Genomic DNA, 144,179 nt, shown 5'->3' with positions numbered 1-144,179 from the left:
TTATCAGAAGCAAAACGACCGTATTTTGCCACACTACTACCTTCCTTTCTGTAAAATGATGGAACTTAATTGGCTGAGAAAGAAAGGACAGGTAAGACGACTGATGTCCCCCAATCTGGCCCTTTCTACGGGAACTATACGTCAGTGGTTTTTGTTGTTTTAGGGCTCTAACAACCCCACCTCCATCGCTCAGATCGCCCCGCCCATTGCCCAAAAGTAGAACGTCTAAACACTCCCGTTCCTCCAGAATAGTCCCAGTTCTGTACTAGCCGTCCCTGGATATTTTAAGAAATAACTGATGACCTTGTTTTTGAAGATGCATCGCTTAAAACTGATAAAGGTTAACCATTGTCTCCAGCAAGAAAAATGTTTAGCTTGTGTTCCTCCCCGAACAGATACTTGTGAGCCCATGACAATAGCACCTCACACTTTTTCATAAACTTAGCCGTCCCTGGAGAAAAATATGAATCCACAAGGCTTGTGTTAGAAAGACGAGTCTCTACCGAAGAAGCCGGTTCGAATTTTGATAGACTAGGTAGTTGATAGATGTCAGACTTCCTGCCACGTTTGTAAAATACAGGAATAAACACCTAGCCGACCTGATGATGGAAATTTGCAGAAGCACTCGCAAACCTGCGTCACAGCAAAGATTTATGAGTTAGTAGCATACACCGTTGTAAGAGTTAATAGACATCCACCATAGAGTGACCGATAAACGTTTGCCCAACTACTTGGGGTTGGGAGAGAGAACTATATTATCTCCAATGTGTATTTAACATCTCTTTATCATCTCCTGCCTCCATATTGTTTCTGCTTTCCTGACACACTATGGTATGAATTCCATATTCCACAATAACTTCTGAAACAATCACCAAATGGGGTCGCACACTGCTAATACACCAGCGGGATCGCCCCTAAGGACCATGGTAATTGTAGTACCGTTCTCTGTGATGCATCTTCTTTCGAATTCTCGCGTATCTTCAAATCTTCGCCATCCCTGTACACGTGTTTCGGGGTATTTGCCCCTCATCAGCAGGGATTAGGCTATCTTCTTATCTTCTGGGGTTGCTGCGTGCTGCCAAATATTACCAGGTATAGTACCACACAAAGGCGCGCAGGTGCGGGGTCCCGAGCTCGTCAGCTCAAAGCTCGAGGGAGCATAAACATTCACCAAATGGGGTCGCACACTGCTAATACACCAGCGGGATCGCCCCTAAGGACCATGGTAATTGTAGTACCGTTCTCTGTGATGCATCTTCTTTCGAATTCTCGCGTATCTTCAAATCTTCGCCATCCCTGTACACGTGTTTCGGGGTATTTACCCCTCATCAGCAGGGATTAGGCTATCTTCTTATCTTCTGGGGTTGCTGCGTGCTGCCAAATATTACCAGGTATAGTACCACACAAAGGCGCGCAGGTGCGGGGTCTCGAGCTCGTCAGCTCAAAGCTCTAGGGAGCATAAACATTCACCAAATGGGGTCGCACACTGCTAATACACCAGCGGGATCGCCCCTAAGGACCATGGTAATTGTAGTACCGTTCTCTGTGATGCATCTTCTTTCGAATTCTCGCGTATCTTCAAATCTTCGCCATCCCTGTACACGTGTTTCGGGGTATTTACCCCTCATCAGCAGGGATTAGGCTATCTTCTTATCTTCTGGGGTTGCTGCGTGCTGCCAAATATTACCAGGTATAGTACCACACAAAGGCGCGCAGGTGCGGGGTCCCGAGCTCGTCAGCTCAAAGCTCGAGGGAGCATAAACATTCACCAAATGGGGTCGTACACTGCTAATACACCAGCGGGATCGCCCCTAAGGACCATGGTAATTGTAGTACCGTTCTCTGTGATGCATCTTCTTTCGAATTCTCGCGTATCTTCAAATCTTCGCCATCCCTGTACACGTGTTTCGGGGTATTTACCCCTCATCAGCAGGGATTAGGCTATCTTCTTATCTTCTGGGGTTGCTGCGTGCTGCCAAATATTACCAGGTATAGTACCACACAAAGGCGCGCAGGTGCGGGGTCCCGAGCTCGTCAGCTCAAAACTCGAGGGAGCATAAACATTCACCAAATGGGGTCGCACACTGCTAATACACCAGCGGGATCGCCCCTAAGGACCATGGTAATTGTAGTACCGTTCTCTGTGATGCATCTTCTTTCGAATTCTCGCGTATCTTCAAATCTTCGCCATCCCTGTACACGTGTTTCGGGGTATTTACCCCTCATCAGCAGGGATTAGGCTATCTTCTTATCTTCTGGGGTTGCTGCGTGCTGCCAAATATTACCAGGTATAGTACCACACAAAGGCGCGCAGGTGCGGGGTCCCGAGCTCGTCAGCTCAAAGCTCGAGGGAGCATAAACATTCACCAAATGGGGTCGCACACTGCTAATACTCCAGCGGGATCGCCCCTAAGGACCATGGTAACACTTTACTACATTGACCAGAGTCCTATGGGGCGACACCGCCGGTGTGTGAGTAGTGTGCGACCCCACCCCCATTTGTAACTTCTGAAACAACATGCAAGATATCTACAAAGGAGACGGTGTATATTAATTTTTTGACTCTGCATTGATACCTACATATTGCTACTTGAATAAAAAAAAAAAAAAAATAAAAAAAAAACGAACAATCAATAAACATACAATATTTAAAAAGTCTATCATTCTTTTTTCCTCATAATACGCTCCCCGGACCGCTTTCCGGTGCGCGAACCGGGCGCACCCCACGCAAAAAAAAGACCTAGCAAAGGCACATCGGGCTAACAGTCCCTACAATTTTGCCAAGTTTCATGCAAATCCATTCAGCCGTTCGGGCTAAAAGTGAGGCCAACCGCCCTATGGAAATTAACATGGGAAAAACGCGTTTTGGGACCCCCTTTTTTCTCGGCCCCCCCTTGACGAACCCCCCCCAAATTTTCAGGGGCTGCTCAGAAACAAAATGTTCCATTTTCCTGAAAATTTCAGCCAATTCCGTCCACAAACGCCAAAGTTATTAGACATAGAATTTTCAAAAATCCCATAGAGAAAAAATCCTAACTATATATACCTACTGGCGACCGCCAGTAGGTAATATATATATATATATATATATATATATATATATTTATATATTTATATTTAACCGAAAGCCTCTTGTCCTCTTTCTAGTCCCAGCAGCCCCTGGGACAGACCCTCTTCCAATCCCTGACAGCATGGGGATTGGCCTGGCCAGGCTGAAATTATGCTCTGCTCAGACCAGGGAGTCTGTGGGCTTTGCCCAGACCCTGCTGTTCAATGCAGTTGGGCAGGAGAAACATAAGTGCACAAATGTGTTTGGCAGGCCTGAGGCGGTTGATCAAACACATATGTGCACTTAGGGAGTGCACATAGCACTCCTCTTCCCCCTCCCATGCCCTACCTCACCTGGACAAACCCATCGTGGTAGTACCTTGCTAGCTTAAAGGGGTTTAAAAGAAAAGGTGTTAAAGGGGAGGTACCTGGATCAGAACTATGTGTCAACTGTGAAGGACAAAGAGAAAAAGTACACAGTGAGGCATCATAGCCCAAAAGGTGCCACTCAAGAGAATACGGCCTGGTTCTACTGTGTGAACATTTAATAAGGTACACAGTTCATAGTGCGGCATATTAGTTTCTGAAGCAACTCAAGATAATATTACCTTTGTGCACAATGTAGCAATTCAAGAGAATATTGCCTTTGTCCACTGTGTGAATAAATAATAGGGTACACCTTTAAACTATGTCTAACAAGGGGAATATTTACAAGGGTTTATCGCCACAGGAACGTCACTTTTCATGACGTTCCCAGGGCAATAATCCCTTCACTCTATTTACAAGGCTTAACACTGCCTTGTAAATAAGGCCCCCTTTCACGCTACACTCAGCATGAAAGGGGTGGCCAATGGGTGTTGCAGTGGGTGTTCAGCTGCAACACCCATTGATTTTGAATCTGCGCCTTATTTACAAGCGTGGTGTAAATATGGGGCAGCGCCAAAATTAAGACCAAAAAACCTAGTCTTAACATGGCGAAACAAGGAGAAATTATTAATTTCTACTTGTTTTTGCTGTTTCTATGAGTGCTGCATTGAACAGCACACATAGAAACAGCAAATTGCCATGAATGATTGTTTATATGCAGGAAGGTGTCCCTTCCTGCACATAAACAATCATTAAAAAAATGACAATTTGAAACTTTAATGTGTGTTGCACAATGCAGCACACATAGGATCTACAAGTCACCATTATTGATTGTTTATGTGCAGGAAGGGACACCTTCCTGCACATAAACAATCATTCCCTCAATGCAGGCACCCTTGCACTATGGTGCAAGGGTGCCTGCAGTGGCTCTAGGCAGCTGAATTTAGCGCCAGCGCTAGGGAAAAAGCAGGGTGTGCCATATCATTGTAAATATGGTGCAGACCTGCGTTTTCAGAATGGCGGAGCGTGGCGTTATTGTATTGTAAATATGTCTGATTGTGCAAAATTGATGAAAAAGGAATAGGGGGAAATAAAGGAAAACATGAATGCCACTTCAATTTCTCCCCACCACATTTCTGAGCAGAACCAAGTACTCCATCCATTGAATGGGATGAATGGGGGGATGTCTTTGTCAATTACTTGGAGGCACTGGATGCACACGAATTTAGCTCAAGCAGGAAAAGAGAAAATGTACTTACCAACTTGGGAAAAGAGGTTCAACATGCATTTAACTACCTCTTGGGGCAATGGGTAAGCAGGGTAAACCTATAGAGAATGTATTTGTGGAAGCCCGTAAGAAGATTTGCAATACAGACCAATTTGGTCATGAGATAATTTAAGTTTTACACTCAACCGAAGAGAGTTGTGGAATTCATTGACGAGTTCATCACTAGTTTATGAGAACTCTCACTTAAGTAGAGGGTTGGGGCACTGGCTTAAGAGATGATACATGATCAGTTAATAGTCCAATGAAGAAGCAAGAAAATGCAAAAACAATTTTGGACTGCCAAGGATCTGATTCTGCCGCACGCTATCAAAACTCAAAAAGTTGTGGAAGAATCAGAGTATTACATGAAGGAGATGGATCGCAACAACTGTAAGATGAATACCAAGAGTGAAGGAGAAACATCTGTGGTGGACAGAGTGGAAGAAGAAGTAGCAGTGATAAACAAATGGAACCCCAAGGGGCATATTCCCAAGGATTTATCGTCGAGTTATCAGCACTTTATTGCAGCCAAAGTGGCGATAAATTGATCGCCCCATTCACAAGCTGGTGCTAACAACCCATATCACCAGTTTCCCTGCGATAGCAGCCGCAAAACACATTGCCACAGATGACCCCGGCAACTATCGCTAATGAGATGCAGAGTAGGCATTCCCGTGCAAAAAGCTGCGACAACACATTTCGCAACATTCACAGCGACCAGCCAGATCGGCGATAAGAACCCAAAACAATAATAAAAAGTGATAAGGCCCATTAGCAGCAGGAAATTAACACCTGCTCTGACCTGGTGTAAAGTCGGACGACAGCTTGCACCATAAAAGGGAGCCCAGCCCAGAGCCACACCTGAAGGGCAACATATGCCATGCAGCCACTGATCATGCAGCTGGGAGCCCCAACGGGGCCACAACACCCACCGCCACCACCCCCGGGGAATCCCCCCCCCCCCCGGGCACAGACATGTCACATCAACTTCACGAAATCATGAACAAAACAATTCGCCTGATGTCGCCCAATCACAACAAGTAACATGCATGTGTCATCACAAAAAGGAGCATCACACATTCACCTTTGAATTACCAAATGGAACATTTTATTCAAAAAAACTGTAAACGACAATTTTTAAGACTCATGGCGGGTCTCCTCGGGACAATCTGTAGGTCACAGACTGCAAAACAAAAATCCAAATAAGAAGGTGTCATGCGCTCATCAAAGGACAGAGAGAGAGAAAGAGAGGGAGAGAAAAAGACAGAATGAGAGGGAGAGAGAGAAAAAGACGGAAATAGAGGGAGAGAGAGAGAAAGACAGAAAGAGGGGGAGAGAGAGACACAGTGAAAAGAAGAGAGGGATAGGGAGAGAGAGTGCTGACACTGCACACCCAGGCCTCACTGCTCACCTGCTGGCACCGGTGTGTCTCCAACCACGTGCCGGTATACACTGCAGTTCAGCAGGTCCGTCTTCTGAAACAGAGTCCAGATACATGAATGGCAGAGAACATACTATTGCACACACCAACATCGCTTGTCTGCCCCTGTGCACCCAGGCAGCTGGACCCCTGCCCCTCCCACTGCCCAGCGGTGCATGCCCGCCCCTGCGCACCCAGGCAGCTGCACCCCAGCCCCTCCCGCTGCCCAGCAGTGCATGCCCGCCTCTACGCACCAAGGCCTCACTGCATACCTTCCGCCACCGGCGTGTCTCCAAGAGGGTCCACCACATGCCGGTGCAAGCCCAGGGCCCACGGACATGGCAACCTCCACATCATGCAGCCCCGCTCTGCAGGCCACGAGGTCTTACACTTGATTCTGGGTCTTGATTTGGCTATGGCAGAGGACATATCAGTGCACACGGCATCATCGCAGGCTGCACACCCGCTCAGCCCTTTAGGTAACACTAACTCTGTGACCCTCGAGGCAATGCGGTCTACACTGCGGTCCAGCAGGGCTCACAATGATCCTCACCAGTCCGGACCACCAGGACGGGGCATCATCACAGGCTGCACACCCTATCAGCACATAAGGTGCCCCTACCTCAGTGCACCGAAAGTCATCGTACTGTGGCGGTGTGCCTGTGCCAGCCACAGTGTATCCGATGCCACCAAGTCTGTGCCCCACAAGTCATGGAGCACCTATGATTGAATATTGTAGTGCGGACACCATCATATCACCTCCGGTCCTGGGGAATGTGATGTTGCAGTGCCCTAGGCCCTCATGCATAAATAATAACCACACGGATACAACCAGAGAGATAGTGGAAAAGGCATCGAGCACATGCGCCCGGCCCTTTTTATTGGATGGGTCACATGTCCTGTGACGCGTGTGCTGGATGGGTGTAAATCAGTTGCGAGGGAGTGGCTGTGGCATGCTGACAACTAGACCTGTGATCAGCAGATCACTACAGGGAAGACCTGGGACATGTAGCGTTGTCGTCCCCCCCGTGAGCGTAAGTGGGCTGGGCTGGCCTGGTGTATGCCAGTCCAGTGTAAGGGTGTGAACAATGTCCACGGGGCTCTGGGCGTGGTTCCATACTGGGCTGGACACGGAAGTAACTAATGCGTGTGTCCCTGTTGTTGTGTCGGCGCCACCAGGACCACATTCGGCAATGTGTCACCCTGTGACCCAAGTCCAATGACATGAGCAACATGGACGTAAGGGGGAATCATTTACCCTACATTCATCCATACTGCCACAATTGAAAGATCATAGATATGACACATCTGTGTGATTATGAATGTTTAATGCACATTCAGTGGAGTGTTGCCGCTGGAGCAGTAAAGGGCCATGCAAACCCCACATTACAATGTTGGCCCGTGGAGGGCCAGCCAGAGTCCTTCAGGGAATGACAAGTCCAGAGGAAGAGGAAGACTTCAGTCCGCAGTCTGAATGCTGTGCCATTGGCGATCAAACAGAATATGGCAGTCCATTTCGAGGTCCAAGGTGAGTGTCGCAGAGTGTATCGGGGGACAGTGGAAGGTGATGATGCAAAGGGCAGAACCAAGCAGAAACCGGCCATATGGCGTAGATGAATGCTACTGCGTCCTTCGTACCACAAAGGCATGTTCATCCGCATCTTTGTCCACTGCTGTTTCATGTGCCTCACATGTGGGTGGTGGTGTTCTGTCTCCAGCACTATGTGGCAGTGACACCTCAGGGGCCAGAGGTGGAATGTCTGCCGCATTGTGTGGCACTGACACTTCAGGGACGGAGATGTGGATGTAGTGGTAGCAGCAGCATGTATCAGCACCAGGCCTTGTGGCAGCAATGGACTCAGCAATATAATGTTTGTATTAAACCTAACAAATATTATATTGCTGAGTCCAGAATATGCATCAAAAGGCAGGTATGACATACTGAATAGGGGTAACATCTTAAGGCTGCAATCCCACATTCCCTCTCCAAAAGATATGACAACAGCAGACCTGGTCTCTATTGAATTTATAGCCGAGGATGGGTCAAGCAGAGAAAAAACAAAAGCAACATGGTTGACATCGTCAATTGCACACAAAATATTTGCAGAGGCTCAAACATTCACAAACTGGGGGATAACTATAACTCCCTATACAAAACCGAACTATCCAGAAATACTAATTCCTGGTGTTGTAGAGGGGGCACAAAATCCTGTAATTAGACAAGGAACATCGGTACTTAGGGGTGCAGTGGGTGCAAATGGTGCAAGGAACATGCAACATGGCAGCATCTTAAATGAGGGGACATCACTTCCAACAAGTCTATGCGATCTAAGATGGATTGCCAGAACAATAAACATCCATACAACTTGACAAAAGACAAAATTAAGATCAACAGAGGAAAGCTACCTAAGAATATGTTCGTGGAATGTTAACGGTCTGGCCTAAAAAATGATGGACCCGGATTTTATCAGCTAAATAAGGTCATTTGACAATTTGGCACTGCAAGAAACATGGCAAGCAGATGCGCCGTACTTACAGGGTTACTTGCGTTTCTTTATAGATGCCACAAAGAGGGCGAAATATGGTCATCTTCAAGGTGGTTTAGTAACCTACGTCTCAGCCACTAGTGCCTATGTGGTTAAAGAAGTTGGCCCATCTTCCCTCAGCTCAATAGCAGTAAACCTTATCTTCTCGCGACAAAAAACAGGTACGGAGGGAACAAACTTCACTTTGATTAACACCTATATTCACCCAAAAAGGAAACTAAAGGCAGCGAAAGAACGATGTAAATTTATGGAGGAGTGTATATGGGAAACAGCATGAACAGATGTGATTATCACTGGGGACTTCAATCTCAACCTTATGGGAAACTCAACAGAGAATGAGTTCCTAATTCAAAACTCAGCCTGGGACATTCCATTTCAAGGGATGCCGCAAACATCAAAACTGACCAAATCAGACAAGCAGATATTATATGACCTCGAACTTTTTAATATTAGAGCACTAAACGGCAGATTCAAGGGAGACAATCCACTGGTCTACACTTTTACTCATCGAGATCTAACTCAACATTGGATTATACCTTCATTTCATTATCCTTGTTTCAAAGAACGAGCACATTTCATATCATATATATCATTGTCCCCAAGAAATTGCTCTCAACATCAGGAAACCTAACTACGAATTGTCCACGGTGCCTAAAGAGTCAGTCCACACAATTAATTATAAAAGGATTAAATATTCGGTAGCAACGGATCGAAGCACATTAGAAAAGGCCCGACAGCTCTTCCTCACTAGAGTAGGTTCAAATGAAATTGAGAAATGTGAATACTTTACAGCGAGTATGGCAAACTACTCTACAAGATGCAAGCAAAACGGCCAATTGAGCAGCAGTAGCATGAAAAACTTCACACAGGAATACAAAGAGAAGATTAAGGGGATAAAAAGATCAATCTATCAAACGATGAGACAACTACGGCATAGTCCTATGGATATTGTAAAACATACCTTGCTAAAGGAATCTAAAGTATTGTTGAAAAAAAACAAAATGGGAAGCCACTAGACTTGTTGAGGAAAATATGTGGGCTAAACTACATGCAGATTGCAAAGGAAGTGATGGCGCAAGATTTTGGAAATCTATGAACCTTTTCTTAAGACCTACGCGTGAAGGAATCTCTTCTAACATCACAGAAGAAATCTGGAAAAGCTACCTCAGAAACCACTTTAATCAAGAAAGATATTCTTACTCAAAGACAGAAACTGTTAATGTGGAAAAAATTCTGTCGAAAATAAGCAACAGTCACTGCGAATGAACACAGGTAATCAAGAAAACTATGTACTATCGGCAAACGAAGGAGTGTCAATTCTACAAAAAAAAATCAGCCGCCAAATCAAAAAGGGAAGAAAAGAGGGGGCACCAGGCCCGAACGGAATACCGCCCATCGTCTACAAACAGGAGGAAAAAGAATGGGCTTCTGCGCTTGAGCCATTATTTCTGGATATAAGGCACTTTAATATATTACCTAGTTTTTGGAAGGGCTCAATTATTTCACCAATATTCAAATCTGGGGACAAGTCTCTCCCCCAAAATTACCGATGAATTGCCCTTATGGATAATGAGGCCAAATATTTCGCTGGAACACTCTTGGAAGATCTGCAGGATTGGGCCACGGAGAAATCACTAATTCCGGTTAACCAGACCGGTTTTGCTAAATCGGTGGGAACAACTTCCAATATCCTAGCAATGGGTATACTAATAGACAAGACTAAAACATCCAAAATGCCGATTCATTTTTGTTTTATTGACTACAAGGCCACCTTTGACCATATAAACCGGAATATGTTATGGGTCAAACTAAAAAGATGGGGGATACCAGGACCACTGTTAGACCTGTTGATCAACCTACATACGGAAACATGGATTCAGATAAAGTTGGGAGATGGCTCACTCCTGTCAAGACGCATAGAAACCAACAAGGGTCTCAAACAGGGTTGTGTTCTGGCTCCCACTCTTTTTAACTTGTTCTTATGGGATTTAATCCCTATTTTAAATAGCTGTAATTCCCATGCACCTAAATTAGGAAGGCTCCTATTACCGTGTCTCCTCTACGCGGACGATATAGTCTTAATTACCCACACAAAAGTTGGGCTTCAACAACTCGTAGATGCAACACAGGGATATTCGGATTTAAATGATCTGACAATAAATCTAGAAAAAACAAAGACGATGACAATTAGCAATAAACGTATCGAGTCACACAGCTGGTTCTGGAAAAAAACTCGCATCGAGAATATGTCAGTATATAAGTATCTAGGTGTCAAAATTGACAACAGAGGCCTGTTTACTGCACAGAAAGCTAGTATCAGGGGCAAGGGCGTCGCCTCAGCAATCGCTCTGAAAGCACTAAATAGCAAACTTACGGGCCCATCTCTTCTTCCTCTGACCCAAGTAACAAAAGCTAAACTGTTGCCGGCAATAACATATGGGAGTGAAGTATTGAGAGGCAGAGATGCTAAGACTCTGGACAAAACTGTAATAGCTGCATATAGGATAATATTTAGCCTGCCCAAACAAACGTCACCGGCCCAAATCAGGCTTGAATTTGGCATCCAGAAACACACCCTGGTGAGACAGGGCACGTATATAGTAGCGTGGGACAAAACGCAAAAAAGCAAACAAGGAACCTTGAACAACCATCTATGGGAAGAGCTAGAACTACACCCAGCCTCACCAGCCGCTAAGTACCTCAAAAGGAGCCTGTTGAATCTTGGTTTACAACAGCTTTGGGATACCCAGACAAGCCATATAATGCTGAAAAAATTGGTCAAGAAAACAATAAAGTACCTCTCATGGATTGAAGACAAGGCCTCATTTACAAAGAGGTCACATTGCTGGATGATCCAGAACTCATATACCACCCAGGCACCGCAGAACTATCTTGAACTAGGTTATTCAAATACAACAAAAATGAAGTTCTTAAAGTTAAGGCTGGGTTTGTTACCTTGCATCTGCCACTTCCCACACTGGTTAAAAGAACAGGCGGGCTTCCTCTGTCGGTTATGCGGCTCGGTGCCTGAGGACATGCCGCACTTGTTGTGCTCTTGTGACAAATTGCTGGAAGAACGTAAGCACCTGCTAAAATTCTTTTTTAACGCACAAGGAATCCGCTCATGGAGATAGGCAGTTCTTGCCTGCCTTGCACCCCAGGATCCACAGTTGAACTGTAGATTTGTGAGGTTTATGATGGCAGCGGAAAAGAAAATTATAAAAGTTGACTCTTAATTGCCTTAAGACATTTTTGCACTTGTGAAGCTCAGTAAGGCACTAGAAAAGAAAAACATTATGATATGCTATTAACTGTCTTTTAAATAATTTTGGTGCTCCCTGACTTACAGCAGAACAGTAGTCTTGTTAAACCTTTGAAGGTTGAGGGAAAGAATTTGACCAAAACCTGTTTTTTAGTTCGTTTTTTTTAATGGATACATATTATTTATTGCTAACTAAATCATGAGATTTCATGACTTTTCTTAGGAAGGTAAATTTGTGAGTTGATATACTGTTTCCTTCTTTGTATAGAGAGGCCATTTAATTTATTTCTATCTTCTATTTGTCATACTGTTTATTTTAAAAGCTTTGCATTGCAATGGTTTTAAGTAACTATGCAAAAATAATAAAATTACTTACTAAAAAATGAGGATGGTCTTGAGGTCATTGAGGAACCCAGCTACCTCTCGCTGGTGTGCAGCCGTGGAAGCCGCTCTTTCCGCCTGCGTCCACACCAGGGTCTCCATTAACCTCCGCATGTGTCCCAACTCCCGTGTGACATCACTAGAGCCACTCTGACTGGACAGTTGTTCTTGTCTCTGAGTCAGGACCCCAGAGATGTTGCCCATGGTCCGTTGGAGAGCATGGAGCAGACTGTGGCTGTCTGTTAGGGACTGTGAGTGGTCCCTGATGGGACTTAGACATCCAGGTATAGCATCTAGTTTGGCTACCATGCGGTCGAACCCCATCCACACCTGTTCAGCCAGATTCTCCTGGCACCCCAACACATGGCGTTGGAAGGCCATGTGTTGTTTGTGGGGGTCCTGGGAGGCAGCCGTGGTGGTGGGTGCTGCCTGCTGTGTGTTCTATGCAGGGGGTGGGGTCTCCTCGTAGTAGCTGGGCTGCCCTGCTCCTGGATGTGGGCTGTGGAGGCTCTCTACGAGCTGTTGGAGGGCGTCGGAGTCGAAGGTGTGGTGGTCCTCTTCGTCATCAGAGAAGAGAGGTTCAGGCTGCTCTGCAGGAGGTGTTGGATTTCCCTCTGCAATGTGAAGGGGAGATGCAGTTTAACATTGTGTTCACATGTATGTTGTGGCATTGTACATGTTTATATACGGACTGTATGACAGTGTACATTGTAGCTGTTTGGGAGGAGCTGCCTATTTGATGTAGGACAGTGGACATTTCGACGACTCACATTCCCCTGCAATACTAAATGTGATTGGCCAGTTTCTACACACATGCGGCACCAGTTGTGTCCTGTGTTCTGTTGTGGACGTGTTGCAGTTTGTACCACATTGTTGTCAATGTTGATGTGCTCTGCATGTTGTGTGCGCGTGCTGCATTTTGGCGGAGTCGCCCCTGCAGCTCTGATTTTGCTGCCCCTTCTACCTTTCATGTGGTTTGCCTTTGACCTCTGTGCTTATACAGTGCTGGAATGTTGCATACATGGGAACATTGGTCTCTTGGTGGGAGTTGGGGGTCTGGGGCATGGTTTGTCCGCAGATGTGGTATACCTAATTGTGCATGTGTGCCATTGTGCCCATTTACCCCCGTCTCCCCAGTCCCTGGTCGTTACTCACCCTGGTGCTGTTGTGTCCGGTCATTTTGAGCAGTGTCCGGTCCCCCAACTCCTGCCACCGTCTCCCCACTGATGACTGTGGACACCAGTTCCTCGATCTCTTCCTGGACCTCCAGTGGCGCAGGACTCCCACCTCCAGTCTGCATTGCTGTCTTCCGGTTGTTAGTGAGTTTCTGCTTGGTTTTGTGTTTCACATCATTCCAGCGCCTCTTGACCTTTTCCATTGTCCTACTCAGCACTCCGACTGCATTCACCTTGTCCACGATGGACTGCCATATTCCATTTTTTGTTGCCAATGAAACAGTGGAGGTGACAAACAGTAGTTAATGGTGTTCTACCACCTCCATTATCAGGATCCAGTTTTCCTGATGACTGAACCGCATCTTCCGTCTTCTTCTTGTCCTTGCCCTTCCCTGACCCTGAGGTCCCAGGCTGGTCATCCTGGGGGCTTGTGGAGTTCTGGTTGTCCTCTGGACTTGCTCCGGCAACATCCATTGTGCTTCGCTGTTGTTTGGCTTTAGTTTATATGTTTTTTTTCAACTTTTATTGTGATTTTTCCGGCCTGACGTGTGTGAATTGCAGGCCTGTCACTGGTTTTCGTCGATTTTTTTATCGCGATTGGCCTCATCGCAGCTTTTTTTGTGTTTGTGCTTTGCATTTTTGCGGCGTCGCTCTGACTTTATCGCGGACATTTGGCGCGTTATCGTGGGCCTATTGCATGGTACCGCTGTGTAGTGAATACAACGTTAACACGGCGTTATTTTCTCGCAATAGACTGCGAAGTGAAGACTTGCGTTAAGCTAATTTTGCGTTAAATATCACACATTCTTGAGAATATTCCCCTACGAGTGCTAAGCATTTTCCTGGGAATAAGAGTGTTGCCAACAAAATTGGGAACAGAATGTGTTCTAAGTGTGGGTGTAACTATCTCTCTTCAGACTCAAAAAATTGTTGGGCTGTTGGGAAGGAGTGTAGAAGGTGTGGCCGCAAAGTGCATTTTGCCAGGATGTGTAGGGAGGCCAATAAAGGCAAAGTAGCCGTGTTGTCAGAGGACACATCTATCAGGGACAGCAGCTTGAGGCCAGATAGAGTGCTATGGGTTGCTTCATCACATGAGGGTGGCTGATGTGGAGAAGGAGTCTTGCATGTGGATGAGTCAGATGGGGGTGGACAGGAGAAGAAATAGGCCCAAGGCAGAATTTGTAATCTGGGACAGGAAAGTTGAGTTAATGGTAGACTCGGGGTCATTATATAATATTTAACCTAAAAGTTTGTTCAAGAACGAGTGGCCTAATGTAAGATTGTTGCCAAGAGCATAAATCCTGGAGGACATCAAGGGGAACAGTTAGATATTTTAGGGAACACGCATCTGAACATTCGCTTCAAAAACAGGAATGTAAAAGGCACGGTCTATGTAGCTGAGACAGGGTCACCCATATTGGATTGGTACCAACAATATGACCTCCACATTAGGATTGATCCCTGTGCTGTAGTACAGGTAATAAAAGTAGATGAGCTGACAGTGGAAGATATTTTGGAGGTTGCAGAGGAAGTGTTCAGGGAGGAGTTAGGGCACTTAAAGGCGTATCTACATAAAATATAAGTCAAACAGGGAGCACTACCTGTTCAGCATAAGGTTCGGAGGGTGCCAAAAGTGGTGGGAGATAAAGTGAAGAAAATGTTGGACGAAATGTTGGGCAATGGAATAATAAAACCTGTTTATACATTAGCTTGGAACTCTCCAGTGGTTATCACTGAGAAGGCTGATGGCAAGTTGCTTTGTTATGTAGATTTAAGGAGCCTTAACCAGAACATCTTATTAGATATGTTTCCATTACCAAATATCAATGAACTGGTCTTATTGTTGAAGGGGGAAAGTACTTTTCCAAATTGGTCCTACAGCATGCCTCTTCTAAACCCTTGATAAATTTCATTACTATGGAGGGCACTTTTCAGTTCACAAGGATGCCGTTTGGGCTGGAAGCCACAGCAAGTGTCTTCCAAAGAATGGTGATGGAAGTCTTCAAGGGTTTGGAGAAAGTCATCTATTTCCAAGATCATACTTTGGTGTTTGGAGATAGTATAAGCAGTCACAACTATGCCTGGGTGGAGTTCACGGAGTTGCACTATACTGAACTCCACGGAGTGGCTAAAAAACTACGCCGCGCTACCCAGAGTTCCGCGGGCGGGTGGAGTTTGCCAGCGCATGTGTTGTATTTTCATATTAAACGCAACACGGAGTACATCCTCGTATCCCAAATCGCATGCGAACGGCATCAAGCGGTTCGCATGTGCACTGTCATCTTGTTTTCCACTCTGTTTATGGTGCTCCAGCTGATTTTTGTATCCCTCTTTAATCATTGTAATCCTCCGCCGTCCTAATTAATCTACCCTTCATTGTTTACTGTATTAGTAAGTTTTTTGGGTCTGTGTATTTTTTTTAAATGATTATTTGTGTGTTTTTCATGGCTTTAAGTTTTTTTCTTTATTTTTCCCTTTGCTTCCTTATTTCTTTTTTCCTTCCTTCCTTTTCCTGTTTCTATCTTCTTTGCCCCACTCAGTGTCTTGGCAGAGCAGGGCAACCAGGGGAGTGGCGGTGCCAGGACTCCTCGTACAGCCAGCAGCCGCCGCCTACTTTGTGGGCAGCCCCAGCTATCTTCAGTGAGGAGGAGGTGGCAGCACTAGTTTTATTTGTCCACTGCCATCTCTCATCCATGCTGGCAGCAGGCGGTAAGCCTGACAATAGATACCCCCTGCATGAACGTTGGCTGTGCTGGGGGAGGGAGCGCCAATGTATAAGACACACCAGCCAGGTACAACACACCCTCCAGTACCTGACGCACCACTGGGTGGATATTCTTGACCAGGAACCGGACCTGCTTGAACTGCTTGGCGTTGAGATCCCAGGGCTGCGCTGGGGGAGGGAGTGCCAGTGTGTGCAGCATACCAGCTAGGTACAGCACACTCTCTAGCAGCTGACGCACCAGTGGGGGATATTCTTGACCAGGATCAGGACCTGCTGACCTGTTTGGTGTCGAGTTCCCAGGGCTCAGTGTGTATTATTTGTTGTGTTGTTTATGTTCAGCAATGCTAAAAAAAAAGGTTTACGTTAAGAATATTATTATTACGTGATCCAATTTCATCTAGGCTGATGCTCAGCGCTACCTAATTGTACTCCTTATCGGTGCTCGCTTTGGAAGATGAATTAAGAAGCCATTGCAGACTCTTCTGTCATCCTGTCACCATAGTCAATCAGTGATTTCAGTGAGAGAGCGTTCTCTGTGACTTTCATTATGTAGCTCGTATAGTTCCAAGCTATTTCACTGTGTTGTGTGGCATGCATCTATCCATTGCAAAAAAGTGAGACTGAGTTGGTCCATCAAGGGGGTTGAGAAATGGGAATAAAATCAAAGATCATGTAATGCATTAGTTCCAAATGTAGTTTTTGTTATGGAAATTTGGAATAGGGATTTTAGGATTAAAATGACCAACTCAACTATAGACGATAGCCTCCAAACTAGTACTAGTATTATTAGTTATCGGCTTTAGATAAGTACAATGTGTCTGCATTTGTCTGTCATAATTTTGTGGAGATTACCTGAATCACTCAAGAGCAAGAAGAGGGATGTTGTGGACGCAGCTGCGGGAGTAGTTAGTCAGGAGGCACTGACCACGAGCGCTGCTGCTGAGGGCTCTGCTAACCCCAGAAAGTCCTATATATTATAATTTCCCTAATGTTGTTTTTTTCATTCTTCTGGGTTTCGGGTAGAATTTTGGGGTAATGGAATGTTGGTGCTGGCTTCCAGGACAGGAGTTGCTGCCTGGAGCCTCATGTTGCTGGCAAAAAATAAAGTTGCTCTGACACCCTTACCTCCTGTCTTCCTTTCATGTGGGGACGAGGATGGGATACAAAACCACACGTGCAAAGCACAGTGGATTCGCTCTTTTTCCTCTGCCCACTATGCTACTATTTAATTTTGCCTTGTTTATTTTTTTCCAACTTCCCTATCCAACTTATAGTTCCATTCCTATTATCCCTGAATTTTGTATTTTCTTATTTCATGTTTTTTTATTTTGGTAGCTGACTTTTTCCGGTCTCTAGTTCACTTATCTTCTGCTTTGTTGGTAATCTATTCCTCTCTCCTCTATATTTTGTGGTACAGTAGGACTAAGAACATATGTTTGGTACTCTACTGTCTACTGTGAAGAGTGGAGGCCCAAGTAAGTTAGTATTATACATAATATTCACTGTTTATGTTTTTTTAGAAGGCTTTGTTTTTCTTGCTCATGCTCTAACAGTTAACAAGAGAGTGGCCATGGTCATGGACCACCCTCCCCCAATGTTGGGCTGTGTAATTCATTTATACAGTATACCAGCAGTTTTTATGACAATGCAGTATGGCTAGAAAGTATGAGGTAAAACAAACTCAAGGAGATGATTAACGGAGTGCTGACATTTTTCAGACACTTACCCCCTATCACAAATCTGGATTGAATCCATCATCGTTCTTTAGCTCACTTCGCCTCCCCAGTTCATACCCAGCCATATGCAAATCAGCCTTGTCCTGGTTTCTCATGGCAACACCCAGCATAAACTGCCACAAGACTTGGCTTGTAAAAACCTATGTATACAATCAATAAAGTATGAGCAAGCTATCATATTAAAACAATTTAAAACATATAAAAGGAAGAAAACCTTCTGCACAGCTTCAGCAGTTTCTTCCTGATTGTCAACATGTGTTCCAGGATTTTTTTTATTTTTTTTTAGAGTTTTATATAGCGCAAACTTGACCCAAAGATATAGGGTATCAGAGCACTTTACATAGCACCAGTTTTGTTACATGAGGACACATTCATTTTTTGTTAGGCATGGGGAGATTAAGTGATTTGCCCAGAATCACAGGATGTTGAGCGTCGTTGCCAAGACTCAAACCTGGTTTCCCACTTCAACGTCGACCGCTCTAGCCGTAAGGCTACATCCTTTGCTACTGAACAAGAGACCACTGGTCTTGGGTCTGATCTAAGAATACAGAGAGATTTGTAATGGATACATATAACCAACCTTTTTATATATTGATTTAAGATATTTGTTTCCAGAGAGTGAGTACTCTGGGCAAGCAAAAAATGCATGGGCATATGTCTCTATCATTGAGGTGCAGCTGGAACAGAACTGGGAAGTGGTAGAAGAGTGGTGCCAGGTGCCTATGATGGGAGTTCAAGGGGAGAGAGACAAACGTTAACTGCATATGAAATGTCCTGTATAAGAGTGACAGGATAATATCTAAATAGCATTCTAGAGAGCTAGTTGGTTTAAAATCCATGAACTCCACTGTTAAACGTCCCCATGACTAAATGATAAGTGAAGCCTGTGCTACCCAGTCCAAGTCATGCATTTTAACATAATCTTTAATAGGGAGCAGTGCCTGGTCCCTGACTTCCCAGTGGCCCTCTAGTCCAATTGCATACACGTTCCGTATCCAGCCTATCTTATTAAATGTATCTACTGCACTAACTTCCATAAGGGCATTGCCATATGGGAGCAGCTTAAGAGTGGACCAAATGCGCAGCCAAAACAAGAACGGGCGTAGCTTAGCCTTATCTACAATAGGAACCCTTCCCAAATCCAGCCATAATGGGTGGAGTGGTGTACTCTGGGGTAGTAAGAACAAACCCTCCTGAGACTTGTTCTCAGACTTAGAGATGTTATCCATCCTTTCGAAGCCCCACAATTCGGCTCCATAAAGGGCTGAGCTTACAGCTTTCGACTCATAGATCTGAAGAGTGGCTGCCATTGTTTCACTAAATAAGGTGCTAGGTTCGTTACTCGGGCCCCCTGCTATTTGCCTGTGCTTCAGGACTGACTTGGTGACGTGGGGCTTACGAGTCATGTCCTGGTAGTCGAAAGTGCTAACACATTCCAATTGGACACCTCCCTGGGATAATGATTCTCCATAGGATATGTGGGGGTTAATCATTAGGAACTTTGTCTTTGATGTATTAACCTCTTATCCATACAGGTTAAAGAAGTCCTTGAAGAAGTTTAGGAGCAACTGGAGCCCTCAAGGTGTTTTGGATACTAACAGTGTTTCGTAGGCAAACAAAAGCATCACAACCCCACCCCCAAGCATAGGAGCATCTGTTGGGGTCTGTGACAGATACTGGACTACACCATTCATAAAAAGGGGAAAAAGTGTGCGTGCCAGTATGCAACCATGACATAGACCCCTATTAATGTCAATTAGGTCGGTGAGCTGACCTTTGCCACCCCAGCGCACCCTGGCAAAGTTTGCCTCATGGAGCCGAATAACAAGGGATAACATCTCAGAGGTGAGCCCCATACCTTTTAAGACTTGCCATAGCTTATTCCTTGGGATGAGGTCAAAGCCAGCCTTTAAATTGATGAATGCTACATAGAGGCTCAAAGGGGGTGGAGCACGCCGCGGACATGCACAACGGAATTACCTTTTGCATCATGGTAAATGTAGTTTTCAAAGTTGCTGATATATCAAATTTCATGGCCAGTGCCCGTATCCCTATACACGTGTTTCGAAATTCCTTTCTCTTCAGTAGGGAAAAAGTTCATAGGTTCTTGTGCATGCTGCCGTCATCTTTTCAGGAATATTACCACTCTCAGCATGCGTCGCGCGCCCCTGAGCTCGTCAGCTCGCGGCTCGTGGGAACCTTTTCAAAAGTCAAAGGGGGTGGGGCACGCCGCGGACATGCACAACGGAATTACCTTTTGCATCATGGTAAATGTAGTTTTCAAAGTTGCTGATTTATCAAATTTCATGGCCAGTGCCCATATCCCTATACACATGTTTAGAAATTCCTTTCTCTTCAGTAGGGAAAAAGTTCATAGGTTCTTGTGCATGCTGCCGTCATCTTATCAGGAATATTACCACTCTCAGCATGCGTCACGCACCCCTGAGCTCGTCAGCTCGCGGCTCGTGGGAGCCTTTTCAACAGTCAAAGGGGGTGGGGCACGCCGTGGACATGCACAACGGAATTACCTTTTGCATCATGGTAAATGTAGTTTTCAAAGTTGCTGATTTATCAAATTTCATGGCCAGTGCCCGTATCCCTATACACGTGTTTCGAAATTCCTTTCTCTTCAGTAGGGAAAAAGTTCATAGGTTCTTGTGCATGCTGCCGTCATCTTATCAGGAATATTACCACTCTCAGCATGCGTCGCGCGCCCCTGAGCTCGTCAGCTCGCGGCTCGTAGGAGCCTTTTCAACAGTCAAAGGGGGTGGGGCACGCCGCGGACATGCACAACGGAATTACCTTTTGCATCATGGTAAATGTAGTTTTCAAAGTTGCTGATTTATCAAAATTTCATGGCAAGTGCCCGTATCCCTATACACGTGTTTCGAAATTCCTTTCTCTTCAGTAGGGAAAAAGTTCATAGGTTCTTGTGCATGCTGCCGTCCTCTTATCAGGAATATTACCACTCTCAGCATGCGTCGCGCGCCCCTGAGCTTGTCAGCTCGCGGCTCGTGGGAGCCTTTTCAACAGTCAAAGGGGGTGGGGCACGCCGCTGACATGCACAACGGAATTACCTTTTGCATCATGGTAAATGTAGTTTTCAAAGTTGCTGATTTATCAAATTTCATGGCCAGTGCCCGTATCCCTATACACGTGTTTCGAAATTCCTTTCTCTTCAGTAGGGAAAAAGTTCATAGGTTCTTGTGCATGCTGCCGTCATCTTATCAGGAATATTACCACTCTCAGCATGCGTCGCGCGCCCCTGATCTCGTCAGCTCGCGGCTCGTGGGAGCCTTTTCAACAGTCAAAGGGGGTGGGGCACGCCGCGGACATGCACAACGGAATTACCTTTTGCATCATGGTAAATGTAGTTTTCAAAGTTGCTGATTTATCAAAATTTCATGGCCAGTGCCCGTATCCCTATACACGTGTTTCGAAATTCCTTTCTCTTCAGTAGGGAAAAAGTTCATAGGTTCTTGTGCATGCTGCCGTCATCTTATCAGGAATATTACCATTCTCAGTTTGCGTCGCGCTCCCCTGAGCTCGTCAGCTCGCGGCTCGTGGGAGCCTTTTCAACAGTCAAATGGGGTGGGGCACGCCGCGGACATGCACAACGGAATTACCTTTTGCATCATGGTAAATGAAGTTTTCAAAGTTGCTGATTTATCAAATTTCATGGCCAGTGCCCGTATCCCTATACACGTGTTTCAAAATTCGTTTCTCTTCAGTAGAGAAAAAGTTCATAGGTTCTTGAGCATGCTGCCGTCATCTTATCAGGAATATTACCACTCTCAGCATGTGTCGCGCGCCCCTGAGCTCGTCAGCTCACGGCTCGTGGGAGCTTTTCAACAGTCAAAGGGGGTGGGGCACACCGCGGACATGCACAACGGAATTACCTTTTGCATCATGGTAAATGTAGTTTTCAAAGTTGCTGATTTATCAAATTTCATGGCCAGTGCCCGTATCCCTATACACGTGTTTCGAAATTCCTTTCTCTTCAGTAGTGAAAAAGTTCATAGGTTCTTGTGCATGCTGCCGTCATCTTATCGGGAATATTACCACTCTCAGCATGCGTCGCGCGCCCCTGAGCTCGTCAGATCGCGGCTCGTGGGAGCCTTTTCAACAGTCAAAGGGGGTGGGGCATGCCACGGACATGCACAACGGAATTACCTTTTGCATCATGGTAAATGTAGTTTTCAAAGTTGCTGATTTATCAAATTTCATGGCCAGTGCCCGTATCCCTATACACGTGTTTCGAAATTCCTTTCTCTTCAGTAGGGAAAAAGTTCACAGGTTCTTGTGCATGCTGCCGTCATCTTATCAGGAATATTACCACTCTCAGCATGCGTCGCGCGCCCCTGAGCTCGTCAGCTCGCGGCTCGTGGGAGCCTTTTCAACAGTCAAAGGGGGTGGGGCACGCCGCGGACATGCACAACGGAATTACCTTTTGCATCATGGTAAATGTAGTTTTCAAAGTTGCTGATTTATCAAATTTCATGGCCAGTGCCCGTATCCCTATACACGTGTTTCAAAATTCCTTTCTCTTCATTAGGGAAAAAGTTCATAGGTTCTTGTGCATGCTGCCGTCATCTTATTAGGAATATTATCACTCTCAGCATGCGTCGCGCGCCCCTGAGCTCGTCAGCTCGCGGCTCGTGGGAGCCTTTTCAACAGTCAAAGGGGGTGGGGCACGCCACGGACATGCACAACGGAATTACCTTTTGCATCATGGTAAATGTAGTTTTCAAAGTTGCTGATTTATCAAATTTCTTGGCCGGTGCCCGTATCCCTATACACGTGTTTCGAAATTCCTTTCTCTTCAGTAGGGAAAAAGTTCATAGGTTCTTGTGCATGCTGCCGTCATCTTATCAGGAATATTACCACTCTCAGCATGCGTCGCGCGCCCCTGAGCTCGTCAGCTCGCGGCTCGTGGGAGCCTTTTCAACAGTCAAAGGGGGTGGGGCACGCCGCGGACATGCACAACGGAATTACCTTTTGCATCATGGTAAATGTAGTTTTCAAAGTTGCTGATTTATCAAATTTCATGGCCAGTGCCCATATCCCTATACACGTGTTTCGAAATTCCTTTCTCTTCAGTAGGGAAAAAGTTCATAGGTTCTTGTGCATGCTGCCGTCATCTTATCAGGAATATTACCACTCTCAGAATGCGTCGCGCGCCCCTGAGCTCGTCAGCTCGCGGCTCGTGGGAGCCTTTTCAACAGTCAAAGGGGGTGGGGCGCGCCGCGGACATGCACAACGGAATTACCTTTTGCATCATGGTAAATGTAGTTTTCAAAGTTGCTGATTTATCAAATTTCATGGCCAGTGCCCGTATCCCTATACACGTGTTTCGAAATTCCTTTCTCTTCAGTAGGGAAAAAGTTCATAGGTTCTTGTGCATGCTGCCGTCATCTTATCAGGAATATTACCACTCTCAGCATGCGTCGCGCGCCCCTGAGCTCATCAGCTCGCGGCTCGTGGGAGCCTTTTCAACAGTCAAAGGGGGTGGGGCACGCCGCGGACATGCACAACGGAATTACCTTTTGCATCATGGTAAAGGTAGTTTTCAAAGTTGCTTATTTATCAAATTTCATGGCCAGTGCCCGTATCCCTATACACGTGTTTCGAAAATCCTTTCTCTTCAGTAGGGAAAAAGTTCATAGGTTCTTGTGCATGCTGCCGTCATCTTAACAGGAATATTACCACTCTCAGCATGCGTCGCACACCCCTGAGCTCGTCAGCTCGCGGCTCGTGGGAGCCTTTTCAACAGTCAAAGGGGATGGGGCACGCCGCGGACATGCACAACGGAATTACCTTCTGCATCATGGTAAATGTAGTTTTCAAAGTTACTGATTTATCAAATTTCATGGCCAGTGCCCGTATCCCTATACACGTGTTTCGAAATTCCTTTCTCTTCAGTAGGGAAAAAGTTCATAGGTTCTTGTGCATGCTGCCGTCATCTTATCAGGAATATTACCACTCTCAGCATGCGTCGCGCGCCCCTGAGCTCGTCAGCTCGCGGCTCGTGGGAGCCTTTTCAACAGTCAAAGGGGGTGGGGCACGCCGCGGACATGCACAACGGAATTACCTTTTGCATCATGGTAAATGTAGTTTTCAAAGTTGCTGATTTATCAAATTTCATGGCCAGTGCCCGTATCCCTATACACGTGTTTCGAAATTCCTTTCTCTTCAGTAGGGAAAAAGTTCATAGGTTCTTGTGCATGCTGCCGTCATCTTATCAGGAATATTACCACTCTCAGCATGCGTCGCGCGCCCCTGAGCTCGTCAGCTCGCGGCTCATGGCAGCCTTTTCAACAGTCAAAGGGGGTGGGGCACGCCGCGGACATGCACAACGGAATTACCTTTTGCATCATGGTAAATGTACTTTTCAAAGTTACTGATTTATCAAATTTCATGGCCAGTGCCCGTATCCCTATACACGTGTTTCGAAATTCCTTTCTCTTCAGTAGGGAAAAAGGCAAACGCTGACAAGCACTGGGAGATGCCAGCACACCGGGAGCGGTAATTGTCCTGAGAAGATGACGGTGGCATGTCGATCAACCTTGAAAAAAAAATTTCCCTACTGATGAAGGTATTAAACCAGAAACACGTGTCTAGGGATATGATGTAAGAAGAAATGGGCACTGGCCTTGAAATTTTTGAACTTTTCATGCTTTGAACTAAACGAAGAATAATGAACCACAATGACCATGAGGCAATGGGGTAATCCGGCAGTGACATGTTCGCGGCTCTCCCTCCCCCCTTTTGAACTGTTTAAAATGGCTCCCGTGAGCCAAACGCTGACGAGCACTGGGAGATGCCTGCACACCGGGAGCGGTAATTGTCCTGAGAAAATGACGGTGGCATGTCGAGCAACCTCGAAAAATAATTTTCCCTACTGATGAAGGTATTAAACCAGAAACACGTGTGTAGGGATATGATGTAAGAAGAAATGGGCACTGGCCTTGAAATTTTTGAACTTTTGATGCTTTGAACTAAACGAAGAATAATGAACCACAATGACCATGAGGCAATGGGGTAATCCGGCAGTGACATGTTCGCGGCTCTCCCTCCCCCCTTTTGAACTGTTTAAAATGGCTCCCGTGAGCCAAACGCTGACGAGCACTGGGAGATGCCTGCACACCGGGAGCGGTAATTGTCCTGAGAATATGACGGTGGCATGTCGAGCAACCTCGAAAAATAATTTTCCCTACTGATGAAGGTATTAAACCAGAAACACGTGTCTAGGGATATGATGTAAGAAGAAATGGGCATTGGCCTTGAAATTTTTGTACTTTTGATGCTTTGAACTAAACGAAGAATAATGAACCACAATGACCATGAGGCAATGGGGTAATCCGGCAGTGATATGTTCGCGGCTCTCCCTCCCCCTTTTGAACTGTTTAAAATGGCTCCCGTGAGCCAAACGCTGATGAGCACTGGGAGATGCCTGCACACCGGGAGCGGTAATTGTCCTGAGAAGATGACGGTGGCATGTCGAGCAACCTCGAAAAATAATTTCCCCTACTGATGAAGGTATTAAACCAGAAACACGTGTCTTGGGATATGATGTAAGAAGAAATGGGCACTGGCCTTGACATTTTTGAACTTTTGATGCTTTGAACTAAACGAGAATAATGAACCACAATGACCATGAGGCAATGGGGTAATCTGGCAGTGACATGTTCGCGGCTCTCCCTCCCCCCTTTTGAACTGTTTAAAATGGCTCCCGTGAGCCAAACGCTGACGAGCACTGGGAGATGCCTGCACACCGGGAGCGGTAATTGTCCTGAGAAGATGACGGTGGCATGTCGAGCAACCTCGAAAAATAATTTTCCCTACTGATGAAGGTATTAAACCAGAAACACGTGTCTAGGGATATGATGTAAGAAGAAATGGGCACTGGCCTTGACATTTTTTAACTTTTGATGCTTTGAACTAAACGAAGAATAATGAACCACAATGACCATGAGGCAATGGGGTAATCCGGCAGTGACATGTTCGCGGCTCTCTCTCCCCCCTTTTAAACTATTTAAAATGGCTCCCATGAGCCAAACGCTGACGAGCACTGGGAGATGCCTGCACACCGGGAGCGGTAATTGTCCTGAGAAGATGACGGTGACATGTCGAGCAACCTCGAAAAATAATTTTCCCTACTGATGAAGGTATTAAACCAGAAACACGTGTCTAGGGATATGATGTAAGAAGAAATGGGCACTGGCCTTGAAATTTTTGAACTTTTGATGCTTTGAACTAAACGAAGAATAATGAACCACAATGACCATGAGGCAATGGGGTAATCCGGCAGTGACATGTTCGCGGCTCTCCCTCCCCCCTTTTGAACTGTTTAAAATGGCTCCCGTGAGCCAAACGCTGACGAGCACTGGGAGATGCCTGCACACCGGGAGCGGTAATTGTCCTGAGAATATGACGGTGGCATGTCGAGCAACCTCGAAAAATAATTTTCCCTACTGATGAAGGTATTAAACCAGAAACACGTGTCTAGGGATATGATGTAAGAAGAAATGGACACTGGCCTTGACATTTTTGAACTTTTGATGCTTTGAACTAAACGAGAATAATGAACCACAATGACCATGAGGCAATGGGGTAATCTGGCAGTGATATGTTCGCGGCTCTCCCTCCCCCCTTTTGAACTGTTTAAAATGGCTCCCGTGAGCCAAACGCTGACGAGCACTGGGAGATGCCTGCACACCGGGAGCGGTAATTGTCCTGAGAAGATGACGGTGGCATGTCGAGCAACCTCGAAAAATAATTTTCCCTACTGATGAAGGTATTAAACCAGAAACACGTGTCTAGGGATATGATGTAAGAAGAAATGGGCACTGGCCTTGAAATTTTTGAACTTTTGATGCTTTTAAATAAACGAAGAATAATGAACCACAATGACCATGAGGCGATGGGGTAATCCGGCAGTGACATGTTCGCGGCTCTCCCTCCCTCCCCCCTTTTGAACTGTTTAAAATGGCTCCTGTGAGCCAAACGCTGACGAGCACTGGGAGATGCCTGCACACCGGGAGCGGTAATTGTCCTGAGAAGATGGCGGTGGCATGTCGAGCAACCTCGAAAATAATTTTCCCTACTGATGAAGGTATTAAACCAGAAACACGTGTCTAGGGATATGTTGTAAGAAGACATGGGCACTGGCCTTGAAATTTTTTAACTTTTGATGCTTTGAACTAAACGAAGAATAATGAACCACAATGACCATGAGGCAATGGGGTAATCCGGCAGTGACATGTTCGCGGCTCTCCCTCCCCCCTTTTGAACTGTTTAAAATGGCTCCCGTGAGCCAAACGCTGACGAGCACTGGGAGATGCCTGCACACCGGGAGCGGTAATTGTCCTGAGAAGATGACGGTGGCATGTCGAGCAACCTCCAAAAATAATTTTCCCTACTGATGAAGGTATTAAACCAGAAACACGTGTCTAGGGATATGATGTAAGAAGAAATGGGCACTGGCCTTGAAATTTTTGAACTTTTGATGCTTTGAACTAAACGAAGAATAATGAACCACAATGACCATGAGGCAATGGGGTAATCCGGCAGTGACATGTTCGCGGCTCTCCCTCCCCCCTTTTGAACTGTTTAAAATGGCTCCCGTGAGCCAAACGTTGACGAGCACTGGGAGATGCCTGCACACCGGGAGCGGTAATTGTCCTGAGAAGATGACGGTGGCATGTCGAGCAACCTCGAAAAATAATTTTCCCTACTGATGAAGGCATTAAACCAGAAACACGTGTCTAGGGATATGATGTAAGAAGAAATGGGCACTGGCCTTGAAATTTTTGAACTTTTGATGCTTTGAACTAAACGAAGAATAATGAACCACAATGACCATGAGGCAATGGGGTAATCCGGCAGTGACATGTTCGCGGCTCTCCCTCCCCCCTTTTGAGCTACATAGAGGCTCCCCTGGCAAATAAGCATGCTCTTCCAAGACAAAAGAAGAAAATGTGAAACACCTGGTCAATGGTATCCGTCTTTTGTCTGAAGCCGGCTTGGAAGGAGGTCAAGATGTTGTTTTCACTAATCCAGGCCTGTATCTTAGCAAGAAGTGCTCAACAGAACATGTTCTGAATACAGCCGATAAGACTAAGAGGTCTGTAATTACATGGTGAGGATCTATCGCCTTTCTTCAATATAGGAATCATCTCTGCTCCCTTCCAAGAAATTGGTATTCGGCCCCCCTCCACTATTGCATTGGCTAGAGTCAGGATATAACTTGTCCAGTTTTCGCTATTGTATAGGAACAAATCACCAGGGATGCCATCAGGGCCTGGGGCTTTTGCTTTAGCAATTGATTCAATGTAGATCTTAATTTCACTTTTAGAAAAGAAACCCTTAACGGTAACATGAGCAAAGTCAGGAGGGGTTACTTGTGTATCAGGTGTACATGACCCTGAATATAGGAGATTAAAATGGTCATACCATGCTGAAATACAAATGCTGTTGACCAGCGGTGGTGGCCTATTGAAGTCCCCCCTGGTAACTAAGAGCCAGAACTTTTTCATGTCCCTGTAGGTGCAGGCCTCCCTGATTAGCCTCTGTAGGAAAGTAGGATCTGTTTCTTATGGTTACCCCCACTTTTTGCGTCATAATATACTGTTTTTGACTAGTCTGACTGGAATCCTGCTAATCAGGATGCCAGGTCATCTCTTTCTCCCTAAATTGTTATGTCATGTACTTAAGTACACTCCAGATTGAATACTGGGGTACCCCTGTCAGTCCCTAGTATATGGTGCCCATATACGCACAACATAGGTACCCCAGAGGCCTCCCATGGGCTGAAGCATGTTTACTATATCTAAGGGTCACTACACTTAAAACCTATAAGTCACCCCTATAGCATGCTTTGACAATCCTGAAGTGTGAACAAGCAAGGCTTGGGTCCTGAACTCCACAGACTGGACCACCCAGGTATTGAAATCACAAAAAAGTGTCAAGGGAGATTTTTTCAAATGTTCGTGATAGGTAGATTCGTCACTTTGTAAACCCCTGCGCCACATTATACCTACGCCAGGTATAATGTATGCAGGGGGGGGCGTTCTGACGCAAGACAGGGTCATAGAAGTGACGCAGTGAAATCTATAAGATTTCACTGCGCCACTTCGAGGACACAAATGCGTCAATTTCTTACGCCTGCCTCACAGCAGGCGTAAGACTCACGCAGGTTCTTTCACATGGGGCTTGCCCCATGTGAAAGTACACATTGCTGGAGTTGCGTCACTTTTGTGACACACTCCAGCAATGCGTCACTTTTGCGCCATACAGATACGTCAGAAATACTGACATATCTGTAACTCCTTGCGCCATGATGCGTCATACTGTAAATATGACGCATCATTGGTGTCGCAAGGAGTGAGCAGTGAAAAGTGACGCATCGCTGTTTTCACGCAGCGATGCGTCACTTTTCATAAATGAGGCCCGAGGTTTTTAAGCATTTATTCTGCTTAGTTTTGATAATTCAAAAAGACATTCATAAATCAATTGGACATGTATTTTAAAAGGAACCACCACCTTCCTCTAACCTGCTGTTAACACTTTATCCGAACACATGGAGGGGGGTCCGACTTAGCCATGTCCCGATTTTGTGGTTGCTAACCGTTTTATTTTAGCTGTTTGCCTCCTCCCAAGGTACTAGTGATTAGTTTAGGGCGACAGATGCTTCCCGTTCTGAAGTATAGGGTGGGGGGAGTTGGGGGGCGAGGGAGGGGGGGAGACCGTTGTCTCTCTGGAATGTGTTGTTTTTGGACGCCCACGGGCCGCCTTGTTCTGTTCTTATTGGTAGTCACACGTCCTACTATCCTCCTCTGCTGTCACACACACCCCTGTCTTCCTTAACTAGGCCCTTGTACCCCGGATCCAGCCGGAACCTTCCCCTGACGGTGAGGGATCCTCCTTGCCCACTCATTACACGCCGGGCCTCACTTTCACATATGACCGGCACCTATAACAAACCCCTCTGCATCTTCTCCTGGAATGTGAATGGCCTCCTTGACCGCATTAAACGAACCGCGGTGCTGCGGGCGGCCCGCCGCCACATGCCTGATGCCCTACTCCTCCAGGAGACACACCTTCTGGGCTCCCAGTTCCACTTCCTGGCTCGATACGGGTTTGACCGGGTCTGGCATTCCGGTTTTACCAGAGGCTCTCGGGGGGTGGCCATTCTTCTGAGACGAGGGCTTCCCTTCACCATAATCGACACCGTCACTGACACACAGGGAACGTATGTGGCCGTGTCGAGACTGGTTGAGGGCAATCCCTTGAATCTCCTTTGCACCTATGTCCCCCCAGCACTCTTATCATCCACTCTTCGGCGCCTCGCGCAGGTGGTTTCCTCCCTTCCCCAGGGCCTCACCGTTGTCAGGGGGGACTTCAACGCTGTCCTTCAACCCTCCAGGGATGTGACGGGCCCTCCTTCAGTGCAACGGTTAACCTCTGCAAAGAGCCTGGTAGGATGAACCTCAGCAATGGGTTTTAGCGATGTATGGAGGGTGTGGAACCCCCGAAGGGAACAATACACTCACACATCAGCTGCCTACCACACCCAGTCCCGCATAGATTTAATTCTTATGCCCGCCATGGTCTGCCAGTTCGAGTCAGGGGTAGAGATTTTCCCCAGGGGAATCTCCGATCACTCCCCCATCTCAATCCACATCGGGTCTTCCTCTACAGGCCTCAAGACAACCTGGCGACTAAATGCGTGGTTCCTGCAAGACTCCGAACTGATGGAGTCCCTCGGTCAGGATCTCCGACATTACTTCTCCGCTAATGTAGGATTGGTCCCTTCACACGGAACGCTCTGGGAGGCGAGCAAAGCAGTGATTCGTGGGGTCGCCAAGGGGTTGGTGCATGCCAAGCGTGCGGCCCAAACCGCCTAGCTGGCGCAGTTAGAGTCCCAAGCCGTTCGCTTGTAACAGGCTCAACTAGCCAGGGACCCTGCCGACTCCTCTAGACAGCGGGTGCTGGTCCGGGACGAGATTCGGCGGCTTTCCTTGGAGTCGGCCAAAATGTTTTGGTGCTCTTTCGTGGCCCGTATCTACGGCTTGGGCGATAAGAACGGTAAACTGCTCCACAATCTGGTATCCTACCGTAGAGCCCATTGCATCATTTCAGAGATCCGAATGGTCCATGCAACACGCCAAGTGACATCATCGGCTATTGCGCAAACCTTCGCACATTACTACGTGGCCTTATATACCGCACGCCCCCCCCGGAGGCTCCCTCGCTGAATTGATGGCGGACTCTGGTATGTGCCTTCCATGTCTCCCCAGGGAAACCGCAGATACCCTTGACGGCCCTCTCACCCTGGAAGAAATTCATGAGGCTATCACCCTGCTGCACTCCGGCAGGATGCCAGGGCCTGATGGATTTCCCCAGGAATACTACTCAGCGTTTCGCGAGGATCTGGTCCCCCATATGACGGAGCTTTTCCGCCAGGTGGTCGACAACGGGTCCTTCCCGTCTGAATCTGACGTGGCGACCATTGGGGTCATCCCAAAGACACAACCACCTTCCCTAGACTGCTCGGATTACGGCCCAATCTCTCTGATAAACACCGAAATAACATTTTTCAAAGACTCCGGCCCCTCCTGCAGGACCTGGTCCACCCCGGCCAATGCGGGTTCATGCCGGCCAGGGGTACCCATCACTGTATCCGCCGTCTCCACCTGGTGCTGGCCCACCGACATCGGCTGTCCCTGTACCTGGCCCTTCTCCTCGTTGACTTTGAAAAGGACTTTGACACGGTGGACTGGGGGTACTTAAGGGACGTTCTGGAAAGAATGGGTTTCGGCCATCCCTTCCGCCGCCTGGTCCAGGTTCTTTACAACAGCCCTAGAGCCCGTGTACTCGTCGACGGCGCGTCCTCCGAACCATTCCCAATTCGGAGAGGGACCCGCCAAGGCTGCCCCCTCTAACCACTCCTATTTGCGCTGGCGATGGAGCCCCTGGCGGCACTAATCCGACAGGACCCCCTCATCCAGGGTTGGATGTGGGATTAGAGCCAGGTGGACGAAATTGCTTTATATGCAGAAGATGTTTTGCTCTATTTGGCCGATCCGGAACATTCCAGCCCTAGGTCTTTGAAGGCCCTATCTGCCTTTGAGCGGGTCTCAGGTCTCCGTCTCAATCCGGTGAAATCTACACTGGTCCCTCTTCACCCCTCCCGGGAGTGCTTCGACTGGCAGGTGATGAACCCCCTCCGGAGGCAGTCATTCAAATACCTGGGCATGTGGGTGACCCTTCTGCCTGAGCTGGAGTGGGCCCTCAATGTTCCCCCCCTGGTCACCCGGATGAAAACTGATCTTAGGAACTGGCAGGTACTTCCCCTTAACCCATTGGGCAGGAGCGCCCTTTTCAAAATGATGATCCTTCCCTGTTTTCTTTATATTCTACAGAACACCTCGGTTCACCTCTCGAGTAGCTGGTTAAGGGAACTGGACAGCACACTCACCCGGTTTCTGTGGGGGGTGGGCGATCACGATTGTCCCTGTCCCATTGCCGGGTCCCCCCCTTTGACGGTGGCATGGGAGTCACCAACCTCTATTTTTACTACCTAGCCACAAAACTCATTGTGATTCACGATTGGTTTGCGGGCGGCTGGTCCGACCCAGCATACCGGGTGGAACTCACCGTCTCAGACTTCGTACAGATTCAGGGCTTCCTATACGGCTCCCCGGTGCCACAGGCCATGCCCCCAATCACCAGAACAGTGCTCACGGCTTGGCGCACTGCCCTTCGCATGGTGCACTAGGATCGGAAGCTGACTAGACAAACGCCCCTATGGCATGGCACCTGGTTGAGAGAGGCCTCCTCCCTGGAGGGTTTCCGCCACTGGCACCTAGTGGGGTTATCACTACTTGGAGACATGTGGGTAGGAGATCACATGCGCTCTTTTTCTAATCTACAGCAAAGGCATGCCCTCTTACACTCCCAGTTCTATAAATATATGCAACTCCGCCACGCCCTCCACATATACCTCCCAGCACCCACTTCCCTTCCAGAGTTTAGTCCTCTAGAGGCCCAAGTCATGTTGGGTAACCTGGGGAGAGGGGGAGTGTCCCGTATATACCGAGCCCTGATTAATAACTGCCCCACATCCTTGGATCGCCTTAGGGAGCGATGGGAGGGGTGGGTGGGTCCTTTGGACGAACCAGACTGGCGTGACGCCCTTATGGCACCCAAAACCCTAACCACATCTTCAAAGCTACGCCTAGTCCAGCTTTACTACCTCCACGCGGCATATCTCGCGCCGGCCCGTCTCTTTCGAGCTGGTACGAGAACCTCCCCGGCCTGTGCGCGTTGTGCTGGCACCCCAGCCGACATCTATGACATGGTATGGCTCTGTCCGGCCTTAGATCCATTCTGGAAGGGGGTGGAAATGGAGCTTACACAGGCTTTGGGATGGGTAGTTCCCCACGACCCGAGGCATTTGTTATTGGGAGTGTTTGATGGCCTGGACGGCTCCCGGGCCGACAAGCGCTTTCTGGGAACAGCGCCGTTGGCAGTGGCGAAACGAGACATTGCGGCTAGATGGTCCCATGCTGAGGTACTGGTACTACAGAAATGGAGGAGGGGTGTGGACTGGTGTGGGGTGCAGGAGGAGGCCCTCTTTGAGGCTCAGGATGCCCAGAGATGTTCAGCAAAGTGTGGGGCAAATGGTTTGGCCTGTTACCATCTTGATGAGTCCAATCTTGCTAACTCAATGTGTTAAAAGGGCGCTAGTTCCTTACTCTGAAAAGACTATTAAGATCTGTCTTGTCATTAGGGAGGGTCAGGGGGTTTTAAATGAAATGTGTGACTTGTTACCAATGAACTTATTTGGATTGCAAACTTCAATAAAATTTGATTATCAAAAAAAAAAGGAACCACCACATTAGTAAATCACACAATTGCAACACATGTATAGGCGTGTTTTAGAACCATTTCTTTTGTGAGACAATATATACAACACATACAAAATATCAAACATTATTTGTGAAAAAAAAAATATATACAACGAACCAATGATCACAAGGCAAACATCAATAAATTATGTGTGCCAGCGTGAAATTAAACCAGTCCTGCATTTACACTCAAAACACAAGGCGGACAATTGCTCATTCAAAGACACATGTCTACTGTCCTGCCTGTGGGAGGGTGGGGATACATATCCTACTTGAGGGTGTAGTCAACATAGAAAAAGGGGAAATAATTGACAATTCTGAAGGCAGGGTGCTTGGTTTAAGTAAGAGGGTGCCACTGCATGAGCAAGGAAACCCCTGCAGCCTATGGAGTCCATTCTTCTGAGTTGTTAGTATGAACAGCCATTTACGACATATAGAGTGACATACGCGACCACGTGATGACCAACTCTAAAACGGCTGAAAGTAACCCTATCGTGTTTGGTGTCAAACATTGTGGAATCATACACCGGTAACCGGTGTGGGAGGTATGGTTCCACCCCTCAGAAACAAGCTTTAGGAGGTCCATGGTGTTCCCGGTACCAGCCGTCTAGTCCAAAAGGGTTGGTGCTGACCAGAGACACTTTCTGCCCTCCTACTGCTGAGCCAAGCTCGAGCAAGGGAAGGCAGAACAATAGGCATCCTGTCCCAGGGAGGTGTGATCACCTTCCAGACAGGATTTAGGGCCAGATGTAGGTGGCCAAATACCGATCGCTAACACTGAAATTCGCAGAATTTTAGCTTTTGCGATCGGTATTTGGGTGAAAGCGATGTAGGTGAGTTTCAACCCACTGGCAAAATAGGGAATCTCAAAATTGTGATTCCTTATTTTGCTCTAGCATTTAAGGAATCGGAAATTGCGATTCCTTAAATGCATATAAGTAGCATAAAGAAGTGCACTTCAGCCTTAAGGAATCGCCAATTACTACCAACTTCAAGTTGGTGGCAATTAGCGAATTTCCTTTAAAAAAGCACTTTTTTGCATATTTCAAGGGTGCAACAGGGTGTCCTTTTGACACCCTGGCACCCAGGAAATAGCTCCCCCTATTTGCGATTCTTTAATACGGAATCGCAAATAGTGAATATCTTCCCATTCATTCCTATGGGCCTCCTAGCCCATAGGAATGAATGGGTAGGTATTCCTTATTAACGAATCTCAATTTGCGATTCGTTATTAGGGAATATTAAGGAATCTCTAATATTTTAGCGATTCCTATCTACATTCAGTTTTGAGAGTCCTTAATAGCGAATCGGTAAAATTCGCTATTAAGGACTCGCACATTTGATTCTACCTACATCTGGCCCTTAGTGTATTAGGCCTGGGTGGGTGCACTTGCCAGTGACCAAAAGTCTGCATGAGGGGCACATTTGGTGTCCCTGTGCATAGTCCAGTTCAAACCAGTCCTGGGACCCGTTAGCGCCTACTCTGGCACGAAACTGGACAAAGGTCATGGGGGTAACCTCGCCACTGTCCAGACTCTCCCTTGGGAGGGTCCCCTGAATATGTCCAACCCTCTCCCATGAGTACAAAAGGGCTTACCTTTCTGTAGGACCCTAGATTCGACGTGGACAAGATTCTGATCAAGGAACCACTTACCTTTGACCCTCTGGACACCCTGGACTTCGCTGGACTTCGTTTGGGCCCGACTTCATCTCCCTCCAAAGCATCGTCTGTGCCTGTACACCATACAGACTCTGTGTAGGACCTGTGGAGCATCAAGGACAACTGAAGATATCCCCCCTGGAGTGAAGGAGTCACTCCCCTGCAATCGCAGGCACCACATCACAATTGACCAGTCGGCTGCTCCTGAGTTCCTGCGGACTCCGAAGGCTCCAGCAACACAGGAGGTGGGTTTCCAAGTCCATAGAGGTCCAAGCTGCCCTCTCACTAAGTTTGAAGTCAGAATCCCTCATAGGGGCTGCAATACTTGTATCCGTGTGCACCGCTTACTTTTGCAAGTGCATATACTTGTTGGCATTTCCAAAACAAGCGCGCTGGGCTCCGAGGAGCCCCACCCTCTGATACCATTTCCTGCAAAGAACTCTGGCCTCCTTGCTCCATGGGTTACTGGTTTGTGAAACTGCTTGATGTCCCCTTGCGACTTCTGTGCCTCCAGCCTGTGGGTCCTCTTTAGGGTCAACACTGCTTTTCTTGGGCTGCCCTGGTTGCTCCAAGCTTGCCCTGACTCCCCTATGTTTGGTGAGTCTCCTGGACCCTGCTGATACGAGCCGTAACCTTTCTTGACCTTCTTTGTGGGTTGCCGCTGCCAAGACTTGTTGGTGCTCCCGCTGGACAGTGACTCATCAGCACTTGACATCCTTTGTGGGATAGCTCATATCCGGCTCCTTGTTGTCCTCAACATCTCTTGGTCCCAGTGGCTGCAGAGTTAAGAACCCACTCAACGCACTTGAAGCACCCGACATAGGTGGGCATTCGTCTATCAAGGCCCTGGTCACTCTTGAGCGACCCAGACTCTGTCCCCATTGCTTTCAGGTACTCTTCATCAAGAACCCACCTTTTGATTTCGACAAACACTTTTCTTCTTCCCAGCTGTGGCTCTTCTTCGAAGTCCTCCATAGAAATCAACAGCGGTTTGCGATACCACTTCAGACCTATGCACATTGCTTTCCTGGGATAGGTAACTCTGGTGCAACGGTATCCACACGTTGGGTGGCTCTCCAACCTCCTAACTTCCACTGGGTTTCTTCAAAGTCCACTTAGAAGGGTCCTTAAACTTTAAAACTGCAACCGCGACTCTCCCATAGAACTGTACGGCGGATGCGACCGTGTTCCCACACTGCACCCGTCCTCCTTGGAGTCCCTACTTACTCGCCTTGGGTGGTTCCTTGGGGTCCCAGCGATCCTACATCCTCTAGACACTGTTTTGACTCGAGTCGTGGTTCTTATACCACTATGTTGGTACATGGTTTGGTCTCCCTCTGGAACCCACTGTACATTAGCGCAATTTACTATTGATTCTGTGCTACAGTATTGTGTGATTTTTGAGTATCTTTATGTAGAAGATATCGTGTGGTTCTTTTAGTGTGTTATACTAATAAATACATATTTTTATAACTACTGTGTGGTTGTCCTTTCATTTAATCAATACTATAATGTTGCGTTCTGGTAAAACAAGCTGCTTAACATTCCTTCAAGACTTAGCCTAAAGGCTGCTCTCCACAGCTACCATTTGGAGAGCTTGCTAAGGTTGTCTTTGACATCTTTAATCACCATAAGGGTTGTTTGGACTGGTACAGGGTGCCCACTTTAAGTAGTGAACAGCATATACCAGGCCAACTTCTCACAGCCTCAACCTATTGTCATCCCACTCCCTTTTAGCCCTCGCCTGGGCTGTCTTGTAAGACCTTCTTAGACCCCTCACTAGGACAGTATTTTTAGTCCTAAGTACCAAAGATAGTTGCCGCCACCCATTCCATTCTCTTCCCTCCCTTTCTTCAATCCTGTAGCATCTTCACTGCAGGGGTACCCGCCATTTACTACACCACACACGGAGCTTTATAATACACGTCTTTATTCATCTGGTTGTAACTGCGAACTTCACATTCTAAAACAGCCTTCACTGCAATACACTCTATTCATTATGTCATAGCTCTACAGAGGTCATCAAGAGTCAAAAGAATTCTATCATTGTTAATTTGCTAGAAACTACGGGGCATATCTACAAGGACTTGACGCCACTGTAGCGTAAATAAAATGTCGTTTTCTGTTTTATCACCATATTTACAAAGTGTCGCTAGACCTCTCTAGCATCACTTTTACATGGCTAGTGCCTATTTAAACAATGCTATATCGGCTACCAGGACTTACCGAAAATTGTGTGAATGTAGGCGTTCCCACGGTAACACACCTGCAAAACACACAACGCCATATGTACAAGGATTTTCTTGAACGCCGCTAAAAATTTTAAACTACTGCTAGGTCACATTAGCAACAGTGTTTTCTGCTAGGAAAAATGTGGTCTTAAAAATGACACTAACACGCTTGTATAAAAGTAGAACAGACCCAAATCACTTTGGCGAGCTCAACTACACCATGAATCTTCCGCTATTGCATCATCATCATCATTCAACTTTATTCGGTCATGTGACTGTAAAAGTACAATGCACACATTTGCTTATATGTTTCAGATTCCGAAATTTAATTAGACGTTAAGTGCATTCCAAGTTCATCAAATACAATATTCAATTAGTTACATCCAAAAGTTGAAAGCATAAAAGATAAAAATGATAAAAACAAGGCCTGAGCATCAGCTAAAGGTTGAAGCTAATTAATTATTTACATACTGAAGGCCCTCTCTCAGATTCACCTTGAGTCGCATGAACCACAATATTACGGATGTATGACGTTACAACGCATGCTTTTACCACGAATGCTGTTACAACGCAAGTATTACAACGCAAACCTTTACAACGCATAGTGCTTTGGGGTGCTGGATAGTGAATAGTTTAATTTACTATTCCAACTCCAGTCCCCGTGGACACTAGGGAAGGTGTTGGATAGTAAATTAAAACTATTCCCTATCCTAGAGCGCCCCCCAGTGTAATGCGTTGTAAAGGTTTTCGTTGTAATACTTGCGTTGTAACAGCACTGCGTGGTAAACGTTTCGTTGTAAAGGATGTTTCCCCAATATTACGGATCATCAGGCCATAACCACATGCGCTGGTAATTAGGGTAATGCAGTGCAGAGAGGGGAGGACCACGATGCTACACTAGTGTTGCGCCATGAGCCAGAGTATGTGTTGAGTGGAAGCGTGCCAAAGCTGAAGTGCATATGCAGTTTCCTGTCCAAAGGGGTATTAATAATATCTACGAAGGGCTCTAAAAGAGGGATGGGTATAACAACTATAAATTCATTACTTAACTGGCCCTCATTAGGCTTGACAACAGCTTGGAGGGTAACCCAGACCCAATACTGCAGTTGTATTTGTTTTTTTGGTGGGTAATGATGCAGGATCTCTATTCTCCCATATAGCCTCAAGCCCTATGTTGGCTAGCTAATGCTTTAACTTCTTTAACCACCCCAGTTTGTTCTGCTTATCTAGAGAAATAACTTCTTCTAGGGCTTTAGCATAGGAGCTTAGCTCGGGATGTGTTCATATTCTCCGCCAAAATAAAACTGGACGGAGCTTAGCCTTCTCAACAATTGATTTCCTACCCACATCTAGCCTTAATGGGTGAAGAGGGGTGCTCTGGGCAAGTTGTACTAAACTCCTCAGAAATTTATTCTCAGCCACGGAAAGGTCGTCCATCCTGTCAACACCCCACAACTCTGCTTCATAGAAGGCAGCGTTCACCGCTTTAGTTTCATAAATATGTAAAGGCGCCGACACTGGTTTACTATGTGAGGATCTCTGTTTTTGCTTAGAACCCCAGATATTTGAGAATGTTTCAGAGTGGATTTAATCACTTAGGGCTTCCACAACATATATCCAGAGAGGGTAATTACCAGGTATTCAAAGGTAGTTGCCCTTTCCAGTGGAATACCGCCCAGGGTTGGTCTACCTCTATAAGACTTGTGGGGATTGATCATCAGGAACTTGGGGGCATATTATCAAGGGCACTATTGCCGCTTTAGCGGGAAATAATCCAGATAAAGCGGTGAAAAAACGATCGCCCTATTAGCAAGTTGTCGCTAACTACTGTTAGCGACAGTTTTCCGGCGATAGCGAGCAAAAAAACTATTGCCATGCATGGAAGCGATAAATATCGCTAATGATATGTGATGTAGGCGTACCCTCGCTAAATCTCACGAAAAAAGTCGCTAACACACGATCGCACTATTAGCAACGATCGCCTGGACTTGCTTAGCGACAAAAAAAATTGCGCTAAGGCCCCTTAGCTGGAGATAAATAGGAACTGCTAAAACCAGTTCTAAAAATGAAAAACTGGAGATAAAAAGGAGACCATATAAAGGGAGACCAGCCCAGCCCAGCCACGCCACAAAGCTGAGGACCTGCAGATTCCATGGAGGCAGTAATCATTCAGCTCGGAATACCACAAAGCCAACAATCACCACTGTCACCACCACCGCCTCCTGGACCACCACCAAGGCAGCGCCAAAGACGACGGCGGCCAATGCGCAGACGAATCATCCTTGGAGACCTACAACCACAGGATGTCATAGCCCACTACAGGCTCAAACGGACATCAATTGACTACATCCTGAACCACATAGCCCACAGGCTGACACCACCAACCCAGCGGATAACTAATATCCCCCTGCAAACAAAGCTGCTGGCTGTGCTGCAGTTCCTGGCCTCAGGGACATTTCAACCCATAACATCCAGACTCGGAGGAGTCTCACAGGCAGCCTTTTCAAGATTTCTCCCTATTGTGTTGGATGGCATAATCAGCCTGATACCCCAGCAACTTTACTTCCCCAACACTGTGCGGGAACAGCTTCAGGTCAAGCAGGGTTTTCATGCCATGTTAGAAACGGAATCCCTGGCTGGCCAGGGCATGCGCCAAAGTCAGTCAGAGACCACCACTTCCACGTCAGGGCAAGGGAGTTACACGCCAAGATAACCCCTGCTCACCCCCTTGGTAATGTAGCACGAGCAGTAAGGCTAAACTTGAAGGCGATGTGAGTTAAGTGTTTGCGCACGCACCCCCAGCAACAACACCCAAGGCCCACCACAAAGGAAACTCCACACAAGGTTATATATAAAAATAGCCTTTGTATTATAATAAAACAGTTTAGATAAAACACACACTTTTACAATGTGCCAACAGGCACGGGCAGAATTTACAAGGGATTATGTACAGGACAGGGCCACCTGGACCACTGTTAGGGGTATGCACTTTTAGAACTAGCACTTGTTGTAATTAGCACTTTGTAGGAATAATAATTCTTGTAGGTATAACACTTAGCACATAAAACATATAATGACTGTAGCACCAAAATAGTACATGTAGCACACAACCAGGAATTACTGGTAAAGGGTAAATACCTCCTACGCAACCCTAACCACTTTAGGAAAATCGCGCAGGGAACTAGGGGGCATATTACCAAGCAATAGCGATAATTATCGCTATTGCTTGGTTAGCGGAAAAAAAATATCGCCGAGCACCGAGGATTTTTACCGCTGAGATACCTTGATATTATCAAGGTTTATCTCAAAAGCGGTAAAAATCCTGCGAAATGCATGAATATCGCTGAAAAATCAGTGATATTCATGCATTATCGTGACAATGCTCTTAGCCATGTTATCCACCTTCCATTGGATAACATGGCTAAGAACTGCTTTTAGCAGGCGTTAGCTTTTGGAGATATTCGCGCTTAGCACGAATATTTCCAAAAGTTGTTAATAGGAGTTAGAGATGTTAGCGACTGTTTTCAGTCGCTAACATCTTGGCACGCCCACTTTGCATGTCATTAGCGATAATTATCGCTGACATGCAAAGTGGGCCCCTAAATGCCCGCTATCGCCTACAAGCTGTCGCTAACTGGTGTTAGCGACAGCTTGGTAATAGGGCGATAAAATTATCGCCGCATTAGCGGGAAAAAGTCCCGCTAATGCGGCGATAATGCCCTTGGTAATATGCCCCTAGGACCTTATTATCAGGACCTATAGAAGGAAAAACAATCACCTAAGCATCAAACACATGTAGCAAAGGGAAGGAAGCAAAACACATGATGCATAAAAACATTCAGAGGTGCAGGTAATAACAATTGCGCTGTAATCACATTGGCAAGTAAATCACAAATTGTGCAAGGTGCACATAGGCACAACACTAGAACTGTCCCTCAGGCCAACTGGCCTCGCAAGGGCTCAGATGCCCTTAGTCCAAATGTCAGGGTAGGCTGCGCAGGCAGCAAAGAACAAACCTAAACGTGGCAACTGCCCACGACGTGCTGGGCAGTTGAAAACACTGATGGGGCCAACGTTGGAGCCTTGTGGGCTCAAGAACAACAGCATGGCACTCAAGAGCCTCCCAGGGCTCGTAAAACAAATATGGGCGGTGAGCCTCTCTCAGGGCTCTAGAACAAATGTGAGCTGGGAGCCTCGGGGCTCTGCACAAAGAATGCCCCCAGAGCCTTCCGTGGGCTCAAAGCACAATGCCCCCTGGACGTTGGAGTCCTTCGTGGACTCGAGACATCAAAACGTCCCTCGTTGGAGTCTCCCTTTCTGGAGACTCGAAATAGGTAATGGCCACTGGGAGCCTTGGGGCTCCTAATTACAAATGCCCCCGGGGAGCCTTCGCGGCTCTAACTCAACTCTGCCCTGAGCCTCTTGGGGCTCCGCAACAACTGTGGCACCGGCTTTGTTGGAGTCCCCCTTCTGGGGACTCGAGAAGACAATGGTCCCGCTCATGGGACTCGAGAATAATGGCGGCGCCCCAGAGCCTTTCTACCTGCTCCCTCCCGCTCCGTCACTCACCGGCTTCTCCTGCTCCTGGAGGCGGCGACGGCGGGGGCGGTAGGCCCTTCTCAAAGCTGCGACGGGGGCAGGCACGGCACTGTGCCTCACGCCCCTCCTCTCTTCTGTCCTAGGCTGCCGGCCCTTCTGCGAGACACCGCGCGGCTCCAGCGGGGTGGGTCCTCCTCCGATGACACGGTGGGAGGCTTGGCCGGCTGGGCCAATCCCAGCGCGGCCTGGCTGTGATGCTGGCGGCTCCCTTTCTCGGCGTCCGAGGAGAGCTCGGGGCCGCGGGGGTGATATCAACACGGGGCGGCCTCCCGTGAAATAAACAAACACGGGCAATCTGCGGCGTGGAATTGGAGGCAAATGCCGGGTGGGCACCGGCCTCTTTGAAATAACAACTTGAGGTGGGCACTCGATCTGAGTACCAAATCAGAAACCAAAAATGGGTCAGATGCCGGGTGGGCACCGGCGAAGAACAAGTGAAGCGCTCCCAAGCGCTAAGCACAAAACACAGCGCTCCCAGGTGCCACAAGCAAAATACAGTGCTCCCAGGCGCTATAAGCAAAGTACAGCTCCAGCAAAGTCCTGGAGGCAGGCAGGGGGGCAAGGCTGGGCCCAGAGCCAGCTCACTGGGCCTCCAGGCAGGGAGGCAATCCAAGTGGCGATCCTCCTGGTGCCCAACAGCAGCAGCAGCCCCCCTCAGATAGGATCCTGGAAGAGAACAACATTCATGGGGACACAGCCCCTTCTTATACTGTAAAACCCTTTGTCTGTAGGTGCAGGGTGGGGGAGAAACCAGTTGCAGCTGGTTTTGGAGCACCCTTGATGTGCTCAACCACCCTTTCTATTCACTAGGGAGGCTAGGGTCGTTAGACGTACCACAGGGGGCGGAGCCAGCATTGTGTGGGGGAAGCCCAGCCCTATTCAGGAACCCAGGTGCACCACTCCCTCACATCACTCATGCTAATCTCTCCACTCACCACTGGGCAGACCCATCCAGACTCCTGGAGTCAGGCTTGCCAGCCAGCTCCAGCCAATCACAAGCCAGCACGCTCACTGCACACACACATCAATGTCTAGAAGTGGCACTTCCCCACTAGACACATACACGCCGCACATATCATTGCGCAGCATTCACTCTCACGAGTTCGCACATACCAAACTCGAGCCTGCACTCCCCACGCATCAGGAATTAACATGGACACACACATTCCCCATGCATTCCTATGGGAGGGCAGGCCAGCCTCACTACACGCACGCACTTTACTCTGGGACACAGGGAAAAAGTGCGCAGAGACCCAAAAATCACTAACGCAGATCACATACTAAAAGCAAAAAGATTAGGGGTGAACCTTCCTGAAGGGCCAAGTCCAACATGCCTTAGCTGGATTCCCACAAGTTCTGGGTGCTATAGACTGCACACATGTCCGATTAGTGCCACCTGCGGACAGTGCACACATATATCGAAACCGAAAGCACACTCACTCAATGAATGTGCATGCGATAGTGGACCACCGTGGAGTGTTCACAAATGTCATTGCCAAGTTCCCAGGGAGTGTGCATGATTCGACCATCTACCAGCAGTCAGTCATTAACCAGCGCTTCCAGGATGGGACATATGGGAATGCAGTCCTAGTTGGTAAGTAGCAATCCAACATACCACTTGCATCAGCATTACACACACATGCAAAATAGAAATGTGCTAATGTCCATGTCACAATACCCCATACAAGATGTCAAACAACATCACCCCACACCAGAGACATTAACACCATGAACTGTGGGAACTGCAGCTAGATACATTGACCAAACTCATTCTAAGAAGTACACCCCTGCCCCCCCAGCAAAGGTTGCGAGATGTGTGAAACATGCATGTGTGATGGAGAAACATCACTCACAAAGAAACTTGCAACACAAGTCCCACTGTGCATGTCTTGTGCTGGACAGGCAGGATGAATACCACAGCAGAGTTTGACATGTTGCCATATAGTGTGCAAATGTAGTCCAGCTTCACGTCACTTACCGTCAGTGACCCAGTAGCACACAACAATGTGTGGAAACTTGTGAAGGCTGAATGGAAGATGCTGAGGCAGGCGAGGCAGATGCTGACCACCGGGTACACCTGTAGGTATATGGAGATTGAGCCTCAAATATGGATCCGAGTCTGGACTTGCAGTGTTCGTAAACATGTCCCTGCTTCTTCACTCATTCTGCTCACATATGGAATGTGGAGTCATGCCATATGATAAAGTAAATCCAGTCTATTTTGTGATTTGTGAGTCAACAAAGTGTATGAGGCCACCAAGCAGATGTCCATACGAATGACGCTCCTTCTACGAGCAGCACCTCTTTTGAACTGCCATTAACTTACAGGCAGTGAATAGCCCTCCATGTAGCAACTGCCTCCATACATGATGCAAATTGTCATGCGATGAAGTCTGGCTATTGGAACAGTGTGAAGATAAGCAGAGTATCATCAGCGTATGATACAATTGTGACCCCGTGCACCTACAACCATGCAGGAAAGTAGTAACAAATAAAGATCAAACTGTCTGGCGTCCAATAGCCAGCCATGAGGGTTTCCATGTAGTAATGGAGTAATTCCAGAAGAAAATCTTGCTTGTACCACATGAACGCCCCTTGATGTAATGAAATAACTCATCCATCTAAGGGCTAAGGTCTTGACTCCCCATGACTCTAGTCACAGGAGAATTAGCCCATGAGAGATGGTGGCAAATGCTGCACTGAAAAGCAACAGGATCTGTGCATCAGTCTGACCCACGGCTGCTCGTTGTCCCAGAGTTACACTAGGCAAGAGCAATGCAGTTTCAGTGGAGTGTGTAGTTTGGAAAAAAGATTGCGACATGTGTAGCAGGGCCTTTTAAGTGCAATGGTTGCTGAGCTGTAGATTAATTCAGTTAACTATCCCCCAGGAAAGGTAGTGTCAAAATGGGCCACAAACATGGTCCCTGTGAGGTAACATCTCAATGTACAGACCATGTCTTGTTGACATTCAAAGGGGACTGTACATAATTAGAATGAGTGGGAGAACAGGAATGACCTCAATGGCATGATGCAGTGACCTACCTGCATCTGAATTACTGTGTTTGATGGTTCCTGCAGTGAGCCTGTAATGCCAACAGTTGCTAGCTTCATAATCACATCTGTTGCTAGAGCTCAAAACTCGTCTACGGTTACTCCTTTGACTGCTATATCCACTGTGGTTATGCTGCCCATGCCCTGGTGATCCTTCAGATGAAAGTTGACAGTAACCTCTTCCACCTCATCAGTCAATAAATTGAATAATCCATTAAAGGACCCCTCAGATGTATGAGGGGGCTGAGTCAATCTCACATCACATTGTAAGACTTTCAGTAAGCTAAACATGTTTGCAGATGAGTATTCCAACATCTTGATTTACGTGTCATACAACTTGCGTGGGATGTCTTGATCAGTTTGTAAGTTTGGGATTGTCATTGCTTGTAAGCCACCTTAACTATGATACAATGATTATTAGGCCATTGGCATGTCAGCTGTTTGCACCATTGCCAGTCCCTATTGTGAGTTCCAGTTGATTTTGGGTGTAGACGTCATAGCTGTCCTGGCATTGTCAATGAACCATGGTGCTAACTCATTGAGTGCCTCTGTGAAGCAGGTTTCTACTTGTCTGTAGGCTATGTCAATGTCATGAACCAATATGCTTTCACAATCATGTAAACCCAGAGCAAATGTGCTTGTTATAAATCATCCCACTGCCTGTGGGTCACTGTTTCATTGGGTTTGCATGTTGTTACAACTTGACATGGCATGTGAAAAGGGATACTATGTTGGTAGGACCATGGAAATGGCCACGAGCATTACCAATTGCATGGTAGTCATGTCAGTGAAGAATGCAACCAGGAAGTGGACAGCTTGGTTTGTGGGAGCAATGTCTAATTTGTGTCAGGTGGTGCACTATGAGCCCATCACAGACTATTGGTACCTCTGTATTCTCAAACTCTTCAAAGTGTATGTAGAGATACCCTAAGATGATGATTAATTTGTGATGGGTCGCTCAATTTAGCTCTATGAATACCTACAGCAAATGAACAAATGTGAGATCATGGTCCAGTGGTGTGGAAAATCAGGAAGCATGCTGTGTTGTTATCGTCAATAATGTTGAGTGTGGATACAAATCCTTCACATTTGGACATGTCTGCCTCTCCCATTCGGCATGTGAAAGAAAGTCTGTAACTCATTGCTAGACCATCCCTCCTTGTCACTCATGATCCTAACTTGTGATCCCATAGCCTCCAAGTACAGCATCAAGGATGTCAGGGGTGGAATAATCATCAAGCAACGTCTTGGCAATGAGCATCTCACTTGGGCTTTTGTTCCTTGAGTATTGTGTGGTCTACAGATTCATGGAAGCTAATGGTTTGAATATTCAGCTTGCGGAAGGACAGGTCTCGACCCAATTGTGTGACCGTAATCAAGTGTGTGATCTCATTGTTGCAGTGTCCACCATTGAAAGTATTCTGACATACATTTACAATCGAAGCAGCCCTGCTCTGCAGTTCATTGGCTGTGTACCCAATGCTCTTATGGTGTGTATGACTTGCAGGATTTTTTGACCTGGTCCGGGCTGGGTGCAGACAAGTGCCAACGTGATGGCTCTAGCTATGCATAATGACAAGTCTAAGGTGTGCTCTGCATTGTGGATCAGTGTGGTGACAACTGTGGTCAGCCTAATGTCAGACAAGTCATACGTCAACATGGAAAATGTATGTTGAACACTCATGGCATGTGAGTTGGAGTCCAAGACAGGAAGGAGCACATAGTACAGGTAGTGGATGGTGTTGCATCTGCTGAAGTTGATGTTGTTGGTGAAGCTAACAAGGCCACAATGGTCCATGCATGTAAGGGGTAGCTAACTGTGGTTTTGGCTCAGCTCATGACCGAAAACAGCATGTGTTGTGCGTTGCTGCAGGCTTTCCGAATGCAGCAGCACAGAATGTCAAGTGTGTGTTGTGTGTTATCATGCCTCCTACATAGCTAATGATAATGACAGTGCATTAGGTGGATCAGTGTCAGTGGCAGATGGGAGAAGAGCCACTCATGCAGCTGAGCTGCATACCAAAATGATGTTGGATGGAGTCACAGCAGAGAGCCAATATCATTTGCAAACATGCACTAAAGCATTCTACAGAAACACATGGCCAACCTGATAAACTACTTGACATAAATGCCAACACACAAATCCATGTACATCAACAACACTTCCAGCACAACCAATGACTAATTCCGCTTTCCCTTATATGTCACAGGGGACCAAGGATATGCACTTGGACCGTGGATGATGACACCAGTAGGAAACCCCACCACCCAAGGCCAGAGCAGTACAATGCTGCACACAGACACACACGGTCCATTGTGGAGCGGACATTTGGTGTATTAAAGTCAAGGTTTCGGTGTTTGGATATCTCAGGTAGCAGCCTGCTGTACAGGCCAGAAATGGTGAATAAAATCATCCTGGCATGTTGTGTGTTACACAACATATGTGTCTGTACTAAAGCTCCATGGATCCAAGTGCCAGAACCACCTGATGAAGATGAGGATGAAGAAGAGGCTGGTGCTGTACACCCCACACATAATGCTGCAGGACTTGCACGGAGGAACCGTATCATTAACAATTTCTTTGACTGAGTCAGTCACATTGTGACGCTCACCCTCTGATGCATGTCAGAGCCAAATGACCACACACGAGGTGTCAGTGGAATACAATGTCACAAAAACATACCATGTCTGCGTGTCACTGTCTGCCATGGGCACTGTACTCATTAAACAGTTACGTGGCTCAACAAGTGGTAAGAGAAAACACTACTCCATGGACGTTGGGAATGTGTCCACAGTACAGAAATGCTCTGCAGTGTGTAAAATGTATGACACCATACTCTTCATGGTGCTACGTAGGCTACACTATGTCAAAAGGTTGTGTCACATGATTTCAATACAAGCAAACGGGTGTTGTTTGTGATGAGGATGAGATTTATAATCTGCTGATATTGCCCCAATCAAGGTATATTGGAGTGTGTACTTTGTGTGATTCTTCTAAATTAGGAGTGTGTGAAATTGTGTAAAGGATGCCAATAGTGCATGCAACCTCCCAATATACAATGGTGCATATCATCCAGACACTTGTCAAAAAACATGTCTGTCTTTGCGGCAGGAAACTGTCCCTAAAGATGGGAAAATGGGCTTTCTAATCTGCCTATTACAATTCCTATAGAAGCCTGCACAAGATGTGCAGGGTATCTAACCTGGGCCCGTTTTTTAAATATATCCTGCATATCAGCAAGCACATTGTTGCTGTATAATTGCCAATTAATATCTGCACAGATGGCCATACTGTCAATGAGGTTCCTGAACATATGCCTCAAAGATGCATGTGTGTAATCGGGTAAGAGCTGCAAAGAGGGCATGTAATGTCTGGAAATATGGAAATGGGGCGTGAAATGTGGCACCATATGAAATTGGGGGGTCAAGTTGGGGTGCAAAGATGGAAATGGGGCGTGAAATGTGGCACCATATGAAATTGGGGTGTCAAGTTGGGTGCAAAGATGGAAATGGGGCATCAAATGGCGCACCATATGAAATTGGGGCGTCAAGTTGGGGTGCAAAGATGGAAATGTGGCGTGAAATGTGGCACCATATGAAATTGGGGCGTCAAGTTGGGATGCAAAGATGGAAATGGGGCGTGAAATGTGGCACCATATGAAATTGGGGCGTCAAGTTGGGGTGCAAAGATGGAAATGGAGCATGAAATGTTGACCATTAAGAAATATAGGGGACAAATTGGAGTAACACGGAGATGTGGCGTCTAATGGGGTTACAACATTTATCTGTCTGTCAGAAGACATCAGCAAGGAAACAAGTACCACATACAGATCAATAAGGGCAACCATAACTAGGCTGACCAGCTACTTGCCAAAACCAATGGACCACCACCACCACCGAGACACGCAAAACAGCAACATCTAAAAAAGGACACAATGCATGGGTGAAGACACCTCCTACAGCTGGACAGACAAGTATATGAGGATACACACTGACACCTGGCTCATTCATAGCTACCAGTGAGACACATCTGCCATTGCATATGAACGACTAAGTAACATCTGACAATACACATGCAGGTACACACACCTGGAAGTGTACAGAAAGTGATGGTCCTATGTGTCCCCCATGGGTGAGTAACACATGTAAGAAGAAGAAATCATCACTGATGGCCCACTTGTGAGCAATGCCAACATTATGTGACATGTGTGGTGGCTAAGCTTCCAAATAGTGCAGACGTGCTTGGCTAAGGCGCTGCCGGGAGCTACCTTCCTACCTGCACATACATTCGTAGTATGCTGAGCTGCTGCCCATTTTGGTGAGTGGTGGCACAACTACACACCTGCTGCAGCCCTTAGCTCAATTCAAGGGCAATTAAAGGCATGCTCATCGCACCTCTGAGCCACGGACTCATGAACCACAGACTACACTCATAACAGATGTGAGGCGCAGGCTATGTGAGGGCACGGATTAGCTCTGCCCCCCAGGCTGTGGCAAGTGGTGCAGTTACCAGTACCATGCCACTGGGAGGAGGACTAGGGACACAATGCACAGGGGATTGCAAAGTTTGCCATGGACATCTGATCCACAGGACTGGAACATTGTAGCTGCTTGGACCCTGACACCAACCCTCGGTGGGCCTGCGTGGTACTGCACAATGACGCATAATCACGGGAGGATGACCCAGATGGTCACACACTACATCCTGTGACGCTACGCTCACAGATTTGTGAAAGAGAGACCTCTATGGACTACGGCGTACTCAAAGAGTCCTGCAGCCAAACATTTGCTTGGTGAAAGTGGGGCCGCAGACATAGGATAAACTTGTGGTGCATCACGATGACTCACAGGGCATCTGGACATCCCTGATGGCCTTCCCAGAACCTCACACACCCCTGGCCTCTCCTGAGCTTACACTGTCTGATCCTGGCCACTCTAGATCTAGAGGTCAGTGCAGGGAGACAACTGAAGGTCCGTTTTAATCCTGCATGCTGGGGTGGTGCGGTTGTGCCTCTGCTGGTCCAGCCGCATTACACAGTCTCTGCATAGCCCCACTTCCACCTACTCTGCTCCCCTATGCTGTGTGGACTAGCTATGACTGAGTCCATGTCCCTGCACTCACCAACTGCTGTGCCTTTGGCGAGGGTGCACAAGTGTGACGGTGAGTACTCGATGCCTGAGAAACATTGATAGGTGTGTCTACAGACGCTGAGTACCTGTGACATACTTAAAATACACAACAAGTTACTTTTAATGGACACTTTGCCAGCCAACCCTACTCACACTGCAGATGCGCAGCACACTGTTGCGCACACAGACGGGAGCTCTTGCATGTTCATCATGACATAGTAGTGCATGTAAGGCCTCCACCCCTGTGATACAGAGGCAGGTGGATAGGACAACCCACACAATTGCACCACGCAGAGCTGTGCCTTAGCAAACAACATCCCACTCTCCAGCTGGACACTGTCCACTAACCCCACAAATGTGGTCACGCCTGCAATGTAGCTCTACAGTTGCCCTACACTTCAGCCTGCGCTCCATGCTGAAAACTGCTGCACTTGTGTGGCTGATACACCTGCAACGGGTGGCCATTACAAAGCCCCACCAAGTCCACACCAGGTGGCATCATGTGGCTGAGACGCCAGCCACATTTCACACGCCACTCATGCAAGGGGGGGACGGAGGTGCAATGACCTCCCCTCTGTCCTGCATGTGCAAAGCAACTTCAATGCCAATGCAAACCACAATGGATCATGGCTCTGGCAAGCAATACACAGCTTCAGTACCATTTGAAAAGCTGGGTGAGTCAATACGGCGAATATGCTCTTTCTCAATGTAATAAATTGATAAGGTGGCTATAGACCTCACACATCTACGTGCAGATCATCACCAACCGGTAGATTGCACCATTCAAACAGAAGCTGACATTGCTGAAATTGCCATGCATGTTGCAGCTGCAGACTGACATATACGAAACATACTCAACCATGTTGAGTGCTGGAAGACTGAGTCGACAATGTCGAAGGGTGGACACAACGCTACAATGTATGCATGGTAGGCTGGGAAGAAGGGCAGGAGGGTGAAGAACCGGATGTCTACACTGCGACTTGACCCAAATAGATGCTACCGGCAGGGGCACTCTCTCATCATGCGTCATAGTGGAACGGGGAAACAGGGTGCCCACCAGACCATTCCCAGCAGGTTTTAAGCCACCTATGTTCTAAATCAACATCCTCAACTACAGGGACAGGGATACTATAATGCAATTAAGTTCACAACTAAAAGACATCCAGGTTGTCAATCATTCTAAATTTTCTTCCTGGACTACACATCACCGATCACTAAACACAGATATACATTCATGACAGGCAAGGATCGTGTTAGGCAAGACAATCTTCTGGACCCTATCCTGTTCCCAGCATGTCTACGTGTAGGAGCAAAGGGAAATACTTACTTTGTTCAAAATTCCATGACAGGCTGAATATTGGATGGACTCATACGCCTCTGCAAACACTGAGACTGTGCCCACTTATCCGCAACAGCAATGCATCCTCACACACAACCAATGCTGGTCAAACACGGAGGCAATCTCACAATTTACAATCTGCATGACCGGCATTGAGCCAAGTGCAGATTTAATGTTGCAAGGTACTCAAGGCCACAGCGGACATCACAGGATCTCAACTGGGCCAGCTGGCTCTACCATGAGCCCACAGGACAAGATCAGACACATTCATTCCTCCAAAGAGTCACAGGCATCTCAATACTCTCACTAACTGCCCAATGTCACTCCACAAAGGTGCAGCTACATTGCCTAAATAGCAGCACTTGTGCGCCACTTGGGTGACACACCCTTGGGAACTACATGGACCAGCAGTCATGGCATGCATATCCTCAACTGTCTCGTGTCACAATCCATGTGAACTCCCACCTACCTGTTTTTTGGCTGTGTCACGATCACTGACTCCATGACGCCCCAGAGTGCCCTCTCACTCCCAAGCTTTGCTCCCACACGTTTCACATATGTCGGTATGTATCTTCAGGCTGGGATGTAGCAATGTGTGGCGCATGCCCATTTGCAGCTGTCTGTCAGCTGTGAACTGCACAAGAACCAGTCAAGACACTTGCATATCCTCGGTCCAGAATGCGGTGCGTTGCACACATACCTCTGTCATTGTGTGAATCTTGCCTTTGGACAAAGTTTTGTGGATTGACTGTAGCACATTTGCCCGATTGTGATCACTTATGCGTTTGGAACTGTTTGCATTGCCATCTAACATCTGTAGAAGTTCAACTTACAAACTTTCAGTGCCATGGTAGGCAACACTGTGACCACATTTAATAGTTTCAACGTCTACATGCACATGTGCTCTCAAATTGAACACACTCTTCACCTACTATGACCTCCCTCAAAAAGGGGCACATGGAATGTCTGGGGCATACACACTCCATCATGTGGTTAGTAATTTTACTCCTATCTCAAACAACACCATAGAGAGCCAGCGCAACTACAGGAAAATCATTTGTCTAAAAGCAGAAATGCCACATCTACATCGTCATTGTCTGTAACAGTGGGATGCCACGGGATACTCAGTGAATGCAGGAGTGGAACAAATATGGGTCAGACTGGGGGTACCCTTTCAATTCGTGGACGTCAATATAGAGATCAAACACTGGTATATAGCAGTGCATGGCATACTAGACATGAGGCCAGTAGTACTTGCCTCGCTGCATGCAAACATGGAACAGGGGGCGTTCTCCTATCACATTTTGCTTATACTCGCTCAATGGCATGTCCCAATAGATTACCTTGCCAGATGGGCTATTGACATCGTGACATTGTTATAGCATTGCATTGGTGCAATGATGGCACCACATGTTTACACATATCAACCTATTTTTCACCATCTCTGGATCTGTTTCGACATGTACACTGCTCGTATTTACATTGGATGTATCGGTCTCCAGACCCTATTTGCCAAGTTTGTACCTTTACGACATTTGACAAAAGCACATATGTGTGATTTAAGTATTATTTACTTACAATATTTACAAATGTGGTGAGCATATAGGGCAAGTGCAGAGGGTGCCCGTTGGAGGGCCAGACAGAGACAATTGGTGTTATCAGGTCCAAGGGAAGAGGCATAGTTCAGTCCACAGGCTGGTTGAAGTGGCAAAGAATGGGGTGATATGGCAGTCCATTGGGGGGTCCAAGGATGTTACAGGGGACAGGGGAAGGAAGTGCAAGAAGTGCATGTGTGGCACGATACTGAGCACAGCAAGACACAAGAAACTGGGGATTTGGCACAGAGAGATGCTACCGCTTCCTCCTCAGCAGAAATGCGCTGTCATCCTCATCTCCATCATCTTGTGTGTCATGTGCCTCACAGGTGTCAGTTGGTGTTGTGGCTACAGCCCTGTGAGGCACTGACACACCTAGTGTTGGAGCAGAGGATGTGGAGGCCGCTGCAGCATCCATCTGCACCAAACCCTGTCGCAGCAAGGAGGCAACAAGCAGGTGTAGGGCATTATAGATCCCAGCAACCTGGTGCATGTGTTGAGCCCTGGCAGCCAAATCTTGGTCCTGCATCCGCTCCATTCTCTCCATGATATTGCGGATGTTGTCCAGATCCTTGCTGACACTGCTGGAACCACCCTGAGCAGACAGTGACTGTTGCCTCAGGATCATGGCTCCAGCAATGTCAGCCATGGACCACTGGAGAGCATTGAAGGGGCTGTGGGTGTCTGTGAGTGTCTGCATGCAGTCCCTAATGGGGTGACTGGGGGTGAATGTTTAGCCATTGTGCAACAGTCCGTCCATCATCTTGTGTGTTTTGCTGTTCACCCTATGTGGGAAGGGTATGCCCAGACGTGGGTCCCCTGCTCACTAAGCCACTGGAGTCAAGCTATCCTGGCTGAAGACGGCTGATAGCCAGAAACCGGTCCTAGGATGCTTGATTCCGATACAGGAAAGACAAGGCTTGGCAGTTCCGTCTGGACTGTTCCCATGAGGCACAGGGTCAAGACTGATATGCATAGGGCCATGTCTGAACTGGGGGGGCTTGGTGAGCAAAATAACGATGTATTAAACCCAGATCTGTGACTGGGGGTGAATGTTTAGCCATTGTGCAACATTCCGTCCATCATCTTGTGTCTTTTGCTGTTCACCCTATGTGGGAAGGGTATGCCCAGACGTGGGTCCCTTGCTCACTAAGCCACTGCAGTCAAGCTATCCTGGCTGAAGACGGCTGATAGCCATAAACCGATCCTAGGATGCTTGATTCCGGTACAGGAAAGACAAGGCTTGGCAGTTCGGTCTGGACTGTTCCCATGAGGCACAGGGTCAAGACTGATTTGCATATGGCCATGTCTGAACTGGGGTGGCTTGGTGAGCAAAATAACGATGGATTAAACCCAGATCAGTGACTGGCGGTGAATGTATAGCCATTGTGCAACATTCCGTCCATCATCTTGTGTGTTTTGCTGTTCACCCTAATGGGACTGCACGTAGGCCCGCAATTTGGTCTGCCATTTGCTGAAACCCCACCTGCACCCTTTCCCCCAACCGTTCTTAGAGCTCGATGATCCGCAGTTGGAATGCGCGGGTGGTGGGATCTGGCTCCTGGGAACTAGCTGGGGCGGTACGTGCCTGCTGCTCGTTGGTGTGAGCAGGGGGTGGGGTCTGCAGAGGGCTGCTGGGTTGCCCTGCACCGGAGGCTGGGGAGTTGAGGACGTCGAGCAGGAGTTGCAGGGTGTCGCTGTTGATGATCGCATACGCGTCCAAGTCATCAGCGGGTTCTAGGCGAGGATGCTGTTCTGGAGGTGCTGTCTCGCCCTCTGAAATGTGATATGGGAGAGAAATGACATGAGCGTTTGTCATCAACAATCATGCAGTAGTTCATTAAAGTTTCAGACAGCAGGACAATGTTAGACCCTACTGATTTGGAGGGGAGGACATTTATTTTTCCAAATGGTGACAAAATAGAAGATTTCGCCTATGTGAAGTTTTTTGGGACATGGTGGTCTCACAGCGCCCTACTTGCATGAGGACATAGCTACATGGCTTACTTTAGCACAAGGAAACGGGCACTTGAGCGGAGATTCTGTTAACACCTTGCTTGATGATATGCCCTGTGACGTTAATTGACACTCGCAATCGGGCGGCCTTTGGGAGCCATCGTCACATATTATCATCCTTCCCCACAATACTGTTCCTATCCTCCCCCCTTAGTGGTTGGCTCGTCTTTGTTCCGCTTTAGATTCATGCTGTAGAGCAAATGGATTACAGACAGCCATCTCAACGCACATGCCACATCCTTAGTGGGGACAGAGTAATGGAACGCTGATACGTGTCTTGGTGTCATAGGGCCTTTCTGCCAGCCTATCAACCATTCTGACTTCAGTATTCCACTATGAGAGTTTCTATGCGTCCAGCTAGCCGCAATGCCTATGATATGGTTGCTTGCATTACGCAATGGCGTCCTACATGTCTCCTAAGGCCCACAGTGTCCGACATTAAGTGGCAGAATTTCGATAACTGGTGCCTCTCTGCATGTCAGCCGGGATGCCACAGTTATTGTGCACAACGCTGTAGCCAGCATGGATGTGATGCATATGCAATGCGGCGCAGCATGGGCCAAAAATGAAAATGATGTGTGAGCCATCTCTGCCGTAAATGTATAGCATTGCTGAAGTGGGTTTGCAAGTGCAACGCAGCCAGCCGCGGCCGGCAGTGGGAGTACCTGCAGGGCGGTGACGTGGCAGGGTGGGGGGTAGTAATGTATGGATTAAGGAGTTGTGCAGGTAAGTGAATTTTTTTTAAAAAATAATACAAATTTTGTAGGGCGCCCTGCATCGCATTTGTGGATGCAGTGCACTCAAAAAAATTTGTCTTGTTCACTTACATGTATTCATACCTGGGAAGCTCCGTAATCAATACATTACTACCCCCCAGCTTGCCCCTCCCCCTCCCCACATCTCTGCCCTGAAGGTACTCCAACTGCTGGCCGCGGCTGAACGCAGCCCTTGATCTTGGGGGCCCTTTCTTTCCAATGCTGCATCAAGCCTTACGCCAAAAGTGAGTGACTGGAATCTAGTAGATTTAAATCAGCCACTAGAATGAGGCGTTCCACCGCCGGAACACCACCTCCTGTGCATGAATGCCTCCCACTGTACCTGGGCTTTGGGACTTTTTACATATCTCAATGGTGCATGACCTTGAGGATAGCCCGCAGCATTGGGCATCCTTTGCGCCACAGCTGCCTCACAAAAAGGGACGCAATTGCAGACTTTAAGAGGCACAAGGGACTTGTAAATCTGGCCCATGATGTATGTTTTTTGGTGTAAAGATCTCCCCTAATGTGTGTTTCCTTATAACAACTGCATGATGCAGTTTCATGTAATACACAATGCATTAAATGTACAAGACATTGGAAAAATATAAACAGTAACGTAAATTTAAATGCTCTTAAACTTATTCCAATAACGTCCAGGCATATTTTTACACATCACCATGAATAAACATCACTGCAGCATGCAGTTTCACCATTGGGCCCATTGCGACCTATCAGCGTGAATTTTTTGGACGCATTTAAAAAAACAGGCCGCATTCACATATCATTTTTACTATGTAAACCTTTGCGGCCTGTTTGTGTCCATATTTTCGTCGCTATAGCTATATTTTAGCCGCTAACACACAGGAAGTGATGTATCACTGCTTCCTGTCAAAGGGGTGTGGTTTTGACTTTCACTTTCTCTTTTCAGCACATTGCTTGTGTATGTGCTAAGAGGAGGAGGTCTATGGTGGTTGCTGGTGTTGGATTTGGATTTGGAGAGTGGTGCTGTGTGCTGTGACCTGTCTGAAGTGTCTGTTTGGTCTATTTGTATTATTTTCAATTGTTTGTGTGTCTACTGTCCTCAGTTTTGTGGTGTTTTGTGTGGGGTTAGTGAGTTATTAATATAGAGTTAGTTAAGTGGGTTATTATTTATTAGTAGTAAGTGGGTTACGGGGGTCAGGGAGATGCCGGCTGTGGGAAGGTCAGGGAGGATGAGTGAGGGGGCATTGGGGGGGTTTCTGTGGCTTTTAAAGTTTTACCTGCCATTGATGTTGGAGGCTGGGGGACGGATCCTGCAGGGCTACAGTGTGTCTGTTCAGAAGGTGCGCTGGGAGCGGGTGAGGGTCCAGATGGAGCGATACTTTGGAATTGCCCGGAATGTGCACCAGTGGAAGCACCGCTGGCAAGACATGCTTGCACGTGAGGCAGACCTGCTCGATTACACCAGAGTGATGACTGGCCTACAGGGTGGTAAGTACTAAACCCATTATTTTACTTCACAAAACAAAGGGATGTAAGCGAGTAACGTGTGTGACAAGTGTGTATGACATCTACATGCTGTCTCACAACTGTGATACTGTGACAACGTGTTACTGACAATGTCATTAGCCTAAAAGATTTGCGCATGATTCACATTACTTAGGATTGGAAGAACTACCTCTTCCAAACATATTGCGTGCAACAGTAGAGTAGGTGTGTGAGTAGTCAATCCAAACAGCCCTATTTGTATAGAACCATAAAGTGCCAGTTGGAGTGAGTGGTCACGTTGTAATTGAGGTGTGAACACATATTTGCGCTGTGAAGACCACATATGGGACAGAGGTCCCCTGTGTGTCACTTGCCAAAACATTACTATGTAATGGTGAGTGCCCACACGTCAGTAAGGGTGGCAAGGCACAGAGGATATTTGCATGTATAAGTCCATCACAGGTGTAGTCAGTCGAAGAGATGTGGGCAAAGCCTGTGTGCAGGATGCCGTGTGTGTGTCCAGTATGGGTAACTGTACAGATCGGAGCAGAGCCATTGTGTGTGTGACCTATGTGCAGGACAGAACACAGTGTGACAAACGCTCGACTCCATGAGCAGCACGACTGTACCTACAAGGCCCCTGTACATGGTTCATGTGCAGAAATGTCCTTGTCAGGTGAAAATGCACTACGGGAGTTTTACTGCTCCAGAGTGTCTTACATCCCAAAGGACTGCGTATCAGCCTCTTACAAACTGCATAGTTGCCCTCATACGCAGTACAACTTAGACATGATGCCTGTGTGGACATGGTGCATTGAAATTGCGTGACACAACTCTTATGTGCATGTCTTACAGCACTGATGTTATGGGTGGGCCACCACTGCATTCACAGGCCATGTGTGCATGGCAGTCAAAGTGAACAGGGTCATGCGTACAAACTGTCATTCACCTACACAGTGATGTTGTTTTTCCCGTGACTGTAATGTTGTTCCTCATGTTTATGTCACGTTTCTGGATGCCATGTAATGAAACATATTTACATTTGTTCACTCACAGATAGTCGATAACCCATCACACAGGGTGACGTTGATTGATTCAGGGACCCAAACGCCACTGGTGAGTATTTGTATTTGAAATTGCCATGTTGTGGTGTCATGAATGTCATTACCAAATGGTACACGTGGTTGTTTGGCCATATGGGTGTGTACCGCATGTCACTCTTGCCACAATGTGCAGATGTATTTGTTGATACCGATTTGTCTGCAAATAGGTATTTGGATGTGGGAAGAGGCATATCATTCTCAGTTGTGACTTTGCCCATCAAGGGACAATGATACAGCTTTGATTTCCTGTGCATGACATACAGCACAGGCTCTAGCTAACTAGTCAATGATCCAAAGATCCTACAGGCAATACACTCCTTTATTTTCACACTTGGGGGCATATTATCAAAAACAGTCGAAAGATTCATCCCCGCTTTATCTGCAGGATACTGCCGCTGAAGCGGCGATAAAGGGCTTGATAATATGCCCGTGAAAATTCCCATAGAAGCCCAGGTTAACACCAGAACCTGGGCAGCTATGGGAATTCTCAAGGGCAGATTATCAAGCCGTTTATCGCCGGTTTAGCGGCAGTTTCTTGCCGATGAAAGCGGCAATAATGTGTCGCCCTTTCTTGATATTATAGCCCCCAGTTGTTAGTAGGGGTGTCCCAGTCTTGTTCCTGTGCATGTAGGCTGAGCTTACAATCGGTTGCCATTGACACTTGCACACAGCCACACTAGCACTCATGTAAAAGAGTGCCAGTCTTGTCACTGACTACATGAACTGTACCCATATGCAGGTAGACACACATGTCTGCACATGTGCATTGTACAGAAGTAGCAGCAGTGTGTCACAGGATTAGATGAGGGTGGTGCTGGCCACGGAGGGGCAATGCCGCCCTACTAATGTGAATTGGACTAGTTGCACACACTCAGGATGCACAATGGTGACATCTTATGACAGTCTCATTTTTCTTTTGATTTGTCAGTACATCTCACCTGCCATGCACTGTCATGTCACTATCCATAGCCTGTAGTGAGCAACAAATGGCTTGACAATTATGTGGACAGGTCACTAAGAGACTTTACAGAACACCACTTGTGTGTTGCCTTCCATGTTGTATAGGATTTGTGTAAATATTTAATAATTGGCCAATGACCTAGTGTGCTTGGGTGGGAATTAACATTTAGCATATTTTTCAGACAACATGACTCCTGAAGAGGTGCATGCCTACCAGGTGGCAAAGGACAGGTGGCACCATGTACGACGGGTCAAGAAGGGGTACAGGGACATGGCCCGGAAGCACCTGTCTGACAGGAAGGCAGGGAGGTGGCCATCTATGCCAGAGGCTGTTGGAGTGCATGACAAACGCACCACCTCCACCGCTGATGCCAGGGCTGGACCGATTAGTTTTGTGAAGGCAATGTCGATACCCGTCATCAGGCCAGTTCCAAAACCAACCAGCCAGGCGACAGTTCCCACAACAAGCAGTCAGGTGCCGGTTCCAGCAACAAGCAGTCAGGGGCCGGTTCCAGCAACAAGCAGCCAGGTGCCGGTGCCAGTTGCAACAAACCAGGGGATAGGCCAACTTCAAACCAGCCAGGATCTTGTCCCACCCACCACTCTGCCTCAAATGACCGAGGCACTGATGTTGCTGTGGAAGTAACAGCAGCGGAACAATAACTTGCTTTTGGATGTAAAGAACGAGTTGCTAACCCTAAACAGGCAGATCCATGAGATCCGGGAGAAACTGGCACTTCCATGAACATTCCATTGTTATCCCCCACGCCCCTCTACTGCCTTCCCTCAATGTTCCATTTTTTTAGATGTGTAATTAGTGTTTGTTGTAATTAGATATAGATTAGTTTTAGAATAGGTATAGTTAGTTTTGTAGTGTAACATATTTATAGGATAGGTTAAGATAGTGTTGGGGCTAAGTTTCTTTTATCTTTGGGTGGGGGGTTGATGTCCTTTTTTAGTATGTGTAGTAGTGGATAGTTAGTATTACATGTGTAGTTTAGTTTAATATGTGTTTAGGTATTTTAGATATAGTGTTAGTTGTATGGATTAGTGTAGTTTTTTGTAAGTTAAATTTGTAAGAATAAATACTGTTGAATTTATTACTTCTTGCAATGATGTCGGGTAGGATGCAGAGTGTGGATCTTGCTTCATTGTATGCTACTCATGCCATCTGTGGATTAATCCCTGTATGTGTGACTATGGATGCAACCTGTTACACTGCTGCATGTATAGTGTTCAGTAAACCTTAGCTGTGGGATCTGTTGACTTGCATGGTTGACAGTTTACGTAGGATTTAGCATGGCCTAGTCTATTGACATCTAATTTTTGAAGCACAACATATGAAGTGTGATGCGCAGAGTTGCACAGCACAATGTTGCACATTAGAAATTGTACATAGGAACATGGCATTGTGAGTGTCAGAGCCAGGGGAAGTGGATGAGTTTGCTGTGCGATAGTCAATGAATGGTATATTTTCTGCAAATCCATGCATGTGTCCCAGGTGAGTGTTTGTGGACGTTGCAGGACAGTGGAATGAGGTGGTCAGTGGAATGAGGTTAAACAGACTACTAAGGTAAGACAGGCCTTCTGCAATTTGTTGTTGATAGGCACACAAATGAGTCTAGGCTCACAGCATACACTGAATCTTGGATGCAATTCTATGGGGGAATTCATCACGCCTCTTCCCAACACTTTAGTTGCATTTTTGTACCACAAGGCAGGGATGATTTTGTCACCGATCTGGGTAATGTGGCCACACATCTCATAGAACGGCCCGGACGCACATTGCATGAGATTGCTGGTGTTGTGTTAATCTTCTATTTTTATACTCACCACACACATTTGATTTGTGTACACACAGACACATGCAACTGTGATGGCACATTGTGGATGCACTGTGTATGTTGATGTTCATGTGCACAATTAGGCATGGTGCCTCGGACATTGGCACACAGGTGACATTGGGTACAAGTGCTTGAGTAGTATGCAGGCAAGTGTGTATGTGTCAGGCTGGCAGTGGTTGCACAAGCTTGGTCACTACTCAGACACATGTGGGCAATGCTGCAGGTGTGCAGACGTTGGTGAAGGCATGCCTGATTGTGCGCAGGGGCATTGACATTTCCTGCACATACACAATGTGGCATCCGAGTGACATGTGTAGTTGTGCATTTAAATTGTATGTGCATGGTGATGTTGCAAGGGATCCATTTTTTAAATGTTCTACATGTATCGTTGTTGTGCCACTGTGTGTTTTGCAGATGCACTCTGACACTGCTTGCAGGCAGGTTGCTCCCCCCGCCACCACATGGCCGCCAGCTGCCTCGGGCCTGCTCCCTGCCGCACGCCTGTGTTGCTGCCGTTTTCTGCTCCTTCACACCGCTGCGTCCCTGCGCCCCCGCACCCTGCTCCCCTTTGGACACCCCGCTCCCGCCTCCCAGCTGCTACTCCCTCCCTATCCCCCTCTTATGGAGGCCGCACAGTGGTTGGGCAGCTGGCATGCGGAAGGCACAACAAAGGCAAGCCTGTCTGCGCCTGGACCGTGCCCAGCGCCAGAACACCTGGACCACGCAAACGCCACGAAACCAGACTACGCTATGATGCCAGCACCCTCCACACACTCAACCTCGTCAAGAACAACACAGCTTCCAAGCCGCCAAAAAACGGACTCAGAGACCTTTCTCCTACCACACCTGCAGCTTCACCTGCAACAGTACCATAAAACCTCCTAGGACTGGACCCAAAAACCTCCGCTGCATACTCCTTAACACCCGCACAACACGCAAACACGCCGTATATCTCTGGGATCTGCTCGACACCTCCACCCTAGACGTGGCCCTCCTGACCGTGACATGGTGGAACAACTCCTCTGTGCCCGACATCGCCATAGCCATCCCAGATGGCTACAAGATCACCCACAGGGATTACACCGACTGAACCGGAGGATGAATAGCCATCGTCCACAAGTCCACCCTCAAGCTCGCCACCCACGCAGACAACATCCTCAACACCGCCAAACACCTGCACTTCCGTATCCACACCGACCACAACACCACCCTCAGAGGAACACTCTTCTACAGACCCCCCAGAGCCCAAACTCAATTCAGCAACTCCATTGCCAACCTCACCAGCACCCACACACTCACCTCCATGAACTACATCCTCCTCGGGGACCTGAACTTCCACCTCGAGAACAACAACAACACCGACTCCACCACCCTGGTCGACAACCTGGACAATCTCGGCCTCGAACAACTCGTCACCCCACCCACCCACAACGCTGGTCACACACTGAACCCAGTCTTCTCCACAGGCCCCCACGTCACCTTCTACCACACCACTGAATTCCACTGGACTGACCACCACTGCATCCATTTCCCCTTCGAGGAACAAACCACGCAGCACCGCACCCAACAGCTACCTCGCCACTGCTGGAGCTAAGTCACCAAAGAGCAGCTGATCACCACACTCACCCAAAACCCACACACCAACTACACCAACCCAGACACTGCAGCCTGCCACCTCAGACAGAGGATCGACAACTGCGCCAGCACCCTTGCCCCACTGCAGAAAACCTCCAACAACCACACCAGCAAGAGAGCCACCTGGTTCACCAACGAGCTCCAGAGCTCCAAACGTGTGTGCCGGAAACTGGAGAAGATATGGCGCCACAAACGCACTCCGGACAACCATGCAGCCCACAAGGACGCCATCTGCAAATATCATCACCTCATCAGATTAGCCAAGGGATCCTCCTTCAAAGAGCGGCTGGATGACAACGCACACGAGAGCAAGGAGCGGTTCAGCATCGTGAAGGAACTCTCCAACCCCAGCACCAACACCAACAACATACCTCCCTCACAAGAACTGTGCAACTCACTAGCCATCTTCTTCCAACGCAAGATCGCTGACATCCATGACAGCTTCAACGCGAGACACGCCCGAATATGCCAGATTCCACCTCCCCTGTGATCACCACCAGCGCCAAACCCTGACCTCCTGGTCCAACATCAACAACGACAAGATCCACAAGGTCTTGACCTCCATCCACTCAGGCTCTCCGTCAGACCCGTGCCCACACCATGTATTATAATAAGCAGACGCTGCCATCACACCCCAACTACAGAACAGGAACATTTCCGGTAAGCTGGAAACACCCCAAAATCAACGCCCTCCTCAAGATGCCCAAGGCGGACCCCAAGGACCTCAAGAAATTCCAGCCCATCTCCCTGCTCCCGTTCCCAGTGAAGCTCACCCAGAACAACATCAACATGCAACTGGGCCGCCACATGGGAGACAACAACATCCTGGACCCATCCCAGTCCAGGTTCCAACAAGACCACAGCACTGAGACAGCCCTCATTGCCGCCACAGACGACGTCAGGCACCAACTGGACAACGGCAAAACATCACCCCTCATCGTCCTGGACCTGTCAGCCGCCTTTGACATGGTCTGCCATCGCACTCTAAACACACGCCTCCTATGAGCAGAATCCAAGAGAAGGCTCTTAACTGGACCATGTCCTTCCTCTCCAGAAGGACCCAGAGCATCCAACTCCCGCCCTTCCAATCCAAGGAGACCGACATCATCTGCTGCATCCCTCAGGGCTCATCCGTCAGCCCGATTCTGTTCAACGTCTACATGGCCCCACTCGAACAAGTGGGGGCCAACACAACCTCAAATTCATCTCCTACGCTGACGACACCCAACTCATCCTCTCCCTCACCAAGGACCCGCACCCCGACAAACCTACCTCCATGAGAGAATGTAGGCCGTCACCGAGTGGATGAGGAACAGCCGTCTGTAGCTGAACTCGGACAAGACAGAGGTACTCATCCTCAGAGCCACCCCATCAGACTGGGACTACACCTGGTGTCCGACCACACTGGGAACAGCACTGACACCCACCAACCATGCACGCAACCTAGGATTCATCCTCAACTCCTCCCTCTCCATGTCTACACAGGTCAACTCCGTCTCCTCCTCATGCTACAACACCCTCCGCAGGATCTACAAGTGTATCCTGAGCTAAACAAGTAGAATGGTGACACAGGCCCTCGTCAGCAGCATATTGGACTACGGCAACGCCCTCTACGCAGGAATCCCAGACATACACCTACGGCATCTACAACGCATCCAAAACGCCTCTGCCAGACTGATCGTCCACGTCCCCCGCCACTGCCACATCACCCCCCACCTGAGAGACCTACACTGGCTCCCCGTCGACAAGAGGATCACCTTGGGGCTCCTCACACACACACACAAATCACTCCACAACGCCGGACCTGCCTACCTGAACAGCCAAATCAGCTTCTACACTCTCACCCGCCAGCTCCGCTCCACCAGCCTCCCCCTCGGCGCTGTCCCCCGCATCCAACTGACAACCTCCGGCAGCAGATCCTTCTCCTACCTCGCCGCCATGACCTGGAACACCCTCCCTACCCACCTATGGCAGACCCAAGACCTACTTGCCTTCAGGAGACTCCTCAAGGCCTGGCTCTTTGGCAGTAGCGGCACCCTCTCCCCTCAGCACCTTGAGACCCTCACGGGTAAGTAGCACACTTTACAAGTACTCTGATTGATTGATTGATTGATTGGGATGCTCTGGCATTGTGATTTGACTATGTACTTTTCGGTGCACATTTGGGGTTCTGTCTGGCTTGCACAATGGTCCATGATATGACATGTGTTCACCAACATTGTAGTAGCTTTTTCATGAGGGAGATGCTGCTTCTACAGCACAACAGTGCTTGCTGATATGCACTACTGTATTCAAATAGCAAAAGAGGCTTCTGGTGTGCACCTGGCCTACTATTTACATTCAATTAATCATATTGGCATGCTCCTCCTCAGTGCTTTGTGAGCTGTTACTTCCGTTAATGCATCGAATACACTGCCGTCATTCCTGTTACTGTGGCCATATGGGGCATATTGTCAACAAAGTGGGAAAGAGAGGTGATAGCCATCTTGGCTTGACGGCTCTCTTTGCAACTTCGCAAACACTAGCCTGCAGCATATTACCAAGGATATGGTGCAGCCTAGCGTTTCCCCCTGCCATGGTGGTAGTTTTTGCTATTTTTCGCCAGCACAGGCATGCCTTGCACCAGAGTGCAAGGGTGTCTGTGAGCAGGGAGGTTTTTTTTGTTCAGGAAGGAGTTCCTTCATGCACATAAACAAAGAGTAAATGCCATTTTGTAACTTACATGTGTGATGCTTTATACAGCACACATGTAAGTAACAAATTTGCAATTATTTTATGTTGTTTGTTTATGTACAGGAAGGGACACCTTCCAGGACATGAACAGGCCGTGGCATTTTGTTTTTTCCATTTGTGCTGCACAAGGCAGCACACATGGTAGAAACAAAAACTAGGAGATATGAAGCATTTCTCCTCGATTCATCACCTTCAGGACAGGACTTGCCACCTCTTGTCACCAAGCTTCATAATAGTTGGTAGCGTCAAAGTGAATGGGTGTTGCAGTGGAATGCACACCACAACACCCACTCACAGCCCCTTTCAGGATGAGTTTATTGTGATAGTGGCCCTATTACAAAGGCTGAGAGGTGAGAAGCTGCGTCTAAATCGAATGGCAGATTGACTCCGAGGATTGCCCGAGACCAGGGGGCAACATTTGAAAAAAACCAACTCCTCCTACCCACAACCACCGAATAGAAAAACTTTTAGGGTAGAGTGTGCACGAATACCACGCATTAACTGTGGTCCCGCGCCGTGTTTTCTGAAGAACAGTACAATTTGCTTGTTTCTGAATCTGGAGTGTGTGGTCCTGATGAGAACTCCGCAATAAGAAGAGTTCGAAACGCGTAGACCTTGTGTTCTCAAAGCCATATGAAATCAACTAAAAACGGAATTTTATGGATTTTAGATTTGTGTTTACATTATAATCTATGGCTATGTAAAAATTTGTTTTCTGAAAAAATTGATCTATGATTGTAAATAAGAATGGTATGTTTGAAAGTATGTCTGAGAGTGTCTGACAGTGATCTGGTATGATGAGTGTGAATGATAGGAGGGGTATGGTTTATGGTTTATTGTACAGAATGTTTTGCATATAATGTGTGTTATAAGTTCTTTTGAAATGTAAAAAAATTGATAAAAAAATGACTAAAAAGTTCTAATGAAGTAAAATAAAACAAAACAAAGGATTGATTCAAGAAACTAAGGTCTCCTCACTTTATGTTTCATTCAAAGGTGAGATGAAAAAAAGACAGCGAATCTAGATAGGCAGCATTGGCGTTTCTTTAGTATATAGTACCTATTACAAAGGCAGCGTTAAAACAATTTACATGGCTTTGGGCACAGTTAATTGACTTAACGCTGCCTTGATAATAGTGTGATGCACATATTTCCATGTTATCGGCAGAAAAGTGCCAATGACGCAGCAATGAGGGGCTTGATAATACGCCCCTGTATGTTGTGTGAGTTGCTGTTTGCGATCGGTGATATGTCCCTATGCCAACATGCACAGGGGTATCGAGGACTTGTTGTACAGCTCATGAGGGTATGCAATACAATGACTTTCATAGTACATGTGTGTCACTGTGCCCATCCAGCACCTTCACACTGTCCCTGGTTGCCGCTCACCCTGGTGTTGTTGTGGGCGTTCCAAATCAGCACTATCCTGGCCTGCGAATCCAACTACAGTCTCCTCGCTGATGACATGGGACACCTGCTCCTACAGCTCATCCAGCTCCTCCTGTGGAGCTGGTCCGCCTTCTCCGATCTCCCTCGCTGCCCTAAGGTTGGCTCCCAGTTTCTTCTTTGTCTTGCTCTTAGCATCGTGCCACCGCTTCTTGCACTCGTCCACTGTCCTCCTTCTCTCCCCCACGGCATTGACTTTGGTCATGATGTCCTGCCATATCTTCTTCTTCCTTGCCATGGTGACGGTGGAACTCACGAAGAGGTCCTGCTGGTGTTGCGTCACCTTTTCAAAGTACCTGGTTCTCCATTGGACTGGGGGTTCCTCTTCCTCTTGGCCTTTCCTTGGGTCTCTGCCTGGCCTTTCTGGGTGTTGTTTCTGCCCTCTGCACTTGTCCCTGCTTGCTCACCATCATCTACAATGTTAGGCATTTTGCTTGGTAAATTTTTTGGCTTAGCTGGCGTTTTTCGGGTCGCTAACGCGTTTTATGTAAGCCTGGGGCCTATTGGTTTGCGATATTTATCGCTGATTGGCCCAACGTCCTTTTTTTCACACAAGCGTGCGTCGCGTTAGAGATGTCACGCTAAATGTATCGCCTACTTTTATCGCATTTGATGGGAAATATCGCCGGCTAGTGACGTATTGATAATACGTCGCTGCAGCGGCGATAAATACAGGCGATGCGCGGCGATAAAAAAATCGTGCTAAATGAGTTTGGCGATAATTTTCACCTCTTATTGGTAATATCCCCCTTGGTTTTAGAGGTATTGATCTTGAGACTTCCCGTGTCACAGAAATCTTTAAAGTGGGAAAGCAATTTCTGCCGTCACCCTGGGGTTTTTGATACATGCAGGGTATTGTCCGCAAACAGGAGTGTTGCAATCACATAGCCCCCCCAACATGGTGCATCGGAAATATCTTGCTGCAGAAATTGAACGATATTATTCATATAAAGTGAAAAGAGTGTGGGAGCTAAGACACATCCTTGGCTGACACCCCCGTTGACTGCTATTGGATCAGTGAGCTGCCCTTGGTCACCCAAATAAACCTTTGTAAAGTTTGCAACATGTAGGAGGATTACCGCAGACAAAATCTCCAACAGCATCCTCATATCTGCTAAGCATTGCCACAGCTTTTGCCTGGGTACAAGATCAAATGCTGCTTTAAGGTCAATAAAAGCCACTCATAAACTTCCCTGGCCAATAACCACGGTCTTCCAAGAGAGTAGAATTAAATGAAAGACCTGATCAATTGTTCAGATTTTGGCTCTAAAGCCTGCTTGAAATGGGGATAAGATATTGTTCTCGCTTATCCAGATCTGTAGCTTATTCAGTAGTGCTTGGCTGACCACTTTCTGAATTAAATGGATATGGCTGATTGGTCTGTAATTACTGGGGGATGAGCTATCACCTTTTTTGAAAAATCAGAATCACCTCTGCGCCTTTTCAAGACAGTGGAACTGGGGCTCTCGCCACAGTAATCAGCTAAAAGCGCTGCGAGGCCTCCGGGTAGTCAGGCGCTATATAAGTGCAGTTTTTCATTTCATTTCATTTCATCCCGCTGCACTAGCATTAGCCAAGATCAAAATATAGGCCCACCAGTTTTCCTTATCATATAAAAACAAGTCACCAGGAATGCCATCGAATGCAGGAGACTTTGCTTGAACAATTGTGTTAATAGCAGACTGTATTTCAGTACTAGTAAAGAACTCCTCGGGATAAGTCAGGGGCAGGGCAGGCTGAGGTAAGTCTGGGTCTATGGACGAGGGATGCGCATACAGGCGTTTGAAATGATTGTGCCAAGCAGAGATTGCTATGTTGCTGGCTGTTTGGGGGGCTCTGGGGGTACCCTATGTGATACTAACTGCCAAAACAGTTCAGGACCTTTGGCAGCACATGCTTCACCAATAAGCTTCCACCTAGTGGAGAAGTGTGGCTCAATGGTTAGAGCGGCAGACCCTGATGCAGAGGTCTAGCCCGGGACCAGGGTTCAATTCCCCGCCTCGGCGGGTCTTGGGTTAAAAAATTCCACGGACCTGATCATTCTCGCCTTGGTGCCTATTCCAATCATGGAGTCCCACTCTGCAACTCTGGGCAAAAGCTTGCTTAATCTCCACAACGGCCCCCACAACGCTAAGGATGCCTGGCCTCCACCTTGGGGGTGCCCAGGAGTGGACACCTCACAGGGAAAGCCAGGATGGGTTCCACAGCGGTATTCGTACAAGCGCCTTGAGACCCTTGCGGGTGAGTAGTGCGCTATACAAGTATCAATTTACATTTACATTTACCTATTATCGCCCCACTCCCATTCCTCTCTTACTTGGGCTTTTTGATAGGACCTTCTCAGGTCTCTTACTATTTCAGTTGAGTGGGATCTGAGGGCAGACGCTAGTTGCCATTTCAGCTGCCTGCATTCGCGGTTAGACCAGGCAGTCCACAATGGTGCGCAGTGGCTTGGCCATAAGTGTGAAATTAGATCGCTAAATTGGGCAGCCAGTTGTTTAGAAAAGCAAGAATGTCTGTAAGAAATATGTTCCTGTCCTACCGGGTTCTCAGGCATGGCTCTAAAGTTTAACTAACATGCAGTTAATTGGTGGTTGAAAGACTGGAGCTTGGCCTCATCCAAAATCACCTTTTGCCACTTTAAGCGGCGGTTGTCATTTGATGGGAGGAATTCTCTAGTCGCTGTGAAGGTTCTGAGCTTTCTAGAAGTCCCATCCCTCGGTGACATAAGGCTCATGAATAGGGGGTTGTGGTCACTATCTACACTTGAGCCTACAAACATATCTATTAGCATTGGCCAAAACCTTAGGTCAAGAAGGAAATAATTAATGCAGCTAATTCCCTTAGATCTGTTAAAAGTATTGGCACCCATTTTGTCCGACTTGCTCCGCCCGCTTGTGGCCCTCAGCCCACACCCCAGGGTAATGGCTTTTAGCTGCAGTGCCACTTGGGACCATTTCCGAATTGGAGGCAGATCTGGTTGGGGGACTAGCCAATAAACATCCTCTTCTCTTTCCCAGCTATCGTCCACCTTTCCCAGAGGTTCGAACGTCATGTTAAAGTCGCCCACTAAGATCAAGGGATGCAAGAAGCGCCTTGCCCTAGGAGCTCCTCAAGATCATGCAGAGTAGTCGACCTATCACCCCCCCTAGTACCTCTCGCATCGACATTGAAGATGTCCAGGGAGCGACCTGTTTTACCCTTTAATTGAATACCCAAAATATCAGGGTTATTACAGGAGAGCTCTTGAACCTGGCAATTGAGCCCCATCTTCACCTAAACAAGCAATCCCGCTACTGGGCAGCCAACTTTGTTCTGGATGGAGGAGCGATGATATTCTAGGTAACCTGGCATATGTGATGAAGTGGTACTCCAGGTTTCTTAAAGTAAGCAGATGTCGAAGTTTCCCATAAATTAGATCCAGTACGGAAGTGTCAGCTTTGACTTCACCCCTGCACAATTCCATGACACCATCTTTAGGTGGTGTGCCGTCCGAGGCATGGGGGTGTTGGAAGGGCTAGGCCTCGAGATCAACACCACAGAGTGAGTCTGTTGATTGAGGGTTATGGAAGGTAGAGTGTCCCCCATAGGCTGCTCACTGGTTGTAGTTGGAGTTAAACCCCAGAACATTCAAGAATTTAGACTGCTAGATGTGTTACAGCTCTCCTCAAGTGAGGGTAACTGGGCTATAGAGTTCTTCGGGACTGGGGTTGGGGTGGGCCGGTTCAGTCAATCTTTATTGGCCAGGGTCAAATCTTAACCAGAAAATGGTGTGGCTGAAGGGGCTGATACATAAATTGATGCTGGTATTCGCAAAAGGGCAAGTTCTTGCTTCCAATGCAACTAAGTTGTGAACCAGCCTACCATCTGCTAGGGTCAGTTCAATGTAATCTGTTGGACTATGGGGAGGGGATAACCTTCTTGCTCGCAGAATGTCCTCCCTACTTACTGGCCTACAACCTCTGACATGCCTAATCCAGTGTGTTACCTTGTTCCTAAGCGAGTCTTCACCTTCCCACTTCTGTTTAGGGTTGCTTTTCAGGATATTTGTCATATAGATCCTGTTGGGAATTTGGGAGGCTCTGTGCTCCTCTCTTGCTGATATGTTACTGTGGTTACTCCTGAACTGTATATCATTATAGTGGGGTCTTTCACCATGACCAAAGAGTCCCTTGGTTGTGCACAGTATGCCCCCCCCCACTTCTCAGGCCAGATGGTGCATATAGTGCGCTTTTTAAAAATATGGGGAATATGGGGAGTGCGTTTGGGCAACCTGAAGTTTGCTGTTGTTGATGGTGTCTTGGGACTACTAGTACTAGAAGTAACTTGGGGGACAGGAGAATCCAATATTTCTACACATTCAGACACAAGGCTATCAATTCTGTCAAGAATGCAATTACCCCCAGCATGTTTCCCTTTCTTGTTTTTTTTTCTTTCAAATGTGCTTCCTCAGGTCCACCCTCAGTCGCTTTCCTCTTTCCCATGTCCAGCTGGATGGAATATCCAAAGAACCTAATTGTAAGACTTGAGGCAGAAACAGAACACAGTTCCAGGGCACAGTTATGAGTGTTACAGTACTTTCGACGTACCTTCAATGACTATGGCTTAGAGGGATGGCGCAGCCAGGCTGCTCTGGCCTATGACTGTGCAGATGGGCTAGCCCTGGGCCAGGCTTTGCCCGGGCTTTGCCCAGGCGCCTCCAGCACCCCGGGGCTGCAATGATTTTTTGGGGCACATCGATAATACAGCAGGGGGACCAGGGAGTCTGGGAGGTGTAGACCTCCCCTGGCTTTGTCTCTTTGGGTGGTGTGGGCTTCAGCAGCTGCGGTGCCGCAACAATGCTTTTGGGCGCCTCCAGGCGCATCAGTGATGCGGCAGGGGGACCAGGGAGTCTGGAGGTGTAGTCCTCCCCTGGCGCGGTCTTCTTGGATGGTGCGGGCTTCCACCAAGCACAGATTTGCCTAAATAATGCAGCATCACATCACAAATCATAGACACACTTCACATTCAATGTGCACAACATTTTAAAAAGTGTTTTGCAAAAATTACTATAGCCCTCATCCAAGGTCCCAGACTGTGCAGCAAGGTGCCCCCTCATGCACAAACTATATACCCTATGACAGCTAAAAACAATGTTTCCAGGGGCATATTGTGAGTGTAATAGAGAAAAGCTGCACTGCTTCTGTCTGCGCAGACACACAATGAATGGCTACTGATTAATGTCTAAGCTAGGGCCTACACTGCCCCCAAGGTGTCTTGCATTGTAGTGTGGACAGTCTTCTTGTTCAAACTGTTCTGTTCAACATTACAACACATCTTCTAACTCCTTTATAGTGTCCCCACAGTAGACTCTGTGCCCTACCATGTGTAGATTAACATATCACATGTTCCCAAATATCCACTTTCATTCCCATGCCTGACACACAGAAAAAGGTAGATGCAATCAAAAATGTAGAACAGCTGTGTGCCAGAACGAAGTTACTCCAACAGCTACTTTCATGTAATTGTAAAGATATAGGTTTAGATTTAGGCATGATACACATACACCAACACAATACAATCTTGTCATCCAATTGCCTAATAGATGTCCAAGTAAATATTGTCTTTGGTGACTAATTAAAACCTACATAGCATTGCCACTTACCCGAATGTCAAGAAATGGAGGCATTACAGAGGACACCCCACTTGGCTGTGTTGTTCCATGTTTGCCATTGACAATTGTCACTGGTATGCAAGGGACCCATTGTCATTACATTTACATGACTGTGGGGAAGGGAAATGTAGAATGCTGGACATAGGTCACAATGGTGACTAATGTACTTCTCATCCTCATCATGAGTGCTGACTAATTTTCTTTCTCTCAGCTGATCAAGGGCATGCACTAATGCTGTGGGTAATTACACCAGTGAATAATCCCAAACCCAAGCACAATGACATACAATCAAGCTCTCAGCCACACCAGGGCTATTGTGGAGCAGACATTTGGTGTCTTCAAGTCACAGATCCTCTGTCTTGATGCATCTGGGGGTCGGTTACTATACTCCCCACCCATGGTCTGTAAAATCATCCTGGTATGCTGCATCCTGCACAACATATGTGACATGACAATTGTGCCTTTGCGAGAGGACAATGTGGAAGCAGAAATGCTAGGTGATGGAGACGAAGGAGAAGAGGAGCCTATGCAACCTGTAACTTCATCAGCAGCAACAAGGTGGAGGGATAATATCATCACCCATTTCTTCTCTGACTATCATTTGACATAAATCACCTAAAAAAAAGTTGTATAGTGAGAAATGTTCCTTTGTCCATTAATAAACATTCACAACACTAACACCTTGTAAGCCTTTTGTCTTATATGCACATTACACTTCTTGCAAAAAATATTTGTTAAACTTATGTCTGTCTAGTCGAGTATAAGATACAAAATTTAACACCATCCAATACCAGAAAATATTTTGTGCATGCCAACTACAAGATGCAGATGGGTCACCATTGGGAGCAGCTATGATTCTGGTGTTGTTACATAGATGGTGGGCACCAACTGTGTGTGTGCCACTCCTGATGATAGCCATGTGTTTGGTCTAATACTTGTGCTCACCGGTAAGTCCGCTTTTATTAGTAGTACATTGCAGTATTCCACATAGTATGTGCATGGAAATCCAACTACAGTCAACACATGCCATGCAAAACTATTTGTTTACATGTCACAATCAGAGATTTAGCTCCATTAACAAGGCCTAACGCTAACTATCAAACGTTGCCTATGCCACATTGTTGCCTCTGTACTCCCAAAGCAGTGCACAAGATACACTGTCTTGTTGCATACTGTAGATATGGCAACATGTGAGTTGACATACTGTCATCAAAAACTGTACAAGACCATACCAAGGCATGCATGGTTATAAACCATTCTACATTTGCCATAAATAATGGTCTTAATGGCCATAAATATCCACACAGTCACATATGCATGGGAAATGGTATTCGGATGCAAATGGTACTCATACAATCACTCATAGCCCAATTCAAAACACCCCCTTACATGTGTGTGCAGGCAAAAGTTGAGCACTTACACCTCTGGACCACTACCTAAGGCCTTCAATGTGCTACTTGGGCCATTTTGCCCTAGCACAGAGTTTTAGTAGATGTATTACAATGTCGCTATTGCCTAGGTTGATTCTTGCATCAAAAGTGGAACCATATACATAGTAAAAGGTAGGTTTGAAATAACAGCCACACATACCACCCATGGAAAAGTGTGCAAAATGTTATCACTGTGTTTGATCATGTATCAATATTAGAACCATGACACAGATGATCACACACATGTGTATTATTATTCACACACATTTCACACATGAGCTACCAGTGGCAACAGTACAACAACAAACATCACAGAGAACACAACATTCACTGTCATTAAGAAAATGAGTAGCACATCAGAGTAAAGAAATTACTATAATTTCTTCCCTAGTGTTAAAAAAAAATTAATCACGCTAGACACATCAACTGGAACTTTTATTCCTGCAGCATACTGAAAAAAGCTGCTCAGTCGCATATGCGAAATACCTACTGTGAAAAACAAAACAAGCCCTCTAGTGCAACAGAGGTAAAATGCGTAAGCATGGAAAAAAAAATCACGTATAGCCTTAAAACATCCTGCATCCACACAGGAAATGATGTAATCATGCAAAGGAAGTGATGTAATGGATATTGCAAGCAGGAAGTCAGGAACTGCAAAGTTACTTTCACATTTACTCACAGTTTGTTTGTGCTTGCGGGTGTTGGTGTGGGTGGAGCAGGAGAGTCTAGTTTGGAGTTTGTGGAGTTGCTGTGTTGTGTCTGCTGTCCCAGTTGTGTGTATTGTGTCTAATGGTGTGTGCATTTTATGTAGTTTATTGTCAAGTGTACTGTTATGACTTGGGTGTTTGTCTTTTGGCGTAGTGTGTGTTTTTAGTTAGATTATAGTACTTATACATGGGTGGGATAATGCCGGGTCCAAAGTGCTTTAGGCCCATGAGCTCTAGGGAGTTAGGTACTTTTCTGTGGCTGGTGGTACACCACCTGCCCAAAATCATTGCAGCTGGTGGTGAGTGATCCAAGGGTACCCTATGAAGGAGCGGAAAAGCTAATGGGAGAATATCCGGCAGCAGATCTTGCAGGTACATGATGTGGACCAAGAGACCCAAAAACGTAAGCGTTGCTGGCAAGATCTTGTGGGCAGGGAGTCCAACTTGCTGGAATGTGTCGGCATCACAGTTGGTGGACCTACACGTAAGTACATAATTGTTACTGCAATGTCATGTGTCTCATGTTACGTTTTAACTGTTAGGAACCATGAAGTAAGGCTCACAATGATGTTTGGTACTACTCTGTCTTGTGCAAAAGAAATATTTGAGACATACCATGGGTATAGTGCATTAACGTATTTGGGAATCAGTGGTTTCTGTGTTACAGTGTCACCATCTACTTAATGTGACTTGACACCAACTTCTAAATAAGGGCCCTACTCACACAACACTTTGCGAGGAATAGCCATGTAATGTGTGTTGCAGTGGGTGTTCCACTGCAACACCAATTGCTGTACGATGCTGCCCCATCTTTACATGGTATGGGGCTGTGCCAAATAACCCACTAGGAAATACCTGGCCTGAAGCAGGCGATACTGTGAGAAATGTAATATTTCTCCAGGTATTTTGATATTTTCAAGTGTGCTGCTTACTGGTGCACACCAATATATAGCAAGTTCCCTACACAAATTGATTATGTGCAGGAAGGTGTCACTTCCTGCACATGAACAATTGTCCCTGCAGTGCGGGCACCCTAGCGAAATAGCACTATGGGGTCTGCTCTCGCCCTACACTGCTTCATTTGGGCCTGCACTAGGGACAACGCAGGGGTGGGGCACATTCTTGTAGATAAGGCGGTATACACCTGTTACAACGCATTTTTTACTCCGCACTACCATTACAACGCGACTTTTACTCCGCATACCATTACAACGCATTGCGCTGGGGGGCGCTGTAGGATAGGGAATAAGTTTAATTTTCTATCCAACACCTTCCCTAGTGTCCACGGGGACTGGTGTTGGAATAGAAAATTATACTTACCACTATCCAGCGCCCCAAGGCGCTATGCGTTGTAACGGTATGCGGAGTAAAAGTCGCGTTGTAATGGTATGCGGAGTAATAGTATGCGTTATAACGTCATACATCCAGATAAGGCGCATACTTGCATTTTTAAACTGTAGGAGCATAGCTTTACCAATTGTGGAATTGCACCACGAAAAGCAACTTTCTTTCAATGATGTCCCTTGAAGTGATTGAATGGCTGCTACTGCACATGCTCTCCAAAGGAGGTAGTCTTGCTACAAGAATGTGTAATTTGATTTCCAGTTTGAAAAGTGCATTACAGGGCCAGTTCCTTACATAAAGGGAGTGTCGTGCAAGGTTCTTGCACAGCTGTCATTTACCATCTTAGAACGTGCCAAAGTATCCTGTGGCTGAATGAGTGCCTTGTGAAGGGTCAACATAGTGAGGTGCCTTTGATGATCCTTTGCATAACCTATTATTTGGCTAGCATCTTTGATGTCTGTCATGGCTTGCTCCATTTTGCTACTCCCTAGTAGTTATCTGTTGTACAAGCCTTAGGGATGTGTGTAAATTATGTTGTAAGATAACATACCCTCAGCAGCACTTACAGGTAGGCTACACAAGTTGATGTGTAGACCATACATATGATTACAAATATATGCAGGCTTACTATTGGTTCACTGACAGAATATCAACAACTAAAATATCTGTATACCACAATATTGCGTTATAAATATCGGTCAAAAATATCGTCATCCTATATTTATAATGGTGAGAAAAAAATATATAGAGAAAACATATTGATGTCATAAATATAGTTGTAAAATATATTGTGTTTTATATTATATAAAATACATTTATAAATATTAAATATAATAAAAAATACAATAAATAAAAAAATTGATTTCATATACATTTTAACAAACATAAATAAACTTAATTTAAAAAAGTTAAACACATATATAATAATTAACCTGTATATATATATATATATATATATTTACTTAAAAAATATATTAAACTAACAATTTTGATGTGTTTTATGATTTTAAAATTATATACAAATGTAACAAATAAATATGCATATATATATATACATATAACAATAACATAAAATCTATTAAAAAAAACAATCTATTATAAATTAAAACATTAAACAATTTCAAAATCTTTAAACTTACAGTTCCGACTCCAGTCAGTGCGACAGTAGAGGAAGTGTTGGATAGTGGAGGGGTAAAATGACTATTCCCACTCTAATGAGTACAACAGAATGGAAAGTGTTGGATATCGGAGGGGTAAAAATTACTATTCTCACTTCCATTGTAGAGCTCACCTGGTGTTTCCACAGGGATGAGGTGGACGAACAGCTGGGTTCCAACTTCCCTCGCCCAGCACTTTAGCCCAACACCGTTAAAGCCAAAGAGGTGAAAGTGGGGAAGAGGGGAAACAAAACAAGTAAAGGGAAAAGGAGTAGAACACAATGGTACTTGTGGCACAATGTTTCTATAGGTTTGATTGCTTATACCTCCTGATGGATGAAAAATGATATGTGTAAAGTACGGATATACATACACAGATAGCTATGTTAATAAGGACGCAAGAAAGAATTAGCCAGAATATCCGTGATTGACATCCCTCTTTTGAATTATTGAAGATATGGACATGTAGGAAGGAAAGATAGAACTATCTATCTATAAGAAACAAGTACTTCATATTAAGATTAGGACTGCATAATTAAGCATTCAATCATGATAAGAGTGAACAGTACTAACCTTAACTAGGCCCACCATCAGGTTCAACAAGACAAAAAAAAAAAAAATCCTGAATTACTAGGAAAAAAACAAAAAGCGTGTTTTCCTAGTCAGGATAAAAGTTTAAACGAATCTACACAAAAAGGGGTCAGGGTCTGTTATACGATAAACTATCCTATAATTTTACAAATGATAATTAATGCCACTTTCTGATTCAACAGCCTAAGAAGCAGAAGAAAACTCCAGGAAAAATCATAAACTCCACATCGTGAATAGGAGAAAATCAGATAAGTACTAATATAATGAACTCAGATTATTTAATCCTACCGTGAGATTGAGCGCTATGATTCATCAGAAAACTCTCCGTTTTTAACTCACAGGAACAAATCTGTACTGAGAGAAAGAGCTGGCTAAGAGAGAACTGAAGGAGACTGAAGCAGCTTACACAGACAGGAAACTGAAACTGCAGGCGAGGAATTACCCAACCAACTGCTGACTGCTGCTCCCAGATGACGAGCTGCGACCCGGAAGGGAAAGGGTCTAGAAGCCGTAATGAGAACACACTGGGGACGTCTCTGCGACCAGACTTGTAACTGCAATAAGATACAGGTAAGTGGTGGGAAGTACGGGATTGCATGAGGGCTTATTGGGAATCCGTGACGGAACGCGAAGTTTGTTCCAGTCACAGGACACCCCTCAGCGTCAAGCTTGCCCGCCAACATCCATCATCGTGCGGTGCGGCTGTGACTCCAATGAGTGCAACAGTAGGAAAAGTGTTGGATAGCAGAGGGGTAAAAATTACTATTCCCACTCCAGTGAGTGCAACAGTAGGGAAAGTGTTGGATAGCGGAGGGGTGCAAATTACTATTCCCACTCCAATGAGTGCAACAATAGGGAAGGTGTTGGTTAGCGGAGGAGTAAAAATGACTATTCCCACTCCAGTGAGTGTAACAGTATGGAAAGTGTTGGATAGCGGAGAGGTAAAAATTACTATTACTACTTCAGTGAGTGCAACAGTAGGGAAAGTGTTGGATAGCGGAGGGATAACATTTACTATTCCCACTCCAGTCAGTGCAACAGAAGGGACAGTGTTGGATAGCAGAGGGTCAGTTCAAAATGAAAAACAAACAAAATATTAACAAAATAAAAGTTTTTTTTAAAGTAAATAAAAAAATATATAAATGTAAAAATTGAACTAAAATATATTTAATATGAAAAATAAAAAAATAAAAACATAATCTTACATACAAATCACAAATACCTACAAATATTATATTACATTTAAAAAAATCACACAAATAAATATTTTTATTTCGAAATTATATATTAACAAAAACGTTATTATTACATAAGTTTTGTCTATTTAATTCCTATCCTATAACACCACACAACTCACATTGAAAAAAATGTATGTCCATAATTAACATAATTACTTAAACAAATATTATTAATTAAAAAACAAATTAAAACACATAGCATTTAACTAACTTCCCACTATTTACACCTATAAACCACACCTAAAATTAAACTTTAAAATTTTTATTACACAATAAAAAAATCCAAATAAATAACTAATAGTCTTTAACAACTAATTATAAAGAAAGTAACATTAATTTACTCCCCACCCTTCACCCCTATAAACCCAAACCCCCCACACAAAATAATTAAACGATTGCCCTAATTAATTATCAACGAATTAATATTAATTATCAACTAATTATTCAAAATAAATGACTTCCCACCCTTTACCCTGAAAAACCCCACAACCCATAACAAAAATTAATTCCACAATTTCCGTATTTAATTGTCAATTAATATTATTAAACAACTAATTTATTAATTAAAAATAAATTAGTTCCCACCCCTTCCTCCTATAAACCCCATAACCTATACCTAAAATATACCCCAAAAATATTAAAAACACAATTAACATGATAAAATCTCAATTAAATGAATATTAATAAATAAAAAATATGCATTAGTTTATTATAATTAAATCATTTCCCAACCTATTCTCCTATAAACCCATAACAAGCTACAGAACTAAAATAACACAAAAAGTAATTAAAATAAAATGAATAACTACTCAAAATTAAACAGATATAATAAATAACATAAACAATACTTATACAAAAAAGAATCAAATACATTTAAAATATATACTAAAATACATAACACTAATTACAGATTTGATATTTTAAACAACTATATTTTTGCAAACAATATTACTGACTTCTATATTTTAAAAATTGATATTTCTTATCTTAAAGTCGATATTCTTGACGGCGATATCCTTGCTGTTGATACTTCTGTGTCACAATATTTAAAGCTTGATATTAGTGTTAGTGGATATTTGCAACTCAATATTTTGACAGAACACCCTAATTACTCAATGCTGTTTGTGTGCAGAGGGCCTCAATAAACCATTACCTCTGTATGCATGTGAATTGTGTAGGTGCAAAGCATCAGGCAAGTCAGCTATGTGTGTAGGCCAGTTGAGATGCCTATCTGCACAGGGGTGACATCTCGGAGTGGACCATCAGTGACAGGGCCACCCACACAACAGCCCAGAGGAGTGCAGGGCAATTTTAAACAGGACACAAAGAGGGAGCTTTCAGACATTACATTTAGGCTGGCAGTGCTGGAAAATACAGTGGACCAGCCCCTGTCCCTACTGCAGGACACTAAAAAAGCAGCGGGGCAGGGTAAATGCTAGTGCACACCATGTTCCATCCTCTGATTCTTGCCTGTTAGAGAGGCACCCTTGGTGTTTATGTAGTGGGTAGGATAGTTTAATTTAGTGTAGGTTTAGTATAGAGTTAAGTTAGTGTACATAGGGGTTTCATAAAGGTGTTGTTTTTTAATTAGTGACATAGGATTACTTTGGGTTGTTTGAAGGGTTGGGAGGTTGATGTGTATTTCATGTTAAAAAATAGAAAAACCTAAGACATATTTTTTTTAAATACAAAAAAATATATATTTGTTTTGGTTAAATGATCAGGTAGTTTATGTTTAGGTATGGTAATATTTGTCTTGTCTTCAGATGTGCTTTAAGGGCGGTGAGGGGTTGATGTTTAAAATGTTGTGTTAAGTGTATAGGTTAAGATAAAATAAGTTAGGGTAGTGTTAAGGTTAAATAGGATATGGTACTATGGGGATAGGTTAGGATACTTCTTTAGCATAGGTTAGTTAGTCACAGACATTTCAATCTTTTAATAAAACTACTAATTTTGTACATTGTGGTGTAAGTATTGTTTGATGTGTATCAGTGATCTATTGTGCTCTGCTGAATCTGGATATTTTAGGTACCTTAGCTTGTAGTTTTGCACATGTGTGAGTGGTTTCCTGATCTAGGGACAGGGTTCTGTCATACTGCCCATAGATTCTCATGATCTGACATGCATACAATGTTGATCAGGATATGTGGGTTTTCTCATTACATGATGATCAACTGCTAAATATGTTGTCCAAGATGAGCTTAATTTGTATCTAATGCAATATGGAGGAATTTGAGGAATATTGTGCCCTATGACTTATGTACATATAGTTGGTTTGTTGACTGATACACTGATCGCTGCATCATTACCTCTTGCACTTGCTATGTGTACTTTACCCCCATTGAGGTATGTTTCACAAGTTACCAAGGATGGACATGACACCTGTAGATTGAATTATATCACCCTTTACATTGACTACATGTTACAAGTTGCACATTATTGTGGCCACCTTGATTATGCACTCAATGCAAATAACACGATAGGTGCGTCCAACATCATTTGAACTCTCACTGCCTTTCATTGTCCCAGAGTCTGCAAGCACAATGATATCACTTTTCTCAATATTTGATGTAGTGGCTACACAGATTATCCATTGGTCACACTTTTCCTGATTCATGGTGACAGACAACACACAGCTGGCAATTAAAAGTGCATTTATTTACATGTACAATTCATTGGGTTACACAGGGACAATTCACAGGATGACAACCCCAAAGGATGAATGGAGCCAGTGGATGTCCAGACAGAGTCATCGTGGGGAACATGTCATGGGACATGTTGAGGATTTGGAAATTATCAATCAGAAGAATGACCGCAGTTTCGTTGGGGAGGATAGGTCCCATTGGCAGCCCAAAATTATCCAAGGTGATGACCAGGGCAAAGCCAAGATGAGGACAGTGACAGCAGATGTTCCCAGACATGTTGGTGAGCACAGGGCTAAGCAGTAACTGGACATTTGACACAGATGAATGCTACTGCATACTTTTTCTTTGAAAAGATGTAATGTCCACATCTTCCTCCTCTGATATGTGTAGTGTCTCCCATGAGGGTGGTGTGCATGCAGCAGGGAAGGGATACACAGGCACATCAGGGGCAGAAGCTGTGGCTGCTAGGGTCTCCATCCCCGCCCGCAACTGTTCTGCCAACTCCCACTCGACTCCTACCACAGTCTGTTAGAAGGTGATCTGTGGGTCCTGGGAGTCCAGGGGTGTGGTTGTGGTGGTAGATGGTGCCTGTTGGTTGTTTGGTAGGCTATATGGATATGCCATGACACCACTGACCCTTCCTGGATCCGGAGATGGTGTTCCAATGGAGTCCAGGAGCTCTTGGAGGGTGTTGTGGTTGATGGTTGGTAGGCTTTTATCATAAAAAACAGTAGAGGGACCCTGGTAAACAATTCTCAGGGGGCAAAATCAGGCAAACAGCAACACAATAAACATTAGAAGAAGCCCCCCCAGTACTAATAACATCGAACTAGTCCCACACAGACCGTGTCACAAATAAATCCTGTTTTTTTATATTTTATAAGCAAAAAATATATATATCCTTATTTCATATATTCAGTAATCAATATTTGTATTCTTTTTCAATAAATATAATATACATAAAATTCATACACTTACAATTGACTCACATCCAGATCAAATTTATAAAAATCCAAACATAGACGAAGCAATGAGAAATTGAGGTACATGTCTCAACAAGTACAAAAAAATACAAAAAATTAATATATACATACAATAACCACAAACAATCAGAAAAATTACAATACACAAGAGCAAAACAGACATAATAAACATACAGAACCACAGCACAATGCGCCGACGCGCGTTTCGGAGTTTTCATGTACCATCCTTCTTCAGGGCGCTGATTGTATATAGACAAATATAATTAGGCCTGATACATTTATTTTCTTTTTACAAGGCAAAAGGAATTTGAAAATACTAGCTTCGTCAATCCAATTCGCTGGATATGAGTAACAATCTAATAGTAAGAATCCAGCTCTTTTCGGCAATCTACATTTGTTGAATTTATGCAGTAGATGACGCTATCTATTTTTGTTACTCGACGGATACATTACTCCTCTACTGTGACGCCGAGATTGATTGAACTGGCAGTTCCATTGGACTTTTTGGAAAATTCTTTAAGAGGCTACCCCCTCAGATACTGTTTGGCCCTTCATCAATAGAGACCTTTTTGGCTCATAGATTAGGACTCGGCATCCCGCATGAGGGTAGCATCATTTTTATACTCCCAGTTAATAGAAGGTCGTGTGAGCTGGATTCTTACTATTGGATTGTTACTCATATCCAGCGAACTGGATTGACGAAGCTAGTATTTTCAAATTCCTTTTGCCTTGTAAAAAGAAAATAAATGTATCAGGCCTAATTATATTTGTCTATATACCATCAGCGCCCTGAAGAAGGATGGTACAAGAAAACTCCGAAACGCGCGTCGGCACATTGTGCTGTGGTTCTGTATGTTTATGATGTCTGTTTTGCTCTTGTATTGTATTTTTTCTGATTGTTTGTGGTTATTGTATGTATATATTAATTTTGTGTATTTTTTTGTAATTGTTGAGAAATGTACCTCAATTTCTCAATGCTTCGTCTATGTTTGGATTTTTATAAATTTGATGTGGATGTGATTCAATTGTAAGTGTATGAATTTTATGTATATTACATTTATTGAAAAAGAACAAACATTTTGATTACTGAATATATGAAATAAGGATATATATATTTTTTGCTAATAAAATATCAAAAAAACCTTGATTTATTTGTGACATGGTCTGTGTGGGACTAGTTCGATGTTATTAGTACTGGGGGGGCTTCTTCTAATGTTTATTGTGGTAGGCTTTTATCATCATCGCCATCAACCGTGATGTCTGGGACAGGGTGCTGACTAGGAGGTAAGGGTTCATCCTCTGCAATGGAAAGAGTACATACTATTTTGCTGTCTGCTACATGTTAGCACAAGTAGATGATGGCCGGAGCACTGAAAGTTCTCAGACACTCACCCCCAGTCACAGATCTGGGTTGAATCCATCATCGTTCTTTAGCTCACTTCCCCACCCCAGTACATACCCCGCTCCATGCAAATCAGTCTTGACCCTGTGCCTCATGGGAACAGTCCAGCCCGAACTGCCAAGCCATGTCTTCCCTGGACCGGAAACAAGCTTCCGAGGACCGGTTTCTGGCATTCCAGCCATCTTCAGCCCGGCTTGCTTGAATCCAGTGGCAAAGTGAGCAAGGGACTCACGTCTGAGCATACCCTGCCACACTTATGGCGGCCAAAAGCGGTACAAAAGGGGTTGGTGATGGACGGAGCATGTGAACCAATCAAACACTCACACCCAGTCAAAAGATCTGGGTTTGATCCATTACCGTTCTTTAGCCCACTCTGCCACCCCAGTTCAGACATGGCTATATGCAAATCAGTCTTGACCCTGTGCCTCCTGGGAACAGTCCAGCCCGAACTGCTAAGCCAGGTCTTCCCTGAACAGGAAACAAGCATCCTGGGACCGGTTTCGAGGTAACACCCCTCATCAACCAGGCTAGCTTGAATCCAGTGGTAAAGTGAGCAAGGGACCCATGTCTGGGCATACCCTGCCAACTTTGGGAAAACAAAGCAAACACAGGATAATGATGAACGGAGCACTGACATTTTTCAGACACTCACCCTCAGTCGAAAGATCTGGGTTGAATCCATAGTTCTTTTGCTCGCTTCGCCACCCTAGTTTGAACCCAGCCAAATGCCAATCAGTTTTGACCCTGTTCCTCATGGGAACAGTCCAGCCCAAACTGCCAAGCCAGGTCCTCCCTAGACCGGCAAGAAGCAACCTGGGACTGGTTTTGGGTTATCAGCCAGGCTAGCTTGAATCCTGTGGCACAGTGAGCAAGGGACCCACAACTGGGCATACCCATCCCACTTTGGGCGAAAAGTGCTGCTCAAACAAATTATGGACAGAATGCTGAATAAATCATACATTCACCCCCAGTCAAGAGATCTGGGTTAAATCCATTGGTCTTTGCTAACTATGCCACCCCAGTTTGGAGAACCTGGCTTGGCAGTTTGGGCTGGACTGTTCCCATGAGAAACAGGGTCAAGACTGATTTGCATATGTCTGGGTCCAAACTGGGGTGGCATGGTGAGCAAAAGAATGATAGATTTAACGCAGATCTCTTGACTGGGTGTGAATGTTTGATTTGCTCAGCATTCCATCCATCATCTGCGTTTCTTTTCCTTTCTCACCCTAAGTGTACCGAGTATGCCCAGAGTGGGTCCCGGGCTCACTGTACCACTGGATTCAAGCTAGCCTGGCTGTTGAGGAGTGATACCCCGAAACCGGTCCCAGGATGCTTGTTTCCAGTTCAGGTAGGACCTTGTTAGTAGTTCGGGTTGGACTGTTCCCATGAGGAACAGGGTCAAGACTGATTTGCATATGGCTGGGTCTAAACTGGACTGACATGGTGAGCAAAAGAACAATGGATTTAACCCAGATCTCTTGACTAAAGGGTGAATGTTTGATTTGCTCTGCATTCCGTCCATCATCTGTGTTTCTTTTGTTCACTATAAATAGGCTGTCTGACAACATGCTCTCTCGCGCTCTCTCTCTCTCTCTCGCTCTCTCTTTCTGTCTGCTGTGGTGATGACTGGGGGACTGGTGTCCAGTCTTGGGTCACAGGACCAATTGGTTTTACACTAACTATGCTGCTCTCTCCGGCTATGCTGTCTGAGTATCATGCTCTCCACTATTCACTTATGTTCGTTTGCATTTGGATTTTAGCTGCTGAGCTACCGCATTCAACCCTGGGTACCAGAGAGTGCGTGCTTTCACCTCTCCCCTTGCATGCAGTAACTCTGACAGTGGGCTAGTGAGGGTGAATTTGTGCAGTTCCCCATCTTGCGAGTGGAGACTCCTCCGCAAGGGGGCAAATACTTCATCCCATGAGTAGCATAGAGGTGGGCATTCCCATATGGGACCCTTCTAGGTTAGTACAGCAGGAGGCATTGCTCCCCAGGTTAGGGTTGTAGCAGGTATTGCTCCCCAGGTTAGGGTTGTAGCAGGTATTGCTCCCTGTTATAGGGTTGTAGCAGGTATTGCTCCCCGGGTTAGGGTTGTAGCAGGTATTGCTCCCCGTTTTAGGGTTGTAGCAGGTATTGCTCCCCAGGTTAGGGTCGTAGCAGGTATTGCTCCAGTTTTAAGGTTGTTGCTGGTATTGCTCCCTGGGTCAAGGGTCATAGCGATGGTCACTACCCTTGGTTGGCACAGGTGTTAAGTGCTGAACGATATTGTTGGGGTGGTAGCAGGCAGTGCTCCTTCTTTGTTGCAACAAGGAAATAGACACTGGCCGGTGAATTCTGTTAACCCTGGTGTCAGTGCTGGCAGCCCAACTTCAGTGTAGCCAGAGGGCGGTCGGCTCTGATACACTGCCTCCTGCTGGACACCAGGGGAGGTCTCCAGATGTGAATCGGTGCCCACCTACTCACAACAGATATTGTATTCTCTGCATTTATTTTAGGTATTGTTATTTCTGATGTGCTTTTTTATTGTTACATGGTGTTTTCAGATCAATTGAGACACATTGCATTTTGCAATTGACTTTTTATATGCTGCTGGATCTGAAATGAGTGATTACCAACCGCCTCCGAACAAATGTTATTATAAAATGTCACAATGCTATGTGAATACACAATGACAGACTGCCCAACAGACCGCCTGGCGTTTACTGTGTATTGTACGTTACCCTACGCCTGTGTTGTACTACTCATCACACTTGACATCCCCATTGTTCTTCTGCTGTTCCCACTATTTCTCTCCTGAGACTAAACCCTTGGGTATAGTGCACTATAGAACACAGTGCAGGGATAGCATTCCTCTAGTTTGTATTTAATGTGTATGGACGGATTGTATGCAAAGTTCCCCACTACCGGACTAAAACCCTGAATGGTACTCTACAAGGGGATTCAAATACTGTCTTCTTTCTCAATTTTCTGTCTTCTTTCCTCCGGCTGTATAAGGAGGGCAGTACCAGCACCTTTAGCCTATTTTCTATATCTTTCTCACTTGTGAATGCCCTATGGTGAACTCGTAGAAACCGACCTGGCGTTTTACCATTGTGTATCCCTCTCTGCTTTAATGAACAGACGTAGCTGGCTGAAGGAAGGCCGGGTGTGAAACTGAATGTGTTGTTTGTTCTCCTTTGCCTACTCCTTTTGTCTACGTACTTCCTTTTGTGTCACTGTAATGAAGTATGTCTGAAAGTTTGTAGCTGCTATCATGTCATGTCATGTCATGATGTCATGGTAAGTCCACTGAGACAGAAGAGGATTGAACAGTAGTCACCCAGCCCAACATAACATGTCATGCTGTCAGATAGCTCCTGTATTAGATGGTGGGATAGAGGAGAAGGAATGCGATGTCATCCCTTAATACATCTCTCCCCTCCTGTATTCACAGTCCCCTTTTTCCACCTGGCCGCTTAATTTGTAAAAAATGAAGTGCAGGGGCTGAAAATGCTGCCAAGGAGGCTGAAGCCCACTTCTACCTCCGGTGTACCCATCTTTCAACACCCGCACTGCCTCAGTCTCTATCCTGTAACCATGCTCTGCTGTCTGTCCCCTAAGACATGCGTTTTACTTCTTTACCTACACCGACAGATGAGTGCAAAAACAAAATGTACACCAAATGAAAATGCTTTTTTTGAACATATTAATCAGTGCGGTCTGACTAGGTTTGTTGCAGGTCAGGAGGCTGCTTGAGCACAGCAGGTCATGTCACTGCTAGTTTTGCCTGTAATTAGCATGCTTGGAGGCAGCGCACAGAAACTCCAGGTGACTCCATAGTGCACAAAAGCTGTGGTGGGCCACCGCCACATCAAGCAAGTTGAGGATAGAAGCAATGCAGGGATGCAGGCCCCCACTACAATTAGTCAATGGGAGGCTTAGTCTTAGGCAGTGGCAGGGAACAGTAGACTCCAGGAATAAAATGCAAGCCATTCGTTAATGATGACTTCTTGGATTCATGACAGGCTTGACGACATCATCACTAAAGTGATGATACACAATCATGCCTGCCGGAACAGATGTATGCCTGCCTATGAAAACATACCAGCCCGTCACCATGCAAGGTATGTGGTTCTTTTATTTTAAATTTGGCAATTAATATTGAGTCCACCACCTGCAGGACCAGAAATCGTAGCCCCGGCCCTGTGAAAGAAGTGCTGGTGCTGAGCACCTGAAAGCACCTGCTCAAATTAAGCACTGGAGAAAGGGGAAACAGCAGGCAGCCTCTTTAAGACGGAGCTGAGGGCGGACGTCAGGGACTACAACACGATTCAAGAAGGTGGGGCGGACAGCGCGTTGGGTCGGTCGGTGGCTGTATCAGCTGTGTGCGCAGGCCCGGACTGGCCGTTGCGGGCACCGGGAAATCCCCTGGTGCGCCACAAAGGTGGGGGCCGTTTTTGTTACAGGGCCGTTTTTGCAGCATAGCTGCAAAATCGTCCCTGTAACAAAATCGGCCGAAAACCGGCCCCGGCAAAGAGCCCGGTTGCACCCCCAGGGGGCTGGCCGAGTTTGCTAGGGTTTGCCGGTTTTGGTTCTCAGTCCGGCCCTGTGTGTGCGGGACGGAATCACAAAAGGAAGAAACAAGCAAGAAAGACCAAACAAAAGAAGAAGACCCAACAGCCCTTGAGAAGGTAGAACTGGAGCCCAGGAAAGGTCGCAGCCTGATGGCAAGCGGAACGCCCGCACCCGTAGGAGAAAAAAAAGCCGAAGCAGAGAGAGACCAGACTGCAACCGCGGAATCACCACGCCACGGCCCTAGAGGGACGTGGCTCTTCCAGGTGCATGGACGTTTATGGGCATTTGGAAAGGGGCTGAGACACAGAGGGACGTGAGAGGAGGTTGAGGGGTAAAAGGGACGGCAAAAAGAAAAATGAAAATTAGTGAGAAGGAAGAAAATCCAAAAGGAGCAGACTTTCTTTATATTCTTTTTTTGATTGCTCCAAACCCCACCCCTTCCCTTCACGTTTTTCGTAACTGTCATTTATCCCTCACACCTTCCCCCCTAAGTAAAGTACAAATAAAGACACTTACCTGAGCCTTTGTCCTTCTGTGCGAGGGACAACAGCGAACTAGGCTCAACAGCAGGATCAGAAGTGAAAGACCCTGTAAGAAGAGGAACACAAGAAAGAGACGAACAATTATTGTGATTTCCTGTGCTGTCAATAATAAAGCACATTCAAAATCAAGTACTGAGTACAGTGAGCCTTTCCTTGACCACGCTACTTCTACACAGTGTTACAAAATTGGTGGAGCATGCGGGCATCAGTCCATTAGTCCGAGATAATGGAAAGCCTAATACAACAATTGATTTGTGGTCAGGAAAAATTGGAATGGGCCAACGAGAGACAGATGACCACGGCCCAAGAGGACAGAGAGATGTTCAAGGCATCGCTCACCCAGCAGGTTGAATGCATACAAAAGGTTGCTGGAAGTCAAACGCATGTGCCCATGAGCCCACAGAGCCACCAAGGGGTACATGTAGGGCACCCTCATATAACCCTCTAGAAGTATCAACCGGGGAGGACCTAGATGCCTTCTTTATGGACTTTGAAAGAGCTGCCCAAGCCTACGGATGGCCAGAGGGGAAATGGCCTTTCTTTTTAGCCCTGTTGCTGACGGGGGAGGCCCAAGCTGCATACCAATTGGCTAATTCCACAAGAAACACTCCCTTTAAGGACGTCAAGACCATCATACTAGACCACTTGGGAATAGATCCTTTGGCATACCGGGCAAGATTCAGGAAGGAACGAGGTAACCCTGGGGATACCCCTAAGACATTATTTTTTAAGTTAAAGGAGGCAGCGGATAAATGGTTAAGACCCCAAGAGAATAGCAAGGAACAAATAATGGCTCTCATTTATCTGGAGCAGTTCCTTGAGGCCTTATCAACACCTACTCAAAGGTGGTTACGTCAACAGCCACATCTCTCTGTGGACCATGCCATAGAGATGGCCGCATCCTTTGCTCTGGCCCAACCAAAGACACTAGCTTTTGAACCCGATAGGTTCACACGATATGCCACAGGACGCATACGAATGATAAGAAAACCCTTAGGCCATCCCAGGAGTCTCTGAAAGACAAGCCCTCTAAAAGTGATGCTGTTTGTAAAGGATACACGAAGATTCTGCAGGAGCGTCAGGAATCCGAAGTTCAATCCACAGCCTTCCCCTGCTGCCTTCCCACTCTATCAAGCACTAGAGCACAGGAGGCAAGCCAGGGGAAAACAGGGAAACAAAACAAGGAAAGGTTGGGGTAACAAGTGGGTGTTGAGGGTCTTCAGACTGGTCGTCTCAACCTTCGTGTGGACTTGGTAATCAGGAGAGACTGCAATGCAAAGAGTTATATTCTTCAATCTGAAGAGGACAATCACATTCCCAAGTATATGACATAACCTTACATACCTAGATGTTTGTATGTTGCTGTCCCTGAATGAATATGGGAAAACCTCTGGAAAGGGATATAACTGGAGCTGCAGTGAAGAAGACAATACCCTTATAAGTCTACGGACCCAATGTATACTTGTGTAGTGAGTGACTAACAATATATCCTGCTCACTCTGCTCTTTTGTCTTAACAGCCTCGAAGCACACCCCAAAAGATACTCTGATTACAAGCATTCGATTGTTAGTATTCTTGATGGTGAGAACAACATCTATAATGATCAAAACAAGGAGTCAAAACCAAAATACAGTATCACTTATAACAATATAATATGCAGCGCGGGAATGCGCTGTTACCGTATTTCTGGAACATGTATCTGTATCCCACTCCTCACTGGTCCACGCAAGAAATCAAGTCCAAAGGAGGTGATAAAACACCAGAACTGAATAACCCCAATGTGAATTAGGTAAGAGCAGGGAAAAGGAAAAGACCTAACTAACTAAGTTCAGCTCACCGGTAAACAACCCAGCCGCCAGCGGAGCAAAACCCGGCTGGCAGCGGAGCAACCCGGTGAGGCAAGACAAAGGGAGGGAGAGTGTGTGCCCGGCCCGTCAGCGGAGCCAAACCCGGCTGACAAGCGGAGCGGAACACAAATGAGGCCAAAAGCAGAGGGAGGATGCCCGGCTCGTCAGCGGAGCAAAGCCCGGCTGACAAGCGGAGCTGCAATGAGGCAGAGGGTAAGGAAAGGAAATCTCGCCGGATGGCGGAGTTAAACCCGGCCGCCGGGCGAGACAATAGAATACTGCAAAGCAGCCTAAATGAGAAGCGACACTGGACGTGTCGAATGCACACAAGCGCGGTGGAGAGGCACTGTGCATATGAGAGCGACGGCCGGGACAGGCTCAGAACGAACCAACAGAGCCGAGGAACTCTCACAACGGACAAACACCAAGACGAAGAGAAACCGGAAGTCAGGCACAGGAAGTCAGGCACAGGAACGAACCCAACGGAGCTAGACGCAAGAACGTGAAGCGTCGCTCCCTGGGTTAAGGACACCTATATAGTGCATGTTTAAAGGGCTAGCGCACTAGGAGGGGGCTTGGGGCATGACACTGTTCTATTCAAGGGACCACAATTCTATGAGTGCGGGGAATAGGGTCATATAGCCAGAATATGTCCCTAAAAGAAGTCAACGGAAGAGCCGATGGATGTCAGTTGTATACCCAAAACCATCCTCTACACGGAAGAAATGGGTTCCGGCTTCTATGTAAGTCTCATACTCAATGGAAAGAATGTAACTGCTTTATTGGATTCGGGTTGTAGGCAGTCCGTTGTTCAGAGCACGTCGGTGAAAGACTTTCAGATCTGCCTGGAGAAAAAGACCCCCATCCGCTGTGTTCATGGGGACATCAGAATATATCCAATAGCCGAAGCCCCCGTCAAGCTACCCAATGCCAATTCTCTTCTAGTTAGGGTGAGAGTGTTGGACAACTTGCCTGAACAACTCATTTTGGGCACAGACAACGCAGAATTCATCTCCTTACTTAAAAAAACACTGAGGGAGACTCCTACACCCCCTAATACTCTGCTCACACAATCCCCCTGACTTTCAGACCAGTCATTTTAATATGCTCAGACCCAACCCTCTAGAAAGCCTGGCAACAAGCCAAGAACCCAGCAATACCACCCTCGTTCCCCTCATTCATTGTCAAAAAGGATCTATTATACCGGATAGGAAAACAAGACGAACCTCCACAGCTAGCGGTTCCCCAGAGATTCTGTGAACAAATATTATTTTTTGCCCATTCACACCTCCTAGCAGGTCATAGTGGGCCGGAAAAAACAACTCAGATCGTGTTGAGATATTTTTATTGGCCCAGGATATACGCTAATGTAGACAAATACTGCAGGGAGTGTGAAATATGTTAGAAGAAGAACCCCTATAGACCCCCTCCTGTCCCCTTGCAACGCCTACAAATTATCGATAACCCTTTTGAGAGGATAAGTATGGACTTAGTAGGTCCTCTCCCAAAATCAAAAAAAGGATATATCTATATACTGGTTATTGTCAACTATGCAACCCGATACCCGGAAGCTTTTCCCCTGCGAACACCAAACACGAAAAACATTAGCGAAAAACTGCTCGAATTGTTTTTGAGGGTAGAGTTTCCCCGAGAGATTTTGACAGACCAGGGTACCCCCTTTATCTCTCGTTTATTGAAACAAGTTTGTAAAACCTTGAATATTACTCAAATTAGAACCTCAGCCTATCACCCTCAAATGGATGGTCTGTGTGAGCGATACAATACCACCTTAAATTTAACCTTGAAAAAAATGTTAACCACTGAGGGGAGAGAGTGGGATATTGTAGAGATGAGGCTGAGACAGGAACTGCAGTTAGTAAGTTTATTCAAGAGAGAAGAGAGAAGAGAGCCGTCCAGCATGAAGGACAGGAAGGGCAGCTGCAACTGCCAAACAGGGAACACAGGAGGAGAATGCACAGTACATGAAGAACCCACTGGTGACATAGTGGGGTTCCAACAAGTATTGCGTAATGACAAGTATTGCATAATACAGATCACCACACACCTCCCCCCTTTCTTAAAAAAAACAAGATAAAGCTACAATAAATGGTAAATCATACATAGTCGCGAAATCTGTTGGGTTTAACAATCAATCTGGTGCTTTTCTTTAAACCATTGTCAACTTGGATATTGGGGGTAGGAACAGTTGCACGAGAAGCACGAGAGGGATCTCTGGCAACGCGGGAGGTGCTCCACCAATTTCCATTTGACAATTTGACAGCATTTTTGCGAACTTCCACAACTTGTTGGGAATCAAGGAACTTTGAAAGACCTTTTTTAACAGTGACAGGGTTCTTAATCTTAACCCAGTCACCAGCATGAATACTATGAAAAGACCTCTTAACATGTTCCATGTCACAAGGAAGAGAACTGGAAGATTTCTTGTTGGCACAATCCCATGCCAGTTCCAAGTCACAACCTTTGTGGAGACTTTTAACCATCCAAAAGGGAAAAGCTTGGGAAGAAGCTTTCCTTCCTCTCATCAACTCAAAGGGGGAGAAGCCAGTAGCAACATGAGGGGAAATTCTATAAGACCATACAAGATCTTTTACAGCTTGGAAAATACAGCTATTGGAATTGAAGGCGGCCTGCACACATTCAACAATAACTCTATTGAACCTCTCGGTTTTCCCATTGCTTTGGGGGTGATACAAGGGAGTTCTAGTGTGTTTGATGCAACAGTTGTTCAAAAAGACACTCATTTCTATGGAAGTAAACTGAACCCCATTGTCGGTAAGGATTTCTTCTGGACAACCCTCCCTCAGAAAAATTTTAGTCAGGCAATCTATAACACTCTTTGAATTGGGGATGTTGATAGGTTCAACCTCAACCCACCTGGAGAGATGATCGACGAGGACCAAGAAATACTTGGAAGTGTTGGGAAGGACATGGAATGGACCCAGGAAATCCAGGCCAATTTTTTGCCAAGCTCTGCTGGGTGGGGGAACAACAGAATCACAAACACCTTCCAAAACTAGGACTTTGTCGCTGGTGTTACAGCGTGTGCAAAGTTTGACAGCATCTACAATTTGATTATCCATTCTTGGCCACCAGAAATTTGACCTGACATTTCTTTTGGTGATAGTGGCACCCAGATGACCAGAATGAGCATCGGCAATAATTTTATCTCGGTAAACAGAGGGAGGAATGAATTTATTGCCCCTAACAATTTTGCCACTTTCTAAGGAAAGTTCGGAATTGATTTTCCAATAAATTTGAAGCTCAGGGGAAAGGGATTTTTCTTTGGGCCAACCTTTCTGTATGAAAGAGACAACATCCTTAAGTACGGTATCATTCTCAACAGCATTAACCCAATCATTCTCAGCAAAGGAAATGGAAATTTGTGAAATGTTGGCCACAAAACACTCTTCAATATCTGTTTCCCACTCATTTTCGTTAGGTTCTTGTATGGGTAACCTGGAAAGACAGTCAGCACGTTTGTTTTTGCTCCCAGGAATGTAAACAACTTTGAAGTTGTATTCCAAAAGTTTAGTGGAGAGTCTAGCCAATCGTGCGGTTGTGTGCTTGATATTTCTGCCGGAAAGGATGTCGACAAGAGGTCGGTGGTCGGTTTGAAGAACAAATGGTCTGCCCCATAAGTAAGATTTAAACTTTTCAACACTCCATGCGCAGGCCAGCAGTTCTTTTTCAATAACAGAATATTTGCGCTCGACAGGACGAAGAGTCCTGGAGGCAAACCCCACAGTAAATTCTTTACCAAAGGCTAGTTGTGAAAGAACAGCTCCTAGGCCATACTCACAGGCATCAACAGTAACAAAGGTTTCTCTGTTGCCATTGAAGGGCTGAAGAGCAGGAGCTTTGGTGATGTGTTCTTTGATGAGCTGGAAACCTTTCTCACACTCATCAGACCAGCTGAAGGTGGCACCTTTTTTGAGTAAAAGTCTAAAACATTCAGTGGTTTTGGCGTAGTCTCTCATGAATTTGGAGTAGAACTCACAGAGACCGAGGAAGGACAGGAGCTGCTCTTTGTTAGAGGGAGCAGGGGCGTCAATGATACTCTTTACTAGACCTGGTCTGGGCTTAATACCACATTCTGAGATGGTATGACCAAGGTATTCTACTTCTCTAGTTTTGAACACACATTTACTCTTTTGTAGGGTGACACCTCTTTTTTCCAAGATGTTGAAAACTTGGTCAATGACTAGATTATGTTCGTGTTCAGTTTGGGTGAAGATGAGGATGTCATCCTGAAAGACGACAACATTAGAGAGTTCCTCAAACATTTCAGACATAATGCGCTGAAAAACAGCGGCGGCAGACGCCAACCCAAAGGGGAGGCGACGAAACTGAAAAACTCCATCAGGAGTTACAAAAGCGGTGAGATGTCGAGAGAGTGGGTGTAATTCAATTTGGTGGTAAGCCGCCTTTAAATCAAGTTTAGAGAACCAAGTAGACAAGCCTACTTTAGCTATCAGATCCTCAATGCGAGGGAGGGGAAAACCATCGACCCAGATAGTTTCATTGAGACTGCGTAAGTCCACACACATCCTAAGATCGCCAGACCTTTTTCTGGTAAGAACGATGGGAGAAAGCCATAATGTAGACTCTACCTTTTCAATGATTTCTTGTTCGCATAGCAACTTAAGATGTTTGGACAAATCTTCTCTGATACTGAGGGGAACGTTTCTTAGCTTGTGTTTGATTGGAGAAACACCATCTTTGACCTTGATAAAGTGTTGGAAGTTGGTGATCTTACCTAAGCGATCTTCAAAAAATTTTTTATATTTGTGCTCCCAAAATTCACTATTGAAAATGTTGCAGATGGGGGAAGATGCAGGAGAAGAAAGATTGCACCCTTCAATGAATACAGGATTGGGTAGGCCAGGTTTAATGGTGACACCAAATTCTGCCTGATGTATAAGTCCTAGAACATTGATACCACGTTTGGCAACATAGACTTTCCCCTTAATGGACTTGCCAAAAATGGAAATTTCAGCTAAAAAATAACCTAAAAGGTTGATTCTGCTTCCTTTAAAGGCCACTGAAAGGACATCAGGAGGAAGTAGACATTTATTTTGCCAAAAATGGGAATACTTATCATAGGAAATAATGGTGATGCGAGCACCGGTGTCTACCAGTAGTGAGATATGGTGACAGTCAATGGTGGCATCCACTTCAGGATCAGGGACGAGAAAGGTACGGCTGATGGTGTCATTATCTTTTACTACAACAACATATTCCTGATTGGTTACATCACATTCAGAATGTTCGGTAGGGAACTCAAGGGAATTGGAGTTTTGGAAGGAATCATTTTCACACATGACGCTGCGTACATCACCTCTTCTTCCTCTCATGCAGACCCTAGAAAAATGACCATTCTTCCCACATTGGGTGCATTGTTGATTGGCAGCAGGACAATTTTTAAAGTTGGAAGTATGATAAGAAGAACCACATCTATAACAGAAAGTACTTTGATTAAATTGTCTATTAGGAGTGAAGGGTCTTCTAAAACTGGTGTTTCCCATTCTTTTGAAATAGCCACGAGAGTCATGAGGAGTTGAAATAGGGGGCTTGATGGAAAAGGGCACCTTGGTGGAAACAGCACTAGAAATGGAGGTATTGGAAAGAGAAACTTCCAATTGTTTGGAATCTTCTAAAGATGTTTCGATACTTTTGGCTATATCGATTGCTTTATCAAGAGAGGGATCTTTGCAGGACAAAAGTTTCCCTTGGATTTGTTTGCAGGAGCAATGAGCAACAAGCTGGTCTCTGATAAGTTGAGAAGTGAAATTGTCAAATTCGCATTTAGACGCAAGAATTTTTAAGGCTGTAACAAAAGTGTCAATGCTTTCTTCAGGTTTCTGAGCTCTAGTGAAAAATTTGTAACGGTGTACAACCATGTTTTTAGTTTTAACAAAATACTTATCTAACTTAGCTATGGCTATTTCAAATTCGTCGGGAGTTTCGCCAGTAGGTGGAACATAGACCGGTAGATGGTCAAAAACATTTTGCCCCTCAACGCCAAGATGATAATACATTAAACTTTTTTTTCTTTCTGCGCGGTATCTAAGACCATCAATTGCTCCTAAATAGGCCATAAAGGATCTCAACCAAAGTTTCCATTCTAGAGGAGGATCTCCAGGAGTCTGAAGAAAGGGTGCAGGAGGAGATACATTTTGCATTGCGAGATCTTCTATTTTACCTTTAGGTTGAAGGAATAAAATACAAAGAGGAACAATAAAACAACAGTAGAGAGAAAAAGAAGAAAAAAAAATTTTGTTGTAAATATGGTAGTTCAGAAGCGTGCAGTAACTGTGCACTTCAGCATGTAGATGAAATACGTGTGGCAGCTGTGCACGTCAGCGTGTAGATGAAATACGTGCGGTAGCTGTGCACGTCAGCGTGTTGGTGAAATACGTGCGGTAGCTGTGCACGTCAGCGTGTAGATAAAATGCCTGCAGTAGCTGTGCGCATCAGCGTGTGGATAATAAATGTTTTGGTGTGCAGATGCTGAAAATATGTTCAGGTCATGAAATAGGCAGTGCACACCAGCGTGAGAAAGTTGGTTAACTTCTTTGTAGAATGGTTGAGCTGTGTACTTGAATTGCGCACGTTAGCGTAGAAAAATATTTAAAGCTGTGCACATCAGCGTGTCAAGAGTTGTGTGCATCGGTTGTGCGATGAGACAAAGATGATGGAGATAAGAATTGAACACGAAGCCCTTGTGACGTAACTGGCACAAAAAGCGTCTTGCCGGTTTCTAGGGAGACGCTGATATTCTGTCTTGCGTGCTGGTGCAGAACGAACGTGCAGTTCTGGTTGCTGGGGAAACCAAATGCGCGTTGTCAAGGGGCGTCTCGCAGGTCGCGTGCTAGTGCTGAATGGACGAGAAGTTCCACAACGTCATCATTCAGTGGCGGAGCTTGAGAGTGAAAGAACAAGCGGCGAGGGCGAACGCAGTGTCGGGCAAAGGCACAGACAGCACTCGGAGGTGGTAGGAAAGGAGTCGGAAGGCACAGGCACTGAGGCAGACAACGGAGGTAACGGGGAAAAGTCACACGTAGTGCTGGGAGGCGTGTCGATGGTGCGAGGCAGTTGAACAGTGAGTGATGAAGTGCGCTAGGCAGGTTTGGTTGGAGCGCAGGATGAGGCAAAAGTAGAAGTAAGTTGGGTGGCTGCGACGGCTCTCTAGGATGGCGGGTGAGAGTAATATGGAAAAAAGTACTCACAATGAAGTAGATTGTAGATGTGGGGAAAATTCAGGAGTTCAAACCGTTTCGTTTGAAGATGATCTGTGAGTGGATCCAACAGCTGAGGAACAGCTGACCATCCTCGTCGTCAGTGTAGAGATGAGGCTGAGACAGGAACTGCAGTTAGTAAGTTTATTCAAGAGAGAAGAGAGCCGTCCAGCATGAAGGACAGGAAGGGCAGCTGCAACTGCCAAACAGGGAACACAGGAGGAGAATGCACAGTACATGAAGAACCCACTGGTGACATAGTGGGGTTCCAACAAGTATTGCGTAATGACAAGTATTGCATAATACAGATCACCACAGATATGTTGCTACCCATCGCACACTTTGTTATTAGAAGTCAGGTTCAGAGAAGCTTAGGTTGTTCTCCCTTTGAACTTCTTTATGGGAGACAACCACGAACCTTACTAGAAATGACAAGAGAAGCGTGGGATCAAGAGAAAGAAGAAGATAAACAAAACCTTCTAGAATATACCCAGAACCTAAGAAAGCGCATACAGAAACTGAGAGACTTTGCTCACGACAACTTAGAAAAGGCCCCAAGAGGCCAGCAGTTGTCTTACAACAAAGGGAAGAGATGGCACGAGAGACAGGCCCATGAGTGGGTGCTCTTACTTCTGCCTTCCTCTATATCCCATAAACAGGCAGAATGGAAGGGACCATATGAAATTATTGAAACAATAGGCCTCTCTACTTACTGGCTACGCCTCTCCTCAACCAAAACACAGATATACCATATCAACCTAATAAAGAAATGGTTGCCATCCCTTCCAAAAGATACCCACTTTGTTTTGTCTGACCACAAGCCTGTTCCTTCAACGGTGACTCAATTATCCATAAATGAACATCTAACAGAGGAACAAAAGGTGTCCCTTCAGGCCCTCCTAGAGTCCTTCTCCCCCATCTTTTCCGATCTTCCAGGAAAAACCTCAATAGTCGAACATGCTATTGTTACCCCACCAAACAAAGTAATAAAACAATGCCCCTACAGGATACCAGCCGCTAGGAGAGTGGCAGTTGCTGCTGAGCTAGAGAACATGTTACACCTGGGAGTCATAAAATCCTCCAGCAGTAACTGGTCTTCCCCCATTGTCATAGTTCCGAAACCGGTTCCATTTGTTTCTGTATTTATTTCCGAGTGATCAATGCTATCTCGAAATTTGACTCATACCCCTTAGCAAGAGTCGATGAGCTCATCGCGAAATTAGGCGAAGCCCGATATATAACCACACTTGATCTAACGAAAGGCTATTGGCAGGTACCGCTTATTATTATTATTATTGTATTTAAACTTGTATGGTGCAACAGCTACCCGGAGGTTTCCAGGCGCCTATGGACACATGCTAAGAAGAGGAGTAGTCAATGGAGCTTACTGGTTGAATAATCATGTCTTGATGCCTTTCCGAAATCTGACATAGTTATGCTCATGGCAGAGTAAGAGTGGTAATGAATTCCACAATGCAGGGGCCAATTGAGCAAAAGAACGACCACCCATCCGAGCCCGTTTGAATCTAGCGGTCACAAATTTAGCCTGCTTGGACGAGCCTAGGTGACAAGTGGGGATGTATTGTTTAACCAAAGCACTAAGATAGCTGGGAGCCTTCCCGGCGTTGATTCTGTGAATGAAGCAGAGTGCTTTAAATTTGGAGAGATTTTCGATCTTTAGCCAATGTAAGTCGCGAAGGGACCTAGTGATGGGGGTCATTCTAGGAAGCCGGTATTGGAGTCTGGCTGCAGCGGTTTGGACCACTTGCAGCCTGCGAATGACATCCTTGTTGGCCCCTAGGTATAAGACATTCCCATAGTCCAATCTTGACACAATCAAGGCTTGGACCACCGTCTTTTGAGCTCTATCCGGCAGCATCCATAGAATATTTCTCAGCAATTTCAAAATGGCAAAGCATATTGAAGTGGTCTTAACTGCTTGTTGTCGCATAGACAGTTGGTCGTCAATAATGATGCCCAAGTTGCGAACACATTGCGATGGTTGAAGAAGGGGACCCATTTGGTGTGGCCAGTGCTGTGGGCCCCAAAGATCTTTACTACCGCCAAGGATGAGAAGCTCCGATTTTCCTTCATTCAACTTCAGTTTATTGGAATGCATCCATTAGGCAATATTTTGAAGGCCTATTTGAAGAGAGAACACCTTAGGCTTATCGTCTGTAGATAGAGAGAAGACAAGTTGTGTGTCATCTGCATAAGAATATATTGTAAGCCCAGCTTCTTCTGCTATGGCTGCCAGGGGACTAATGTAAATGTTAAAAAGCAATGGGCTTAAAATAGATCACTGAGGCACTCTGTGGAGGGAGACATGAGAACTAGAGTTATTAGTCTTTGAAAAAACCTGGAATGTGCGATTAGAAGGAAAACTCTCAAACCATTTCAGGGCAGCACCACTGACACCCTTAGATCTTTAAGTTTGAACAAGGGTCTCATGGGGGGACCTTTGCAGAAGTTGTTCGCACTCACCCTTGGGCACTGCTGTTGCTTGCTGCTTGCTGCTGCTGGGGCTGGGCTCCTGACGCCGTTAGTGATCCCCGTCGACGGCGCCATCTACCACCTCGGCTGCCGCGGGGAGGAACTACGGTTCCCAGCATCCCTAGCGGCCGGACACCACCACCACTTCCTGTCCCGCGCACCAGGAGGTGCTCAAAATCGTCGCGGACGCGCGCGGACGGCGTCGGGCGGAGCCCGGGCAGAGGGCGGGCCGTCTAAGGCCGTCCAAGGACGATCAGGGACGGGACGGGCCACGTCCTTAACATCATGGGTAAGAGAAAATTGGTTACTCCTGTGACGGAAGAAGCTAAGGCTAAGGTTCCAAAATATACGACTAGTATTATTACTTATCTGACCTCTAAAGTGGACGAACTATCATCTCAGATAGCTGTTTCCGAACGTGCACTGGGTCTGGAAACCTGTGGAAAAGTAAATTTTGCCATGTTCTGTGTCCCTACGTGTCCCCCATCTTATGTTATGTGTGCATGATTAATATGCATATGTATTCCCCATGTTTGATTAAAGACGCAATTACAGTTGTGTCCATCTCTAGTATGCCAGTTTTCAGTTCTCGTGAAAGCTACGAGTATTAGGCCTATGTAAAGTTACGTTGCCACGTTTCTCAGTGTGCACTTTATTTCATTGAAAAGTCCCCGTTTCTAGGCCTCAAAAGGGCCCGGACACCAGATTCAGCTCCTGTCTCCTGAGCCCTCGCTGAGGAGCGATACAGCCCCCACCTGTATTCCTGACCCTTCACTTACTTCCTGCCTCACAGTGCCCGGCTCAGCCTGGCTCTGCCTGCTAGTCTGCCAAAAGTATGTTATGATTCTAGTTATCAGTCCAGCCCTCCTTCTCTGCATTCCTAAGCTACTGAATCGCATCAATAGTTTCCGTCATCGTCTAGCCTTTACGTCTCCATGTAAGAGAAATACTATATTAATGGTCATTTAATATTCTTCAACACGCACTACATGTAGAATAATGCATGCACCAGTCTTAGAGTCTGTTAGCCTTTACCCCGATAACTTTTAGTTTATATCAACATGTTCTCTAAACATCAGATACTAGATAGTGTTTAGGTACATGTTGCCCTGACTCTCCAGACTTCAGTCTCCTTCTTTAGCACAGAGTTCATAGCCCCCAGCTTCTCCTAGTAACACGTCATTGCCAGCTTGCGCGCACCACTAGGTTAGAGGTCCCGGCTCCTTAGGTAGCCCCCTCCATGTTTCTGCCCCATTTATGACATATTCTGTTACGTTTGCATCACATGTCTATGTATACGCCCTGTTACACCTACTTTCAGCCTTATCTTTCGCGACTGCTATTGACCACACCCACTGCTCCACCTATCGTATGTACTGTAATGCAATTGTTTTAGTATGTATGCTTGTGCACTGTTATTAAATGTTACCCATTCCCTTACGCCGATCCTGCCCCCGGCAGCGCTGCCATCCTATTCCTGTGCAGGTTGTCCTGTTCCTGTCCTTATGCTGTATTAAACCTGCAAACTCCTACTACCTCGAATCTTGACTCTTATTTATTGAGCTATCTGTTATTACTATGTCCAGTCAAAAATAGATCCGGTATTATTTATTTATATACCACATAATGGCGCCCGAATAGGGACTTGCCCTTTCCCCACGCGCCGGTGAAGCCACGTATGCCCCCTGACCCTCTGCAGCCGTGACGGAACCATTTCGTGCACGTGCAGATATTTCTGCTTCAAGTATCCCTCAGGCCCACGGAGGAGACGGAGGTTGCGGTCCAGCATCCAGACGAGGCGGTGGAGGAACGCGGCGAGTCCCGACCAGAGCCCAAGCCGAGAGTCCAAGGTCCGAGGTATCCGGAGGCCCACCCGTAACAGAAGTCCGAAGTGTGTCCGTCCGGCGTCGAAGCAGTCCAGTCCAGTCCGAGGCTTTCCGTTCTTGCTGCCCGGTGAGTACCGTTGCTGGGGTAGTATCTAGACAGGGTCAATCTAATTGACTCTGGTCCGTGGGTTTGGTGGTACACAGACCCAACACGAAGCGTCCACTCCGGTGGATGCGGGTCCTGACGTGTCTCTTTATGAGACCGGTAAGTTTCGTACTGTTTTAGCAGTGCATCTAGTCTCTGTTCTAGTCAGTTCTGCCCTCGAGAAATTCTGTATTCTGTTTCCAGTATTCCAGGTAGTATTTTGTCAGAACTGTTATTTTAAATGTCATTCATGTATTTTAATGTCGTGGTATGAAAGTGGTGTAATTATCGTGTTCATTGTAAATTGTATTGTGTCTAGATTACAGTTCAGTCATGCCTTTGTTTTCCAGACTACGTCAGTTAAGAACTAGAAAAGGTCTGTTAGAAGAAGCAGTTCCTGTCCCGCCTAGGGACAGTCCAGGTCACTTTATGTATCAGAAGCATGGCATAAGTGCCATATTGTATCTAGATTTATGGGTAGAGTACACCAAAGAGTTAGAAGAAAAGTATAGATGGCCCGTATCAGGTACGTGGGATGCCGAGTGCATCATGCGAGTAGAAGAAGCATTATGGAAAAAGAAAGCCAGACAGTCACAGAAAGATGCCATCGAGTTATGGCGCAAAGAATCTCATAAGAGAACTGAAAAAGAAATCAGAAAGTCTGAATTAAGTAGAGAATCCATAGAAAGAGCCCAAGAAAGGGAACTAATCGAGATAGGTGAACGAGTTAAAACCGAACAGTCAGACAGACAGAGGAATGCCCTCATTAAGGGTATGTATCCTCTTCTTGCCGAGGGCTTGCCAAAGGCGACCCCGGAGGCATCCAGCAATTTTCCGCCACCATTAGTTCCGATCAAGTTACGTCACAAACCGACCGCAGCTGATATTTTTATCTCGTCCTATTTGGACGACACAGTCCCAGAATATGCAAATCCTGTTCCGCCAGTTCCTGTAAATCATGTAATCCCTGCTCCTCCAGTCACCGGGGCACCTTTTGCAGTACCTGCTACGGTACCCCCGGTCCAGCCCATAGTACAACTTCCCGCCACATCAGCCACTCTGCCAGCACGAAGAGTATCAGTCGACGATTCTAGTCTAGGGGCCGCAGGAGGAGGTCCTCCTGGTACCCCGCCGCCACACCAACGTGTAACGTTAGTCGAGTTACATGAACGTGCGTTACAGCGTACGCCCAAATATAAGTCCGTTGCAGACATCCGACGAGCTCTTACTGAATGCCGCTATGATCCAGTCACAGGCGATGATAGTACGGTTATATACTCCATACGTGTAAGACGGGTGACCGGGTATTTGGACACCCTACCAGATATGAAAGAAGATCTAGACAGAATATATCGTTTCATCCGTACAGGGGATGATCCAGAAAGTATTGGCGAAGCCATGTCCCAAAGGAAAGCTGAGATCCAGCTCATGATATTAAAGTTTCTGATTAATTGTTTAATAAGGGAACAAGATTATCCGACCAAAGATCCGGCCGAAATGAGAACCCTGACAAGGTGGAGTGATAATATAGCCGAGGGTAAGCACAGAACCATCAGTAGCATAGAGAGTATGTACAAGAAAATTCGTAAGGAAATAATAAGGTTACACGAACACCGTAAAACAGCACAAGTAAGCGAGAAAGAGAATGACTCTCCCACAGAAGAGGTAGAGGACGAGAATACCGCCAGAATAGCGTATGTAGGAAAATCTAGATTTCCAGACCGCCATTTACGCCTAGAACACAAGAAAATCTTTCATCATCCAGCACCAGAACAAGGTTCTCTAGAACAAGTATTTCAAGCTACCGATCACATTTTGAAATCACGAATCGGTTATAGTGAATTAAGTACTATGCATGAACAAGAACTAGCCCGATCAGCAGTCCGATGGATTACTGATTCTACCACTTTTCCAGACGAAATAGTGGCACAAATGTTTCTGAAATTGCCCCCAGCCGAGCAACGACTGGTGGGTATGTATATGATTCAGCACCTCATTACACTGTATGAGGGTCAACATTCTGATCCAGGTCCGTTACATGATGTCCTGAACGAGTTACTCCAGTATAGATGGAAAGGTTTAGGTACCGATTTAATTAGTGTCATTCTAGAACAGCGCCACAAATATAGTATGTTTTTGAACCCGCATTTTGTTCATGTCTCACCTCCAGAAAGTAAACCGTTTTACATAGATAGACAGAATCCGTTACGAGAAGTACACCCAGTCAGGACAGCAGATGGTGAAATGCAACGAGTATTTGTTTACACCCCGATTACAAAGATGGAACTCTTAGAGATGAAGAAATTAATTCCCTGTCACGACAAAGATCCAGCAGGGTTCCACCGAGAATTAAAAGACATGCTCCGTATGGGAGAATATACGTATCCAGATATTATTAAAATGTTAAAAGTCCTGTTGCCCGCAGGGGTATATGAAAAACTCAAGGAAAAAGAATGGGAGGTGGGAGAGAAAAAGATCGATTGGGCAGTTCTAGAAGCTGAAGATAAGATACGAGTACCAGGTACCGGTCTTGGAGAGAAATGTAAAGAATTACCAGAACTGTTAATACAAGTTTTGCCCAGATTGTTAGCCACTAAAAAGGAAGACTGGGATGCAATCTCAGCCTGTAAACAGAAACAAGATGAAGACACTAGTGATTTTTATTCTAGATTTGAAAAATGTTTTATTATAAACAGTGGATTGAAGACGAGTAGCGAGTCATACCCTCATCTTTTTGTTACTAAATTAGTCGAGAATTCAAGTCCACAAGTTAAGAATCGAGTTTTGAAAGTCGAAAGTACATGGCAAGCTAGTACCCCGTCCCAGATGTTACAGATGCTCCAATATCACCAGAATAGAATCAGAGAAGAGCAAGAACACGAAAGAAAACGTATGAAAGACACGAAAATGAAAGTACTAGTTGCACAATCTGTTCCACAAGACAGTCAGAAGAGGGGTCCGAATCAAGCCAGTCATCCTGCAGCTCCCGTTAAAGGGACATGTAATTATTGTAAACAGCCAGGTCATTATATAAACGAATGTGCAGTTCTGAAACATAATATAGCTACTGGTAAGACTAAAGAAAGACCACGTCCGCCTAGACAAGAACAAGTTTCACAGACTTCTCAGCCACAGAATGCACAACAGACAGTTCCAGTACCGCAGCCTATTGCTGCAACACAGCATGTTACACAACAGATGTACCAGTATGCTCAGGCAGAGTATCCAGAGTACCAACAGTATTCATGAAACAGCCTAGAGAGGGAGGTAGGCTTGCCTCTCATCGAGATACCTGTAGATCAAGAAGGTCCCTATGTTCACAGTCAAGTATTAGGGAAAGACAGAAAGTTTCTGATTGATACAGGGGCAAGTAGGACCACTATAAGTCACGCCGAAGTTCCAGGGGCTCCGCTCTCAGGCTCTAGAAATGTTTCCCTTGGATTTTCAGGAAAGCCTATTGTAAACGAGATTTCTAAACCAGTTACTCTAGAAGTAGGTCCATTGTCCCGCACTACTGATCTACTGCTTACGAAGTCATGTCCAGAAAATGTGTTAGGTATTAAGACACTGAAAGAATTAGGTGCAGTTATATGTTGTTCCCCAGAGGGAATACGTTTGTTTTTACGTGACTTCAAGGGTCACTATGTTTTACGAGATTTTGATCCAAGATTGTCTAATGTTCCGCAGCATCTATGGGCGCAAGGTCCAACTGATGTTGGTTTTATGCAAATCACACCCCATCGTGTGACTCTCAAACCAAGTATAGTCCTGCCACGAATCAGACAGTACAGATTACCACCTGAGGCTGTAGCAGCCTTATCCAAAATTATTGACGAGCTCATGGCTCAAGGAGTAGTTGTAGAAACTGACTCCAATGTATGTAATTCTCCGATCATTCCAGTCATGAAACGTACTGATCCAAATGCACCCCCAGTATATCGATTAGTGATTGACCTTCGAGAACTCAATAAATGTATTATTCCCCAGTATCCAGTTGTTCCAGATATTTCTTCCCTATTGACAGCCATTGATTCCGAAGCCTCATTTTTTACAGTCATAGACCTCAAGAACGCGTTTTTCAGTGTCCCCATTCATCCAGACAGCCAGTACCTTTTCGTTTTTTGTTTAAATGGAAGGAGCTATAAATTCACACGAGCTCCTCAAGGTTTCACAGAAAGTCCTAGTATTTATAGTCAAGCACTTAAGAGACAACTAGACAACATTCACATGCCAACAGACACTGCCCTGCTCCAGTATGTCGATGATCTACTGATCACGGCCCGTTCTGAACGTGCTTGCGAGCGAGCATCACTTACAGTCTTGTATTTCCTTGCCGAGATGGGGCACAAGGTGTCCCCTTCAAAACTTCAATTCTGTGTCCAGCAAGTGATCTACTTAGGCCACTTACTGTCCAAGTGGGGTAGGCAGTTGACACCAGACCGTATACAGCTAATAGCGAGTCTTCCTCAGCCCAAGACCCAGAAGGAGGTACGTGCTTTTATCGGCCTTACTTCTTATTACAGACAATGGATTCCTCAGTATGCATTTCTAGCCAAGCCATTAATACAGTTAACGACACAGGAGGCAGCCGTATCGACTGTCCTCCCTTGGACATCGGAACATACACTTAGTTTCAATGAGTTAAAGAAAGCTATATGCCAAGCTCCTGTTCTAGCTACACCGAACTACAGTAAGCCTTTTACACTTTTTGTCACAGAACGTGATGGTACAGCATTATCTGTTCTTACACAAGATCAAGCAGGACAATACAAGCCCTGTGCTTATTTTTCGAGCACATTAGATCCAGTAGCCCAGGCTCTGCCTGCGTGCCTCAAGTCAGTTGCAGCCACAGCACTAGCTATCAGACAAAGTGATTCCATAGTATTAGGACATTCCTTGACAGTACAAGTTCCACACTCCGTGGAAGTTCTTTTAAACCGAACACAGACTCAGCACTTGACAATTGCACGTTTAACAGGTTATGAACTGACACTGTTCCAGCCACACATAGAAATCAGACGCTGCAACGTTCTAAATCCTGCTACACTGTTACCGTCAGTTATTTCGAATCCTGCCACACACGACTGTGTGGAAGTAGTTAACACTATGACTAAGCCAAGACAAGATCTGACAGATATTCCATTACCAGATCCCGACCTGACACTTTATGTGGATGGTTCATGTATGAGAACAAGTACAGGAGAACTAGTAGCCGCGTATGCAGTGACTACTGACACTGAAGTTATAGAAACACACCGTATTGACACCCTGTCTGCTCAAGCAGCAGAGCTAGTTGCTCTGACACAAGCCTGCATACACGCCAAGAACCTGAAAGTTAATGTTTACACAGATTCACGCTACGCATTCGGAGTTGTACACGACTTCGGAGTGCTCTGGCAGGAGAGAGGTTTCATGACTTCTCATGGAACCAAGATTCAGCATGGTCTCCTTATTCAAGCTCTGTTAGATGCCATACATTTACCGACATCTATTGCTATCATGAAATGCAAAGCACATACGAAAGTTACTGACATTTTTTCTCAAGGTAATGATCTAGCAGATCGCACAGCCAAGCTTACAGCACAGACTCCAGACATGTCAGTTAATCCGACACAGACACATACTCCAGATCAGACTACTTGTATGACAGTTAAGGACCCTACTCAAGATGTCATAGATATCCAGTTACATGCTACTCCCGATGAAATCAAGAAATGGTCCGAACAAGGAGGGGTCCAGACAGATCAGGGATGGTTGACGAAGGGAAAAGCCACATGGTTTCTCCCCGACTCAATGGTTCAAGTCATTATCAATACCGCACATAGTCCAGCACACTTAGGAGAAAAAGCCATGTTAGACAGTATCCAGAACATTTGGTTTAACAAGCATTTACGAGCTGCAGCCAAGCAGAAAGTCCGTACCTGTATGATATGTTGCCAGTTTAATCCAGGTAAAAGTGTCCCGGTGGAACAAGGTGGATTCCAGCCCCCTGACCACCCTTTTGAAGTCCTCCAAATGGATTATATTCAGATGGAGCGATGTCGAGGTTTCAAGTATGTCCTTGTAGTTGTATGCGCTTTGTCCAGATGGACAGAAGCATATCCAGTCCCAGATTACACAGCCACGACCACTGCCAAGCAGTTGGTTCGTGAATTCTTCCCCCGTTATGGACTCCCTAGGGTCGTATATTCTGACAACGGCCAGCCATTCTCATCTGAGCTCATGAAACACATTTCCCTTTTGTTAGGGTACCAGTGGAAGTTCCATTGTGTACGCCATCCTGAAGCAGCCGGTCTAGTAGAGAGACATAACCAGACCCTGAAAATCCGTATTGCTAAAGTCTGTCAAGAAAAAGGTGTAGATTGGTTAGTTGCTCTGCCAGTCGCTTTGTTTTATATGCGCATGGTCGCACATTCCAGATCAGGTCTGTCCCCGTACGAGGTCGTATTCGGCCGCCCCCCAAATATGTGGGGTACACCTAGACCTCGAAGTATTACAGATGTTTCAAGTAATATGCTGACAGATTACCTAGCTTCCTTGATGTCTGCCCTACACTCTTGTCGTTCACAGGTTGCCGCCGCATTTCCAGACAATACCGAGGTGGCACCGCATGAAATCGTTCCTGGAAGTCTGGTTCTTGTAAGGAACTTTGATCGTTCAAGTCCGCTGGAGCCCCGCTGGAAGGAGCCCAAGCAAGTCCTCCTGGCCACCCGTACTGCCGTCAAGCTGGAAGGCAGGAAGGGCTGGGTACATTTGTCTCACGTAAAGAAATTTTATGGACTAAAGACTGTTTCCAAGAACATTTCCGAGGATTCCGAGGATTTTAAAGACTGCCAAAGTACTATTCTCAAGGACTGTCCCGCAAAAGACAATGATACAGATTCCTCCCTGTTAGAGAAAACTCCGCAGCAGGAGTACAAGCTAAAATTAAGGTCTAGTAAAATAAGTCAGCCTGTTTGATTGTCTAAGTCCTCTCCTAGGTGAAACGGTTAGACCGGTTTCTGACATGTATATAATAGACCCCCACAGAGAGAGAGTTAGTGAGAACTCTAAAAGTTGCATTATTATTTTATGTTTTCTGCTATATCTCAGCCTTATGATTACCTGCATAAGTTATGCATTTTATTTGTGTTTTCCAGTTTCTCATGTAAATAAGTCTTCTAATGTTACAATAGAGCACACGTTTAGTGATCTGCCTCCTCATGAACTATCTTATCGTCTTGCTATGCGAAATAATTCCTTTATCCGCATGTTACATTATTCACACCAGACCAGCAATGCCACTAATTGTTGGGTGTGTGGTCGACTCCCCCTTTTCAGACACCGAAGGGAGTTCTGCCACTGTTTCCTTATCCGTTTTCGCATAATGGTTCGTGTGGAGCATGGTCCACGTTAACGTCATCCTCAACAGATATGTCTTTTCTTAACAGTACATGTTTCCCAGGCAAGCAAGGTCTTCCCCACAGAACAGGGCTAGATCTAGAAAATGAAGTTTATAATTTGGGTAATTATTCTTCGAATTTTATGGTCCTGAATGTTCAGTCTGATACTACTTCAGACTTACCCTCTATGTCAGTATTACCAGTCAAAGGTGAATTATGTGTCCGAAATAATGGTTCCGTACATGTAGGACATAGTGATTGTACGACTATTGTCAAGTATAGTGACAGTGGGAACTCTATTTTCAAAGCTTCGCGTCATTCTTATTTTGTTTGTGGTCAGACCGCATATGGTCGTCTGCCCCTCGATTGGGAGGGAACCTGTTACATTGCCTTCCTACTGCCACCAGTTTTTCTAGCCCCACCTGACTATCATAGGAACTCCCACCTAGTACATACTAGACACAAGAGAGACCTCCCGATTGTTGATTATACTGAAACTGCTCTAGAACAATACATAGATATCAATAAAGGTGTCTTTCCCTACTTAGGTACTGTTGTGAATAGTAAACTGATACGTAGATTAACCAGAACCCTTGAAGCAGTAGTGATTGAGACTACTTCCGCTCTAGGTAACTTAACCGAAGAGCAATCTTTTATGAGAATTGTTGTGCTCCAGAATCGTCTCGTCCTTGACGTCATACTGGCCGATAGGGGCGGGGCATGTAGAGTCATCGGATCTAGTTGCTGCATTTTCATTCCTAATAACGCGCCGTCTGTTTATTCAGCTATAACCAGACTCCATAAAATTGCCCATCTGTTACACCAAAATCCAGGCACCTGGACATGGTCCGGTTGGTTCTGGAATATAATTTCCGCCTGGGGATGGAAAGTGTTGTCCTTTCTAGGTATTGCAGTAGCGATCATATTCAGTTGCTGCCTCTGTATACAATGTAGCCCTGCGATTTGCGGCATTTGTGCTACCTCTTGTATTCCTAGTTCCAAGTCCCGTTCTAAATCCAGTTCCAAGAAAATTCGAGACGAGCAAATGATACTGTATGAAATAATAGATGGTATCATGAATATTGATGTTTCCTGATGGAAACGTAGTGACAAGGAGGGAATGTGGAAAAGTAAATTTTGCCATGTTCTGTGTCCCTACGTGTCCCCCATCTTATGTTATGTGTGCATGATTAATATGCATATGTATTCCCCATGTTTGATTAAAGACGCAATTACAGTTGTGTCCATCTCTAGTATGCCAGTTTTCAGTTCTCGTGAAAGCTACGAGTATTAGGCCTATGTAAAGTTACGTTGCCACGTTTCTCAGTGTGCACTTTATTTCATTGAAAAGTCCCCGTTTCTAGGCCTCAAAAGGGCCCGGACACCAGATTCAGCTCCTGTCTCCTGAGCCCTCGCTGAGGAGCGATACAGCCCCCACCTGTATTCCTGACCCTTCACTTACTTCCTGCCTCACAGTGCCCGGCTCAGCCTGGCTCTGCCTGCTAGTCTGCCAAAAGTATGTTATGATTCTAGTTATCAGTCCAGCCCTCCTTCTCTGCATTCCTAAGCTACTGAATCGCATCAATAGTTTCCGTCATCGTCTAGCCTTTACGTCTCCATGTAAGAGAAATACTATATTAATGGTCATTTAATATTCTTCAACACGCACTACATGTAGAATAATGCATGCACCAGTCTTAGAGTCTGTTAGCCTTTACCCCGATAACTTTTAGTTTATATCAACATGTTCTCTAAACATCAGATACTAGATAGTGTTTAGGTACATGTTGCCCTGACTCTCCAGACTTCAGTCTCCTTCTTTAGCACAGAGTTCATAGCCCCCAGCTTCTCCTAGTAACACGTCATTGCCAGCTTGCGCGCACCACTAGGTTAGAGGTCCCGGCTCCTTAGGTAGCCCCCTCCATGTTTCCGCCCCATTTATGACATATTCTGTTACGTTTGCATCACATGTCTATGTATACGCCCTGTTACACCTACTTTCAGCCTTATCTTTCGCGACTGCTATTGACCACACCCACTGCTCCACCTATCGTATGTACTGTAATGCAATTGTTTTAGTATATATGCTTGTGCACTGTTATTAAATGTTACCCATTCCCTTACGCCGATCCTGCCCCCGGCAGCGCTGCCATCCTATTCCTGTGCAGGTTGTCCTGTTCCTGTCCTTATGCTGTATTAAACCTGCAAACTCCTACTACCTCGAATCTTGACTCTTATTTATTGAGCTATCTGTTATTACTATGTCCAGTCAAAAATAGATCCGGTATTATTTATTTATATACCACAAACCTCTTCTGGAACCATTAGCACTACAATCTCTTCGCCCATCAGTTGTGTACCATTGGAGCCGAGGGTCATAATCGAATCATGCCGGTCAAACTTGGCACAGATACCAATTGTCCTGCCTTCCCCAGAACTTCCTATCATTGTAATACTACCTACCACTGATGCGATGGGTGTTAAAGAAAACACGGCTAACATCCATTCTGGGGGCCAGCAGGCTTCCTATGTCACCGAAGAGGGTCTCACGAAACTCTTGGAAAAACTTTTTACTGAGAGGCTAGAAACCGCTTTAATTCAAATTGCAACAGACATTACTGAGACTTTGAAGGACTGTGTCAATAACTTGCTGAACAAATGTGAACGCTTTAACAATTTTCTGATTAGTCAGGCTCCGGTCTCAGCTCCTATAGAAATTGACCCGCCAATTAACTCAGTAAATAATATACCGGCTGAAAACACTGTGCCAGCAAGAGGGAAAGTTGTAAATAGTAGATATACACCCTTGCCCCTAGCAGTGCCTAACCGTGTTCTTTTAGACAAGCCTATACTGGAAAAGCCATTTGGTCCTATGGGAGACCAGAGGGTCAGGGTGCCCCCAGTGCACCTACCCCCTGATGCAACACCTTACGTGGCTGTACTTGTTAATGTACCCAAATTAAATGCGGGAGAGGTAGAACATCACGAAACACTGCGTAACCTCACGGAAAAATGGTGCAATGCAAATTGCACGGGTGAAAGTAATATCGCAGCAAATATATTGATGTGCAGAAGGGTTAACTGGGTTGGCAAAACAAAGAAATATATGGCTGGCGATTGTGTTATAGTTAATTTTAAATCGCGTGATGTCATAAGCCGCCTTTTTTGGGATGCTTCCCCTTTGGACCCTTTAGGCAAGGGTGTGCGTGCCATGCCGCTGGGTTTTTTCTACCCTCCTGCATTCAGGACAACTGGAGGTACCTATGGCAGGCCCCTGCTAAACAATAACCTTGGGTCCCATGATAAACAAAATTTCCCTCTGCAAGGGAATGAATGGGTGACTAAGAAGGCCAGGGGAGGTGATGTAGCCACACCTGCCATGAATACACACCCAGATAACCTGCCTCTTTTAAATAGATTTGCGGCTCTTGCCAATCAGGATGCTATGGATTGACTAGTGCCCAAGCTAACAAACCAGCCAGCCAATGTCCAGGATGATCCCACTAACATCCCTAGCACCTGTAATACTACTAACATCTCCACCCCCTGTAATGTGGTATTTAATGAAGGGGAGGTGACAACAGAGGGAGGCAATAGAACAGCTAAGATTTTGTCCTGGAACATTGCGGGCTTACGTGCCAAACAAAATGATCCAATCTGGCTGGGTAAGTTGAAAGAATACGACATAGTAGCCATGCAGGAAACATGGGCTAGGGATAATTCATTTTGGCTGGATGGCTACTCTTCATTTTATGTTAAAGCACAGTGTTCTGTGGCGGGAAGGGACATTGGTGGCTTGATGTTCTTGGTATCTCTCAATATTGCTGGGAGTGTGAGGGAAATTACAAGCAGCTCACACTATTTTCAACTGCTAGAGTTGCGTCACGTAGACAAAAATAAAACACTTTTTATTAACTGCTATAATTCTTCGCAGGGTGGTCCCCAAAATTTTGTTTTAGAAAGTTTAAATTTATTTGTAAACAATTATATGTCAAAACAAACCACTTTTGTTCAAATCATTTTAATGGGTGATTTTAATGTTCACTTATGTGAATCACAATGCCAGATCAAAGACTTTCATGGGCCTGACCTCACGACCCCTCCCCACTTTGAGCATAGCCTGAAGGGTTCAGCTATGGAACAGTTGTTATCTTCTAACGATCTGTACGAACCTAGCTTTGTTGATTCAAAGGATCGGGTGGTTACTTATAACGCAAGGGGTAGTGAATCCATCATTGATTACATTTTCATGTCCCCAGGGCTCCTTCATTATGTTTATTTCTATAACGCCATTGAAAGTGGCTTTAGCGACCACAACCCGGTGTGTTTAATGCTGGATGGTTCGCTTGGTTTGTTGAAGGGGGCTTTGCAGGTTACTTCTGTGAAACACGTTAAGAGCAAAGATCAAGGGCGGCGACTAAAATGGTGCAAAGTTTGCCCAGAAGATTTTATGTATTTTATTGAACATGAAATGGTGGAGGAATTACAGACTTGCAGGGACCCTACTAGGGGGGATAAAGAGATCATTGCCGCCTTTGAAGCTATCTGTTCGAAGGTGGAGAAAGAGCTTATACTTGGTCCAAAAAGGGGACCGGCTCCAGTTACCGGGTGGTTCGACCATTCTTGCTCAAAAGCCCACTCTGCACTGATAGCAGCATTAAAACATTCACCTAGAAATAAGCTAGTGATAGCTCAACTAAGGAAAAAATATGCTGAGGCGGTAAAAACACGCAAAAAAGCTGTAAAAGAAGAAGCCTGGGATGCTTTAATGGATTCCACCACCTTAAAACACAGCTCTAAATTTTGGTCTATAATAAATAACCCCATATTTGCTAAAACACGTAACACTGACCTTGAGGCAAATATACCTGAGTCAGATTGGCTTAATCATTTTTCAGTTATCTATGGGAGCAATCAAGTGTATGAAACATTCTGTATACCTTGCTATTCTAACATGCAACCCATTGTAGATTTTACTGAAAATGAGGTCAAGGTCGCGATAATTGGGTCCGCTAAGAATAAAGCTCCGGGACCCGATGGGGTTCCTTTGGACCTATATAAATCAAACCCAGAGCTGTGGGCAACGGTACTAACGAATGTTTATAATAAAGTACTTAAAGGGGGTTTTCCCAATACCTGGGCATGTTCAATAATCGTACCAATTTTTAAAAAAGGAGCAAGAAATGACCCTAAATGTTACCGCCCTATATCTTTGCTGGATTCCTCCATGAAGATCCTGGGTAAAGTACTACTGGTGAAAATTAACAAATGGACTTTAGAGAATAATATTTTGTCCAATGCCCAGTATGGTTTTCGGTCAGGTAGAGGGACAGAGGACCAATGTCTGAATTTGAACATGATAATTTCTAAATACACTAAGGCTAAAAAAGGGACACTTTTTGTTGCTTACATGGATTTGTCAACAGCGTTTGATCTAGTGAATAGAGCCAAGTTGTGGGGTATGTTGTTACAAATGGGATTGGACCCTCCTCTGGTCCACTTCTTGGCTGAACTCCACAAGGATCTAAAGGCTTCCATCAGAATGGACCAAGAGGGACATCGTACAGCGTGGTTTAAATCAGGCAGGGGTGTGCGACAGGGTTGCATCCTTGCCCCTATGCTGTTCACTTTGTATATAAATTCTCTAGAAAAAAATCTCTTGGCTGCATCTGTGGACACTCCGCGTGCAGGGGACACTCACATCCCAGTGCTCCTGTACCCGGATGATGCTGCCTTAATAGCTAGGACACATCTGGGCCTCCAGAGACTTCTTAATGCATTTAGTGATTTCATGTCCTCTCTTGACCTGGTGGTTAATAACGCGAAATCCCATGTTATGGCCTTTGGGGCAGTTAAAAATAATACGAAATCTTTTTACTGTAAAGGGGAAGTGATTAGTAATGTTAAAGCTTTCACTTACCTCGGAGTAATTTTTGACACTAAGGGTAGCTGGATCCCCCAGATATTAGCAAAGACTAAAGCAGTGAGGAGCTCGGTTAATGCCATCCTGAGCTTTTCAAGGAGATTAGGGGGGAAACCAAGTGGTGCACTTCTAGCCTTGTATAGGGCAAAATCATTGGCTATAGCTAGGTACGGAGCTGGATTATGGGGTTATGTAAAAACTGAAAACATCCAAACGGAGGTTAATAAGTTTTTCTGTTCTATATTAGGACTCCCCTTCTCAACAGCCACTTTTTCTGTCCATCAGGAGCTCGGTGCAGGATACATTAGTGATATCCTCTCTATGTCACCTATACTTCTGTGGATAAGAGTGTGGACCAATAACAACTTAGGTCTCAACCACAAAATTCTGACGGACTGTTTAAAATTGGATAAGTTTAAAGATATCGCTTGGCTGGCATACATCAAAAAGTGCTCGGCAGAACTTGGACGCCCGGAGATTTTCTCCTCCCCGCTTGACCTAAAAAAAGCAGACCTAGCTTGGGTCAAGGAAAATTTTTACAAACTTAAATCCTTGGAGAGAGAACAACTCCAGTTAACAAAAGCCACGGTCAGAGCACATTATATGACAATCACCTGTATTGCCATCCAACCGTATCTTGCACTAGTCAACATTCCGTTCCACAGATGGCTTCTGGTTAAGTTTAGATTTAACCAGATTTATTTGGTACTCTGTGGCAGACAGGGATGGTTCAAGCTTGAGGATGCACCTGTATGTGAATGCGACAACTTTTCCATACAAGACAATATGCACCTTATGTTATTCTGCCCTTTTTATCATGTTCCCAGACAAAAGTATTTGTTACCCTTGTTGAGGGGGAAAGCGTTTACGCAAGCAAAACCCGCTCTCCTGTTTTTACAAATGCTTGATTCGCCCTTGGTAATGTTCGGTGTGGCAAATTATCTTGTTGCCGCCGTTCGAATCAGGAGGAGGAAAGTATAAGCTGAAGTGTGGGGATTGAGATGAATTTGGTATTTCTTGCTTTTTTGCACATGATGAGTCTTTTAATCTGACTTTTTTAAATGTTTTAATTTGTATTGTATCATATGTAATTTTTATAACATGTACTTGGAATGATTTTTAACTGTTGTAGCATGCTTTTATGATTTTTAACAAAATCGAATAAAGTGGTTTTGACTTGACTTGACTTGACTCATGGGATATGGTATCAAAAGCAGCACTCAAATCTAATAAGATGAGTGCCACTGTGTTACCCTTGTCTAACCTCTGACGGATGTTTTCCGTCACTCCCAAGAGTGTCAACTCGGTTGAGAAACCTGTTCTGAAACCGGATTGGGACGGATGCAGAAGATTCTGGGAGTTCACGAATTGAGTCAGTTGGTTATTGACATGTTTTTCCAGTATTTTGGAGAAGGCGGGAAGCAGGGAGACGGGACGAAAGTTGGAGAAGACTTCCGGGTCAGCGTTAGCCTTCTTCAGCAAAGGAAGAATCATTGCATGTTTCCAAGTAGCAGGCACTACTGCTTCCTCAATTGAAGCATTGAGAAGCTCCATGATCCCTTTCAGAATCAGAGGGTCCACTTTTTTTGGATCATGAACTGGGAAGGGGCCCTTCGGGGATCCTGACTTAATGCTATTTAGTATGTCCAGGAAAGATGTTATGTCTAGCGGTCGCCATCTATTAAGTGTGCTATCCGAAGATTCTAATGACTCACTGGGAGGAGTGAAATTTGCTGACATATGATTTAGGAAACTGTTTTCCATTTGTGCTAAGTTCGGAGTCGATTTTATCAATTTTATCGTTGAAGTACGTCGCTAGTTGTTCGCATTGCGTTTTCGGTAACTTTGGGGGTTCTGGTTGGTGTGCGGCACCCGACAATTCTTGTACCACCCTGAAAAGTAGTTTAGGATTATTTTGGGCTGACAGAATATTATTCTAAGTGTGTTCAGCTCGCGCCACTTTGCATAATGCCTGGTAGACTTTAATGGCCTGTTTGTAAGTCCACCTTTCGGCCGGTGCGTAGTGTTTCCTCCACTGCCTCTCAAGCACCTTACATTTAGTTTTTTCTGCTTTAAGTTTTTCTGAGAACCATTGGGATGGGAGACAATGGTTCTTAGTTTTGTTTTTCGTTAACGGAATAAGAATGTCCACAGACGCGGTTAGTCAGTTATGAATGGTATCCGTATCCGTGGTGCTGACTGACTTTAGATCTGGTCTAGAGTCTAACAGCCGGGCATTTAAATGATCCATATTAAGTTTTTTCCAATTTCTGTACCAAATTGCGTCTGCTGTGGCGAATCGTGTTTCACCACCAGTTTAAGCTTAAAGCTAACTAAATAATGGTCCGACCAAAGTAGAGGTAATGTGGATTCGCATGTGATATTATTTAAGTTGGAAAAAATAGGATCCAGAAGGTGTCCTGCTTGATGCGTGGGGTCGGAATTGCATAGAGACATATTCAGAGCAGCTAGGTCTGAAATTAGCGTAGAGCTAATGGAACAGTTATGGTCATCGAGAAGTAGATTTAAATCTCCTAAAATCGAGAAATTGGTGGCGTCAAGTAAGAAGGGGGCAATGAAATCCGGAAGCGCCGCCGCCCAGGCTCCTGCTGAACCCGGGGGGGGGGCGGTAGATCAGCAACCCCGAGAAAGTAAATTGGGGTGTAAGAGAAAGTTTGAAAAGGCCTGCTTCACAATTATTCAAAGGAAGCTCCTCCCATTTACAAATAATATCCTTTTTAAAAATGATTCCAATGACTCCTCCTATTTTATTCGCGCAATCCATCCTAAGGATCGTGTAATTCTGAGGTATTGCTATGGCAATGTCAGGTCCTAAGCTGGCATTAAGCCACGTTTCAGGCAGGAAGATGGCATCAGGCTGGGAGTTTCGAAAATGTCTTCTTTATGTTTGGCAGAGACCTGCAGTTAATGCTAAAGAACAAGAAATCTTTAGTAGGTGGTTCCTTTTTGTGCTCCGCATGGGAAGTGGAATCGCTATGTACCATGGTGTCAGATACATGAATTTGAGGTCTAGAGGAGAAGGAAAAATTGCAAAAGGGGCAAGGGAGAGACAGATTCTCCAATGTCATCAACGTACAGTTCTGTTGACGATTAGGGCAAAGCCTAGTAAGATCTTCCTGGGAATATATACGGGGAACCTTATAATTGTGCGCAGGGGGTATGACCCCTGGCCCCATTCGGGCGCGGATGGGTGCAGACGGGCTTGCCTTTGGCACGCCGCAGGCGCGCCACCGGGGCGCCCGCTGCGCGTCGCCTTCATGTGATCACTAAACAAGAAGATCAAGAAAAAAACGCCTTTAGTACTCCTAATGGGCTGTATGAGTTCACTGTCTTGCCTTTTGGACTACATTGAGCACCAGCAACAGTCCAAAGGCTTATGAATAAGGTTCTCTACCAACACCAAGAGTACTACATAGACGATATCATAATATTCAGCCCTAGTTGGGAACAACATCTCGTCCATTATAGGAAGGTATTCCAAGCGGTTGACACCGCCGGGCTCCATGTGAACTCCAAAAAGTCCAGAACAGGCTTCAACAAAGTCAAATATATGGGTTATTTGTTGGTGGATGGGGTTATTGCTCCCCCACAGGAGAAAGTAAAAGCAGTCTTAGACACCCCCTTCCCTACCACCAAGAAGAGCATTAGATCCTTTTTGGGCTTATTAGATTACTACTGCCGATTTATACCCAATTATTCTGAAATAGCAGCCCCATTAACCAACCTATTGAAGAAAGAAAAAAAAGAACAAAGATCTAATGAATCTTCCCCAAGCAGCCAAAAAGGCATTCCACGAACTTAAACAAGCCTTAACCTCCAGCCCTATCCTTATTTCCCCTGATTTCAGGGAACCGTTTATCCTACAAACAGATGCCTAGGATGTAGGTTTGGGGGCCGTCCTTTCCCAACAAACAAAAGAAGGCCTTGAGTGTCCAGTCCTCTTTATCAGCCGTAAATTATTTCGAAGGGAGAAGACATATTCTACGGTTGAGAAAGAGTTCTTGGCTATAATGTGGGCTGTAGAAAAGTTGCACTACTATCTGGAGGGGTCTCCTTTTATCCTATACACTGATCACGCCACCTTCTTGTGGATGAGCCGTAATAAAGGGAATAATCCACGTGTTCTCAGGTGGTTTTTGGGCTTGCAACCCTACTCATTTGAGGTCCGTCATAGAAAAGGGTCAGAAAACGGCAATGACAACTTTCTTTCATGCATCTTTCATTTCCCCGATCGAGAAACGTCTGGGGATGGGGTGTGTCAGATAGCTCCTGTATTAGATGGTGGGATAGAGGAGAAGGAATGCGATGTCATCCCTTCATACATCTCTCCCCTCCTGAATTCACGGTCCCCTTTTTCCACCTGGCCGCTTTACTGTCATCAAGAAGCGGAGGAAGTGGAAACAGCAGGCGGCCCCATTAAGATGGAGCTGAGGGCGAACGTCAGGGAAGACAACACGCTTCAAGAAGGCGGGGCGGAGTGCGCGTCGGGTCGGTCTGTGGCTGTATCAGCTGTGCGAGGGACGGAATCACGAAAGGAAGAAACCAGCAAAAAAGCCCAAACAAAAGAAGAAGACCCAACAAACCTTGAGAAGAGAGAACCGGAGCCCAGGGAAGGTCGCAGCCTGTCGTTAAATGGAACGCCCGCACCGGGAGGAGAAAAAAAAGCCAAAGCAGAGAGAGAACAGACTGCAACCGTGGAATCACCACGCCACGGCCCTAGAGGGACGTGGCTCTTCCAGGTGCGTGGACGTTTATGAGCATTTGGAAAGGGGGAAGGGAGGGGAGGCAGAGGGGTAAAAGGGATGCAGATAAGAAAAAGGAAAATTAGTGAGAAGGAAGGAAATCCAAAAGGAGCAGACTTTCTCTTAATTCTCTCGCAATGCGGAATGCGGACCTCTGTTGCTGCCTACGGGGCTTACCGCCATTTGTCAGCTGTGCTGCCAGGACTCCAGCCAGGACTCCAGCCCCCGCTGCCTTCCCTGCCGCCCCCGCCGCCGCTGACCACTCGCGGCCGCCGAGAGGGGCCGGGAGGGATAAAACTACATTTCCCAGCGTCCCCTGAGCTGCGGGGACGCCGCCTGCCACCTGGGACTTTCGCCGGGAGGCGTACTTGAGAGCGCCCTTCCCTCGGCAAAGCGGGGACCTCTGTTGCTGCCTACGGGGCTTACCGCCATTTGTCAGCTGTGCTGCCAGGACTCCAGCCAGGACTCCAGCCCCCGCTGCCTTCCCTGCCGCCCCCGCCGCCGCTGACCACTCGCGGCCGCCGAGAGGGGCCGGGAGGGATAAAACTACATTTCTCAGCGTCCCCTGAGCTGCGGGGACGCCGCCTGCCATCTGGGACTTCCGCCGGGAGGCGTACTTGAGAGCGCCCTTCCCTCGGCAAAGCGGGGACCTCTGATGCTGCCTACGGGGCTTACCGCCATTTGTCAGCTGTGCTGCCAGGACTCCAGCCAAGACTCCAGCCCCCGCTGCCTTCCCTGCCGCCCCCGCCGCCGCTGACCACTCGCGGCCGCCGAGAGGGGCCGGGAGGGATAAAACTACATTTCCCAGCGTCCCCTGAGCAGCGGGGACGCCGCCTGCCACCTGGGACTTCCGCCGGGAGGCGTACTTGAGAGCGCCCTTCCCTCGGCAAAGCGGGGACCTCTGTTGCTGCCTACGGGGCTTACCGCCATTTGTCAGCTGTGCTGCCAGGACTCCAGCCCCCGCTGCCTTCCCTGCCGCCCCCGCCGCCGCTGGCCACTCGCGGCCGCCGAGAGGGGCCGGGAGGGATGAGACTGCATTTCCCAGCGTCCCCTGAGCTGCGGGGACGCCGCCTGCCACCTGGGACTTCCGCCGGGAGGCGTACTTGAGAGTGCCCTTCCCTCCGCGTCGCGGGACGCGCGCGGGCGACGGCGGGCGGAGCCCGGGCAGAGGGCGGGCCGTCTAAGGCCGTCCAAGGACGACCAGGGACGGGACGGGCCACATCCCTAACAGCATGGGTAAGCGAAAATTAGTTACTCCGGTGATAGGAGACGTTAAGGCCAAGGTCCCAAAATACACGACCAGTATAATTACATACCTGACAACAAAAGTGGACGAACTATCCACCCAGATAGCTGTCTCTGAACGTGCATTGGGCCTGGAAATTACATCTGGAAGCCCTGGTTCTACAATTTCCTCGCCCATTAGCTGTGTTCCACTGGAGCCGAGGGTAATAATTGAATCATGCCGGACAAACTTGCCGCAGACTCCCACAGTTCTGCCTTCTCCAGCACTCCCTACTATTGTTATACCTTCCACAACTGAGGAATGGATGTCAAAGAAAACACGGCAAACATTCAATCTGGGGATCTGGGGATCAGTGGGCATCTCACATTACAGAGGAGGGTCTTAAGTCACTTCTGGAAAAACTTTTTTCTGATAGGCTTGAATCGGCCTTAATCCAGATTGCTACAGACATAACTGAGACTCTGAAGGACTGTGTTAATAATTTGCTGAAAAAATGTGAACGTATTAATGATTTTTTGATTAGCCAAGCCCCTGTACCACCATCACTAAATTTGATTTGCCCCCATGTTCCCCAGGGTTCAGTACCTCTAGAAATTGACTCCCCTTCTAACCCAGTAACTGATATGCCCGCAGAAAATTCTGCGCCTACCAAAGGGAAAGTTGTAAATGGAAGATACACGCCCTTGCTGCCAACAACGCCTAACCTTGTTTCACTGGGAAAGCCGTTAGGTCTTTTGGGAGACCGGACGGGCAGGGTACCTCCAGTGCACCTACCTCCCGATGCAACACCTTTTGTAGCTGTGCTGGTAAATGTACCCAAATTAGATGTGGGGGAGACAGAACATCATGAAACGCTGCGTAACCATACGGAAAAATGGTGCAATGCTAATTGCACGGGTGAAAGCAATATCGCGGCTAACATATTGATGTGTAGAAGGGTTGATTGGGTGGGCAGAACTAAGAAGCGTGTGGCAGGTGACTGTGTTATTGTTAATTTTAGATCTCGTGATGTCATTAGCCGCCTCTTCTGGGATGCTTCCCCCTTGGATCCATTAGCCAAGGGAGTGCGCGCCATGCCGCTGGGTTTCTTCTATCCACCAGCACTTATGACAGCCGTAGGCGGGCATGGCGGGTCGCAGCTAAATAGTAATCATGGGTTTCTGGGCAAAACAATTCTCCCTTCGCAAGGGAATGGATGGGTGACAAAGAAAGCGAGGGGCGACACTGAAGTTATTTCTGCAAAGCACACACAGTCAGATAACTTGCTACTTTCAAACAGATTTGCGGCTCTCGCTAATCATGACAACATGGACTGACTAGAGCCCGAGCAAACAAACTCGTCAGACGATGTCCTGGATGATTGTACTAACATCTTCACCCCCTGTATCACTGTTAATATCCCCACCCCCTGTAATGTTGTAGCCAATGAAGAGGAGGTGACAACAGAACTAGGTAACAGAAAAGCTAGTATCTTATCCTGGAATATTGCTGGCTTACGCGCCAAACAGGATGACCCAACTTGGTTGGGTAAGCTGAAGGAACACGATATAGTGGCCATGCAGGAAACTTGGGCAAGGGACAACTCATTTTGGCTGGATGGTTACTCTTCATACTTTGTCAAAGCACAGTGTACCCAGGCGGGAAGGGATATAGGCGGCCTGATGTTTCTGGTTTCACTAAAAATAGCTGGGAGTGTGAGGGAAATCTCTAGCTCTTCACATTATTTTCAGCTCTTAGAGATCCGCCACCCAGATAAAAATAAGACAGTTCTTATTAACTGCTATAATTCCCTGCAGGGTGGTCCCCAAAATGTTGTTTTAGAAAGTTTAAGTTTATTTATAACTGAGTACATGTCAAAACAAACCACTTTCGTACAAATTATTTTAATGGGTGATTTTAACGTTCATCTGTGTGACTCACATTGCCAGATTAAAGACTTTAATGGGCCTGATTTTACAACTCCTCCCCACTTTGAGCATAATTTAAAGGGATTAGCAATGGAACATTTGCTATCAGCAAATGACCTGTATGAACCAGGCTTTTCTGACCCAAATGATCGTGTGGTCACATATAGTGCAAGGGGTAGTGAATCTATCATTGATTACTTTTTTTTGTCCCCAGGGCTTCTTCATTATGTTCATTTTTATAACGCTATTGAAAGTAGATTCAGTGACCACAACCCAGTCCGCTTAATTCTGGATGGGTCGCTAGGATTGCTCAAGGGGGCTTTGATGGCCACCTCCGTGAAGTACGTTAAGAGCAAAGACCAAGGGAGGCGTCTAAAATGGACTAAAGTTTGCCCTGAGGACTTTTTGAATCTTATTGAACAAGATATGATGGTGGAATTTCAGACCTGTAGGGACCCTGCCAGGGGGGATAAAGCGACTATTGCCGCCTTTGAGGCTATCTGCTCAAGGGTGGATAAAGAACTTACTCTTAGTCGAAAAAGGGCACCTGCCCCAGTCTCCGGTTGGTTCGACCACTCTTGTTCAAAAGCCCACTCCGCATTGATTGCAGCGCTTAAACAGTCCCCTAGAAATAAGTTAGTGATAGCGCAGCTAAGGAAAAAATATGCTGAGGCGGTTAAGTTACGGAAAAAAGTTGTAAAAGAAGAAGCTTGGGACGCTTTGATGGATTCGACCACCCTCAAGCATAGCTCCAAATTTTGGTCCATAATAAATAACCCCATATTTGCCCAAACACGGAACACAGATCTTGAGACAAATATACCTGAATCAGAGTGGCTTGATCATTTTTCAGTAATCTATGGGAGCAATCAAGTTTATGACACATTTTGTATTCCTTGCTACTCTGACATGCAACCTATTTTAGATTTTACTGAAAATGATGTCAAGGTTGCGATAATTGGGTCTGCTAAGAATAAAGCCCCAGGACCCGATGGGGTCCCTCTGGATTTATATAAATCAAACCCAGAGTTGTGGGCAACTATATTAACGAATGTTTTTAATCGTGTACTTGTAGGGGGATTCCCCAGTACCTGGGCATGTTCAATCATTGTCCCAATTTTTAAAAAGGATTAAGAAGCGACCCGAAATGTTATCGCCCTATATCCTTGCTGGATTCTTCTATGAAGATCTTGGGCAAAGTACTGCTGGCGAAAATTAATATGTGGACACTAGAAAATGATATTTTGTCCAATGCCCAGTATGGTTTCAGGTCAGGCAGAGGGACAGAGGACCAATGCTTAAACTTGCACATGTTAATTTCTAAATACACTAAGGCAAAAAAGGGGGCAATTTTTGTTGCTTATATGGATCTATCCACAGCATTTGATTTAGTGAATAGAGCCAAGCTGTGGGGCATGTTATTAGAAATGGGATTGGATCCTCCTTTGGTTCACTTCTTAGCTGAACTCCATAAGGATTTAAAGGCGTCCATTAGAATGGATCAAGATGGACATCGTACAGCATGGTTTAAATCTGGCATGGGTGTGCGGCAAGGCTGCATCCTTGCCCCTATGCTGTTTACTCTTTACATAAACTCTCTGGAAAGAAGTCTTCTGGCTGCGTCTGCGGACACACCGCGTGCAGGAGACACTCGCATCCCAGTGCTCCTGTACGCGGATGATGCCGCCTTAATAGCTAGAACACATCTGGGCCTCCAGAGACTTCTCAATGCTTTCAGTGATTTTATGTCTTCTCTTGACCTTGTGGTTAACAATGCAAAATCTCATGTTATGGTTTTTGGGGCAGCCAAAAATAACACCAAATCCTTTTATTGTAAGGGGGAAGTAATTACCAACGTAAAAGTCTTTACTTACCTTGGTGTAATTTTTGACACTAAGGGTAGTTGGACCCCCCAGTTAACAGCAAAGACCAAAGCAGTGAGGAGCTCTGTAAATGCTATTCTAAGCTTCTCAAGGAGGCTCGGGGGGAAACCAAGTGGTGCACTATTAGCTTTGTATAGGGCAAAATCATTGGCTATAGCTAGGTATGGAGCTGGATTGTGGGGATACGTAAAAACTGAAACCATCCAAATAGAGGTCAATAAGTTTTTCTGTTCCATATTAGGACTTCCTTTTTCAACCCCCACTTTTTCTGTCCATCAGGAGCTTGGAGTAGGATACATTTCTGATATCCTCTCTATGGCACCTATTCTTTTGTGGATAAGGGTCTGGATTAATAATAACCTAGGTCTTAACCACAAAATTCTGATGGATTGTTTAAAACTTGACAAATACAAAGATATTGCTTGGTTGGCATATATTTATAAGTGCTCTGTAGAACTCGGACGTCCGGAGATTTTCTCCTCCCCGCTTGATCTAAAAAAAGCAGACTTAATCTGGGTGAAGGAAAACTTTTATAAGCTTAAGTCTTCGGAGAGAGAACAACTCCAGTTATTAAAACCTATGGTTAGAGCACATTTTATGACAATCACCTGTATAGCCATCCAACCGTATCTTGCCATAGTTACCATTCCGTTTCACAGGTGGCTTCTGGTTAAGTTTAGATTTAACCAGATTTATTTGGTATTCTGTGACAGACAGGGTTGGTTCAAACCTGAGGATGCACCTGTATGCAAATGCGACAATTTTTCTACCCAAGACAATATGCACCTTATGCTGTTTTGCCCTCTTTATCATGCTCCAAGGCAGAAGTATTTGTTACCTTTGTTAAAGGGGAAAGCCTTTATGCAAGTAAAACCAGCTCTTCTATATCTACAAATGCTTGATTCGCCCCTGGTAATGTTTAGTGTAGCAAATTTCCTTGTTGCTGCTGTGCGAATAAGGAAGAGGAAATTGCATGCTTAATAGTGTGGAGTGTGACGAACGTGGTATATCTAGCTTTTTTGCACATGTAGAGTCCTTTTTAAATCTGATCTTTTTATTGTTTTTAAATTGTATTGTATTGTATGAAATTTTTAAATATGCACTTGGACTGATTTTTAATTGCTGTAGTATGCTTTTATGATTTTTAACAAAATCGAATAAAGTGGTTTTTGACTTGACTTGACTTGACTCTTAATTCTTTTTTTGATTGCTCCAACCCCCAACACTTCCCTTCACGTTTTTTGTAACCATCATTTATCCCTCATATCTTCCCCCCTAAGTAAAGTACAAATAAAAACACTTACCTGAGCCTTTTTCCTTCTGTCCAAGGGACAACGGCGAACGGCGCTAAACAGCAGGATCAGAAGTGAAAGACCCCGTAAGAAGAGGAACACAAGAAAGAGACAAATAGTTATTGTGATTTCCTGTGCTGTCAACAATAAAGCACATTCAAAATCAAGTATTTGAGTACAGTGAGCCTTTCCTTGACCACTCTACTTCTACAAATTGTTAATCGTTCTATCAATCATATCATTTGTAAAGCGCACTACTCACCCGTGAGGGTCTCAAGGCGCTGGGGTGGGGAATGCTGCTACTGCTCGAAAAGCCAGGTCTTGAGGAGTTTTCTGAAGGTCAGCAGGTCTTGGGTCTGCTGAAGGCGGATGGGGAGGGTGTTCCAGGTCTTGGCGGCGAGGTGGGAGAACGATCTGCCGCCTGAGGTCGCTCTTCGGAAGCCGGGGACTGTAGCGAGGGCGAGGTCGGAGGAGCGGAGCTAGCGGGTGGGGGTGTAGAAGCTGAGTCGTCTGTTGAGGTACGTTGGTCCGGCGTTGTGGAGTGCCTTGTTTGCGTGGGTGAGGAGCTTGAAGGTTATCCTCTTGTTGACCGGGAGCCAGTGCAGGTCTCTCAGGTGGGGTGTGATGTGGCTGCGGCGAGGGATGTCGAGGATCAGGCGTGCAGAGGCATTCTGGATGCGTTGGAGCCGTCTCAGGAGTTTGGCCGAGGCTCCTGCGTAGAGGGCGTTTCCATAGTCCAACCTGCTGCTGACAAGGGCCTGGGTGACTGTTCTTCTCGTTTCAGTGGGGATCCACTTGTAGATCCTACGGAGCATGCGGAGGGTGTTGAAGCAGGAGGAGGAGACGGCGTTGACCTGTTTAGTCATGGAGAGGGTGGAATTGAGGATGACCCCTAGGTTGCGTGCGTGGTCGGTGGGTGTTGGAGCGGTTCCCAGTGCGGTCGGCCACCAGGAGTCGTCCCAGGCCGAAGGGTTGGATCCGAGGATGAGGACCTCCGTCTTGTCCGAGTTCAGCTTCAGTCGGCTGTTCCTCATCCATTCAGCAAAGACCTTCATTCCTTCGTGAAAGTTGGTTTTGGCGGTGTGGGGGTCCTTGGTGAGAGAGAGTATCAGCTGGGTGTCATCGGCGTAGGAGAGGATGTTGAGGTTGTGCCGACGGGCGACTTGGGCGAGCGGGGCCATGTAGATGTTAAACAGAGTTGGGCTGAGGGATGAGCCCTGGGGTACGCCGCAGATGATCTCGGTGGCTTCGGAGCGGAAGGGGGGAAGGCGGACGCTCTGTGTTCTGCCGGAGAGGAAGGAGGTGGTCCAGTCCAGGGCCTTCTCTTGGATCCCAGCGTTGTGGAGGCGTGTTCGTAGTGTGTGGTGACAGACCGTTTCGAAGGCGGCTGACAGGTCCAGGAGGATGAGGGCCGCCGTTTCTCCGTTGTCCAGCATATGCTTTGATATCCAAAAGACTAGACTTACAGTTTCCATTGACTGACGGATATGATATGACACTGTTGTTATATTTGTGACAGGTATTAGTTCTATTTACTGGTACTCAAAACTGCTGGGGTGAGGTGGTTTTCCTGTGGAAGTGCACAGTTACGGAACAAAGGACAGGTGCCAGTGCTGGGGAACATTAAGCAGGTTAGAGATCTTCGATGCTCTGCCTCAGCCACAGAACCCACACAGATAGCTAATATGAGGGAGATTTTGAAAGTGCGGCTCGCGACGAGGAAGTGAGGGACACTGCACTGAGAGCAACAGAAATATCAGAGCAGAGGGTGAACAATAGACAGAGGGAAAGGATTAGTGAAACCACCTGTTCCTCTCTCCCAATTTGAAGTGCACAGAACTCAGGAGACAAGAAGGAATACTAATCAGTTGAATGGAATATAAACTAACTACACCCATTTTTCTAAGTCCACTACATTTAAATATAGGAACAATAGTATCTCAATTAACGTGCATGGAGCTGGCCACATCTGATTTCCTATTTTAAATGCACAAGGATACACTGAGCAACGTGTTTCAGGGCGCTCAAGGTGACCTGAAGAACACCTATCAAGCTCTACAATGACGTTATTCCCCAGTGTTTGCAGGAAGGGGTAGAGGTTTCGTCTTGGATAACGCATAACATTTCCTTGCCTCAAAGATTCAATGACACATATTCCCTATCAACAACAACGGCCCCTACTCTTAATAGTATCATCCTGGAAGTGATTGCTAAAGGGCGATAAAGGTATACAAACAAATATGGTCTGATGAAAATTCTGGATGAGAATAGGGACTATAATACACTTCAAAATGCAGGTCCATTATATTTGCTCACAGCAACAGATACTATTGCATCTACCATGTTGTTAGACAAGCTAACAGACCCACAAGTTGAAATTCATGACTGGCCCAAATGAGTAGGTTTACAACATCAGTCAGTAAAACTACTACGCCTTGCATGTGATTGCGTGGCAGAGGACTTATGTCTATTCTATTGCCTCTATGAGCAATACAGTAGAAGATCAGGCGTATTGTTTGGGGTTAACCTGGGGGACCACAATATGCATGATACATATAATGCACATCCGGATCAGCTCTTTTTTAAAGCTAGCAAAATGTACAGTTTGGATTCATCACAAATACTGCGTAACCTTCATCAGGTGATAGCCCAAAGACGGACATTTCGGAACTTTATTCAAGAACTTAATGGCCACTTATTTTAGTTAAAAATACAATAATTAACATCCTCTGAGGCACCTAGCACTACTGATAATTCAGTAGACTGAGAAAGTCAGGAACTGACTTTATGGTAGTCACTGAACAATGTTCTGTCCAGCAAGAGTTTTTGATATTACAATATGTTGAAGGGTTAAAGATTACTCTTTTGGGCTGCAGGTCTATTTAAGCTCCTGGCTGGCCACAGACTCCGAGCATTAAGCCAAGACTAAAACCATGTAATGCAATCATTTTTTGTGATTATGAATGGAACAGAAACACATAGTTAGTAATGTTGGTTTAAGATTGTCTTCTTCGAAGTGAAGAATGGAAAGGAATGTATATACTTAAACGTATATTATTAAAATAGGCTTGGACCCTGTTACAATTTGTAATTGATATAAAGTTCATAAACGAGAAATGAAGAGAAGAGTAGTTATGTATATTTGTACTTTAATAAAGTTTGGTGCAAAAGTTTGTTTCCTAACATTTTTATATTCAGATGCAAGAACGTTGAGAGGAGATGTTTATTTTCTGTAGGTGTCTGTTGATGTTTTGTTTCATGGGGTGCAAGTTGTTAGCTGATACCCCTTTCCAGTGCTGGGGCGGTAACACTACGAGTGAGCGCCTCGAGTGATGGCATTTCAAGGTCCCTCAACCTTGTCAACTACCTCCTATTGTTTTAAAGAATGACAGATCGCATTGCATTGCGCTAATAGCTACTTAATTACATGGTAAGGGGGCAGGATTTAAAAAAAAAATTAATTGCAAGCATGTGTGATAGGCCACAGAACTGATACTCAATGTGCGGCCTGAGAGTCACCTCCCTCCTCCCTTTCACATGCGACCCGTGGTCAACAGAAGGCTGCTGTTCACTCGACTCAACATTAACATTAAAATGAAGTTAAATATTAAGAGAAGCATTTACTTATGGTTCAGTGATGTTAATGAAGGGAAGTAACTAAGGTCCCCTTCACATCTTCACTTTAAGAACACATCTTCCAGCAAAAGGTTTTTATTAGATGTTTCCAACATTCAAAGAGTGCATTTCATTAACATACAGAACAGTTTCACCTGTGTACATCAGATTATATCAGTGTGTTGAGAAGTATTGTTTTTGTATCAGGTGATAGTTTTCAAGTAGTATGACTTTGAAGATATTAATTCTCTCCTACACCCTGACAAAGATGCAAGTATTGAACTAAGAGTTAAGCCAGTTGTTAATTACATCCTCTAGTTGGCCTGGGTGGTGAGGTCTTCGTGTATGTGATAATAAAGGAAAAGGAGAAAAAGCAAAGTAATTTGCCTAGGATCACAAAATTTGGTAAAATAGTGAAGCTGGGATTAAATACAGGTTTTCTGGTTTCACATAGTGCAGTTCAGTCACTGGCCATATATATGCTTCACTTCCCTATGCCTACTGTATCACAAACACCCTCCTGTCCAACCATCTCCCTGCTGACGTCAACTCAAAACACTGTGCTGGGTTCAGTGCGGGCTAGTTCCATGGGTAGAGTATTTGGTGTGCTTGCCCAGCACGTCAGGACTTTGTTCACGGACCTCCCTTGTCTCAGATGTGTGAACTAGACCTCTCTATAAGTAGCTTCCAAGGTTCACCTAAAGATCTTTGACATGTGCCAGAATAAGTGACACACTGCAGTATGTAAGAAATTAAATGGTGAAGGAACTTGTGGACTTTGTGGCAGCAATAGGAAAGTCAAATACGGGATTATGTCACTGTGTGAGATACCACGGGCATCACTGCTGCTTTGAAGAAAAAGCCAGTTAAGCATATTAACACGTATGTCCTACAGTGATACATTTTGTAGACTATGACGATGAAGGGTGGCAAGCCATGGCAGGATTGGATCTTGTCCAAAGGACGTGATCCGGACATTGAGCGCCTTTGATGAGGGGGATACAGCTTGGTGCAGGCAGAGAGGGAAGCCCTTTTATTGAGTCACTGTTGTTCTACTCTGTGACACATAAGAGGCCTGCTTAACACAGGTGCACAATGAGTGCACCTGTGTGGCAGGAGGAGGGAATTGTTGTGGAATTTGTGCAATTCTGTGCAGCAGACGATACACGATACAAAGGCAGAGGGTATAGCGGTGCAGGGGATCACTGATACAACATTGACTCTCATTACATCGAAATACAGAATTATTGAGTCAACAATATTGTAAACAAAAATATCCACACAATATAGAAATAACACTAATGTTGAATAAAAAATATTGTTTAAATAAATCTTGATGACAAATAGACGACGAAAAAATAGAACACAAAAATATCGCTAACATTAAAATAAAATGAAACACTTCAAAAATATCGATACAAACAAGATCAACAACACAAATATCAATAAAATACATTTTAACTATATCGAGAATAAAAATGTAAACATAAAAAAATACTATTCACGATAAAATTAAAATAACATACAAATTAATGTAAATAAACAATACAATTATTAACAAATTAGCCACATTAATTTAAACAAATTGATTAAATATACAAAAACAAATTAATAAACAAACAATATTATACATAAAATAAATTAAAAGTAATGAACACAAACAAACAAAATTATATATAATAAAGAAAAAATATAAAACATTTATCTACATATAAAGTTAAAAAACAACAATAAACAACATAAAAACAAACAATAAATAAACATAATTAACATTAAATAAATGACAAAGGGCCTGATTACGATAGTGGTGAACCCGCCACCGGCAGCCTGCCGGTGGCGGGTTCACCGCCATCGTAAGGCCATTCTCCGTTCGCTAGATACTAATGGCAGGCAGTCTACTGGCGTGCGGAAAGCCGGTCCGACACAGTCAATCGTTACTATTGCCTGTTTGACCCGGCCCGCATCCCAAGAATGGTGGTGGTGCCTAGCAGGCACCATCTGCCACATTAGGATGCTATATTCCGCCAGCCTTTCCATGGCTGTTGCTCCACCATGGAAAGGTTGGCAGGGATTGACTTTGGGTGCCCGTTGCGGGCCCCCCTTGTGCAGGGGCACTTTCATTTTGTACTTGAGGGGGCCCTATGTTGCCCCCTACAGTTCCCTGCACCAGGTGGCAGGCACCTTTTAGTGCCTGCCACGTAGTGCAGGGAAAAACACAACGTGCATGTTTAACATTGGAGAAGGCGCTGCAGCCAGCAGCACACGCCTAATGTTAAAACTGCATTTTGCGGCCGCCATGGTGGTGGCCGCATTGTAATTTGAAGTGCGGGTCCGCCGCCATATAGGTGGGCGGTCCCTATTCCCGGGATGATGGCAGACAGACTGAATTCCATCCTCCAGCAGAATGACCCCAAGGTTACAGCTAAAAATTTCAAAAAAGCTATCTCAACCTATACATTTAAAACACACTAACAAAAAACAATAGAAAACTCTAACTAATTAAACAAACTCTATTAAAAACAATCAAATAATTACCATAACATTTACTGTATAACGGAGGACCACGGAGGAAAAACAAACATTTGAGAGAGAGAAGACAAAACGAAAATCAACTACACGAAAAACTATTCCAAACATCCCGCAATAAAGGTAAGCACAAAACCTCATAACTAAATAAATTGAAGTAACTTGTAAAACATTATAATATAATTTCCTTAATATATAACAGATTCAACATCACTAACATTGCATCTAGAAATTTCAGCACAAAGATTTAAGTTCACAACAACAATAAAATATAACAGAAAGCAAGTATATGACTACACCAACAACTAACGTAAATTATTTAAAAGTACTAAACTGATTAAAATAACAAAACAAATGTTCTTTTATTTTTAATAGCTTCTACAAAAATCAACAAAACCTGAACATCTACTAAGGACACTCCATCAGCTAAAAATAGTAAGTATGGTAAATAAATAAAAATAAACACTCAATATAAATAATTAAATAACTAAAATTACAACGGAATGTTTTGTTTTTCACAGATTATAATTCACAACAACTCGAATCAAAACCCCCAAAACAAACATTACGTTTGAAAAGAACAGCAAAATCAAAATAATAGAAATTTATAATACAAAGTAAGTATATAAGCAACAATTAGACCTAACTATTAAATACATTTAGTAGAAAACAAATTATTCCTAACCAAGGGGTCCATTAGGATGGCAGACGGATCGCCACCGCCATGCAGGCGGTGGCGATCTGTCCGCCATCCCTGCCCGTCCGCCACCTTTCTTCCCCCCGCCATATTACGATGGCGGGGGGACTGTGGCGGAGGGGAAGACAGTCCGCCGCTTTTCCGCCGCTGTCGGCTAGCGACCGCGGCGGAAAAGGCCTGATATGGTGGCGGTGTCTATCAGACACCGCCAGCCATATTAGGATGGCCGGTGAGGAATGCCTTGCCGCCACGGAAATGCATACAGTCTTTGCTTTGGGGGCCCGTTGCGGGCCCCCAGGGTGAAGAGTGGGGTGGGGGGTGCACATGGGGGTACCTATGGTACCCCCCAGCATTTCAATGTACACCATGACAGGCACCGCGCGGTGCCTGTCATGTTGTGCATTGAAATGTACAACGTGCACTTTTTGCATTGAGGCGGCCGGTGCTTCAAGCACCGTCCGCCGCAATGTAAAAAATGCGGGAATCACCCGCCACTGTGGCGGATGCATCCTAATTGGGGGCACGGTTCCTATGCCCTTGTGGCGGACGGTACCGGCCCCTGACAAAGTCCGTCCGCCATCCTAATGAACCTCCAAGTTTATTCTCCTAACAGCTTCCACAAAATTGAACAAAAAACATCAATGAAAGAAAATGTACCAACTGCATTAAGTATTTTTATTTCTCCAATAAAATAAATAGAATAAAAAAAGTGAAACATACAAATAAACTAAAACTATAGTATAACCTACTATTTTATATTTCACAGATTACATTTCAAAGAAATTCCACCGTAAAGCGACAGAGCAATAATTAACTTCTAAAACAGAAACAAAAGCAACATTACAGAAAAAGATAACATTAAGTAAGTATATAAATTAACCAACAAATACATCAAACTAATTAACAAAATTGAAATAAATTAAAAAGCAAATATAACTAAAAAATATTTTTCTCTTGCAAGCTTCTACATATTGGAATCTACAACACAATCATCGAAAACAACATCATCAACGAAAAATAGTATTTTTATTATCAACTTAATAAAAATAGAAGCTAAATAAATAAAATTACACAATAAAATATAACACTTTAATAACAATAACATTTTGCTCTAATACCAACAGAAAAAAACAAGTGGATAAACATCAACAACAGAAAGAAAATCCATAAAGAAAATAAAATCATAATACATGTAAGTTTCTTTCAAACATATTAATTATACACGTTTATTGTTCAAAATAGTATAATTAATAAATATTTAGACATATACTCACAAATTAACCAAGAAATGGCAGAGGGAGCAAAATTCATTACTTCACAAAAAGGGAAACTACTTCTTTGCTACATGGGGTACACTTATACCCAAGAGACAATGAGTGGAGATAACACATTGGAAATGCAGTAAATATTACTCTAACTCTTGTTATGGTAGAGCCACTACAATAGAAACCAATCTAGTAAATGTCAAAGAACATAACCATCCCCCAAATGTAACTGAAACTGAGGTTAGAGATGCTCTTGAGGCAATAAGAGAAGCACGTACTAGCAAACAACAAACAAGTACCCAAATACTTAAAAATTTGTTAACTAGGGTACCTGAGCGTGTTACAGGACAACTACCATCTATCCCCACTCTGAAGAGATTAATTTCCCGAACTAAAAAAGCTGCATCTCAAATACCACCTACCCTTCAAACTTTTGCTGAAATACAAATATTAACTGAATATACCATCACTCACAAAGATGAACAATTTCTTCTCAATGATAACAAAAGTCATGAAAAACAAATTCTCATCTTTGCGACAAATACCAACTTAAACAAACTTAAAAACTGTGACAAGTGAATGATGGATAGCACATTCAAAGATTGCCCCAAGCCTTTCTATCAATTATACACAATCCATGGTGAATATGAAAATACTAACATACCCTTGCTATACGCACTACTCCTTAATAAACAGAACACCACATGCAGAGAGCTCCTAGTAATAGTCAAACAATACACCCAACAACTACTTTCCGCAAAAAATTAGCATTGATTTTGAACAATCAATGATTCAATCAATTTTAACCCCTTCCATGCTTGTGACGGAACCACTCAGTCACGAGCCATGGGTGACGTATGCTCACGACGGAGTGATTCCGTCATGCCGTGGCCCCTCCAACCACGCGGCACTGATTCCCCGCCTGTGCAGCGAATTAGTGAGTGGGCGGAGCCATGATGGAACCACTCCGTCATAAGCACAGCCCGCCCGTGGCTCGTGACGGAGTGGTTCCGTCACAAGCATGGCAGCGCCGCGCGACCCCCCTCCCCCCCCGCGCCGCGGCAGAACTAACCCACACACTGCAGTAGAAGGTTGCTACTGCGACTTTAATCGAAGTATCTGGAGGCGCCTACAAAAATTTACCTTAAGTATAGATTACGACACCAATAACAATTTCGCCTACCAAATAAAAAAATGAATAGCCCTGGCCTATGTACCAACAACTGGAGTAGCAAGCCATTACAACCTACTTCTTGAAAGCCCCTTCTATCAGGCAAATTAAACAAAACGAACACCCTTCCTAGACTACTTTGAAGATACTTGGGTGGAATGTTACATAGGTCAGGGCACCGTAGGCAACCCAAATTCCTAATATCTAATTCCAAATACCTTGATGGAACGTATATGATAGTACTCTAGTTCAAAAAGCAAAAACATTAACATTAACAATAAACACAAAATAACATAATTAAACAACCCATACCCGACACTAAATAACACTCTACTCTATACAACACTACAGCATACACATAAAACACCAAACTACCAAAATAACACCTAACTACACTAAAAATGAACCAACACAGTTCTCACAACCCTAACTACACACCTACTTCCTCGCCCCTACCCTAAAACTACCTTAACAGTTAATTAAACAAAACTTACCTTAAGCGATGTAACGCAGCTCCCAACCGCGAGGTTCTGTCTTCCAAATGGACCTAAAAACGAAACAGATAGATAGGAAGTGAGGAAACTAGAAAATAAATGGCTGCGTAATAACATTTTTTAAAAAAGACTTACTCCCCATAGAAAAGAATGAAGAAATAATATAAAAATACAACAAAAAAATGTATATTTTTATATATTGTAAAAAAATGTACAAATGTTCCAAATACATGCAAAAAATTGGAAATATATATAAAATATTATATTATCAAAAAACAAAAAATATCAAATTTAATATATATTAAAATGTATGTTTATTTCATGCACTGATTCGTTTATGTGCAAGAAGGAACACCTTCCTGTCAATAAACAATCTTTCCCTGTAATGCAGGCACCTGTGCCTAATGGTGCAAGAGTGCCTGCTTTGGTGCTAGACAGCTACATTTAGCACTAGCGCCAAGGTAAAGGCAAGGGTGCACAGTATTCTTGTGAATATGGCACATCTCTGTGTTTGTTAACTGTTAAAGCGCTGCATTAGCTTTCTTGGCTTAACACAGTGCTCCTAGAGTTTCCTAGTAAATATGCCCACAAGTGTCTCTCCAAGGTTCTATATTACTGTAAGGTATGGGAATATATAATGGATGATACGATCCAGTTTGCAGTAGAAATGTTTTCCTAGAAGGTACCGAAAAGTACCCCGGCCTTCTCTGTCCAAGACGAGCTTGGTGTAAAATATATAAGAGACAATGTTGTCTTCGTTGGATTATGATCTGGACTGTGGAGGAAGCCCCGCTGAACAGACAGATCCTCCCGGCCTGTTTGTCCCTTGACCATACACATAAAATCCCTTGAATTACCTGTGTGAAGGCAGCTTTTGCCACCATGGGCAGGGAGGACATATTTTATGATCATCATTATCTGCGTCCCCTGGAGCTCAAAAGAGTGAGGGATCTGCTTTTAGAATATGTAGCATTGCAACGAGAGCACACAGAGCTGATGAAACCCATGGTATGGGGGCACATGTTGTTAAAAACTGTTCAGAGTATGGAGCCATATTTATTCCTTATAACTAACGAGAGGGACAGATTTGTTTTGGCAGGGTCAGGTTTAATCTGTTGCATGATCTTTTGGTATCCCTCAGACTTTCTGGAACTTTGGGTCCCTGCCGCTGCGACAACATGTCTCCACAGGACACCCTATATTTTGTCCTGTTTTGTAAATATTTTAGCATGCCCAAGATGCTGTTTATTCAATCGTTACTGAAATACCTGAATTTCACTCAAGTTTGTCCAGCGGTTATGTACTTGCAGCTCCAACGGTATGAACATGCATTATTTGCTGTCTCATGTTTTGTACATGCAGCTTTGAGATCAAGGCACTCTAGACCCGACTAATCTTGTTGTTGTTCATGGGGACTTTTTAAAGTAATGCATTAACAACACTGTTTTTCCTTCTTTTATTACTTTTATGGTTTTATAACATTGTGTGTTTATTTTTACAGTTTTATGAGATGGATGTATTGTGATTACATGCTCTTTTATGGTTATATTTACAACTGAAAAAAGATTTATGTGATGAGGATGTATATATATATATATATATTCACTGAAAAAACCATAGGTTATAGACCATATATAGTTAGGAATTAGCATTTAAAAAACCTTATTTTACTCACACAAAACCATTGAAATTCCATATATAGTTAGTTGCACTAACTATATATCGCGCACCCGCAATCCACTGCTGATGATGTCACATATTACATCATTCATGACATGGTCAGTGACATCACTGATGACATCACTGATGACATCTCAAATGACATCACTGATGACATCACTGATGACATCATCCAGTGACTGTGTGTTTCTATAAAGTTTAAATATGTTTTACATATTGAAGAATGAGTAGATGTATAAGTGTCTGGACGAAGGATTTAGTAGGTGCATGACTGAATGTATGAGTGAGTGATTAAATGTGTCTCACTGAGTGCATGGGTTAGTGACTAAACTGTCTTAATTTGTGCATCATTATGTCTGTTGTTCTGTAAACTGCTGCATGTGTTGATCAGTAGCTATATGATTAACTATATGGGTTATTGATTGATTGTCCAAGTATTTGTATGGGAGACTGAGTGTGTGTGTGGCTGGCTGGGAGGTGTGTGACTGTGCAGATCAATGTGTACTTGTATCAATGATTGTATAAGAAAGTAAGTATGTGTTAGTATATGTTTGAAAATGTAAGGTGCTCTATGTTTAACTGTATAGACAAGAAAATGGAAGTGTGATTGATTCTTTACAGGACTGACTAGGTGTGTGAGTAACTCCATGGATGAGTGGCAGAGTGTGAGTGTCTGTATAGGTGTATGAGTGCATATGATAGTGTTGTAAAGATGAGTGATTGTATGTATGAATGATTGTATGGGTGAATGAGTGAATGTGTGTGTAGACGTAGGAATCAGTGAGTGCGTATGTAGTAACTAGTATTGGTGTGTCAATGGTTTCAAAAATTATACTCTGTATTTAACACTGGGTGAAACAGAGGTTATATTAAAATGTGAGGAGATGCATTGTATTGTCACATGAATGATATCATCAGTGATGTGGTCATTGATGTCAAATGAGATGTCATCAGTGATGTCATCAGTGATGTCATTTGAGATGTCATCAGTGATGTCATCAGTGATGTCACTGACCATGTCATGAATGATGTAATATGTGACATCATCAGCAGTGGATTGCGGGTGCGCGATATATAGTTAGTGCAACTAACTATATATGGAATTTCAATGGTTTTGTGTGAGTGAAATAAGGTTTTTTAAATGCTAATTCCTAACTATATATGGTCTATAACCTATGGTTTTTTCAGTGAATTTTCAAGGTTTTGTAAATGCTAATTCCTAACTATATATGGTCTATAACCTATGGTTTTTTCAGTGAATTTCAATGGTTTTTTAATAGCAAATATCATAAGCTGTCGAATGTCAAGTACGTGGTAAGTGAAAACATTTTCGTGTTTATGCACACTGATCTGCTTTGAATGGTGCCCCCCCCTCCTCATTTCTATTAGGAGTACTCTCTCTTTGCAGATAGTGAAAGGTAGTTAACGCAGGCCTTTGCCCCCGTTGTAATACGTCGTGCCTGCTTCTCTCTCCATTTGATTGATTGTTATCCAAGCATTTACTGTTTTAGAATTGGTTCTCTTTGGTTCATTCTCTATTTACAAACAAACACAGAGTCGCAATACTCTGTTTAGTCTTTGCAGATAACGAAAAATCGTGTAAAAAAAAAGAAAAGGAATCGAGCAAAATCAGTAGGCCACTAATGGGATCTCTTTTTGACCTTGCTAAAATAGAAACATTAGGAACAACCCCTCATGACAAATACAAAACTAGTGAGATGAACTGAACTCCACACAATGATGGCTGCAAAACAGCTCGGCTCCGCCACCCACCCCGCCCAAAATAACGATAAAGAGCGGCTGCCATGATTGGTTGCGGAATGGCCACGACGGAGCTACGAAATGGTGGTGCTCTCATGCTAACCCCAGCTTCAGTCTGAAACATCCAGAAACACTGTAGACTACCAATTCGATCAGTTCCGGTAGCGCCCCAATGTAACCCGGTAGAGAAGAACTAGCCCTCCCCTCTTTGACTGATGGTTCTTGTTGCCTGTCCCTTCTGTTGTCATTTAACAGAACTATTTAGCCTGCTGAAAGGGGTTGTGTTCCGACCGCTGGTTGGTGGAGACATTTTGACTATATTCTGGACCTGCGTTGTCGCGTAATGCGTCATATGACGCGCCGCGTTAGCGCATCCGGAAGTCATCCGGGGCGCGCAGCGCGTAACGTAAGCATAACAAGTCATGTGACTTGTTAATAAAACTTTTCATTGGTTCATTTTACTTTTCTTATTCTAATGATGAAAGGCTTGGTCATATGACCTAAAAATTACGCTTTTTATTACTTCCGAACATTATTTTTTCTTAAATATATGTTATAATGTTCCAGGCTAATGTACTTTCCTGGAAAATTTACAACTGTCCTGCAAGTAAAATATATTCTTTTTTCGAGAAAAAGAGCGTTTCTTCGTCCCATGATGGAGCCGTTGAGCAAAAGAGGGTCGACCTGCTGTCTTAGTCGCCGATACGCCTGAATATGAGATTCTTATCGATCACTTTATGTTGCAGGAGTAGAAAACACAACAGCCCTTGACCATTTATCTTTACTGCGTTCCTTCGTATTATACCTTTTACCCTTCATGTAATTGGTCTGCTTTATTTCACTTGCCTTTTAATGATTCTAAAACAGTGACTATTATTAAAAACGTTACCAATGTATATACTACTACCATGTTTTCTTTTAAAAACCTTTATTGTGAAAATTTCATTATACAAATACGAGCCTATAACCACGTGGGCCGGCCACGGAGCAAACTGTAATCGTATATGATGAGTAGACATTTACACTGTAAAGGAACGTAACGGGCGGGCCATTAGGTTGCAAGAACTAAGGTGTCTAACAGTTGCGGAATCGGTGGACGTACATTTTATAATTAAAATACGACAGGGCCAGTTACAATAAAATTATCTAGATATACATTTGCGGGCAAGTACCATGGGTGACGTTAATTCGAACTTTCAATAGTACAGTAATCAATAACACATCAGAACTTAATATCAATAGGGATGTCGAAATATTCAATCAATTCTCGTCCCCGCCCGCCATGTGCTTCAAAACTGCATACGTATCTCGTGATTTCAAGGTTCTGCAACCAGTACACAACAAGGAGTTACGAGTCCCATTTATTCCGGCGCCATTTTGGGCGAGGACGGGCAGGTCCAGGATATAGTCAAAATGTCTCTACCAACCATCGACTATGATGATGTTCATATGCTGTATTTATTAGAGTAACACTTATCTGTCCACATGAAATTAATTTGCCACAATCTAAACATGTCATTTTAATCTTTCCAAAGTTCTTCTAAATATTTGGGACCGTTTCCCTTGCCTCTGATGCTGTCAGTGCCACTTCTTTGATGAATGTACTGGCAGGTCAGGGGTTCTCCTCCAAATCTCTCTTTTATGCAGCACTATAATTAATTGGTGCCACCTCTCCATATGACGATGCATGGTATAGTTACCATAACTATATTTTTTTTCGGTTCCTCTGGAGAGTTCATCGTGGCAGATGAAGCGTGTAACGTACCGGGCATTTACCTTTTTTTGCATGTACAGGAAAGGGAAAAAAAATTGAGCGTCCGAGTTCTAAGGTGTCCCAGGGCCATTTTAGTGGACCAAGCCCAAATCCAAAGAACAGGCCGCCATTTTGAGAGTCCTGTTGCAGCCGCCTGTCGCTGTAGCATCAAGAGCAGCCGAAACTCAGCTGAATGGCAACTGAAACGGTAAAGGGGCGCCCCACTACAGCAGACGAGCCTCCACCTAGGAAGGCCCGTTCACGCCGCCTCCCCCCCCCCTTCGGGCACCCCACGCCGTTATTCGGAGCAGTATTGTAGGATGGCCACACCAGTGCGGCAACTTGCTAGACATCACCTCGGTGGTAACCGAATCTCAGCGCCTTGTGGTGTCTCCTCTTCAGAAAATATTCTTGCGCTACCTTTGCCCCATTCACACATCGGTCCGCTACTCACGCCATCTCACAGGCTAATGGGGCGCCCCACGCCGAGTTTCAGCATTGTAGGATGACCACACCAGTACAGCAACTTGCTAGACATCACCTCGGTGCCATCCGGATCTTGGCATCTCAACGCCTAGTGGTATCTTCCATACAGAAAATATTGTTGCGCTGCCTTTGGCCCCATTCGCACATCGGTCCGCTACTGACACCATCTCACAGGCCAACGGGGCGCCCCACGCCGACTTTCAACATTGTAGGATGGCCACACCAGTGCGGCAACTTACTAGACACCACCTCGGTGCCATCCGGATCTTGGCGCGTTGTGCTGCCTTCGGCCTATTCGCACATCGGTCCGCTACTGACGCAAACTCACAGGCCAACGGGGCGCCCCACGCCGACTTTCAGCATTGTAGGATGGCCACACCAGTGCTGCAACTTGCTGGACACCACCTCGGTGCCATCCGGATCTTGGCGCGTTGTGTTGCCTTCGGCCTATTCGCACATCGGTCCGCTACTGACGCCGCCTCACGTGCCAACGTATTTTCTCCGCATTTTATACCCTATGCCGCATAACAGGTCATGTGACTTGTTTATAAAACTTTTCATTGGTTCATTTTACTTTTGGTTTCCTAATGATGGAAGGCTTGATCATATGACCTAAAAACAACACTTTTCATTGGATGAAAACTTTTTTTTTTTCCCAAACGATGAAAGCCCCACCTTGTTGGCGTCAGCATGAGAGCACCACCATCTCGTAGCTCCGTCGTGGTCATTCCGCGAGCAATCATGGCAGCCGCTCCCCACCAGAAGCCTACAGGAGTCGGGGGCCCCCAAAACTTTTGATGAATCCTCAAGGCGGAGGGGACGCTTTCGAGAATGGGGTCCAAGACCTAGCAGACAAGCGTCCGATTTCCAAGGTGTCCCAGGGCCATTTCAGTGGACCAGGCCCAAAAAGGAAACAGCCTGCCGCCATTTTGAGAGTCCTGTGACAGCCGCCTATCGCTGCACCGCAAGAGTGGGCGCAACTCAGCTGAATTGCGGCTTTTGACACAGTGGACCAAAAGCGGACGGAATGGCAACTGAAACGGTAAAGGGGCGCCCCACTACAACAGACGAGACTCCACCTGGAGAGGCCCGTTCACGCCGCCTCCCCCGG

General features: G+C 45.4%; 1 long non-coding RNA gene across 1 annotated transcript; it reads right to left on the bottom strand.

Annotated features, from left to right (window-relative positions):
- Positions 1-55,096: 55,096 nt before the first annotated feature.
- Positions 55,097-121,552, bottom strand: LOC144799532 (uncharacterized). The gene is made up of 3 exons (XR_013603830.1): positions 121,470-121,552; positions 89,629-89,700; positions 55,097-55,221 (listed from the first exon to the last, which is right to left on the bottom strand). It is a non-coding gene; the product is annotated as an uncharacterized LOC144799532 (long non-coding RNA).
- Positions 121,553-144,179: the final 22,627 nt, after the last annotated feature.

Source organism: Lissotriton helveticus, chromosome 12 (assembly GCF_964261635.1).
Source record: "Lissotriton helveticus chromosome 12, aLisHel1.1, whole genome shotgun sequence".
NCBI classification, from domain to species: Eukaryota; Metazoa; Chordata; class Amphibia; order Caudata; family Salamandridae; genus Lissotriton; species Lissotriton helveticus.
This window is presented reverse-complemented; position numbering and strand designations above follow the sequence as displayed.